Source organism: Bombus vancouverensis, unplaced genomic scaffold (assembly GCF_051014615.1).
Source record: "Bombus vancouverensis nearcticus unplaced genomic scaffold, iyBomVanc1_principal scaffold0022, whole genome shotgun sequence".
NCBI lineage: Eukaryota > Metazoa > Arthropoda > Insecta > Hymenoptera > Apidae > Bombus > Bombus vancouverensis.
The window spans coordinates 881,371-1,025,549 of NW_027468913.1; the positions used below are offsets into that span (position 1 = coordinate 881,371).

The window sequence follows — 144,179 nt, forward strand, 5'->3', positions numbered from 1 at the left end:
ATTTTGATTAACTTGTGATGATCCGAGATACAGTAAAACTTTGCATCGCTCTATTGAAAAATATTGGTGCGCTAGGAATAAATCTCGAGTAAATAATGAGTTTACTATGTTAAAGATAAAACGTGTAACAGGCATTACATGTAAGAAATACAATGCGGGCAAAATAACAGTTCACTTAACATTTCTGTTAATTTCTAAATACATAGGATTTTTCTCCAGATATTAGCGCTTTTATTGGAACAAACAAATGAAAATGAACAATTCCGTGTAACATATTTCGGAGCCATATTGATCTGATATGTCAAACATATACATTGATATTTCGAAAATTAAAAATTATTTTCTAGAGTTGACATGTTGTTTTTCTGGTAAGTAAAATTTTTTTAATGTATACTATAACTAATTTATTAAGTGTAATTACCAGTTATTTGCCCCACTTTTATAATTTCCTTTGTATATTATATACATTATAATCTAAAACGTAACGTAAAACTCGAAGCATAGGGTCTGCGTGTGGCGAGCCACGGGACAGAAACCGTTGGAATGTTTACTGTCGCGTGTCGCCACGAATATTTCTTTTAAGGAGAGCTATAGAATTACTCCATACCTTTGTTAGGCAAAGCGTTCATCCCGTGACCGCGGCTACGTTCGGCAACTGACTGTCGCCTCGAGCCCAAGCTCACTATCACCAATCTCGAACAATTACAATCGGATTGAATAACTACAATTGTTCAGTTACAGCTATAGTAGACTCTAGGTTACAATGTTGCGGGATTATCCAAAATTCCAAAGGCTCCGGTGTTCTTTCATCTCCGACATATTTATGTGACACAGGTATATTCGTGTCGATACTTGTCTATTTCTACCGAATATTAATATACATATTTATAAGTACCACGAGTATATTCTCAAATGTACATGTTTCAACTAACTATTAAAAAACTAATTATTATAATCGCGATGTGCGAGAAGACCTATCCTGAACTAATAAATAAAGATTTGAGAAAAATGTTACTACTCACGAGTTTAAAAAATATCCGCGGTCATTATGCTCGCAAAAAGTTCTACGTAATACAACCCCACGCCGATTCGCATCTTTCCATCCTATCACACGATTGAGTGACCGGAGGAACAGAAATGCATGCGACTCACCGTTAGGAGGAACAGAGGAACAGAAGCGTTACGCCATCGAACTGCCGTGCTATCCCAGCAGAACAAAACACGATGAATGACTGCTGATTATTTGGAAAGCTGGAGATAATGAAAAATGCAAGTTTATTGAATTTGTAACTTTGCTAATAATAAAGATTGAAATGCTAATAAACTTAGATAAGTACAAAAACTGAAACTCTGATATGAAAGTTTAAAATCTAGAATAATTCCTGAAATATGTTAGTTATTTGTTTTACACTTCGATATTAAGACTTTAACTAACACTCTTTTTATTTTAATAGAAGAATAACCCGAGAAGATCCTAACCTCCCAAGTTTTTAATCAAATTGTATTCCCTAATTAATAGCGTTCAAAGCAAAATATACAAAATATACAAAATATACAAAATATACAAAATATACAGAATAGACATAATTAAAGTACGATATGTAAAGATACTTACGTTCTTGGCTTCTGAGCCACTGTTAGAACATTCCCAAAGAAGACGGAAAAGTTGAAGCTGTGATATGTCTACAACAAAACATAAGATATCGTTTATATCGTTAATACATAATGTTACGTCCGGTGACTCTGTACACAAACCAGGCCCCAATCCGCGGGCAACATGACAGCCAGTTGTCTACGCATCGTTACTGCGTACCCTCAATAGTCTTCAGGACCCACCATAAATCTTGGCATTTTCATAGTTCTTTTATTTCAAGTGTTCCTTAAATTTATTGTCTACTACGGAATGATACGGGAAAGTTGGTTTTTCTCACGTTCGGTGTCTCCGGCTAGCAACTTTCTCTCCGGGGCGGTTAGAACATTTCCTTGCCCACCAACCTTTTTCTCATCCAATCAGAAGCAATGACTATTGCCCTCACTTTCCTAGTCAAAACTGTCATCTACAAATCCGATGGTCCCGTGCGCTAGACACACCCATCGCTAGCCTTCCTCCGCCATAGTGTCACGACCGGCATACTTCAAATCCGACGGACTGACGATAGAGATAGAGATAAAGATGTGGCGGCACTCGGCAACAATGTATATCGCTGAAGTGCCTAATGAACCATCAACATCCCAACGGTCCTTCCACCGAAGGTTCTAGAAGAAAGAGCACGTGGCAACGATCGCGGACGCCTAGCAAATGCATGGACGGTAGGGATGTTGAGGGATGACAAAAGAAAGTAATCGAATCCGATTGAAAGTAAAATCGTAAGAGTCAGTCTTAGAAAGTCACGCCTAGAGTTCGGAAGTAGATTGTAAAGTGTATTGATGTTAGAAAAAAAATAAAGTTTTCTTTTTTTTATTTTTTACCTCAAATTCCTTTTTTATTTTGTTATTTTACGTGACAATAGCATCGTCACCGAACTTTACTGATTTTCCATCTTTAGAACAGTCGACATCTCTTGACCGGGTTTCCACCCTTAGATCAGTCACCTACTTCACTTATCTATACGCACCAGCTCAACTATCTTCTCTACAAAATTGTTGGAATAAAGTGCGAATTGTAAACCGTTATCTCAGTGTAATACTTCATATAACCACCTCTATTGTCCTAACCGAAATAGGGAATCGATCATTTCATTTGCGAGAATCATACCACGAATGTTCGTTATTAGAACACGAAACATAGTTAACACACAACGGTCGCGTGTTATAAATATCCGAAAATATTTCCAAGAATTCAAAAGTTCACAACTAAAAGAATGCTTAAAGAATGCTAGAGAAACGCGCGCGAAGTCTTGCTTTGAAGTATTTCAGTCTATTTGCGCGCCACCTCTATGAAAAAGACACAAGTTACAAAGTTGCAATATATGACGGAAACTATAGCAAATTCACGTAATATAGAAAAATAATTTGAATTCGATATACCAATACCTAGTGTGTTACAATACCTATCGATATAGTTAAAGCCATTATTGTTAAGATTTCTATGTTTCAAACTGTCTACACGAAGCTATCGTTAAATTATCAAGGATTCTACATTATGAATTACATTGAAACAATAAAATAATTTGTTACAAGTTCGTTTGAAATAAGAGAATGATTTCATATATTTGAATGAAAAAAAGTGATTTGTTTAATCGTATTTACTTTCATTTTAATATTCCAAATAATTACGAAACGATCTATTATGAAATATGTATCAAGTATATTTTAAAGTAGACATAAATTGTATATCAAATGTTACCCATGCTCGAATAAAAAGGCAATAGAACCGTTCATACACAGCTGTCTTAGTTAAAATAAATTAAACGTTACCAGATTTCCATGAAAATTCATCAGACTGATCGTTGATCGTCGTTGCGTCCATATATTAATATTCCTGTTACTTCTATATTATCCCTGCCATCGATCGATAACCTGCACAAAAACAAACTAGAAATGTATAAAATAATTACATGAAAATACGATCAAACGATCAATAACGATTTTATTACGAAAGCTTACGATACAAGCTACCAGTAACAGTATCATTTTGTAAATAGACGATTAAAGAGAGATACAAACAAAAAATTTCAGAAAACCACCTAATTTCATTATCTGAATGTTCGACAAATCGTTAAATAAACGTGGATTGATTAAACGATATTAATAACGAGATATAAACGATAGTAAAAAATATAGTAATGACAGTAATGAAGAAGTGACGCCGCTAATAGGTTAGAATAGGTTACAAACCTGACGCAACGTGATCCATGTTATCGATAGAAAAGAAGACGACTGAATGGACTCGTCGCACCTTAGTTTCGCTGAGCAGCTTCCAAAGTGGCGTGGTGGGAAGGATGACGGAGATACAAGCAGATACGGAAAGTCAAACGATCTACACAAAACGATCTTACACGAATCTTTCCAAATTTCAAACAAAGGATACATCGCGCAATATCTATATCTCACACAATGATTACATCCATCTTTATAAACATCGTACTGTAAGATCGAAAAATAAGGATAGAAATTTTTTTTCGCTTACTTACAATTTATTAATATTAAACTGAATATACAGATATAAATTGGACAGAGAACGATATTTATTTAACGGAACTAAATGCAATACTCGTATCTATATCAAATAACTTTACAGTTATTTGATCACTCTCGTCACAACGAATCTAACACACACACTCTCTCTCTCTACAACTCTATCAATTCTCACGACTCTACTCTTCGACGACTCGAAACCTCTAACGACTCTACTCTTCAACGACTCGAAAGCTCTAACGACTCTACTCTTCAACGACTCAATTAGCTCTGCTCTTCGCCAATACAATCCTGCCCGGTCGTGCTCGCTCTTGTTCTCGTCCTCTCACACACACACACTTTTCGGCTCACATACTTTGGCCTCTCGATTCCTTGAAATATGAAACCGTACCTCTGTTTTGACACTGCTTATCCTTTCTCGCGTCGCTGTTACTAGGCGCTCTTGGATGTAAACAAACCACGAAAGACGACGTACACGGTGCTTTCTAATTTCAACCGATCTCTAATGCAAATCTATTCTACGATATTACAGTACGATAATTCGTAGCCCCACTGGTTTGCATTCGGCATCAAAGACACATTTGTCTAACCTGGGACGAGAGAAAGAAAATGAAGCTACTGACGCTGTATGTGCCCCTAAAAGTAGGCAGAAGCCAAAGAGAAACTGCAATCAATCGGAAAATCAAATAAAAATCACGGCACGAACGAACGAGTTTGCGATCTTTCGGAAAAATCAATGGACGCGTGTTTCGGCAGAAAAAGAGAATAGAATTTTAATTTTCCTTGCAAGATGGATAAGTATCATTGTACACGATGAGCTCACAATGCTCTTAACATAGACTAATCTATCTTACGAATAATTAAGGCTAAAACGCACGCATTCCACGGTGTCTCACGGCGTATGTATTGAAATTTATCAATTAGAATAGGTACAGCATGTGGTTCCAAATAATTATACATGAACATTGAACTTATCGTCGAAGAAACGAAACCATGCGACTTACCAATGGTAGCACGCATCAATGGATGATGAAAACTGGTTGGCTTTGATCTAAATTGCACTTGCTCCCTTGATTCCATGAATACATTCTATGAATAAATTGATATAAATGAATAGAGTAATTATCATAAATTATTAGTTTAACTGTAGGTAAGGAATTAATTAGGAGAGATAAATGATTTTCGATATCTTACGATTGGTATAAAAGAAACTAGAATGCTTTTGCAAAAATATCTTAACCGCAGAGAGAATTGTTTTATCAAATGGCCGTCATTGAACGCTTGGATCGATTGATTAGGACGGAGTATTTAACGCCACCCTTCGGTGCAAACAATAACTGTATACGCCGAAGGTAAAGAATATGAACTAAACCACCGAGCTTACTCAATGAATAAACCAAACTATCGTTCATCATGCATCTAAAGTAGTAAGTAATAATAATATACATAGTATCTGATTATTAATATATACGTATTGTTATTGGCAACGAAAATGTTTAACAAAATAGCAACTTGCAAATCAAGTATGCATACATATATCTAATATTTTTATATTCCAGATTAAACAAATTATACCCTGAAGCGCAATCTTATTTCGATCTTATCTCCAATTATTCTCCGATATTAATTGGCTAATTAATACATAGAACTATATTCGCAAAAACAACACCATAATACCTGCTATTACAGTAACAAGTACAGTATCAATTAACTAGAGTAAGGGAAAAAATGAAAGAAATGGGCAGAAGAAAATATCCGTATTATTCGTTATCATAACTCGTTTGAAGCAGTCGACTAAAGTGGAAAATTGTTCGAAAATAATTTATTTGATCTTATAACTTAAAGTTAGTTTGTTTCTATGTTATTTTAAAAATAAACATAATAAAACAGTTAAAATGTTGGTTTCAAGCTCGTTCGGCTTATTGGGCTTATTAATAATAAAATAAGCAATATCGAATATTTATAACATTGTATATTTTGCCGAATATAATTAAAAAGATGTAATCTAGATAGAAAATTATTTCATCTAATAATTTGTATACTTTGGATAATTTCGATATTTTTGCATATTATATACGTTCTGTGGATCGCTTCGCTTTTAGATCTGTCGTAAGTGCAGAAGAATCTCGCGCTACAATGCCTTAAGAATTATACTATGCGAATTATATTATTGAGAAAGTAAATAGATGTTTTTAAAAATGTTATTTCCACATAGCATAGCATAGCATAGCATAGCATAGCATAGCATAGCATAGCATAGCATAGCATAGCATAGCATAGCATAGCATAGCGTAGCGTAGCGTAGCGTAGCGTAGCGTAGCGTAGCGTAGCGTAGCGTAGCGTAGCATAGCATAGCATAGCATAGCATAGTATAGTAATAGCGGTATAATTTTTAAGCAACTTTTTTAATTCAATCTATATGTAATGCTGGAAAAATGTGCAAAGCGCAGAATTCGAGGAGGATAAAAAGTTTGGCTGATATAATACGCGAGGGAGAGAGCGCGTTGCGGTGCGGCGTCGCCGCGTCGCCGCGCCGTCACGTAGGTCGGTTGGTAGGGTAGAAGGAGACAGGCGAATGTATAGAGAGAGCACGCACGTACAGGTCGCGAACAGGAAAGGAACGAAGCCACCGCGGTAAGACTGAAAGCATACGAGATAGATCTCGGTTGAGAGGGGCGGAGGGCGTCAGAGGAGGGTCACGAAAAAGAGCCAATGAGCTCGACGACGTGGCGCCAGTCGTCGAGTCGCCGTGTTAGTAAGAGTACTTGCTCTCTGATCGTGACTCGCTGCATCCTCGTTCGGAAAGGGTCGTGTCCTGACTCTGTCAGTAGGGGTTGGAGACCCGTGGCAAATTCTTCGATTTTTAATCCATCCGATACTCGATCGATTCGTCACAATTTATCGATTTCGTGCTTACCGACGCGGTAACGTCACTGCTACCGTGTGTTATCGTTTCACTCGCGTTTTCTATCCGCGCCTTTTCGTTTTTCTTTTTCCCATCGATACGATACGTAGGCTGAATCGACGACGGCCGAGATCAAGGTCGTCCGGACACGAACTCGACGACAGTGGCTATGTGCAGCTATTACGCTCGAACGAACCGTTGATCGTCGATGATCGACCGTGAGAATCATCGATAATGGAACTGTTTGGTGGCTATGTGACGGGTATGAGGCTGTAAGAAAGCCTTTCCATTGGAAGATAATGTGAGATCGATTCGTTTTAAAGTCGTTCGACGATCAAATAATGGTGACGGTGGTCGCAATGCGACGAAAAGGGCATCGTAAAATAGGTAATGAAAACGATTGCCCGAAGATCTTGGCACTTTTCGCAGTGTGAACGAAACTGCATAGAACGTTACGAAATTCGTAAACGAAAGATTTGAATTTTTGTGTATTTAACCAACGAGTATATGCCCGTTTGATACTTTGAAGATTTTTTTTACGAGAAAGGGGAGAAAAAACGAAGGGATCGACGCTTTGTTGTTGCAAGACGATCGATATTTTTGCGAATTATACGGTGTCATTTGAAATAGTTGGGAAATTAATAACGAAAAGTGAAAATTATTGATATCGATATCGTGAATATCGAAGTAATATCGTTCCTTAAAACGTTCTTTCTTCGTTCGTTCTTAAAACACGCGTACGACTCTATCGTTGATAACGATCGATAAATAAAATTAATCGAATTGAAAATGAAATTTTTTACAGTCAAGCGAACGCTCGATCGGGTTGAGGAAGTGGAAAGGCAGAAATTATATTAACCGATTCAGCATCGAATATCTTTTAGACTGTGAGAAAAAGATCTCTCTTGTCAATTATCGATAATAGAAGTACATTTTTTTTATCTCTCTTACTTTCCTACATCGAATAATCGGACGCATTTTTTTTGTGGAGGTGGAGGAGGAGGAGGAGGGCGCTTACAATCCAGGCGCGATAACCGAGCTTCAACGTGCCAAAGCTGAGTGAAAGGGAGAGAGAGAGAGAGAGAGGAAGAGAAGTCTGATTATTAAAATCAACCTATCGACTGCCGCTTCGTTCAACGTGAAAGATCTGGTTAAGCAAAAAGTGAGAGGAAAGCAAAGGCAAAGGGACTCGGTCAGTGCCGTCGGTACTCTTTTCCATTATGTAGCCACGATCTTCAAAAGGGTTAGAGACCTGCGGAACAGGGAAACTCGGTCAATGATATCGATGTCCGCGCGCGTTCGACAGCCAGCATGTTTAAAAAAGGTGGTTTATCGATGGTAATAAATCACGCAACTTGGCACCAATGCTACGAACCTCGAAGCTTTCAACGGATAACTAGCGATGGTATCAAGTTCGTTATATACTCGGAGATCTCTGTTTAAGGCTGTAGTTTAGACTGTTATCCAGATTTCTTGTTACATTTGCTACTTTTGCTACTACTTTGCTACTTTTGTTCGGAATTGTCGCATCTTTCGCCCTCGAGCGATTTTCCAGCTACGTATATACAAAATTCAGCATCTACGTATAAATCGGAATGAAATGTAAAACTCGCTAACGCTCGCTTTGTAGCGTTCGAATTCGTTTTTGGAAAATAAATTTCTCGCTGTCGTATGAAAATACATACGACTAAACGAGTAAAGATACGAAACTTTGTATATTCGAGCGCAATTAAATAGTAATAAAATAGTAAATGCTGTAATACTTAGAAGGACGTACAAATACTTTTCGTAGCCGTTGCAACAGTTGGTGGCTACAGTTACGCTGGCCAAGTATTGGAATTCGTTGTAGCTCTTAATGAGGATGAACCGAGAAATTATTATAATTATGCGAACGGAATACTGGCCGTGGTAAGGTGTTGACAGAGTAATTCCGACTCTGTTTCTGGAAATACGGATTCGAGGCGCGGGAATTCGAATCTGGTTATCGGTCGACCTTCTCTTTCTTTCTAATTAAATAATGAAATTTCGGAAACGATCCTCGAATCGGATCGATTCGACATCTCTGAACAATGTATTCGTTTATCCGTTTGCCCTCTGCTCGATATTTTGTACGCTCTTACAAAAAGTATTTACATTCTACGACATCGATACGAAGATAATATCTTGACTGGCTGATTTTAGTAAACGAGACGAAGCAAAGAAGAAACTAGAATTCAGAAATTAACAAACGTTCTTTTTCCTTTGCAAATGGTAAATCTACGATCTTCTTAGCGTAAATCGGTGGTTAAGTTGGTATTGTTCGTCGTTGAACATAGTAATCGTTTGTAACGTATCTAATACAGCGATCGATTTGAAAGAGGCAAAGAACGTAACAGAGCTACGGGGGAAGCTACGGTATCGACGTATTATCGGAAGGTTGCAGTGTGCTAAGTTTTCGCACACGACGAAAGTGTACGACGTGCTTTCTACGATTTTCTGTCGTTGCTGTGGCTTTGGTAGGAAAATGACGCTGTACACGTTAATATCTCGCGTATAATAAGACGGACGTTTTTTACCGGATCGGATTAAAGGTGAACATTTCGAGTAGAAGAAAGGTGCTGTTTCGAGCAATTACGAGATCGTGGAAACGGAAACGGAAACTGTGCATCGGTAAAGATGGCGGGAAAACTATTTAAAGGGGGAAATTTAAGAGGAAAGAGAAGAGAGAGTGGAAAGATGTTGTGCTTGGACATAAAGCTGGTGTCTCGTTTGCGAGGAGTCTCGTTGACGAGCGGCTCGTCGACGAACGTGTCGGCAGTCTCGTTGCCGGTGAGCTCGACCTCGTCGACGACCGTCGGCATAGAGAAGAAGAATTTCTCGAGCAAGCGAAGCAAAGGGGGAAGGGAGAGTTGCGCTGGAAATGGGAATTCGGTGACGGAAAGCGACGGCGACGAAGAGACGTTGCCTGCTTCTCGGACGATCCAGAGGAACAGGTCGAGATCGGTTTGCGTGCCTGCCTTGTCGTCTGCTGCTCGTTGCGCGCATCTTCACCGACGATCCAGCCATCATGCGTACGTTTCTTTAAACACGGTCTATTATCGTTGTGTCGGAAAACGGCTGAGCGATATGCGAGTTTGCGATACGATATAGCAGTTATAACGCGTGTCGTATAGTAACGCGCGCTATTTTATATATTCGATATATTGGGTTTGCCGCTACGAGGCGTTCGAAGTAACCGGTTCGATGAAAACACGCATGAAAACACGCATGAAAACACGCATGAAAACACGCATGAAAACACGCATGAAAACACGAAGAACGATTGGAAAGCGGAAAAACGCGAGGCGAAAATCTCGTTGCGGATAAATTCTCGTTGGAAACTTCCTTCGCTGCTCTGCTAACCGTTTATCATCGCTTGCGATTCTACGCATCGCTATTGCATCGAATGAGACGGCGATGCGTATCGCTCGTATCGCTATACGAGTACGAACGTAATTCGCGCTGTGTCGAAGGTCATTGCTAGAATCGAGGTATATATATACCATATCGTACGCTATGGCTAAGATCGTACACAGAGTTTAGGTCTAAAACTCCTAAAATACCCGCGAGAAGATACGAGGACAAACGGCAAAAGGCTGAAAAATTGTCCACTCCGGATACTATAGTTTATCCTTTGAATTTTCCTTACCTTTTCGGACCTAATAATTTCTCCGAGTTACCTGTTTCCATATTTTTAATCGTTTGTTCTTTTAGAGATACGCGTCAACGACGATCGTATCGACGCGTAAACGCGACAAAGTCGGACGGATACGCAAAATTGGACGGATGTATTGGATAGAGCAGTGTTTATGGGCTGGTTGTAGTTTGCTACTGGTTCGACGATCGTCAACCGATCGCGGTTATACGCTTTGGTAATCGATGAACCTTGCTATAGAGATTCACTCGCCACTCTGAATTCGACTAGAAACAAGAGCAACGACACTATTAGAGAAACTATTATTCGATGGTTCGGATATCGTGGAAAGTTTTAACGAGCACCGGCAAATCGTTCAGCAGAATTATTTGGATAACTCGGGTGAAAAATAATTGCGACCGAGTGTCTGCCGTAAAGAAAGAATTTCATCGGGAAACGTGTGGTTCGTTTCTTAGGGGCCTCGTTAACCCAGATCTTTTGCTGGGAAAGAAGCAATAAACACGGGCAGGAAGCTGGGCAAAAGAGACCGCGACCGTTTCTTCGTTTCGTCGTGGCCGCGTAGAACGTTAAACGCGTATTGTAATATCGTAGAATAGCTTTGATTGGAGATCGGCTGAAATTAGAAAACACCGTGTACGTCGTCTTTCGTGGTTTGTTTACATCCAAGAGCGCCTAGTAACAGCGACACGAGAAAGGATAAGCAGCGTCAAAACAGTGGTACGGTTTCATATTTCAAGGAGTGGCAATCGAGAGGCCAGAGTATGTGAGCCGAAAAGTGTGTATGTGTGTGAGAGGACGAGAGCAAGAGCGAGCACGACCGGGCAGGAGTGTATTGGCGAAGATCAGAGCTAATTGAGTCGTCGAAGAGTAGAGTCGTTAGAGGTTTCGAGTCGTCGAAGAGTAGAGTCGTGAGAATTGATAGAGTTGTTAGAGAGAGAGAGTGTGTGTGTTAGATTCGTTGTGACGAGAGTGATCAAATAACTGTAAAGTTATTTGATATAGATACGAGTATTGCATTTAGTTTCCGTTAAATAAATATCGTTCTCTGTCCAATTTATATTTGTATATTCAATTTAATATTAATAAATTGTAAGTAATCGGAAAAAAAATTTTCTATTCTTATTTTTCGATATTACAGTATGATATTTTCAGATGCAGCACGGATGCCATTTCGAGGCGGGGTGTCCTCTCCAGGCGATATTACGGCAGCGTGGAAATGGTGAGTTTGGAAAGCAGCGCGGTGGTCATTTGTATGGAGAGTGGGCGATTGAAAATCGACTTGATATAGATGTGCGCGCCGAGAGAATTTGGCAGTAACGCGTAATACGCGAGACATGGTACGCGAGACTATTTTTAAAATAGTTTTTCGTGCACGCGTTCCGAAAGGAAGAAAGGCGCGCGCAACGATAGCGCCGAGAAAGGGGACGGTCTATCTGTTTCTCGTCTCCTTTTCCTTTTTCCGTGTGTCGTCGGAGGAGATTCGCACGGTCTCGCTAACCTTAGTCTCTCGATATGGTGCGTTTCAGCTGCCACAAATGGAGCAAGACGGGTCCGACAATGGAAGAAGATTTCGAGTGGAGAACGGTGATTCGCCGGGCGAGAAAGAAGAAGTAAGAGATCGGTAATTATACGAATCCGTTTGCTTTTTAACTGGTTCTCTCAACTTGATAAAATTCCTTCTTCTTTGTTACGGCGGCATGTTAGTTTCAACGACGTACAAAATACTCGTTAACGCGTTGGAAATATTCGAAGAACGAGCAAACTCGTAAATATCCAGAAACCGGATATGCCATATTGAAACCGGATATTGTTTAATTTTCATTTTTTATCGAGAAGCGAGTACCATCCATCCATCCGCGTACCATGGACGACTGATCGTCGTGGTGCTTTTCAACGAACCATATATAAGTTATCGTTAACGAATTGAGATAAGATCGGTGGGAGTACCGGCTTCGCAGATAATTCGATAAAACGATGCTGGAATGCGTTTACTTTGATTATTCGTGGACGATGCGCGACAAAGGTATTCGTCGCTGTAACTGACTATGTAAATGGTTTCTAAAAGGCACTTGTTTATTAGCGATCCTAATTCGTTCGATGTAATGCGATGTAATTCTGTACAGTTAGATAATTAATTAGTAAGGTAGAAATTAGGCATGAAACACGCGATATTCCTGCTTTCCGCTTTCCACTTGCGCCGCTTCTTTCCCCTCGTTTAACAGAAAATTTGATTACGTCCGTGGCGAAACTGATTTTGCACGTGTGCAGATGTTCGGATCACCGAGTACGCCGATATTGGAAAATCCAGAGTACCAAACGCGCTGGTACTTCAAATACTTTCTCGGAAAACATGAGTAAAGAACATGCTGTTATGTTATACGAGTCTTTTAGAGTATCAGTGTACGTATATTCGATATACATGTACAGGATAAGAGGAACGACGGATGAACAATATCCTATTCAAGCGTTTTTCAAGCAATATCCTATTCTTTTATTTTGGATTTAGCTCGATCCGTTCTCGTCCGACAGTCTTTTACGTTTATTATCGTAAAAAATTCGTTATCCGTATAATTTCTTACTTTACTTACTTACTTACTTACTTATACGTATATCGAAAATATTTGTCACTCGATGAAAAATTGGTTTACAGTGCATCAAAATTACGTTGCCGCGGACCAAGAAAGGAATCCCTTGTTTCTATCGGTGGTGACGAGCGAAGTCAGCGATCAAAGCGTGCCGCATTACAGAGTTATTTTATGGAGAAAAACTGTGAGTATCCGCCTGTACCTCTACGTACCTCTACGACAACTACTGCAACTTGTCAGATACTTTTCTATTCGAAATGAACGATGATTTGATCGAAACTAATGAAAAAATAAAACGTAAACGTAAATATCGGCGATAAGACGATAAAAGTAAATTATAGAAAATAAGAAAGACTAAATTTACCGCGGAGCTGACCGTTTCCAACATCGTACTTTGACGAACCATATGTTTTTCGTGTACCGGGTTTCGCGTACAGCTGATCGCGTTTCGTCGTTTTAAAGATTATTCGATGGACGAGTAACGAACGAATCGCGGAATAAATTGACGATCCCTTTGTGCAATTATCTTGGACAGAAATCGAAAGCGATAAAAAGTTAGGCGTCGGTACGCTTGCTACGAATGAATTTCTAAAAGCAGATTTCTACGTGAAAAATGCCAACGCACTTGCACGCTATACCCATGTATAGTTATATATAGAAGAAGTATCGGCACATAGCCTTATCTCGCAACGAAGGATACCGTTATCTACTTATCGCGTTCTCCGCGTTTCATTTTCATAGAACGAAACGCACGAAAGTCTACCGCTAAATGCTAGAGAATCGAACGTTCTTGCGAATCTCTCGAGAATCGATTGATTAGTAGGTGAACGGTAGAACGAACCGTTTTATTACTAAACAGTGTCGATACTGTGACTTTTTATAGCCACACTTTTTCTTCGGATGTTATTACGTATTAAAAGACACTATGTAAGAGAAAGGCGAGGCAAAAAAAAGTTTACAGCGATCGATGAATGAAAGAGTAACGAATTTAGGGCGCACAGAAGATATCGCTGCCATACTCTGCGAACAAAACGATGACGATCAGGCAGATCTTGAGGTACGGACTTGCTTACTGCTCGTTGATTGCTAATTTTCTTCGGTTAAATTAAAATTAAGTCAAGTTGAAGTAACTAATTGGTAAAATTTCAGCAATTTCTTTGGTCTTGAGAAACTCGATAAGGCTCCGCGCGAGGTTTTCAAAAGGTAAGTGGCCAATCCTGCGATTAACTTAATAAGAAACAGCTTTTCCGTCTTTATTTCTACAAGTGTGTGTGTGTGTGGGAAAACGGCAGAAACCGTACGAAATTGCGAGAAACTGTAGGAAATCGTAAGAAGGAGACGGTGGAGTTGAACTTTTGGAAATTTTTGCATCGCAGGATCTGCTGTTGCTGGAAGAGCAAGAGGGTTCCGTCAACTTCAAGTTTGGCGTGATATACGCGAAGAAAGGGCAAACGACCGACGACGAAATGCTATCCAACGGTAAGCGGAGGAAAAGTTTCGATTGAAATTTAACCAAGACGAATCGACCAACCCTTGAAACTTGGACGACTATGCGGAAGAACGGCGGTCGCTTTCGCTTAAAGCGTACGTTCCACCTATTACGACCGTTTTAACCGTTTCGATCGTTTCAAGCATTTTAACCGTCGTACGAAAAAGTAGCTTCTCGCGAGTCTATAGCACTGTTACGCGAGCAATTTTTCACCGCCTTGTATCCGTTTCATAGCGAGTTTCAAGTTTTAGAAAAATACGATTCCAACGTTGATTCGTAATTCGTCTCGATACGCGATCTGTTCGCTCGGTTTACAGAGAAGGGTAGTCCAGATTTTGACAAGTTCCTGGAAATTGTGGGCGAGAGGATAGAACTGAAGAATTGGGACAAGTATCGAGATGGTTTAGACGTAAAAGGTACCGTTCTTATTTCCGTTTCTATGTAGTTAGTAGGTGGTAGCTATGGTTTGAAAATATGGTCGACGGTAAGGTAAACGCTAGTTTTTCATGTTCGTTTGTCGTCGTTGTTATTTTTTCTTCGTGTTGTATTTTTTTCGAGTTTCTTCTTCAAAGTGCGAACTCTCTCTGAACGTTTGCAGGCGACATGACTCGCAACGAGAGTTATTATACGGTGTACGCGGGACACGAAGTGATGTACCATGTGAGTACGATCAACCCAAACTGCATCAAAAGTCAATTTACCCGTAAGTTGATACGCCATTTATCTACATTTTTTCGATCTAGGCTGAGTTTCTAATATCATTTTTAATCGATCGGTAAGATAAGGAGGAAAGAACAAAGTAAGATAAAAATATAAATACGTCTATCCGTGTAGGCAAGAGCTGCGATCTTTTCGGATATAACCGATATAACCGCGATATAACCGAATCGTGTGGAGAAATGTTTCGAACGAGAGCGAAACGATTGGTTTCGAGGTCGAGGGAGACGTTAGTCGACGTAATTGTCATTTTGACGAGCTAATGCCCGGTCGCAGCTCCTAAGAATCCCGTAATATAACGACGGTTACATAACGATATACCGTAGACGATACCATTTTTACTGTAAATAACCTGACCCACCGACCGGCCGGCTGCAAAGCCGCAGACCTGTTTGTCGGTTCTGCTACAACGGGCGATGCGCGGCGCAAATTTTCAGCTGGTGGTCGACGAGTTCGCACCTTTGCGAACAATGTGTTCGGCCCATTCTCGCAAATACACGCCACTTTTGCGGAGAAAACTCTTTCTTCCAACGTCTTCTTTCACCATCTTCTTGTATATTTTCCTAAGGATAAACAAGATCGTTAATTCGACGTTCACGCGATACATTTACAAATACAGACGTGTTTGCCGTGGTATCGGCCGAAGAAAACGGCAAAGGATGGTGCGTGGCCATTTACTGCGACGAAAACGTTCCTCTGTTTGGCCCGAGCCTTCCATGCCCGCCTGTGTTCGAGGACCCGTACACCCTGCGAGAATTTCTTCTCGTCAAGTTAATAAACGGCGAGAAAGCCACGTTCAACACGCCAACGTTCGCTCAAAAAAGGGAAAGGACCCTGGACGCTCTTCTTCGGGATATGTATCAAGAACACTCGCAGGAGAGCAAGAGCAACGTAAGTCTAATCGATCAATCATATTTATATGCATTTCCTCTCGCTTTTAGATCCTTCTTTGATAAAGTTGCTCTTACTTCCGACAGTATTATCGGCACCTGTGTACTCGTTGTTATCCAGTATCGAACATCTCTGTATTTATACGTGCTTGCGGTATTATTCGTTGTTATTAATAAAACACGGTTTTGCTGTTATTTGTTCGAGTAATGCGTTTCGATTCGTTCGTTATCGCATCTATAATATTCTTCGTGTTGAAAATTCGTCAGACGACTTGTAGCTAGAAAGCCAAATTAGGGAAATCCGAATTAGAAGGCATGTAAGAAATACTAGAATACTTTGGATAAAATGCTGAAAGATTCGGTCAAGCTGCCTTTAATTAGTACGCTGTTTGTAATTGCAATCGCGAGTATTTATCAGGAGTATTTATCGCGAATTCGTTCGTCTACGCGGATAAAACTACTCGAAATACAATATTTACACAAGCTTCGACGCGTTTTCTTGTACGTAGGCGTTATTCGACCAAAGCTATCGCACGATAACGAGTACGTAAAAGATGATACAACGTGAATTCTGGCTTCAAGCGTCTCTTTTAATAGCGCGTTGCCGTTTTTTGCGTTGCGACATTTCGTCGACGACGTCTCGAACAACGCGCTATCGGAGAACGCGATCGGAGCACGGACAAGCGATAAAATGATCGTGAAAACGGTAAATTGCCACTTTTCTCCGCCTTTGCACGAATTTCCGAACCGCCCGCGTCGCCTGGCGAGCAACGAAAACTGTACTAGCTGTATGTATTAACTGTTGGCGGCACACTCTCCCCGTAGAAAGGAAAATCGATGAAATTTTCGCAGAGTATGTTAAACCGACGAGCATTGTCGGATGTCGTGGAGGCTCCAGGTCGACGTCGCGAGGAGACCCGTGCCGTGGAGATGGTGCGCGTCGGACAGGCCCTGAAACTCGAAGCGATCGTCAGAGGTTTGGCGCCAACTTCCTTGGCCACTGCTGGTCCTTTGAAGCCTAGACCGTGGGAGCCGAGGTGTATCTATCCGGATTTCCCGCACGAAGTCGTATGCGGCGACGTTTGGCTGGATAACAAGCTGATCTTGGCTACCGAGAATGGAACTTTTCTGATCGAAGGTGAATCGAGCATTATCAAAACCTTATTTTACCATTACAGGGAATATTTTCGAAAATACGTCTTCTCTTACAAATTGTGCGAAACTGTACAATCAGAAAATTGATTTATTTATTAAGCGAAAACCTCGTTAGCATAAAGGAAGAAAGGAAAGAAAGAAAGAAGATGACGCGTGTATGAAATAACAATATGAAATATATGAAATAATAAAATATATAAAAGGAGAGCACGCTTTCCTTCGTCGAGGACAGAGAAAACCGATGCTCTCTCTCTCTCTCTCTGTTCCTAACTACGAAATTACAAAACGCAAGAACCTTCCAATGCATTTTCTGTTTCAGACAGTTTATCGCACAGACTGATCTTCGACGAGTCCGTGCAAATTAAACAGCTAGACGTGGTCGAGCAACACGGAATATTGTTGTTTCGAGCCGGTGATAAAGGCAAAGATAGCAACGTGTACGTTTTTCGTCTAAGAGAATTCGAGAATAGCACGACGAGTAGGTCTGCCGAAATTGCAAACGATCGTGAAGACGATCAAGAGTGCGAAGACAATGGCGACGAGGACGATGCGGACGACGACGGCGACGAAAGCGAAGAAAACGATTGCGACAATTTCACGCGAGCCACTACAAAATTTAAGCCCTTGATTCGTCGTACTCGTGTTCGTGTTCGTCCCTTGGCTGTTAGAGGACGAGCGCATATAAAGGAAAGAAGACTACCTAGAACTCGGGGCTGCCATTTATACACCGTTACTATGCCTGGTGGCTCTCATTTGCGCATGGTATGTACCGAACAAGAGAAAAGGAAAAAGGAGAGAGAAAAAGAATAGACGACAGTGGCTTTTCAAATTTTTCCCAAGAATTGAAATTGTCGAGTGGAGAGAGTTGATCGTTTCGTACGAGCAACTTTTATATACATTTTTCCTCTTATTTCGATTTATCGTTTTAACCGAACGTACGCAGTACGTAGCGCGTATGTTTATAAAATAGACTGTATTTGGACAATCGACTCGAGACGACGAAAAACGTTGCTGTCAAGGAAAGGTCAGTGGCGGCTTAATTTTTCGAGTTGTTGACAATTTACGTAATTTCTCGAGTAAAAACCGCTGTACAGATGTAACTCGCGTGGATCGGCTGACGCAAAGCAATCGTGTTTGTAACGTGTAAACAGACGCGAAAAACGATCGTTGCTTCGCGTTGCTGAAATATTTAAAGAAATTATTTTCGAATTAGCGCTTATACTTGGAATCGATTCTTCTTATGTAATTTTGCTTATTTAAGCTTTGTTTGCACATGGAAGCTACATCCGCTACACTGCTGCGTATATTTATATCCGATAAATATATCCGATATATATTGATTAAAAGCTCGATAATTTACGATCTTGCTGTCGAAGCTTTGGCTGTTCGTATAAAGATGAGTTTTTCTTTGTTTTTTAACGTAATACGCGTATTGGGATCGCAAACGCTTGAAAATCGCTTGGAACACGATTCGAAGCTGAAAATATCTGGATCGTATGGCGAGTAGTAAGTCGCGAAAGTTTAAATGTGTTTCGTAGGCGAGTGTTTTCCATTGCTTTTGTCGAAACAGCGTATCATCGGACTCGGAATTGTCGTAAAAATACTAAAAGATTCCAGACTCCGATCGAATTCGAATCGTCTGCCAATTTATCTGATATATATATATATATATGTCGGAGATGAAATGAAAACCGGAGCCTTCCCTATGCAATTTTGAGGAAGCCTTTTAATGCTTTAGCCCAGATCTTATCATAACTGTAATTAAGTAATTGTCATCTGTAATTGTTTGACATTTGTGAAAAGCGAAAGTGGGTTCGAGGTGACAACTGGTCGCTGAACGTAGCCACGGTCACGGGATAAACGTTTTGCCTGACGAAGGTGTGGATCGGTTGTATTGTTCTCCCTAGAAATCACATAGAATTGTACTTTAGAGATGTCGATATAATGGGACACACGTTGTATGAGGAATCAATCTCCAGACAGAAACTGCCTAGCAACGGCGTTTGGATCTTTCTCGATGTTTCCAAGGAGTATATAACAAACTTCTGACAGATATTGCCTAGCAACAACGATTGGAACCTTCTCGATGTTTCCAGCGAGAATATAACAAACAAATGCAGTCGGATTACGAAAAAGATTTGAATCAGAGAGGCATTCGTGTGATCGCCTTGGAAAGTGATACATCGAGTAATTTTTCCGAGTGATTCGGCAAACGTATTTTTTTTGTGTCATAAAATTGTTTAAAGTTTTCCCGTTGACCGTGGATTCGTTTGAACCCCGGATCATTGTTTATAGCGTAAATTAAATTCAATATTTGTAAATTTATCAATCGTTAATTTTCATTATTCGTTAAATTAGTAAATCGTAAGATATATTATTCGTTTCTTTTATTGTTCGATAAAACTTATTATTCTTTAATCTAATTAATAATTTAATTTATCATTTGTTAATCAATCATATCATTTATAAAAATTCATTATTCATAATATTTGTAAAACCTTGTTTATTCGTGTAAATATATTCTCTGTTTTGTAAAACAATGGCTAATTCAAACGAAGAATCGTTACGCGCCTTAAATCCTAATGTTAACCCGACATATATATATATATTCTATCAGGATTCCAAGATTTTCGGATCGCGTCGCTAAACATAGTATAGTATAGTATAGGTGCGTGTACGATGTATCAATGGCGATGGCATCGAGACCCTAGAATCTACCGGACCGAGTAAAAAGCAAATTTATCTAATCTTCCATTTGTCTAATAATTACTTGAACTACTCGTACGATAGTTATGTATATTTTTGTTAGTAGTAGTTTTGTTCGAGTAAATTATAAATATAGGAATTATAAATATAGGAAATATAGGAATAAATATAGGACGATAATAGAGAAATTCAGATTACCTTGGTAATTCGGATATCGTTTTTTATTTTATTTAGTGCGTAGCGGTCGGCCGACGTTTGATAGTTTTCCAATGGAAACATAGCGCCGCGTGGACCGCATGGTGTTCCGCTACGGACACAGACACCGTGGAAGGATTTTTGCATTTGAAGGAGTTGAACGCCAGCGAATCGGACGCTTTGCTGCGGTGTCCGACATCATTTTGAATTGATCTCAGCTTCTGGAAGCACGAGAATTCTTCACATCGAGGGAACACCGAAACCACACGTGGTGGCTGCTTTGGATCTCTGCGAAGACGAAGAACCCGAATTGTTACTCTGCTACAACAGTACGTATTTATATATGTATATAGTATAGAGGTTGGAGCAAACGCACCGCTATACGCTAAACCGATCGTAAAGTAAAGTAAAAAACGTAAAGGTTCTTTGGCCTGTTGTACTTACTGTAGTATACTCGACGAAAGAGCGACGTAATACGAAAGTACAGTTGAAAATTGTAAACAGCCGAATAAAGGTGAAAAATGTAAATTTAAAGGTAGACAAAATTTAAAGATAGAAGGTCGTCGTTCGATTTCAACGATACGTCGTGCCTACGTATATCGATCTAGCTAAAAGTCGAATAAGAAGCGAAATGGGAAACCGAAGAATTTAATAAATATAATAAACGGTAGAATTATGGTTAAACGGAGGAAGAATTGGTGGCAGCGATGCAACAACGACGTGGTCGATCGATACTCGCTTACCTGCCTTTCTTACCGCAGATACGTGTCACTTTCAAAAACTCTTAGAAGAGAATACCGTAGCAACGGAATTCGATTTCAACTGGAATTCCGTTCCTGCGGCAATAGGTAACGTATCTTTGCATCTTTACGTTTCGTCGTTCTTTATTTTTCGATAATCCTTCGTGTCCCGATACAAACTTTCAGCCTGTGCCTTTCCCTACGTGATCGCCTTTACCAACGACACCATGGAGATACGATTGATAATCAATGGAAATTTGGTGCACACGATCGCCATGCCAAACCTGAATCTAATCACTTCGAAGCAAGACATCTTCTTCGCCACAACGGCTCCGGAATTTCTGCCTGGAAAATGCGAAAGAATTCGCCTGGACTCGAAACCCATGGACAAGGAAGAACCGGTTTCCAGTCCGCCTCCTTTCCCCCAATCTTCTACGTCTCGATCCAATCAGCAAAGTACGTGTCCGTCTTCTCCAAACCGATCGTCATTTTCTACTTATTCTACTTATTCTACATTTATCCTAATAGGATAATTTATTTTATTTATTTATTTATTTATTTATTTATTTATCTATTTATTTATTTAGAACGATATGTATACGGTATATATATATATAAAATACGCTTGCAGCGATAAACACGTTTACGCGCCAACACTGTGCCATTGCAATGCCAACAACTTGCTAAATCGAAAAGTCTAGAAAACCATGACGTACTATATCTGGCGTTATAGTATAGTATAGTAGCTAACGTTGATACGAGTAGGAAATCGATATAATCGAGAATAATTATCTTTTGCTTTCCATAGACAGTCAGGGCGACTGGAAGCCGATAAGAATCTACCAAATACCGTTGCAAACGTTATCGAGAAGTAGCTTGTCAACGTGCTCGCAACGATACTGTGCCAGCCCTGCCGAGCCAGAAATCATCTCGGCGCCGCCGACCAGCGACAAGAGTTTCCTCAGCGTTGAGCCTCACAGAGCGTTGAGCAGATCGTGTAGCAGCAGTCCAACGCCATCGCCGACCAACGTGCTTCCGCCTCGACTCAGAAAATAGGCTGGATCGCTAGCGATCGCTAGCGACACTCGCTCCTTATTAAGTTAATCCCGTAACCTTTTCCATATCTAACCGATGAAAAATGCGCCATTTTCTTTTTAACGCGTTTCTTAATCGTTTCTTAGCTGTATAACGATAGATGTTTTTCCAATACTCTACGTCTTACGTTCTTGCTGCGTTTAGTAACTTACGTTTAAGTTACGATAAAGCGTAAAACGCAAGATAGGAAAAGCACGTGTCTTCGTAAATACGAAAATGTGATTTCTATTAGTACAAAAAGTTACATGGTTGATCGAGCGTGCCTGCTATTTATTAATAACGTCGTTGGTAATAATGGTCGTTGATTGGTTGCGAGTGCATGAGCGCCGACGGGTGAAACAAAATTTCCTTTAAACTCGAGCTTCGCGCACAACGTATAAACGACCTTCCTTTCGACAGATCGCAACTGCGATCACCTGAAGCTCGTGCCTCGATCCAATTGTAAAAGCGACGACGGATCGTGCACGATTCGGTGCGTTTCATCTGTAGCTAGAATTTACTGCCGTTGCAAAGAGCAATCGAGATAAAATACACGTACGCGCGCCGTTTCTTTCTCTTCTTTTACAATTAGACCGTTTAATTAACAGTTTTACAATTTTTATGCGAACCTGACTTTGTCCGCGTTAGCGTTTATTCGAACGTTGATCGAACCCAGATCAAATTTATGTTTCTATCGCGTTGGAAAAATGTTAGAGAAAGAGTTGGAAAAGTATCGGACGGCGGATATTTATGCATTTGTGAGAGATTTAGAATCGCGGAGATACGCAGCATGGGTAGGAGTGAGCGACAGGCAGAAATATTACAAATGCCAAAAGTAAATGCAAGTTAGAACGTGCCATCTTTGTTTTTCCTCGTTTCGCCTAAAATATCTAGTCGTATATATTATAATTATAGACGTATATACAGTATAATTTCCAAACAGTCTATACGATATGATTGCGACGTATCTTGAGAAATGAAAAAATGCCGGATAGCTTGTTTCGATCAAGGAGAGAGCGATACGACGCTTGTTGTAATTTAGCCACGTTCCTACAAAATTCACGCTTCGCGAGATACGTACAAGCACACACAAGCGTCCATCGATTCGATTCAACGTACGGAGAACGAAACGTACGTAAGTGTAGGAATTACTCTACAAACTGGTTTCTATATCATAAACGTAAACAACGAAAAAATATGTTTTTTAAATAAATCTATACGAACGTATTTGTTTTAACGACGTAGTATCCGAGGAAATAATTACACAGAGTGTCCCGTTTCAAGTTTCGCAGACTATAGCTATATTTGTCGTTATTCGTCAAACTATAGAAGCACAAAGCTTATCGGCTGTTTCAGTTTCTACGAAATTACGTCTACGACGCGATTTCGTTCGCTGCTCGTGAAAGAAGCGTTGATCTTGATAAGTTCTTGTCGCAAATACGAAAAATCACTCTATGCCTATATAATAATAATAATAATACTAATAATAATAACAATAACAATAGCAATGATAATAATAGGTAGAAGAATGTTTAGTACGAGACAAGGCACCGGATAAAAAGATGCCCCGATAGTACTAGCACGATGGTAATAAATAATAAATAATAACTAATAAATAATAAATAAAAGTAGAAACTGAAAAGAGAATGATACGAAATTTTACGTATAGTTGGATCTGATCGTAAAAAGTACGTGTAAAGGACTCGTGTAAATCGGTATATATGATAAATAGTACGTACAGTGTATTTTGACGGGTATTATATCTCGTAACATACAACAAGTTTGATTATTCTGTTAATGTTAGAACGTTAAAGCGTTATCTTAACGACAAAGTCGAAGAGTCTGCATAAATATCCGCAGTCCACGTGTTACTTTTATTCCTTTCTCGTCTTATTCGTATTTACTCGGCTTTAAATTTCGATCAAGGGTTATTTAAAAGCTGAACTCTTTACGGAGAACTGGAAAAATCAAAATGATATACGCGATCTAATTTAGCCGCTTTACGAGAATTATTTTACCGACTTATTAACTCGAGCGAACGAACGATAAAGAGCAAAGGATTCTCGTCGCTTTCAAAGGTTTTCCAAGGTCTACGCGCGAGTTGTACCAAGTTTTACGATTACTTTTACGCAATTCGTAGATAACTTATACGTCGATGGTCTCGTTCGATGGTTGTCGTGACGAATTACCTCTGCCGATAATTACAACAGGTACGATAGGAGCCACGGTTAATACGTAAAAGGATAATTAAAGAAAATGTACGCCGTTAAATCGCCTAGCGATTTCTATATGTATGTATTTACCGCAAATAAAAGGAAGATGATAACCTATTAAACGTTCATATTTAAACAGGAATTTGCTAATTATGCGATCCGATCGAACAACTTTTCTTCTGTAAGTAATTTTTCATTCTTAAAGTATATGTATATTTGTCGTACAGTCGACCGACTGTCGAATCGAAGATGGACTCGTCGAATTATTATTATTGCAAACCGTATTGCCGACTGCATATTTATCTGGTTCAGCCTACGCTATGTTTATTTATTTATACGATATTAAAAATGATTATCGCGTTGATAAGTTTAAGATTAAGCTAGGTTGGCCTATGTGCGTCAAATGTACATAATCTGTCGTAACATAAAAATGTATTCGATGAATTTGATCCAAGCTTTTTACTACTTTACTCATATTTCTCTGTCGCTAACGTAATACGTCAGAGTCAGAGGAGGACAAAGTAAGGCCGAGCCCTTATAATCGTAGTATTATATGTACACGTACATTGTATCGTGTTTAACGCGTTTTAACACAGTTAAAATTCATTTCCTCGGAGACGTATCTTAACATCCTCTCTTTTTTTTTATGACACTCTTCTTTTTCATCCTTGTGACGTAATTGGATTTGATTATAGAGCAATTTTAATGTTTTAATGTTTAATCTTTTAATGTTTCGAATGTTTTCAAATGTAATATTCCAATATAGATATAGATATATACACGCACAATTGGTACATTAACAGTGTTTGGTTACGCATCGCACCGATCCGTGGAAAGGACCTGGTTTTATTATTATTGCCGCGTTACAAGTGGTACTCGTATTGCTGAGCGCGATGCCGGGCGCATCGTAAAACTGCTACAGACCTCGAGGAATCTTTCTCGGACCGTACTCCAGCGGAGGGAGTTTCTTCGACGGCGAGGACAGTCTTCGTCTACCCTCGTTAACGGACGATCATCGCTCGGAAGCAGTTGATCGTTGCTATCAAACACGCGTTCTAGCCACGGAAAGCTGTCTGTAATCATCTTATCGTATACGCCTATTTTCTACCTTTCGTCTACAGCGCTTCTAAACTTGCTAACTGGACGCCTGTTTCTGACAGTGTGCGCGGAATCTTGTCGCAACGGAAAACGTCCTTTTGCTCCAGTCTGTCTCGTATCGACCACCGACCACCGACCACCGACCACCGACCAGCTGACGCCGATACATCACAACGCATATTGAAAATTTATTCAAATCCACGCACTCGCGTATTTCATCGTCCATCTCCGCTTAAAAAATGTACAGGTGAATTTTTTTACATTTGCTCAGACGATTAACTCCTTCAAAAAACTATATTACATTGTATTCTGTATCGTTAGTTTTTTTTCATATACGTATAAATAATCTTCTTCGCGAAAACCACTGAAAATAATCTGAAAATGTTATTCTCACGAAACTTTTCTCTTAGTAAATTCGTCGATGAATTTGTCGAATCTTTCCGTTCTCTCCGATCTCAATGTATTTTTTTCATATGCTGTAAAACTCGACATTTTTCTATTACAATCAATTTTCTGTTTTCTATTGTGTCTATTACGATCAGTTGAATATTCGCATGTAAGAAAATGTTCTCTTCGATAATTTTATTTTTTCGATTTAGCACCAGTTTCTTCTCGATTCTCGTATTTTTATAAAATGATTTCTAATCGTCAATTTCACCGATTGCACAACGATTGTTTACATAAACAAAACCAACAAAATTGTACATATACGAAAAGATACGTAGTTCAAGGTAAATGTTGAACTTTCATCTATACATATTTTATAAAGAATTGCTGAAAGTCTGAAAAATCCGCTCTCGTAAATCTATAAAATTTCAAATACTCTTCAAATACTTTCGCAACCCTGCCTAGATTAATTTATTTCCTTTTTCTCTTTCCTAATATTTATACACCTTTCGTGCTTCGGTTATAATCGCTTAAAGGAAAACGATCGGTTCGATATGATCGTGACGAGTGGAAAGGGCTGGCTCACGTTTCCTGAAACGCGTTTAAACGGGTTCAAATCAAACGCATTCCGCGACTTTTTTGCCACACCGCACCGTCGAGAATTATAGATGCCAATCGCTGTCAAGCGGAGCTAAAGGAAAATGCTTTGGCGACCCCGGTCAGTCTCGAGCGTTGAACTATGATCATTTACGTTTACCTGACTTATATGCCACTATCAGCCGAGTCTTATAATAATAATTGTCCGCGTTCTTTCCTCTAATTTATCTGACATTAACGTACAAAGAATAAATTCCCGTCTTATTTTCCAGATTCGTGACGACATTCAACGGGTTTTCGGAAGATAGACGAAAAGAATTTTAACAAAAACCATTAATTATAATAGCGATTGCACAATTTCACAGAAGAAATATTAGTTTCCCTATTGATCTATCGATACACTTTAATTTAACGAACTTTCATGTCAAACATTAGATTCGATTTAATCGTTCAAGTCGAACCGTAATTAATAACACTAAATATAATCCAGCTAATGGTTTATTCGCGCCAGTAGCAAAACAATCATTTTCTCTAATTAAAACACCTTGTTTCTCTACAAAATCCCATACAATCATTTCTGTACAATTTATTTAATATTGCGCCGCAATCTACTTGTCGAATGGAATCTAATTCATTTCAATTGTTATGAAATTTTTTTATTACTTTCTATACTTCGAGCTTGTCAAGTTTTACTGATTTACTTTAAATTAATAACTAGCGATATTACTAACAATTTAATTAAATTAATAACGCTAGAATCATTTTTTTGCAATCGGTAAAATAAGTTTTCCCCGACACTTGATTAACGCCGAATTCAATATCGTAATCGAACTCTAATATAATACTGTAATATCAGCGAAATTCGTTTTAACCTCGTTGTTCACTATTCACAGACTATTATATATTTTTTCATATTTTCTAATTATTTCCTATATCTCTATACCAAATAATAATGAGCGAAGAACAAGTACATTAAATTAACGAAATATTTCATAAATGCTAATTGACGTAATGAAATATACGTAATAAAACAATACGATATAACATATATACAATAATAATAATAATAATAATAATAATACTAATAATAACAACAACAGCAACAACAACAATAATGATAATAATAGTAGTAGTAATAATGATAATAATAATAATAATGGACGAATAAGTAAAATAAAATGTTCGAATCTCGTAACTAAAATACCTATAAAAAACATTGTGCACAAAATAAAATCGATCGATTTCGTTGATCAATCAGTCTGTGAATAAAATTTTAATTAATTGTAAAAAATCATGAAATACAACGGTAATTACTAGACTGCGGATTTTCATGAGTTTATAGAAAGTTTGAGAGTGCAGGATTTGAGAAGATAAAATACAAATAATATAAAAAAATATGTAAAACGTGCAGGGTGCGGTGCTTTCTACGATACTTGGTAGGCACAAAACAATTTTCTATCGAGGTTCTACCTTTTTTAACTATGTTCTCAAAAATGATAGACTGCATACTTAGTTGATTGCAAATCTACACTTATACCTTCCATATTCTTGCAAAGATCGACTTGTGTTTCTCTAACTTGTTCTATTCCACTAAAATCACAGGATAAACGATAACAAACCGGGTACACGTAATACTCTATTAGAAAATAAACGATGCATTATGACGAACCATGTGTTCGATCTACTAGCGAGATTTCGGTTAGATCAAGTTGCGCGTCCGCCATATTGAAATCCTGCTTCCGTGTAACGTTTCGGTTGTTTTGCACGTTCCTCGATTAAAATTACCCCAAAAATCGACTCTAAAGATTATCTCGCTATAACCTATCTAATAAATAATACGACTGTTTAGTAAGATATTCGGAGAGGTAAAATAAAAGGTATCGATTTACCAGTTATAATTAAATAGGTTATTCGTCGTATAAATCTGTACTAACATTGATAATCTAAAACGTTTTACAATCATTCTTTAAGTTGCTTCGATTATCGATGGATCAAAGTATTCTAAAAAAAGAACATCCTAAATAAGATAAGGTTTTCTTAACATTTATATAATTAATCTGTAATTTTTCCTTCGTTACTTAACAATTAAATTCTATTATAGCAATAGAAGTTAAGTTCAAGCGTTTAACATGTTTCTCCAACTAGTCTTTACGATTGTACCACTGATTATAATAAAAAAAGTTACGTTTAAACATATTTATGCTCAATGATTATTACGAGCTGTTACGTTTTATCTTATACCTTATCAGTCCACTTTAACGAACGTACCTGTAGATACACTCGATGAAACGCCGAATGGAGCAATTTCTGAAATTTCTTTTCTTTGGTGTCCATTTCTCGAGTATCGTTTCAAATCAATTTCGTGTAGAATCGCTCGCTATATGCATTATGTACATTGATACACACGTCCATCTGGTGGCAATGCACTGTACTACCGGCTGCTGGCTCGGAGCACCAGCGTAGAAAGAGAAAAAGAGAGAAAGAGAGACACAGGTACGAGACGAGCTTGTGGTGCGAGGTAGCCACCAGTCAACAGCGGAGACGGAGACGGAGAGTCCGAGGTAGCCCGTGACTGTAGCTGCCCGTGGCTCGTTGTAACGTGACGCGAAGGTGTGCCAAGCTCTTTCGCTTGCCTGTTACTTCGTCCGAAGACGCCCGATCGTACGTCTACCATAGTGTCGCGTATCGAAAGTGTCGGTAGTAGTGTTGTGATCTATTGGCCTGTCTGTCCTCGTGTGCTAGCCGAAAAAACTATACCAGCCGAGCCGTACATCATCGCGGAAAACTGTCAAGAGTGTTGTGTGATCTCAGACGCTGGCTTCAAACGCGAACGCTTACGGGCAATCTTCATCGCGATCGTAGGGTTGCACGAAACATAAGGTAAGTGTAGGATACGCGGAAGTGTATCGGAAGTGAAGGTAAAGTCGAAAATTACTTCGGTCGGTTACTCGAACGTTGCGCGTACAGAGATTATGTTTCCCGATGACCCCTCGACTCCCGCCTCCTTCTCCTCGTTATCCCCTTTCCCTTCGTCGGTCTCTTCTTCTCTCCTCTTTTACTCTACCCTTCTTCCACGTCTCGCCCTTCATTTCGCATTTCGCCTTATTTTTTCCCTGACAAACGTGTTCTTTCGCTTTAAGGGCATCACCGCAATTTTGGTAGGACGATATCCTAGCGACGCAGTGAATTTCGATCGCAGATCGATCGATTACCGATTTCGCGCATTCTCTCTCTCTCTCTTTCTCTCTCCCTATCTATCTATCTATCTATCTATCTATCTATCTATCTATCTATCTATCTATCTATCTATCTATCTCATCCATCCATCCATCCATCCATCATCTATCTATGTATCTACCTACCTATCTATCTGTCTGCCTATCTCTAACTATCTATCTCTCTCCGTCTCTCCCTTTTGTCTCTTCACGTCCTTTTCCTCTTTCTCTTTCTCGACCGCGAATGCACTCGCGAATGCACTCGACACGCACGTTCTCACACACCGACGTGTTCCGTTTCTTTCCTGCGAGACTGTGTCGTAGCCTTTCTCGTGGTAACGAGTTTCGTAACTTCCCTCGATACAAAAGTCACGAACTATCAGCTGTCAGCCTCCGTGTTTGTACCACCTGTCCTAGAGTCGATTATCCGCCTCTCCTTCCCTTTTATACTTTATACATCACAATTCTATCCCTTTTTACTCCGCTCTGTATATTAATCCATGGGACGGAATTGTTGACACAAAATTTTCATGATTCCGCGACTTTCGTCCGCGACAGAAGAACGAGAACGTGATATAGCCGCGTGTCTACGAACGGGGCGAAGTAATCGGAGCAGCAAGAGAGGCTAACCGAGTTGAACAGTCATGATATTTCGGCGCGCAGGCTTTCTGGCATGACGGCGTGACCGGTCTTGAGCCCCTCTGCGCTCCCCTCTTGCACTCTGCACCTCTATCCCCACCTCCCCGGGGTAATACACGATGCACAGTGCGGATCAGTGCTCCTTAACGCGAGATTCTTGTGGCTGAAGGTTTTCTTCTATCGCGCGCGCGCGCGCACGCTGACTTCTTTCTCTCGCAATGCGCTGTATATGGACGTTTCGTGTTCTAAGTGAATCCGTCAAGCCAAGAAGACGAGTTATCGAGCTCCAGTTCGACCTCTAACTCGTCTACGAAACCACTATGTTGACTCGTCGACGCTCGACACCTTTATGTGTTTAAAGATCGACATGGAAATTGGAATTCACCATCTCATGATGCAATTTGGTGACTTCTGTATGTGAAACGGAGCTATCGAATTCCAGCCCATGCTTGTCTACGCATCCACTTTGTTATTATGTCGTTATAGATGTTTAACGTCTTTATGCGTTTAAACAACTACAGAAAAATTCGAATTTCGAACGTTGGAAAAATTCGAACGTTGGAGATTCTAGTATGTGGAAAGAAGGATCGTCGTGGAATAAGTAACGAATAAAAATGTGCAGAGATCATTTAATTGAAATCATTTTCATTTAAATTTTTGGTTGTAGTAATGCAGAGAAAAAAAGTAAATATTGTTTTAATATAGGGGGAAAGTATTTGTAGAGTGCTAGCAATATTTTTAGTAGTTTTAGTTTTATCTATTTGTGGAACGCTTTTATTAGTACTAGTATGTCGTGTTTCGTTTTTCTTTTAATAAGGATATCACTTTTCACGTGTATGAAATCTTATGTGAGTCGGTTTAATCGCTCCGCGTGAGGTGATAAATGCATTCTCATCGAAATGTTATCCTAACGTTATCAAATCGAAGGTCGAACGCGAAATCTAGCGCGTAGTCAAGTTATCTTCGATCAAGGAACTTGAAACGAAAGTCTGACATTCTATGATCGTATTGGATTTTAATTAATGTTCGCTAATGGAATTTCTGTATTTATTACCAAATCGTATTTTGATATACCAGAATTATGAAAACTATATAGAACGATGCAAGAATTACACTGTTATGTAGACTAAAAATTATGTAAGAATAATTAGCTGTCCTGTTTAGGTTATACGATTCTTTCATCTCAATATCGATCTTTTTTACTTTCCTCCGACCTAAACTATAGTACTTCTCATTCCCCCCTTTCACGATGAAGTTTTTATAATGGGAAGTTACTCGAATTAATAAAACACTCCATTTACAAGAATTATTTCGAAAATGTAAACTATCGTTGAATCGAATCGATTTAATATATAGTGTATAGCGTACAATAATCTTGTTATGCCAGAGTTTATAGTTTCTTGCTAGTTCATATATATATATTTATTTATTTATTTGAGTTCGTGACAAGAGAGTATAGGCAATTAGAGGGATCAGTAATAGCATATATAGATATTTAGTATAGGAGAGATAAAGAACAAAGGAGTAAAAATAGGGCTGTAGACTGATGAAGAAATTGGAAAAGAAGAAGAAGGACAGTGCGAAGATAAAGTGCGTAGCTAATTAACTAGGTAAATTAGATAAAAAGGTAAAGATTTGTGCAATAAATAATAGATAGACGTATACACATAATGGTTAGTAGTTGGATAACGTTCGAATACGTTAGATTGAATAGACAATAGCAAAATAATAAAATAGCAAAATAGCAAAATAGCAAAATAAATGTAATAGCAAGATAAGGGTAAAATAAGGTTGTGCATTAAGATAAGCAGTAAAGAAAATAATTAGAAAACGAGTTCATCTTACGACATATGGTGTACAATCAAAGTTATACAACTTTCTCAAACAATTTAATAATGCTTTCTGTTCTACAAAATGTATGTTACTAATAATTCTTTACTGAAATTGTATCGTATCGCATCGCATCGTATCGCATCGCATCGCATCGTATCGTATCGTATCGTATCGTATCGTATCGTATCGTATTGTATAGTATTTCCTTATTACATCGAGGCTTGCGCATATTACAATCAATCATTTTTGAGTATGTACACGAGCACGCTGGATGTATTTTGTTTCTGCTTTAATTTATTCCTTGAAGCTAAATCAATCTTCGTATAATAAATTAAGAAGAATTCGTACAGTAAATTCATTCTTCTTATATTCTTTATCGAAATAATGAACTAAATTGAGAAAGACAAAGGAAAACGGTTGAGAGAATAGGGAGAAGAAGTAGAAGAACACGAGAAAATCACTGACTCGAGGCTGGCTGTTACAGAAAAAAGGAAACGGGATCGAATGAATGGGGCGTTAGCCTATAGCGGTATACGTGAGAATAGCGAACACAATCAGTAATGACGTTATTGATACAAATTTTAGCACCGACATACTTTCTTCTATATCTATCATGTCGCTTGTCATTTTTCAAAAATAATACAAGGTCGTTAACCTGAGTAAAGCATTGCGAAGATTTCAATTAGATGTCGCCGTTTGTTAAAAAGTTATTGTCACATTGAAAAGTTTATATTACAATTATTTGATATTTCGATACAGTAGGATCAATATACATATATACATATATACATTGATTATTATAATTGAATATAATAATATTATACTTTATCATATATATGATAACAGTGATGCAAATCGAATTTTAAGTTAATCAAGAATCAGCTTGTATTTCAATGTAAATAATGTGCGAAAAATGATGTACTTTCGTTTAAACATTTTTTAAATAATAAGTTTTTAACGAACGGCGACACTCGAACAAAAGCTTTGTAACACTGCTCGGGTTGATGACCTTGACGACATGTCAAAGAATCATGGACATGTTTTGCGAACATTTACCAATAATAATGATAAAAATTCGCTGCATTTATTTATATATCTATTATATATTTATATCTACCTAAGGTAGATAATTGCTTTACTAAGATTACAGGAATTACGGTTGTTTACGTACTACTGCCCATTTCGGAATTAGCCACGTTCGAGCATAGAATCATTGACAAATTTTCAAAGCCGATTTTCTCGAGAACGAAGCGTCACATAAGAAAACTTGTATTCTATATGTCCTTCTTATTTCTGCATAAAGAATCGCCTCGTGTTATTATCAATTATTATTAATCACGTTATTCGGCCGAATCCTCTGTCGTATATACATATATGTATGTATTTACATGTGACATGTGAAAATAAGAAAAATGTTAAAAATTTAAAATAAGAAAAATAAATTAGTCGTGGAATTTGTAACATGTGAATAAATGTCTAGCGAAATGAACTAGTAAATTGAAAGCAATCGTATTAATCGTATCGTTTGCATTTTCAATTGTTCAGATTAAATGTAAAATCATATAGGAAATCCAATAATAACGTCTATAAGTTGTCAAATGTTGCTCATCCACGATGTTTCACGCTGCGTATCTGAAATTTCATGGAAACGCGTATTGCTATCAGACATTCCGATTTTGCAATCGCCTCTTCCAAAGCCTGCAAATCACTTTCGAGGTCATCTCGCGGATTTGCAATGAACGAACGGTACGTATTTCCTAACCTAGAAAAATATTCTGTAAACACTCGGTCGATTAAAATTTCTTCCTTCGAAACTTCAAATTCTGGATACTAGATAGATGGGAAAAAAATAAAAATGTAATGGCAACTATTACGCGATACATGCGATAGAGATAGCCTAGCCTCGTTGTATGTATCTCGTGTTAACGTAACCTTTAAGCACCGACTTGAGAATATGGCAATGCAAGATAAAAGTAGAGTTACCGTTGGAAACATTACGAAAGTCATTTTCATTAAGAAGTTTCATACGATTCTTGTATCTATCTCTATATCTTAAAGTTTTAAGGTAACGAGTAGTTTCTCCGTTAATAGAATAGAAAATACAAGATACAGGTAAAATCTATCGACAGTGGCGGCGACGGGTCTGTCCACGACAGTGGCGGCGACGGGTCTGTCCACGACAGTGGTAATCGCAACTCGAGATTGCGCAAGTTCCTTCTCGATCTTATCACGACCGCAAACTATATACTGTACATGTGTATACATTACACGTGCAATACGTATACGAATACGCGTACGCATACACGGACTGTCATGACTATATGTACAAATACATATGATCTACATACGTATGCGCGTATGTATGCACGTACAAGTAAACGAACGAACTAAGTAAATGTTATAAAGACTATGTTAAAGAGAAATTGGCATTAACAGAGAATGTTTTTTAAAATTATAACGTAACGTAGGATTGGATAAAATTTGGTAGGTATTTTCGGCGAGTATCAAAAAGGAGTGAGCAAACATTTTGTTATAAAGAGATTAAATGTTAAAATGTAAAATTAAATGTTGAAATAATTATTAAGTGGTAAATGAATGGAATTTCGAAGAAAAATTAAATTGTCAAATATTTATTTTAGATTAAGTCAATGTTTATAAGCCATCTTGTACAATTAAGGTTATTAAGAATATGTTAAACTTTTAAAACAACTCGACTCTTATTGTGATACACAGCTTATCCATTATACATTCTAAACGCACCTATCAACGCACATTTAAATACAACTAATTCGTAAATAATGATTTCTGATATAACTTGTTTGGTTTTAAAAAGCAATAGAAATACAAAGAAAAATAAGAAACAAAGACATCTATATTCGTATTATCCAAATATAAAGAGTCAATATATTGAAATTATTATGGAAAAGTTGATATCTTTTGTTTGGCTGAAAAATAGTTGTTGACAATACCGATATTACATATTATCTAGTCTCTGCGCATGCATGCATACGTTTTAAAGTTAATTATTTGAATAATTTCCTTCTAGTTGGAAATCTAGTTGGAAGAAAAATTTGCAAATGCCGTTACCGTTTGGTCAACGTAATAAAACGTAATAAAACGTAATAAAAATGATTAAAGTTCGTTATTATAATATCGAAATGTACAGGTTGTTTTGCAAAATTTTCTTATTAAAACTGAATATTATTTACATATAGAATATATACATACTATATAATATCGAAACGAATATTTCTTAATTAATCTTGGTCCTGTTTGTTTAAACGGTATTCGATATTTTTGTGAAAACGACGTAATTCCAGATACAGCTAACTTGAACGATGAGAAAGCGTGAAATACTTTAGATTCAAATATATAGCACAGCTGATATTTCAGAGTATTTGTCTTTGTTTATTTTGCGATTTTATCAGAGGTAGAAGGAGTATTGAGGTAGAAGGAGACATCCAAATATATGTTTGCCCCGACGCACACAGGGATATGAAAACGGTAACGCGATATGACAATGTCGATATAGAATGCAGTTTATGCAGTGGGAATAGGTATGCGCGCATACGTGCAATGTGCGCATTACGAAGACAAATCCGTGTCGCGCGAATGGCTTTCGTCGGGTATACGTAGTCGCACACGACACGTACATGAAAAGAGAAAAAGAGAAAAATAGAGATAGGGAGAAGGAGCGTGTACTGGAAACTCCCTGGATCCTTGAGACGTGGATAGGCCTAGTGAGACTTATGAATATTGATGAACCTTTCCCGACGTACTTACTGGCCCGACCGCACCTCGATCATTTGTTGCTACTCGACGGCAATCTTCCTCTTTTCTTCCTCCTATTTGTTTTCACAAAGTAAGTTCTTCGAGCATGCCGCGTACTTATTGCTAGCTACACTTATTCCTCCGCTCATCTACTTTCTTATCCAATCGACTTACGACGATTGTAAACGTACCGCCCCGTGTATTATAAATATTGCCAACAGAGAAGCGTTAAATACGAACGTGCTTCGGTTGCACACGATGATCGTTAATACGAATCCCTTTTAAATCTGTTTGTTTCCCATTGCCAATTTGCTATTAGCATTTAAATGTTTTTGGTGAAAATAAATTAGCCTGAATGATTTTTTAAATTAATCAACCTAACCCCAAGGGGTTCTGGAGGACAATTCTTCGATCTCATCTATATGACGATGAACGATGCGTTTGGAAATATGCAGGATAATAAATCTGTATTTTTGATTCAGCAGATACGCGACTGTAAATGCAATTAGGCGGTGATGTGGACAAGTCGAGGGGAAAGTAACGCAGAAACGCAACATTCCTTTACGTTCCAGTAGAAACGTAAGATACGCGACGTTATAATTAGTTTTTATTTATTTTGGGGTTAGGTTGACAGGACTTGACAGGATTGGACAGGATTTGACAGCATTTGACAGCATTTGACAGCATTTGACAACATTTGACAGGATTTGCCAACATTTGACAGCATTTGACAACATTTGACAACATTTGACAGCATTTGACATCATTTCACAGCATTTGACAGCATTTGACAGCATTTGACAACATTTGACAGGATTTGCCAACATTTGACAACATTTGACAACATTTGACAGGATTTGCCAACATTTGACAGCATTTGACAACATTTGACAGCATTTAACAGCATTTGACAGCATTTGACAGCATTTGACAGCATTGGACAACATTTGACAGGATTTGCCAACATTTGACAGGATTTGCCAACATTTGACAGGATTTGCCAGCATTTGACAACATTTGACAACATTTGACAACATTTGACAGGATTTGCCAACATTTGACAGCATTTGACAACATTTGACAGCATTTGACAGCATTTGACAGCATTTGACAGCATTTGACAGCATTTTACAGCATCTGACTGCATTTGACAGCATTTGACAGCATTTGACAGCATTTGACAGCATTTGACAGCATTTGACAGCACCTGACAGTATTTGACAGCATTTGACAGGATTTTACAGGACGCGTGATATAACCTGGAAAAGAAAATTGCGAATCGAAATATTATGATTTACATTTACTTATTTCTATATGAAATAACTTTTTTGTCCAGTTGTAACTCGCGTCTTGCCACACCCTATATATATTTTATATATACATCGGATTTTCCTTTTAAATAAATCATACAACAATAGGGTAGAGGCTGCGAATGTTACGCTATCTGTATATAATGGGAATCATGGGAAGGCGATCTAACTAAGCTATTAGGCGCCGCTACCGATCGTTTTCTATCGGCATCGGCGGTGTGAATTTTGCCGAAGCGCGAAACCAATTGGACGCGATCTCGTTGAGCCAGGCGAAAACAAAATGCGGTACTGTACTTACACGAGACGACGGTAGCTGGCTATTGCAGCCGATGCCAAAGCGAACCGGTTTCCCGATGCTGCTGAAAAATGCTTCTCGACCGGCTATAATAATTTTAATTGACACTCAGACCAGACCGCTGAGTATCCTCGATCGGCATGCATGTACATATAACCTCGTATAGTGTCGTATCCAGCAAATGAAAAATGGGCATTGTTCGTATTTTTATGTAATCTTGGTCGTCTTATCTAGAACGTTTTTATGTTTTTCCACCGCTTTCGATCGCTCGCCGATCAACTGTCGTAGAATATATCGTAATACAAGATCGATCGCGAAAGCAACGTATTTGAAATTCACGTTGATTATAATTTTTCTTAAAATGATCTTTAGCTGTGAAAGATAAATCCTATCGAATATGTTACATTTTGGCTCGATCGCGGATAACAGTTTTATCTTTAGCGCTGTACAACGCCGATAATATATTAATTATAAAAATCTTGATTGTAGCAAGTATTTTGAAATTTGTTTGGTATTTCGATTTCGATTTCGATTTCGATTAATCGTCGTCCGTAAGTAAAAGGAGAAATCGGAGAATGCTGAGAATGGGTAAAATAAGAGAAAAGAGGAAAAAGAAGAAACGAGAAAACGAGAAAACGAGAAAACGAGAAAAAGGTATATGCGATTAAGGTTAGAAGGCGCGTTCATAAGCGCGCAGCCATGGAAAATATTCCTGTGAAGTTGTTACGTAGGAACGTATGCGCGTTCAACGAGATATTAAGCGTGTACGTATGTATATGCAGTTAGGCCTACTCGAGCTGACTGGCCCGGGTGAAAGGAAAACCCGCGCCTACCTTGCAAGTGAAGCACAGAGAGGGGGCAGAGAGATTCCACGTCGAATCTAGTACTTTTTGTACTTACGTGGAACGCGATTGCAAGGAAAGCTTCTATGAAATACCTTAGTATGCTCATTGTGTAACGTACAGTCTTTGTAAACGTGCAATTATCGCACGTTATCGTTCGGTAGAAGCAGCAAGACAATCGATCGTATGAAATTTTTCGACTCGCTCGCATGTTTCTCCTTGCTCGCAGCTTTAGCGTGTACTTTCTAAGTTGAGTAAAAGTGTTTCTTCTATCGTATTTAATTCTTCTATCGTATTCATTATTAAATAATTCGATTGTTAAAACGTCTGCTATAATTTTAAATATAAATGTTAGTTTCTCACTAAACTATCGACTCAAATATCGACTAGGCTATAAATTTATAAAATGTTGTTTCCTAGCAACCGAGTCTAGCGATTCTCTCGTAGTAAGTCTCTCGGTAACTTTACCATACAATCTGATAAAGTAACTTTAATTTAGATACGCCGATATTTTGTTATTTTGACGTAACAGAAAAATACGTAGGTGAATTAGAAAAAGGATTACATAGGATTACAAAGGATTGCATTGTGCGATACCGTTTGTACCGACATTTGCTTAAAGAAGCGTACGTTTCGAATACGTCAATTCTTTTTACTTTGACATGGCAGAAAAAAATATGTGAAAAAAGTTATATGCGTTCTGTGTACGTAATTTTTGTATTAATTTTTTTATTCATTTTTGTATTCATTTTTGTTCACGGGACGAACGCATTCGTTCGTTTTATATAAATTTGAGTTTGACAGTTTGTCTGATTTATGCACTTCGTAACTCGTTGCGCACGTATATCCTTCTTTGATGTCCGTTTAGAGAGGGAGATATTACGTCGCCGATACGCATTTCCGCGAAACATGGCGTTTTTTTTGGTAATTAAAATTTGTCTCTTGGACCCAACCAATTAATCCGATAGTTTTTAACGATTATAAGAGAATCAATGTTAATAATAAGTTGCATTTGTTGCAAATGTTAATAATAAGTAACGTAGCATTTACGAAAGAAGACGCGTTTCAGTCGCTCGAACGTAAATTAACTTTTGTTCGCGCCAGCGTCGATTAAGAGAAGAGGTACGGGAGGAGGTTGTAACCCTTCTTTCTTTACCTTTTGTTTAAATTTACCCTTTAAAAAGATACATTTGAGGGAAAACTAAACTAAACATTTTTGTTTATATTTCAAAGACCATTTAAAGAATGTTTCTACGAAGGAGGCCTGCGGAAGCTTTAGTCCGACACTGTCTTTGCGTCATTCTGTATGTTATGAAAATCATTCTGCAGCGTAACGTTAAAACGACGCGAAACGTTAACGATAATCTCTAACGAAAAGTCTGGACGTGGAACGAACGGTGGATGTGCTCAACGATAACGTCTTACTTGGCCCGCGTATTATCAGCATTGACAAGACTAATGTAATAGGAAAACAAACGTGGCTCGTCGTACTTGCTTCTTTCATGGTCATTCTGAATCTTAATCGGGGCCTACGGTATATACATATGTACGACCCGCTCGAAATAGAGCCGGCGTCGTGTACTCTTAAGGTCATCGATCCCTCTTCCGCGTCACCTGCCATCCTCGTATCTTTTATCTAGGCATGAACCTAACATCGATCGATAAGCAAATCGAAAATACCGTAATTATGCGATTTCCTAACTTTTCCCAATTTCCACTTTTTATATTTTCAAATTCGATTTTATGGCGAACGAAGCGTTGTATGAAAAGAAATTCTCTTTTGTATTATCGATTTATTCCCTTTTATTATCGTTTCTATTCGTTCATCGCGAATCATACAGACCCTTGTCGATCGTGCGACATACGATTACATAATCGTGCCGATTAGGGGCAAAATTTTGTTTGCCCTGTAATCGAAAATCGATTCTCGGATATAAAAACACCGATGAATTTTTCAAATTAGCGACAGAAAGTATAGCCAGAAGCTTACTTTTTTTCCAAAGCTTTATTCTATTACCAAATGGACAAGTGAATCGGCAGAGTTCGAGAAACTAACGTACTTTTTAATACACGTTTATAATTCGCATAAAGAGAACGGAGTAGGTACCTGTGGAATACTGATAATCGATACACTCGATCGATAACGAATCTTTGTATATTTACAACCGTAGATGAAATATGAACGTCGTAATTACGCTATAGGACGATTCAGCAACGTTATTCGTTCCACTTGAACGTATTAAAGTTACTTTTTTTTACTAAAGCTTTTACTATCGTTTACTTACTATCGTCCAGTTATAAATAACGTTAAATTCAAAATTCAAGGATTTTATGGTATATCGAAGTATATAGTTATATATAAAAATAATAATAACAAGTATACAAAAATAATTTTATTTCCTTTTGTTAATTATCATATAGGAAAATTTGCATCGTTTGTATGTCTATACACTGTACACTGTACACTGTACACATAAAATACATGTACATATACGGATGGTTTTTGAAGAATGCGTAACTATACGAAACATTTTTCAAGGATCATTTTTCCAGTAGAATGGTAAATTGTGCGATACTGTGCAACGTAACGATAACTTGTATCAAGGATTTATAAATAATTGCGTACGGAAAATCAATCTGCAAGTGAAATAGTAGTACTGTTAATAATATTATACCGCTTTTACCGTATAAAATATTCGATTAGAACGAGGCGGCTGGCTAAGGACGCGATCATGCCGCTCTCTGAGCGGCGGACGCTGAGCGGCGAACGCTAAGCGGCAAAATTGGCATGTGAAACGGTGGCGTTGACTGTATCGTCGCTCCTTCTGCTGCTTACCGTTTACCTCTCTGTATGATCACGGTGTTGGCGGTTCTGCAGTTGGCATCTTTTTCCGCCAAACGTTCGTAAGGCCGAATTTTCATAACCGTCCATTTCCGTGAACAGCGATCCTCGTTTACGGCTTTAGCGACCCAAAATACCCCCGAAAAGACACATCCGAATGAAAAATTGTCCATTCCGTGAGAGAATAATAATTCTTCGTCGCCAAATTAAAACATGTACGCAGATAATCGGACTAAGGTAAAAAAACGACGTGTTTTAACCACTTGACTAATTAACTGCCATTCTTATATCTTGATATATATATATCGATATTTACGAATCGAAACTATACGATATCCGATACCATATCGATAATATGCGTAATACGTATGATATATCTGATAAAATATATACCCGTTCTCGTTGGTTCGTTGCGTTTTATTATACAAAGTCTTCGCTATATTCTTCTATATCGCTATATTCGCTTCGCTAATAAAAGAAAAATTTATATTAGAAGAAAAATATATGAACATTGTATGTAGAGTGTTGGGACAAAGAACAAGTTTCGAAGTCTGCGGATAGAAGCGAAACGGAGAACTTGGAAAATAGGCTGGAAAATAGAGAGAGAGAGAGAGAGAGAGAGAGAGAGAGAGAGAGAGTGACAGGAACGAGAACGTTTTCTCAAGTTCTCGATAAAGGTAAAACGTTATGAGACTGCGTTCGTCCAAATATACGAAAAAAAGTGCAATCCTGGTGCATCGTGGTGGATGGCGTGGTTAAAGTAGGGAGAAAAGACCTTGAGTCGCGTCACGTGACCACGAAGCTGCATGGGAGTTGGGTAGGGCGGTTGCAGAGGGCCTTGACCTTACCGTCGGCGTCGCAGCCATAGTTGTAACTACCATCGTCGTGGCCTTTGCGAACATCCGAGAAGAGGCCGATATAGCCGCGTGACGCTTCATTTTCCTACGGTTTAATTCTTCCCGTTCTCCCGCTCGTTGGTTACACCAAAATTTCCACTCTTCCACGATATCCTACCGACTAGTAGTTACCGCTGTACGAAGCAATGTCGTCCGTTCGTCGAACAGATGTTTTTAAAAACTTTACGAGTCACAAGTTAGTAGTATGAAAAATATATACAAGATCGTATACTTGAGATTTCAAGTGTATAATCTAACTTTACGTAACGTAACGTAACGTAACGAAAATAGAATTAAATTTTATGCGAACAAAATTATGTATAAAATTGGTAATTTATATAGAAATAAAATGAAATTTTCCCCCGAGTCGCATAGCTTTATGCGAAATTCAACGCGCGAGCGAAAATTTATTAATTAATTAATAAAAAGCATAGAAAATTAGCTAGAAAATTAGCTAGAAAATTAAATAGAAAAATAGTCGGTCGTAGTATGTTTTACAATGTTTCTTGTCGCTTTCTCGCTTTCTCGCTTCATTTAGCGAATAGTTCTTACGGTATATGATGCATATTACGTTACGAAGGAAAGAAAAGACTTGTATCATGAGTATTTCTGGAATATGTTCAAGGACTGAACGGTAATTGCAAAAGAAATAAGGTAATACGAAATTTATCGGTAATATGAAATTTAGCATATACGCGTAGTTAGGAAAGTTATTTTCTTTTTATCGTACGATTCGGTCCGTCCTATCCGCCACAGTCCGAAAACTATATTTTCTGAAACTGTATTTAAAGATAATATCTTCCGTAGAAAATGACAAAACCGAAACAATGTTTTTTTCTCCTTTCGTATCTGATTAATAAATAATCTCGTATAAAGATATATTATACGTTTTTGTGTGTGTGTGTGCGTGTGTGTGTTTGAACGATATCGCAAATTTCTTCGCATCTTGGATAAATATTTGGTCACTGTGATTTACAATACTCGATTTACAAAGTAACCATGGTAGTTTTTAGTAGGTATTAAGATTAAGCGATTTGGAACGAATTAACGACGAATTGGAGGTAACGTTTAAGCGATAGCGTTTTTCACGAGAAATCAGCGTATTATAAATTTGCGTCTGTTGAAAGACGTAGCAACGTGTTGCCTGGACATACGTAATTAACGGTATTGACGCATCCAGAGTATCACGCGCATCCACGTTCTGTAACGGACAAAGAACGGAATTTCGTATAATAATTTTTGTTTTCCCTTGCTCGGTGCATTATATCGTGTTGCATGATCGCCGAGTTACAAACAAAAGATACGAGTACGAAGCGCGTTTATGTTTCCGCGCGAAGGTCGATCGATGGTTCTGCGGGACCGGAAGTGAACGGGATGAATAATGTACGCGCTCACAAACTCTAAGTCGGACTCTTTGTTAATAAAACGCCTAATATTCACTGGCCGTAAGGCGTTACTCTTTTCGTCGATGAGATCGCAAGAAAGAATGAGTTTCCGTCCCGATGATGCCACAGAGGAAAACCATAATGGGGTGTGTCTAAGGACATGAGGATTCGTCGAGGATAACCTTCGTTTATCAAGTAAGGGAAATTGGCGTTGCTGATAATTGGTCAATCTCCATATCGGTGGTTAGAAAAAAATGCTAGCCGCTCTCGAAGGAAAGTTGCTAGTGGGAGACGCCGCTCGTTGAAAAATATGTCTCCCCTATCTTCCCGTAGTTGGGACAAAGACTGTTTGTCTGTTTGAAGGACTTTAGTTAACTATACCTTAAGATTTATAACGGGCCCTCGAGCTAGCCGAACATGTACTGCGGAGACGCATCGACATCTGGCAATCATCTTACTCGAAGAATAGGGTCTGCGTGTGACGAGCCACGGGACAGAAACCGTTGGAATGTTTACCGTCGCGTGTCGCCACGAATATTTCTTTTAAGGAGAGCTATAGAATTACTCCATACCTTTGTTAGGCAAAGCGTTCATCCCGTGACCGCGGCTACGTTCGGCAACTGACTGTCGCCTCGAGCCCAAGCTCACTATCACCAATCTCGAACAATTACAATCGGATTGAATAACTACAATTGTTCAGTTACAGCTATAGTAGACTCTAGGTTACAATGTTGCGGGATTATCCAAAATTCCAAAGGCTCCGGTGTTCTTTCATCTCCGACATATTTATGTGACACAGGTATATTCGTGTCGATACTTGTCTATTTCTACCGAATATTAATATACATATTTATAAGTACCACGAGTATATTCTCAAATGTACATGTTTCAACTAACTATTAAAAAACTAATTATTATAATCGCGATGTGCGAGAAGACCTATCCTGAACTAATAAATAAAGATTTGAGAAAAATGTTACTACTCACGAGTTTAAAAAATATCCGCGGTCATTATGCTCGCAAAAAGTTCTACGTAATACAACCCCACGCCGATTCGCATCTTTCCATCCTATCACACGATTGAGTGACCGGAGGAACAGAAATGCATGCGACTCACCGTTAGGAGGAACAGAGGAACAGAAGCGTTACGCCATCGAACTGCCGTGCTATCCCAGCAGAACAAAACACGATGAATGACTGCTGATTATTTGGAAAGCTGGAGATAATGAAAAATGCAAGTTTATTGAATTTGTAACTTTGCTAATAATAAAGATTGAAATGCTAATAAACTTCGATAGGTACAAAAACTGAAACTCTGATATGAAAGTTTAAAATCTAGAATAATTTCTGAAATATGTTAGTTATTTGTTTTACACTTCGATATTAAGGCTTTAACTAACACTATTTTTATTTTAATAGAAGAATAACCCGAGAAGATCCTAACCTCCCAAGTTTTTAATCAAATTGTATTCCTTAATTAATAGCGTTCAAAGCAAAATATACAAAGTATACAAAATATACAAAATATACAAAATATACAAAATACACAAAATATACAAAATATACAGAATAGACATAATTAAAGTACGATATGTAAAGATACTTACGTTCTTGGCTTCTGAGCCACTGTTAGAACATTCCCAAAGAAGACGGAAAAGTTGAAGCTGTGATATGTCTACAACAAAACATAAGATATCGTTTATATCGTTAATACATAATGTTACGTCCGGTGACTCTGTACACAAACCAGGCCCCAATCCGCGGGCAACATGACAGCCAGTTGTCTACGCATCGTTACTGCGTACCCTCAATAGTCTTCAGGACCCACCATAAATCTTGGCATTTTCATAGTTCTTTTATTTCAAGTGTTCCTTAAATTTATTGTCTACTACGGAATGATACGGGAAAGTTGGTTTTTCTCACGTTCGGTGTCTCCGGCTAGCAACTTTCTCTCCGGGGCGGTTAGAACATTTCCTTGCCCACCAACCTTTTTCTCATCCAATCAGAAGCAATGACTATTGCCCTCACTTTCCTAGTCAAAACTGTCATCTACAAATCCGATGGTCCCGTGCGCTAGACACACCCATCGCTAGCCTTCCTCCGCCATAGTGTCACGACCGGCATACTTCAAATCCGACGGACTGACGATAGAGATAGAGATAAAGATGTGGCGGCACTCGGCAACAATGTATATCGCTGAAGTGCCTAATGAACCATCAACATCCCAACGGTCCTTCCACCGAAGGTTCTAGAAGAAAGAGCACGTGGCAACGATCGCGGACGCCTAGCAAATGCATGGACGGTAGGGATGTTGAGGGATGACAAAAGAAAGTAATCGAATCCGATTGAAAGTAAAATCGTAAGAGTCAGTCTTAGAAAGTCACGCCTAGAGTTCGGAAGTAGATTGTAAAGTGTATTGATGTTAGAAAAAAAATAAAGTTTTCTTTTTTTTATTTTTTACCTCAAATTCCTTTTTTATTTTGTTATTTTACGTGACAATAGCATCGTCACCGAACTTTACTGATTTTCCATCTTTAGAACAGTCGACATCTCTTGACCGGGTTTCCACCCTTAGATCAGTCACCTACTTCACTTATCTATACGCACCAGCTCAACTATCTTCTCTACAAAATTGTTGGAATAAAGTGCGAATTGTAAACCGTTATCTCAGTGTAATACTTCATATAACCACCTCTATTGTCCTAACCGAAATAGGGAATCGATCATTTCATTTGCGAGAATCATACCACGAATGTTCGTTATTGGAACACGAAACATAGTTAACACACAACGGTCGCGTGTTATAAATATCCGAAAATATTTCCAAGAATTCAAAAGTTCACAACTAAAAGAATGCTTAAAGAATGCTAGAGAAACGCGCGCGAAGTCTTGCTTTGAAGTATTTCAGTCTATTTGCGCGCCACCTCTATGAAAAAGACACAAGTTACAAAGTTGCAATATATGACGGAAACTATAGCAAATTCACGTAATATAGAAAAATAATTTGAATTCGATATACCAATACCTAGTGTGTTACAATACCTATCGATATAGTTAAAGCTATTATTGTTAAGATTTCTATGTTTCAAACTGTCTACACGAAGCTATCGTTAAATTATCAAGGATTCTACATTATGAATTACATTGAAACAATAAAATAATTTGTTACAAGTTCGTTTGAAATAAGAGAATGATTTCATATATTTGAATGAAAAAAAGTGATTTGTTTAATCGTATTTACTTTCATTTTAATATTCCAAATAATTACGAAACGATCTATTATGAAATATGTATCAAGTATATTTTAAAGTAGACATAAATTGTATATCAAATGTTACCCATGCTCGAATAAAAAGGCAATAGAACCGTTCATACACAGCTGTCTTAGTTAAAATAAATTAAACGTTACCAGATTTCCATGAAAATTCATCAGACTGATCGTTGATCGTCGTTGCGTCCATATATTAATATTCCTGTTACTTCTATATTATCCCTGCCATCGATCGATAACCTGCACAAAAACAAACTAGAAATGTATAAAATAATTACATGAAAATACGATCAAACGATCAATAACGATTTTATTACGAAAGCTTACGATACAAGCTACCAGTAACAGTATCATTTTGTAAATAGACGATTAAAGAGAGATACAAACAAAAAATTTCAGAAAACCACCTAATTTCATTATCTGAATGTTCGACAAATCGTTAAATAAACGTGGATTGATTAAACGATATTAATAACGAGATATAAACGATAGTAAAAAATATAGTAATGACAGTAATGAAGAAGTGACGCCGCTAATAGGTTAGAATAGGTTACAAACCTGACGCAACGTGATCCATGTTATCGATAGAAAAGAAGACGACTGAATGGACTCGTCGCACCTTAGTTTCGCTGAGCAGCTTCCAAAGTGGCGTGGTGGGAAGGATGACGGAGATACAAGCAGATACGGAAAGTCAAACGATCTACACAAAACGATCTTACACGAATCTTTCCAAATTTCAAACAAAGGATACATCGCGCAATATCTATATCTCACACAATGATTACATCGATCTTTATAAACATCGTACGATAATTCGTAGCCCCACTGGTTTGCATTCGGCATCAAAGACACATTTGTCTAACCTGGGACGAGAGAAAGAAAATGAAGCTACTGACGCTGTATGTGCCCCTAAAAGTAGGCAGAAGCCAAAGAGAATCTGCAATCAATCGGAAAATCAAATAAAAATCACGGCACGAACGAACGAGTTTGCGATCTTTCGGAAAAATCAATGGACGCGTGTTTCGGCAGAAAAAGAGAATAGAATTTTAATTTTCCTTGCAAGATGGATAAGTATCATTGTACACGATGAGCTCACAATGCTCTTAACATAGACTAATCTATCTTACGAATAATTAAGGCTAAAACGCACGCATTCCACGGTGTCTCACGGCGTATGTATTGAAATTTATCAATTAGAATAGGTACAGCATGTGGTTCCAAATAATTATACATGAACATTGAACTTATCGTCGAAGAAACGAAACCATGCGACTTACCAATGGTAGCACGCATCAATGGATGATGAAAACTGGTTGGCTTTGATCTAAATTGCACTTGCTCCCTTGATTCCATGAATACATTCTATGAATAAATTGATATAAATGAATAGAGTAATTATCATAAATTATTAGTTTAACTGTAGGTAAGGAATTAATTAGGAGAGATAAATGATTTTCGATATCTTACGATTGGTATAAAAGAAACTAGAATGCTTTTGCAAAAATATCTTAACCGCAGAGAGAATTGTTTTATCAAATGGCCGTCATTGAACGCTTGGATCGATTGATTAGGACGGAGTATTTAACGCCACCCTTCGGTGCAAACAATAACTGTGTACGCCGAAGGTAAAGAATAATGAACTAAACCACCGAGCTTACTCAATGAATAAACCAAACTATCGTTCATCATTCATCTAAAGTAGTAAGTAATAATAATATACATAGTATCTGATTATTAATATATACGTATTGTTATTGGCAACGAAAATGTTTAAAAAAATAGCAACTTGCAAATCAAGTATGCATACATATATCTAATATTTTTATATTCCAGATTAAACAAATTATACCCTGAAGCGCAATCTTATTTCGATCTTATCTCCAATTATTCTCCGATATTAATTGGCTAATTAATACATAGAACTATATTCGCAAAAACAACACCATAATACCTGCTATTGCAGTAACAAGTACAGTATCAATTAACTAGAGTAAGGGAAAAAATGAAAGAAATAGGCAGAAGAAAATATCCGTATTATTCGTTATCATAAGTCGTTTGAAGCAGTCGACTAAAGTGGAAAATTGTTCGAAAATAATTTATTTGATCTTATAACTTAAAGTTAGTTTGTTTCTATGTTATATTAAAAATAAACATAATAAAACAGTTAAAATGTTGGTTTCAAGCTCGTTCGGCTTATTGGGCTTATTAATAATAAAATAAGCAATATCGAATATTTATAACATTGTATATTTTGCCGAATATAATTAAAAAGATGTAATCTAGATAGAAAATTATTTCATCTAATAATTTGTATACTTTGGATAATTTCGATATTTTTGCATATTATATAAGTTCTATGGATCGCTTCGCTTTTAGATCTGTCGTAAGTGCAGAAGAATCTCGCGCTACAATGCCTTAAGAATTATACTATGCGAATTATATTATTGACAAAGTAAATAGATGTTTTTAAAAATGTTATTTCCACATAGCGTAGCATAGCATAGCATAGCATAGCATAGCATAGCATAGCGTAGCGTAGCATAGCGTAGCATAGCGTAGCATAGCATAGCATAGCATAGCATAGCATAGCATAGCATAGCATAGCATAGTATAGTAATAGCGGTATAATTTTTAAGCAACTTTTTTAATTCAATCTATATGTAATGCTGGAAAAATGTGCAAAGCGCAGAATTCGAGGAGGATAAAAAGTTTGGCCGATATAAAACGCGAGGGAGAGAGCGCGTTGCGGTGCGGCGTCGCCGCGTCGCCGCGCCGTCACGTAGGTCGGTTGGTAGGGTAGAAGGAGACAGGCGTATGCATAGAGAGAGCACGCACGTACAGGTCGCGAACAGAAAAGGAACGAAGCCACCGCGGTAAGACAGAAAGCGTACGAGATAGATCTCTTTGGAGAGGGGCGGAGGGCGTCAGAGGAGGGTCGCGAAAGAGAGCCAATGAGCTCGACGACGTGGCGCCAGTCGTCGAGTCGCCGTGTTAGTAAGAGTACTTGCTCTCTGATCGTGACTCGCTGCATCCTCGTTCGGAAAGGGTCGTGTCCTGACTCTGTCAGTAGGGGTTGGAGACCCGTGACAAATTCTTCGATTTTTCATCCATCCGATACTCGATCGATTCGTCACAATTTATCGATTTCGTGCTTACCGACGCGGTAACGTCACTGCTACCGTGTGTTATCGTTTCACTCGCGTTTTCTATCCGCGCCTTTTCGTTTTTCTTTTTCCCATCGATACGATACGTAGGCTGAATCGACGACGGCCGAGATCAAGGTCGTCCGGACACGAACTCGACGACAGTGGCTATGTGCAGCTATTACGCTCGAACGAACCGTTGATCGTCGATGATCGACCGTGAGAATCATCGATAATGAAACTGTTTGGTGGCTATGTGACGGGTATGAGGCTGTAAGAAAGCCTTTCCATTGGAAGATAATGTGAGATCGATTCGTTTTAGAGTCGTTCGACGATCAAATAATGGTGACGGTGGTCGCAATGGGACGAAAAGGGCATCGTAAAATAGGTATTGAAAACGATTGCCCGAAGATCTTGGCACTTTTCGCAGTGTGAACGAAACTGCATAGAACGTTACGAAATTCGTAAACGAAAGATTTGAATTTTTGTGTATTTAACCAACGAGTATATGCCCGTTTGATACTTTGAAGATTTTTTTTACGAGAAAGGGGAGAAAAAACGAAGGGATCGACGCTTTGTTGTTGCAAGACGATCGATATTTTTGCGAATTATACGGTGTCATTTGAAATAGTTGGGAAATTAATAACGAAAAGTGAAAATTATTGATATCGATATCGTGAATACCGAAGTAATATCGTTCCTTAAAACGTTCTTTCTTCGTTCGTTCTTAAAACACGCGCACGTCTCTATCGTCGATAACGATCGATAAATAAAATTAATCGAATTGAAAATGAAATTTTTTACAGTCAAGCGAACGCTCGATCCCGCGTTGAGAAAAATCGTAGGGTTGAAGAAGTGGAAAGGCAGAAATTATATTAACCGATTCAGCATCGAATATCTTTTAGACTGTGAGAAAAAGATCTCTCTTGTCAATTATCGATAATAGAAGTACATTTTTTTTTATCTCTCTTACTTTCCTACATCGAATAATCGGACGCATTTTTTTTGTGGAGGAGGAGGAGGAGGAGGAGGGCGCTTACAATCCAGGCGCGATAACCGAGCTTCAACGTGCCAAAGCTGAGTGAAAGGGAGAGAGAGAGAGAGAGAGGAAGTGAAGTCTGATTATTAAAATCAACCTATCGACTGCCGCTTCGTTCAACGTGAAAGATCTGGTTAAGCAAAAAGTGAGAGGAGAGCAAAGGCAAAGGGACTCGGTCAGTGTCGTCGGTACTCTTTTCCATTATGTAGCCACGATCTTCAAAAGGGTTAGAGACCTGCGGAACAGGGAAACTCGGTCAATGATATCGATGTCCGCGCGCGTCCGGCAGCCAGCATGTTTAAAAAAGGTGGTTTGTCGATGGTAATAAATCACGCAACTTGGCACCAATGCTACGAACCTCGAAGCTTTCAACGGATAACTAGCGATGGTATCAAGTTCGTTATATACTCGGAGATCTCTGTTTAAGGCTGTAGTTTAGACTGTTATCCAGATTTCTTGTTACATTTGCTACTTTTGCTACTACTTTGCTACTTTTGTTCGGAATTGTCGCATCTTTCGCCCTCGAGCGATTTTCTAGCTACGTATATACAAAATTCAGCATCTACGTATAAATCGGAATGAAATGTAAAACTCGCTAACGCTCGCTTTGTAGCGTTCGAATTCGTTTTTGGAAAATAAATTTCTCGCTGTCGTATGAAAATACATACGACTAAACGAGTAAAGATACGAAACTTTGTATATTCGAGCGCAATTAAATAGTAATAAAATAGTAAATGCTGTAATACTTAGAAGGGCGTACAAATACTTTTCGTAGCCGTTGCAACAGTTGGTGGCTACAGTTACGCTGGCCAAGTATTGGAATTCGTTGTAGCTCTTAATGAGGATGAACCGAGAAATTATTATAATTATGCGAACGGAATACTGGCCGTGGTAAGGTGTTGACAGTGTAATTCCGACTCTGTTTCTGGAAATACGGATTCGAGGCGAGGGAATTCGAATCTGGTTATCGATCGACCTTCTCTTTCTTTCTAATTAAATAATGAAATTTCGGAAACGATCCTCGAATCGGATCGATTCGACATCTCTGAACAATGTATTCGTTTATCCGTTTGCCCTCTGCTCGATATTTTGTACGCTCTTACAAAAAGTATTTACATTCTACGACATCGATACGAAGATAATATCTTGACTGGCTGATTTTAGTAAACGAGACGAAGCAAAGAAGAAACTAGAATTCAGAAATTAACAAACGTTCTTTTTCCTTTGCAAATGGTAAATCTACGATCTTCTTAGCGTAAATCGGTGGTTAAGTTGGTATTGTTCGTCGTTGAACATAGTAATCGTTTGTAACGTATCTAATACAGCGATCGATTTGAAAGAGGCAAAGAACGTAACAGAGCTACGGGGGAAGCTACGGTATCGACGTATTATCGGAAGGTTGCAGTGTGCAAAGTTTTCGCACACGACGAAAGTGTACGACGTGCTTTCTACGATTTTCTGTCGTTGCTGTGGCTTTGGTAGGAAAATGACGCTGTACACGTTAATATCTCGCGTATAATAAGACGGACGTTTTTTACCGGATCGGATTAAAGGTGAACATTTCGAGTAGAAGAAAAGTGCTGTTTCGAGCAATTACGAGATCGTGGAAACGGAAACGGAAACTGTGCATCGGTAAAGATGGCGGGAAAACTATTTAAAGGGGGAAATTAAAGAGGAAAGAGAAGAGAGAGTGGAAAGATGTTGTGCTTGGACATAAAGCTGGTGTCTCGTTTGCGAGGAGTCTCGTTGACGAGCGGCTCGTCGACGAACGTGTCGGCAGTCTCGTTGTCGGTGAGCTCGACCTCGTCGACGACCGTCGGCATAGAGAAGAAGAATTTCTCGAGCAAGCGAAGCAAAGGGGGAAGGGAGAGTTGCGCTGGAAATGGGAATTCGGTGACGGAAAGCGACAGCGACGAAGAGACGTTGCCTGCTTCTCGGACGATCCAGAGGAACAGGTCGAGATCGGTTTGCGTGCCTACCTTGTCGTCTGCTGCTCGTTGCGCGCATCTTCACCGACGATCCAGCCATCATGCGTACGTTTCTTTAAACATGGTCTATTATCGTTGTGTCGGAAAACGGCTGAGCGATATGCGAGTTTGCGATACGATATAGCAGTTATAACGCGTGTCGTATAGTAACGCGCGCTATTTTATATATTCGATATATTGGCTCCGCTCTTGGCCACTTCCTCGCATGTTTTGTTTGTATTTGTTTTAGGGTGTAAACCTCTGATTACTGCTTTGTAGCTTTTGTCAGATTTGGGTTGGTAAGTATGATACCCAGCGTTTCTTTCCTTTAGCGCTTTTGTCACTTTCCTATAGGTTTCTGGGGTATTAGTTTGTACTTTTACTTGATCCAGTTTGATCTGTTTAATGGTGTAGTTTTCTTTTCCTGCCGTGCTGTTTAGCAGGTCAATGAGGGGGTCTATTATTTTAGCGTCTATGTAGATTGGTGGTGGCTTGGGGGTGTGTTCTTGGTTTTTCTGTAGGGCCTGTGTCCATTTCTTCTGTCAGCGAGCTGAAGGAGTTTTGTGTAGGAATTTATTGTAGCCATTGTTGTTTTTCTGTTTCTGTAGTCCTCCTATCGTTTGTGTTTGTATTTTTTTTTTTTTTTGCTGGGAGTTACAGTCTTCCAGCTTTCGTTATGTTGTGGTAGATCCTTGTTGATGTTGTTCTTTTCGTCGTCTTTTTGTATTATTTCCATCTCTATTTCGTTTGTATTTGAGCAGTTCTGTACTTAACTTGTTGGTTTATTTGGGCTCTGTTGGTCTACTGCCCTGTTTATAGCGTATGTTTCTCCTTTGTTTAGTATTCTTATTGTTGGCATCTTTTGGGTGTTTTCCATCATCGATTGGTTCGGTCCCTTTTCTTTCACTCTTGTCGCGCTTACGGAGGCACTAGTTTTTACGTCTGCATAACTCGACTGCTCGGGCAGAACTGATAGCAATTGAACTGACTGACTTTCCGCTCTCATGCAATTACGGAGGAAAGCTCGGTGTGGGTGTGGTTTTTTGAACGGAGAGACCGGATTCGTTGCTCACACTTTTCGTTAGTAAGGTGAGGGCGACGATCTGCGATGTCCATTGGTTCTAGTCAATGTTAATGAGAGATAAGAGGGAAAGGAACCCCCCTACCAATGTTGCTAGTTGGTGACATTGTTTAAGCGAAAACCCGGATTTTCTGTCAGGCGAATAACCGCATTTTTTGTTAGGTCACTACCCGCTTTCTCCGTAATTTTTAAGAGCACATAATAAACCCAAGAACTTTTCTAAATACCAGCCATAAACTGAACAACTTCTAGAATTTGAAAATCCTCCAGGACAAACAGATTAACTGAAAAACATGTGTTGAAACAATGAAGTTAGAAGTTAAAGGATTGTGGTGGGTCCTTAGATTTATTGAGGGCCTGAATGACGGTACGTGGACCGTTGGCTGTTCAGCAGCGAGGGATGGAGTGCAGATGTTTTACGCGACATAACACCAGGTATTGATAATACTATCGACCGTATGCGATCAATATTCAAGAATTTAAGTACAATATTGACGAAAATTTATATATGTCGGAGATGAAAGAACACCGGAGCCTTTGGAATTTTGGATAATCCCGCAACATTGTAACCTAGAGTCTACTATAGCTGTAACTGAACAATTGTAGTTATTCAATCCGATTGTAATTGTTCGAGATTGGTGATAGTGAGCTTGGGCTCGAGGCGACAGTCAGTTGCCGAACGTAGCCGCGGTCACGGGATGAACGCTTTGCCTAACAAAGGTATGGAGTAATTCTATAGCTCTCCTTAAAAGAAATATTCGTGGCGACACGCGACGGTAAACATTCCAACGGTTTCTGTCCCGTGGCTCGTCACACGCAGACCCTATTCTTCGAGTAAGATGATTGCCAGATGTCGATGCGTCTCCGCAGTACATGTTCGGCTAGCTCGAGGGCCCGTTATAAATCTTAAGGTATAGTTAACTAAAGTCCTTCAAACAGACAAACAGTCTTTGTCCCAACTACGGGAAGATAGGGGAGACATATTTTTCAACGAGCGGCGTCTCCCACTAGCAACTTTCCTTCGAGAGCGGCTAGCATTTTTTTCTAACCACCGATATGGAGATTGACCAATTATCAGCAACGCCAATTTCCCTTACTTGATAAACGAAGGTTATCCTCGACGAATCCTCATGTCCTTAGACACACCCCATTATGGTTTTCCTCTGTGGCATCATCGGGACGGAAACTCATTCTTTCTTGCGATCTCATCGACGAAAAGAGTAACGCCTTACGGCCAGTGAATATTAGGCGTTTTATTAACAAAGAGTCCGACTTAGAGTTTGTGAGCGCGTACATTATTCATCCCGTTCACTTCCGGTCCCGCAGAACCATCGATCGACCTTCGCGCGGAAACATAAACGCGCTTCGTACTCGTATCTTTTGTTTGTAACTCGGCGATCATGCAACACGATATAATGCACCGAGCAAGGGAAAACAAAAATTATTATACGAAATTCCGTTCTTTGTCCGTTACAGAACGTGGATGCGCGTGATACTCTGGATGCGTCAATACCGTTAATTACGTATGTCCAGGCAACACGTTGCTACGTCTTTCAACAGATGCAAATTTATAATACGCTGATTTCTCGTGAAAAACGCTATCGCTTAAACGTTACCTCCAATTCGTCGTTAATTCGTTCCAAATCGCTTAATCTTAATACCTACTAAAAACTACCATGGTTACTTTGTAAATCGAGTATTGTAAATCACAGTGACCAAATATTTATCCAAGATGCGAAGAAATTTGCGATATCGTTCAAACACACACACGCACACACACACACAAAAACGTATAATATATCTTTATACGAGATTATTTATTAATCAGATACGAAAGGAGAAAAAAACATTGTTTCGGTTTTGTCATTTTCTACGGAAGATATTATCTTTAAATACAGTTTCAGAAAATATAGTTTTCGGACTGTGGCGGATAGGACGGACCGAATCGTACGATAAAAAGAAAATAACTTTCCTAACTACGCGTATATGCTAAATTTCATATTACCGATAAATTTCGTATTACCTTATTTCTTTTGCAATTACCGTTCAGTCCTTGAACATATTCCAGAAATACTCATGATACAAGTCTTTTCTTTCCTTCGTAACGTAATATGCATCATATACCGTAAGAACTATTCGCTAAATGAAGCGAGAAAGCGAGAAAGCGACAAGAAACATTGTAAAACATACTACGACCGACTATTTTTCTATTTAATTTTCTAGCTAATTTTCTAGCTAATTTTCTATGCTTTTTATTAATTAATTAATAAATTTTCGCTCGCGCGTTGAATTTCGCATAAAGCTATGCGACTCGGGGGAAAATTTCATTTTATTTCTATATAAATTACCAATTTTATACATAATTTTGTTCGCATAAAATTTAATTCTATTTTCGTTACGTTACGTTACGTTACGTAAAGTTAGATTATACACTTGAAATCTCAAGTATACGATCTTGTATATATTTTTCATACTACTAACTTGTGACTCGTAAAGTTTTTAAAAACATCTGTTCGACGAACGGACGACATTGCTTCGTACAGCGGTAACTACTAGTCGGTAGGATATCGTGGAAGAGTGGAAATTTTGGTGTAACCAACGAGCGGGAGAACGGGAAGAATTAAACCGTAGGAAAATGAAGCGTCACGCGGCTATATCGGCCTCTTCTCGGATGTTCGCAAAGGCCACGACGATGGTAGTTACAACTATGGCTGCGACGCCGACGGTAAGGTCAAGGCCCTCTGCAACCGCCCTACCCAACTCCCATGCAGCTTCGTGGTCACGTGACGCGACTCAAGGTCTTTTCTCCCTACTTTAACCACGCCATCCACCACGATGCACCAGGATTGCACTTTTTTTCGTATATTTGGACGAACGCAGTCTCATAACGTTTTACCTTTATCGAGAACTTGAGAAAACGTTCTCGTTCCTGTCACTCTCTCTCTCTCTCTCTCTCTCTCTCTCTCTCTCTCTCTATTTTCCAGCCTATTTTCCAAGTTCTCCGTTTCGCTTCTATCCGCAGACTTCGAAACTTGTTCTTTGTCCCAACACTCTACATACAATGTTCATATATTTTTCTTCTAATATAAATTTTTCTTTTATTAGCGAAGCGAATATAGCGATATAGAAGAATATAGCGAAGACTTTGTATAATAAAACGCAACGAACCAACGAGAACGGGTATATATTTTATCAGATATATCATACGTATTACGCATATTATCGATATGGTATCGGATATCGTATAGTTTCGATTCGTAAATATCGATATATATATATCAAGATATAAGAATGGCAGTTAATTAGTCAAGTGGTTAAAACACGTCGTTTTTTTACCTTAGTCCGATTATCTGCGTACATGTTTTAATTTGGCGACGAAGAATTATTATTCTCTCACGGAATGGACAATTTTTCATTCGGATGTGTCTTTTCGGGGGTATTTTGGGTCGCTAAAGCCGTAAACGAGGATCGCTGTTCACGGAAATGGACGGTTATGAAAATTCGGCCTTACGAACGTTTGGCGGAAAAAGATGCCAACTGCAGAACCGCCAACACCGTGATCATACAGAGAGGTAAACGGTAAGCAGCAGAAGGAGCGACGATACAGTCAACGCCACCGTTTCACATGCCAATTTTGCCGCTTAGCGTTCGCCGCTCAGCGTCCGCCGCTCAGAGAGCGGCATGATCGCGTCCTTAGCCAGCCGCCTCGTTCTAATCGAATATTTTATACGGTAAAAGCGGTATAATATTATTAACAGTACTACTATTTCACTTGCAGATTGATTTTCCGTACGCAATTATTTATAAATCCTTGATACAAGTTATCGTTACGTTGCACAGTATCGCACAATTTACCATTCTACTGGAAAAATGATCCTTGAAAAATGTTTCGTATAGTTACGCATTCTTCAAAAACCATCCGTATATGTACATGTATTTTATGTGTACAGTGTACAGTGTACAGTGTATAGACATACAAACGATGCAAATTTTCCTATATGATAATTAACAAAAGGAAATAAAATTATTTTTGTATACTTGTTATTATTATTTTTATATATAACTATATACTTCGATATACCATAAAATCCTTGAATTTTGAATTTAACGTTATTTATAACTGGACGATAGTAAGTAAACGATAGTAAAAGCTTTAGTAAAAAAAAGTAACTTTAATACGTTCAAGTGGAACGAATAACGTTGCTGAATCGTCCTATAGCGTAATTACGACGTTCATATTTCATCTACGGTTGTAAATATACAAAGATTCGTTATCGATCGAGTGTATCGATTATCAGTATTCCACAGGTACCTACTCCGTTCTCTTTATGCGAATTATAAACGTGTATTAAAAAGTACGTTAGTTTCTCGAACTCTGCCGATTCACTTGTCCATTTGGTAATAGAATAAAGCTTTGGAAAAAAAGTAAGCTTCTGGCTATACTTTCTGTCGCTAATTTGAAAAATTCATCGGTGTTTTTATATCCGAGAATCGATTTTCGATTACAGGGCAAACAAAATTTTGCCCCTAATCGGCACGATTATGTAATCGTATGTCGCACGATCGACAAGGGTCTGTATGATTCGCGATGAACGAATAGAAACGATAATAAAAGGGAATAAATCGATAATACAAAAGAGAATTTCTTTTCATACAACGCTTCGTTCGCCATAAAATCGAATTTGAAAATATAAAAAGTGGAAATTGGGAAAAGTTAGGAAATCGCATAATTACGGTATTTTCGATTTGCTTATCGATCGATGTTAGGTTCATGCCTAGATAAAAGATACGAGGATGGCAGGTGACGCGGAAGAGGGATCGATGACCTTAAGAGTACACGACGCCGGCTCTATTTCGAGCGGGTCGTACATATGTATATACCGTAGGCCCCGATTAAGATTCAGAATGACCATGAAAGAAGCAAGTACGACGAGCCACGTTTGTTTTCCTATTACATTAGTCTTGTCAATGCTGATAATACGCGGGCCAAGTAAGACGTTATCGTTGAGCACATCCACCGTTCGTTCCACGTCCAGACTTTTCGTTAGAGATTATCGTTAACGTTTCGCGTCGTTTTAACGTTACGCTGCAGAATGATTTTCATAACTTACAGAATGACGCAAAGACAGTGTCGGACTAAAGCTTCCGCAGGCCTCCTTCGTAGAAACATTCTTTAAATGGTCTTTGAAATATAAACAAAAATGTTTAGTTTAGTTTTCCCTCAAATGTATCTTTTTAAAGGGTAAATTTAAAAAAAAGGTAAAGAAAAAAGGGTTACAACCTCCTCCCGTACCTCTTCTCTTAATCGACGCTGGCGCGAACAAAAGTTAATTTACGTTCGAGCGACTGAAACGCGTCTTCTTTCGTAAATGCTACGTTACTTATTATTAACATTTGCAACAAATGCAACTTATTATTAACATTGATTCTCTTATAATCGTTAAAAACTATCGGATTAATTGGTTGGGTCCAAGAGACAAATTTTAATTACCAAAAAAAACGCCATGTTTCGCGGAAATGCGTATCGGCGACGTAATATCTCCCTCTCTAAACGGACATCAAAGAAGGATATACGTGCGCAACGAGTTACGAAGTGCATAAATCAGACAAACTGTCAAACTCAAATTTATATAAAACGAACGAATGCGTTCGTCCCGTGAACAAAAATGAATACAAAAATGAATAAAAAAATTAATACAAAAATTACGTACACAGAACGCATATAACTTTTTTCACATATTTTTTTCTGCCATGTCAAAGTAAAAAGAATTGACGTATTCGAAACGTACGCTTCTTTAAGCAAATGTCGGTACAAACGGTATCGCACAATGCAATCCTTTGTAATCCTATGTAATCCTTTTTCTAATTCACCTACGTATTTTTCTGTTACGTCAAAATAACAAAATATCGGCGTATCTAAATTAAAGTTACTTTATCAGATTGTATGGTAAAGTTACCGAGAGACTTACTACGAGAGAATCGCTAGACTCGGTTGCTAGGAAACAACATTTTATAAATTTATAGCCTAGTCGATATTTGAGTCGATAGTTTAGTGAGAAACTAACATTTATATTTAAAATTATAGCAGACGTTTTAACAATCGAATTATTTAATAATGAATACGATAGAAGAATTAAATACGATAGAAGAAACACTTTTACTCAACTTAGAAAGTACACGCTAAAGCTGCGAGCAAGGAGAAACATGCGAGCGAGTCGAAAAATTTCATACGATCGATTGTCTTGCTGCTTCTACCGAACGATAACGTGCGATAATTGCACGTTTACAAAGACTGTACGTTACACAATGAGCATACTAAGGTATTTCATAGAAGCTTTCCTTGCAATCGCGTTCCACGTAAGTACAAAAAGTACTAGATTCGACGTGGAATCTCTCTGCCCCCTCTCTGTGCTTCACTTGCAAGGTAGGCGCGGGTTTTCCTTTCACCCGGGCCAGTCAGCTCGAGTAGGCCTAACTGCATATACATACGTACACGCTTAATATCTCGTTGAACGCGCATACGTTCCTACGTAACAACTTCACAGGAATATTTTCCATGGCTGCGCGCTTATGAACGCGCCTTCTAACCTTAATCGCATATACCTTTTTCTCGTTTTCTCGTTTTCTCGTTTTCTCGTTTCTTCTTTTTCCTCTTTTCTCTTATTTTACCCATTCTCAGCATTCTCCGATTTCTCCTTTTACTTACGGACGACGATTAATCGAAATCGAAATCGAAATCGAAATACCAAACAAATTTCAAAATACTTGCTACAATCAAGATTTTTATAATTAATATATTATCGGCGTTGTACAGCGCTAAAGATAAAACTGTTATCCGCGATCGAGCCAAAATGTAACATATTCGATAGGATTTATCTTTCACAGCTAAAGATCATTTTAAGAAAAATTATAATCAACGTGAATTTCAAATACGTTGCTTTCGCGATCGATCTTGTATTACGATATATTCTACGATAGTTGATCGGCGAGCGATCGAAAGCGGTGGAAAAACATAAAAACGTTCTAGATAAGACGACCAAGATTACATAAAAATACGAACAATGCCCATTTTTCATTTGCTGGATACGACACTATACGAGGTTATATGTACATGCATGCCGATCGAGGATACTCAGCGGTCTGGTCTGAGTGTCAATTAAAATTATTATAGCCGGTCGAGAAGCATTTTTCAGCAGCATCGGGAAACCGGTTCGCTTTGGCATCGGCTGCAATAGCCAGCTACCGTCGTCTCGTGTAAGTACAGTACCGCATTTTGTTTTCGCCTGGCTCAACGAGATCGCGTCCAATTGGTTTCGCGCTTCGGCAAAATTCACACCGCCGATGCCGATAGAAAACGATCGGTAGCGGCGCCTAATAGCTTAGTTAGATCGCCTTCCCATGATTCCCATTATATACAGATAGCGTAACATTCGCAGCCTCTACCCTATTGTTGTATGATTTATTTAAAAGGAAAATCCGATGTATATATAAAATATATATAGGGTGTGGCAAGACGCGAGTTACAACTGGACAAAAAAGTTATTTCATATAGAAATAAGTAAATGTAAATCATAATATTTCGATTCGCAATTTTCTTTTCCAGGTTATATCACGCGTCCTGTAAAATCCTGTCAAATGCTGTCAAATACTGTCAGGTGCTGTCAAATGCTGTCAAATGCTGTCAAATGCTGTCAAATGCAGTCAGATGCTGTAAAATGCTGTCAAATGCTGTCAAATGCTGTCAAATGCTGTCAAATGCTGTCAAATGTTGTCAAATGCTGTCAAATGTTGGCAAATCCTGTCAAATGTTGTCAAATGTTGTCAAATGTTGTCAAATGCTGGCAAATCCTGTCAAATGTTGGCAAATCCTGTCAAATGTTGGCAAATCCTGTCAAATGTTGTCAAATGCTGTCAAATGCTGTCAAATGCTGTCAAATGCTGTTAAATGCTGTCAAATGTTGTCAAATGCTGTCAAATGTTGGCAAATCCTGTCAAATGTTGTCAAATGTTGTCAAATGTTGGCAAATCCTGTCAAATGTTGTCAAATGCTGTCAAATGCTGTCAAATGCTGTGAAATGATGTCAAATGCTGTCAAATGTTGTCAAATGTTGTCAAATGCTGTCAAATGTTGGCAAATCCTGTCAAATGTTGTCAAATGCTGTCAAATGCTGTCAAATGCTGTCAAATCCTGTCCAATCCTGTCAAGTCCTGTCAACCTAACCCCAAAATAAATAAAAACTAATTATAACGTCGCGTATCTTACGTTTCTACTGGAACGTAAAGGAATGTTGCGTTTCTGCGTTACTTTCCCCTCGACTTGTCCACATCACCGCCTAATTGCATTTACAGTCGCGTATCTGCTGAATCAAAAATACAGATTTATTATCCTGCATATTTCCAAACGCATCGTTCATCGTCATATAGATGAGATCGAAGAATTGTCCTCCAGAACCCCTTGGGGTTAGGTTGATTAATTTAAAAAATCATTCAGGCTAATTTATTTTCACCAAAAACATTTAAATGCTAATAGCAAATTGGCAATGGGAAACAAACAGATTTAAAAGGGATTCGTATTAACGATCATCGTGTGCAACCGAAGCACGTTCGTATTTAACGCTTCTCTGTTGGCAATATTTATAATACACGGGGCGGTACGTTTACAATCGTCGTAAGTCGATTGGATAAGAAAGTAGATGAGCGGAGGAATAAGTGTAGCTAGCAATAAGTACGCGGCATGCTCGAAGAACTTACTTTGTGAAAACAAATAGGAGGAAGAAAAGAGGAAGATTGCCGTCGAGTAGCAACAAATGATCGAGGTGCGGTCGGGCCAGTAAGTACGTCGGGAAAGGTTCATCAATATTCATAAGTCTCACTAGGCCTATCCACGTCTCAAGGATCCAGGGAGTTTCCAGTACACGCTCCTTCTCCCTATCTCTATTTTTCTCTTTTTCTCTTTTCATGTACGTGTCGTGTGCGACTACGTATACCCGACGAAAGCCATTCGCGCGACACGGATTTGTCTTCGTAATGCGCACATTGCACGTATGCGCGCATACCTATTCCCACTGCATAAACTGCATTCTATATCGACATTGTCATATCGCGTTACCGTTTTCATATCCCTGTGTGCGTCGGGGCAAACATATATTTGGATGTCTCCTTCTACCTCAATACTCCTTCTACCTCTGATAAAATCGCAAAATAAACAAAGACAAATACTCTGAAATATCAGCTGTGCTATATATTTGAATCTAAAGTATTTCACGCTTTCTCATCGTTCAAGTTAGCTGTATCTGGAATTACGTCGTTTTCACAAAAATATCGAATACCGTTTAAACAAACAGGACCAAGATTAATTAAGAAATATTCGTTTCGATATTATATAGTATGTATATATTCTATATGTAAATAATATTCAGTTTTAATAAGAAAATTTTGCAAAACAACCTGTACATTTCGATATTATAATAACGAACTTTAATCATTTTTATTACGTTTTATTACGTTTTATTACGTTGACCAAACGGTAACGGCATTTGCAAATTTTTCTTCCAACTAGATTTCCAACTAGAAGGAAATTATTCAAATAATTAACTTTAAAACGTATGCATGCATGCGCAGAGACTAGATAATATGTAATATCGGTATTGTCAACAACTATTTTTCAGCCAAACAAAAGATATCAACTTTTCCATAATAATTTCAATATATTGACTCTTTATATTTGGATAATACGAATATAGATGTCTTTGTTTCTTATTTTTCTTTGTATTTCTATTGCTTTTTAAAACCAAACAAGTTATATCAGAAATCATTATTTACGAATTAGTTGTATTTAAATGTGCGTTGATAGGTGCGTTTAGAATGTATAATGGATAAGCTGTGTATCACAATAAGAGTCGAGTTGTTTTAAAAGTTTAACATATTCTTAATAACCTTAATTGTACAAGATGGCTTATAAACATTGACTTAATCTAAAATAAATATTTGACAATTTAATTTTTCTTCGAAATTCCATTCATTTACCACTTAATAATTATTTCAACATTTAATTTTACATTTTAACATTTAATCTCTTTATAACAAAATGTTTGCTCACTCCTTTTTGATACTCGCCGAAAATACCTACCAAATTTTATCCAATCCTACGTTACGTTATAATTTTAAAAAACATTCTCTGTTAATGCCAATTTCTCTTTAACATAGTCTTTATAACATTTACTTAGTTCGTTCGTTTACTTGTACGTGCATACATACGCGCATACGTATGTAGATCATATGTATTTGTACATATAGTCATGACAGTCCGTGTATGCGTACGCGTATTCGTATACGTATTGCACGTGTAATGTATACACATGTACAGTATATAGTTTGCGGTCGCGATAAGATCGAGAAGGAACTTGCGCAATCTCGAGTTGCGATTACCACTGTCGTGGACAGACCCGTCGCCGCCACTGTCGATAGATTTTACCTGTATCTTGTATTTTCTATTCTATTAACGGAGAAACTACTCGTTACCTTAAAACTTTAAGATATAGAGATAGATACAAGAATCGTATGAAACTTCTTAATGAAAATGACTTTCGTAATGTTTCCAACGGTAACTCTACTTTTATCTTGCATTGCCATATTCTCAAGTCGGTGCTTAAAGGTTACGTTAACACGAGATACATACAACGAGGCTAGGCTATCTCTATCGCATGTATCGCGTAATAGTTGCCATTACATTTTTATTTTTTTCCCATCTATCTAGTATCCAGAATTTGAAGTTTCGAAGGAAGAAATTTTAATCGACCGAGTGTTTACAGAATATTTTTCTAGGTTAGGAAATACGTACCGTTCGTTCATTGCAAATCCGCGAGATGACCTCGAAAGTGATTTGCAGGCTTTGGAAGAGGCGATTGCAAAATCGGAATGTCTGATAGCAATACGCGTTTCCATGAAATTTCAGATACGCAGCGTGAAACATCGTGGATGAGCAACATTTGACAACTTATAGACGTTATTATTGGATTTCCTATATGATTTTACATTTAATCTGAACAATTGAAAATGCAAACGATACGATTAATACGATTGCTTTCAATTTACTAGTTCATTTCGCTAGACATTTATTCACATGTTACAAATTCCACGACTAATTTATTTTTCTTATTTTAAATTTTTAACATTTTTCTTATTTTCACATGTCACATGTAAATACATACATATATGTATATACGACAGAGGATTCGGCCGAATAACGTGATTAATAATAATTGATAATAACACGAGGCGATTCTTTATGCAGAAATAAGAAGGACATATAGAATACAAGTTTTCTTATGTGACGCTTCGTTCTCGAGAAAATCGGCTTTGAAAATTTGTCAATGATTCTATGCTCGAACGTGGCTAATTCCGAAATGGGCAGTAGTACGTAAACAACCGTAATTCCTGTAATCTTAGTAAAGCAATTATCTACCTTAGGTAGATATAAATATATAATAGATATATAAATAAATGCAGCGAATTTTTATCATTATTATTGGTAAATGTTCGCAAAACATGTCCATGATTCTTTGACATGTCGTCAAGGTCATCAACCCGAGCAGTGTTACAAAGCTTTTGTTCGAGTGTCGCCGTTCGTTAAAAACTTATTATTTAAAAAATGTTTAAACGAAAGTACATCATTTTTCGCACATTATTTACATTGAAATACAAGCTGATTCTTGATTAACTTAAAATTCGATTTGCATCACTGTTATCATATATATGATAAAGTATAATATTATTATATTCAATTATAATAATCAATGTATATATGTATATATGTATATTGATCCTACTGTATCGAAATATCAAATAATTGTAATATAAACTTTTCAATGTGACAATAACTTTTTAACAAACGGCGACATCTAATTGAAATCTTCGCAATGCTTTACTCAGGTTAACGACCTTGTATTATTTTTGAAAAATGACAAGCGACATGATAGATATAGAAGAAAGTATGTCGGTGCTAAAATTTGTATCAATAACGTCATTACTGATTGTGTTCGCTATTCTCACGTATACTGCTATAGGCTAACGCCCCATTCATTCGATCCCGTTTCCTTTTTTCTGTAACAGCCAGCCTCGAGTCAGTGATTTTCTCGTGTTCTTCTACTTCTTCTCCCTATTCTCTCAACCGTTTTCCTTTGTCTTTCTCAATTTAGTTCATTATTTCGATAAAGAATATAAGAAGAATGAATTTACTGTACGAATTCTTCTTAATTTATTATACGAAGATTGATTTAGCTTCAAGGAATAAATTAAAGCAGAAACAAAATACATCCAGCGTGCTCGTGTACATACTCAAAAATGATTGATTGTAATATGCGCAAGCCTCGATGTAATAAGGAAATACTATACAATACGATACGATACGATACGATACGATACGATACGATACGATACGATACGATACGATACGATGCGATGCGATGCGATACGATGCGATGCGATACGATACAATTTCAGTAAAGAATTATTAGTAACATACATTTTGTAGAACAGAAAGCATTATTAAATTGTTTGAGAAAGTTGTATAACTTTGATTGTACACCATATGTCGTAAGATGAACTCGTTTTCTAATTATTTTCTTTACTGCTTATCTTAATGCACAACCTTATTTTACCCTTATCTTGCTATTACATTTATTTTGCTATTTTGCTATTTTGCTATTTTATTATTTTGCTATTGTCTATTCAATCTAACGTATTCGAACGTTATCCAACTACTAACCATTATGTGTATACGTCTATCTATTATTTATTGCACAAATCTTTACCTTTTTATCTAATTTACCTAGTTAATTAGCTACGCACTTTATCTTCGCACTGTCCTTCTTCTTCTTTTCCAATTTCTTCATCAGTCTACAGCCCTATTTTTACTCCTTTGTTCTTTATCTCTCCTATACTAAATATCTATATATGCTATTACTGATCCCTCTAATTGCCTATACTCTCTTGTCACGAACTCAAATAAATAAATAAATATATATATATGAACTAGCAAGAAACTATAAACTCTGGCATAACAAGATTATTGTACGCTATACACTATATATTAAATCGATTCGATTCAACGATAGTTTACATTTTCGAAATAATTCTTGTAAATGGAGTGTTTTATTAATTCGAGTAACTTCCCATTATAAAAACTTCATCGTGAAAGGGGGGAATGAGAAGTACTATAGTTTAGGTCGGAGGAAAGTAAAAAAGATCGATATTGAGATGAAAGAATCGTATAACCTAAACAGGACAGCTAATTATTCTTACATAATTTTTAGTCTACATAACAGTGTAATTCTTGCATCGTTCTATATAGTTTTCATAATTCTGGTATATCAAAATACGATTTGGTAATAAATACAGAAATTCCATTAGCGAACATTAATTAAAATCCAATACGATCATAGAATGTCAGACTTTCGTTTCAAGTTCCTTGATCGAAGATAACTTGACTACGCGCTAGATTTCGCGTTCGACCTTCGATTTGATAACGTTAGGATAACATTTCGATGAGAATGCATTTATCACCTCACGCGGAGCGATTAAACCGACTCACATAAGATTTCATACACGTGAAAAGTGATATCCTTATTAAAAGAAAAACGAAACACGACATACTAGTACTAATAAAAGCGTTCCACAAATAGATAAAACTAAAACTACTAAAAATATTGCTAGCACTCTACAAATACTTTCCCCCTATATTAAAACAATATTTACTTTTTTTCTCTGCATTACTACAACCAAAAATTTAAATGAAAATGATTTCAATTAAATGATCTCTGCACATTTTTATTCGTTACTTATTCCACGACGATCCTTCTTTCCACATACTAGAATCTCCAACGTTCGAATTTTTCCAACGTTCGAAATTCGAATTTTTCTGTAGTTGTTTAAACGCATAAAGACGTTAAACATCTATAACGACATAATAACAAAGTGGATGCGTAGACAAGCATGGGCTGGAATTCGATAGCTCCGTTTCACATACAGAAGTCACCAAATTGCATCATGAGATGGTGAATTCCAATTTCCATGTCGATCTTTAAACACATAAAGGTGTCGAGCGTCGACGAGTCAACATAGTGGTTTCGTAGACGAGTTAGAGGTCGAACTGGAGCTCGATAACTCGTCTTCTTGGCTTGACGGATTCACTTAGAACACGAAACGTCCATATACAGCGCATTGCGAGAGAAAGAAGTCAGCGTGCGCGCGCGCGCGCGATAGAAGAAAACCTTCAGCCACAAGAATCTCGCGTTAAGGAGCACTGATCCGCACTGTGCATCGTGTATTACCCCGGGGAGGTGGGGATAGAGGTGCAGAGTGCAAGAGGGGAGCGCAGAGGGGCTCAAGACCGGTCACGCCGTCATGCCAGAAAGCCTGCGCGCCGAAATATCATGACTGTTCAACTCGGTTAGCCTCTCTTGCTGCTCCGATTACTTCGCCCCGTTCGTAGACACGCGGCTATATCACGTTCTCGTTCTTCTGTCGCGGACGAAAGTCGCGGAATCATGAAAATTTTGTGTCAACAATTCCGTCCCATGGATTAATATACAGAGCGGAGTAAAAAGGGATAGAATTGTGATGTATAAAGTATAAAAGGGAAGGAGAGGCGGATAATCGACTCTAGGACAGGTGGTACAAACACGGAGGCTGACAGCTGATAGTTCGTGACTTTTGTATCGAGGGAAGTTACGAAACTCGTTACCACGAGAAAGGCTACGACACAGTCTCGCAGGAAAGAAACGGAACACGTCGGTGTGTGAGAACGTGCGTGTCGAGTGCATTCGCGAGTGCATTCGCGGTCGAGAAAGAGAAAGAGGAAAAGGACGTGAAGAGACAAAAGGGAGAGACGGAGAGAGATAGATAGTTAGAGATAGGCAGACAGATAGATAGGTAGGTAGATACATAGATAGATAGATGGATGGATGGATGGATGGATAGATAGATAGATAGATAGATAGATAGATAGATAGATAGATAGATAGATAGATAGATAGATAGATAGATAGATAGGGAGAGAGAAAGAGAGAGAGAGAGAATGCGCGAAATCGGTAATCGATCGATCTGCGATCGAAATTCACTGCGTCGCTAGGATATCGTCCTACCAAAATTGCGGTGATGCCCTTAAAGCGAAAGAACACGTTTGTCAGGGAAAAAATAAGGCGAAATGCGAAATGAAGGGCGAGACGTGGAAGAAGGGTAGAGTAAAAGAGGAGAGAAGAAGAGACCGACGAAGGGAAAGGGGATAACGAGGAGAAGGAGGCGGGAGTCGAGGGGTCATCGGGAAACATAATCTCTGTACGCGCAACGTTCGAGTAACCGACCGAAGTAATTTTCGACTTTACCTTCACTTCCGATACACTTCCGCGTATCCTACACTTACCTTATGTTTCGTGCAACCCTACGATCGCGATGAAGATTGCCCGTAAGCGTTCGCGTTTGAAGCCAGCGTCTGAGATCACACAACACTCTTGACAGTTTTCCGCGATGATGTACGGCTCGGCTGGTATAGTTTTTTCGGCTAGCACACGAGGACAGACAGGCCAATAGATCACAACACTACTACCGACACTTTCGATACGCGACACTATGGTAGACGTACGATCGGGCGTCTTCGGACGAAGTAACAGGCAAGCGAAAGAGCTTGGCACACCTTCGCGTCACGTTACAACGAGCCACGGGCAGCTACAGTCACGGGCTACCTCGGACTCTCCGTCTCCGTCTCCGCTGTTGACTGGTGGCTACCTCGCACCACAAGCTCGTCTCGTACCTGTGTCTCTCTTTCTCTCTTTTTCTCTTTCTACGCTGGTGCTCCGAGCCAGCAGCCGGTAGTACAGTGCATTGCCACCAGATGGACGTGTGTATCAATGTACATAATGCATATAGCGAGCGATTCTACACGAAATTGATTTGAAACGATACTCGAGAAATGGACACCAAAGAAAAGAAATTTCAGAAATTGCTCCATTCGGCGTTTCATCGAGTGTATCTACAGGTACGTTCGTTAAAGTGGACTGATAAGGTATAAGATAAAACGTAACAGCTCGTAATAATCATTGAGCATAAATATGTTTAAACGTAACTTTTTTTATTATAATCAGTGGTACAATCGTAAAGACTAGTTGGAGAAACATGTTAAACGCTTGAACTTAACTTCTATTGCTATAATAGAATTTAATTGTTAAGTAACGAAGGAAAAATTACAGATTAATTATATAAATGTTAAGAAAACCTTATCTTATTTAGGATGTTCTTTTTTTAGAATACTTTGATCCATCGATAATCGAAGCAACTTAAAGAATGATTGTAAAACGTTTTAGATTATCAATGTTAGTACAGATTTATACGACGAATAACCTATTTAATTATAACTGGTAAATCGATACCTTTTATTTTACCTCTCCGAATATCTTACTAAACAGTCGTATTATTTATTAGATAGGTTATAGCGAGATAATCTTTAGAGTCGATTTTTGGGGTAATTTTAATCGAGGAACGTGCAAAACAACCGAAACGTTACACGGAAGCAGGATTTCAATATGGCGGACGCGCAACTTGATCTAACCGAAATCTCGCTAGTAGATCGAACACATGGTTCGTCATAATGCATCGTTTATTTTCTAATAGAGTATTACGTGTACCCGGTTTGTTATCGTTTATCCTGTGATTTTAGTGGAATAGAACAAGTTAGAGAAACACAAGTCGATCTTTGCAAGAATATGGAAGGTATAAGTGTAGATTTGCAATCAACTAAGTATGCAGTCTATCATTTTTGAGAACATAGTTAAAAAAGGTAGAACCTCGATAGAAAATTGTTTTGTGCCTACCAAGTATCGTAGAAAGCACCGCACCCTGCACGTTTTACATATTTTTTTATATTATTTGTATTTTATCTTCTCAAATCCTGCACTCTCAAACTTTCTATAAACTCATGAAAATCCGCAGTCTAGTAATTACTGTTGTATTTCATGATTTTTTACAATTAATTAAAATTTTATTCACAGACTGATTGATCAACGAAATCGATCGATTTTATTTTGTGCACAATGTTTTTCATAGGTATTTTAGTTACGAGATTCGAACATTTTATTTTACTTATTCGTCCATTATTATTATTATTATCATTATTACTACTACTATTATTATCATTATTGTTGTTGTTGCTGTTGTTGTTATTATTAGTATTATTATTATTATTATTATTATTGTATATATGTTATATCGTATTGTTTTATTACGTATATTTCATTACGTCAATTAGCATTTATGAAATATTTCGTTAATTTAATGTACTTGTTCTTCGCTCATTATTATTTGGTATAGAGATATAGGAAATAATTAGAAAATATGAAAAAATATATAATAGTCTGTGAATAGTGAACAACGAGGTTAAAACGAATTTCGCTGATATTACAGTATTATATTAGAGTTCGATTACGATATTGAATTCGGCGTTAATCAAGTGTCGGGGAAAACTTATTTTACCGATTGCAAAAAAATGATTCTAGCGTTATTAATTTAATTAAATTGTTAGTAATATCGCTAGTTATTAATTTAAAGTAAATCAGTAAAACTTGACAAGCTCGAAGTATAGAAAGTAATAAAAAAATTTCATAACAATTGAAATGAATTAGATTCCATTCGACAAGTAGATTGCGGCGCAATATTAAATAAATTGTACAGAAATGATTGTATGGGATTTTGTAGAGAAACAAGGTGTTTTAATTAGAGAAAATGATTGTTTTGCTACTGGCGCGAATAAACCATTAGCTGGATTATATTTAGTGTTATTAATTACGGTTCGACTTGAACGATTAAATCGAATCTAATGTTTGACATGAAAGTTCGTTAAATTAAAGTGTATCGATAGATCAATAGGGAAACTAATATTTCTTCTGTGAAATTGTGCAATCGCTATTATAATTAATGGTTTTTGTTAAAATTCTTTTCGTCTATCTTCCGAAAACCCGTTGAATGTCGTCACGAATCTGGAAAATAAGACGGGAATTTATTCTTTGTACGTTAATGTCAGATAAATTAGAGGAAAGAACGCGGACAATTATTATTATAAGACTCGGCTGATAGTGGCATATAAGTCAGGTAAACGTAAATGATCATAGTTCAACGCTCGAGACTGACCGGGGTCGCCAAAGCATTTTCCTTTAGCTCCGCTTGACAGCGATTGGCATCTATAATTCTCGACGGTGCGGTGTGGCAAAAAAGTCGCGGAATGCGTTTGATTTGAACCCGTTTAAACGCGTTTCAGGAAACGTGAGCCAGCCCTTTCCACTCGTCACGATCATATCGAACCGATCGTTTTCCTTTAAGCGATTATAACCGAAGCACGAAAGGTGTATAAATATTAGGAAAGAGAAAAAGGAAATAAATTAATCTAGGCAGGGTTGCGAAAGTATTTGAAGAGTATTTGAAATTTTATAGATTTACGAGAGCGGATTTTTCAGACTTTCAGCAATTCTTTATAAAATATGTATAGATGAAAGTTCAACATTTACCTTGAACTACGTATCTTTTCGTATATGTACAATTTTGTTGGTTTTGTTTATGTAAACAATCGTTGTGCAATCGGTGAAATTGACGATTAGAAATCATTTTATAAAAATACGAGAATCGAGAAGAAACTGGTGCTAAATCGAAAAAATAAAATTATCGAAGAGAACATTTTCTTACATGCGAATATTCAACTGATCGTAATAGACACAATAGAAAACAGAAAATTGATTGTAATAGAAAAATGTCGAGTTTTACAGCATATGAAAAAAATACATTGAGATCGGAGAGAACGGAAAGATTCGACAAATTCATCGACGAATTTACTAAGAGAAAAGTTTCGTGAGAATAACATTTTCAGATTATTTTCAGTGGTTTTCGCGAAGAAGATTATTTATACGTATATGGAAAAAAACTAACGATACAGAATACAATGTAATATAGTTTTTTGAAGGAGTTAATCGTCTGAGCAAATGTAAAAAAATTCACCTGTACATTTTTTAAGCGGAGATGGACGATGAAATACGCGAGTGCGTGGATTTGAATAAATTTTCAATATGCGTTGTGATGTATCGGCGTCAGCTGGTCGGTGGTCGGTGGTCGGTGGTCGATACGAGACAGACTGGAGCAAAAGGACGTTTTCCGTTGCGACAAGATTCCGCGCACACTGTCAGAAACAGGCGTCCAGTTAGCAAGTTTAGAAGCGCTGTAGACGAAAGGTAGAAAATAGGCGTATACGATAAGATGATTACAGACAGCTTTCCGTGGCTAGAACGCGTGTTTGATAGCAACGATCAACTGCTTCCGAGCGATGATCGTCCGTTAACGAGGGTAGACGAAGGCTGTCCTCGCCGTCGAAGAAACTCCCTCCGCTGGAGTACGGTCCGAGAAAGATTCCTCGAGGCCTGTAGCAGTTTTACGATGCGCCCGGCATCGCGCTCAGCAATACGAGTACCACTTGTAACGCGGCAATAATAATAAAACCAGGTCCTTTCCACGGATCGGTGCGATGCGTAACCAAACACTGTTAATGTACCAATTGTGCGTGTATATATCTATATCTATATTGGAATATTACATTTGAAAACATTCGAAACATTAAAAGATTAAACATTAAAACATTAAAATTGCTCTATAATCAAATCCAATTACGTCACAAGGATGAAAAAGAAGAGTGTCATAAAAAAAAAAAAGAGAGGATGTTAAGATACGTCTCCGAGGAAATGAATTTTAACTGTGTTAAAACGCGTTAAACACGATACAATGTACGTGTACATATAATACTACGATTATAAGGGCTCGGCCTTACTTCGTCCTCCTCTGACTCTGACGTATTACGTTAGCGACAGAGAAATATGAGTAAAGTAGTAAAAAGCTTGGATCAAATTCATCGAATACATTTTTATGTTACGACAGATTATGTACATTTGACGCACATAGGCCAACCTAGCTTAATCTTAAACTTATCAACGCGATAATCATTTTTAATATCGTATAAATAAATAAACATAGCGTAGGCTGAACCAGATAAATATGCAGTCGGCAATACGGTTTGCAATAATAATAATTCGACGAGTCCATCTTCGATTCGACAGTCGGTCGACTGTACGACAAATATACATATACCGTCCGAATGAAAAATTACTTACAGAAGAAAAGTTGTTCGATCGGATCGCATAATTAGCAAATTCCTGTTTAAATATGAACGTTTAATAGGTTATCATCTTCCTTTTATTTGCGGTAAATACATACATATAGAAATCGCTAGGCGATTTAACGGCGTACATTTTCTTTAATTATCCTTTTACGTATTAACCGTGGCTCCTATCGTACCTGTTGTAATTATCGGCAGAGGTAATTCGTCACGACAACCATCGAACGAGACCATCGACGTATAAGTTATCTACGAATTGCGTAAAAGTAATCGTAAAACTTGGTACAACTCGCGCGTAGACCTTGGAAAACCTTTGAAAGCGACGAGAATCCTTTGCTCTTTATCGTTCGTTCGCTCGAGTTGATAAGTCGGTAAAATAATTCTCGTAAAGCGGCTAAATTAGATCGCGTATATCATTTTGATTTTTCCAGTTCTCCGTAAAGAGTTCAGCTTTTAAATAACCCTTGATCGAAATTTAAAGCCGAGTAAATACGAATAAGACGAGAAAGGAATAAAAGTAACACGTGGACTGCGGATATTTATGCAGACTCTTCGACTTTGTCGTTAAGATAACGCTTTAACGTTCTAACATTAACAGAATAATCAAACTTGTTGTATGTTACGGGATATAATACCCGTCAAAATACACTGTACGTACTATTTATCATATATACCGATTTACACGAGTCCTTTACACGTACTTTTTACGATCAGATCCAACTATACGTAAAATTTCGTATCATTCTCTTTTCAGTTTCTACTTTTATTTATTATTTATTAGTTATTATTTATTATTTATTACCATCGTGCTAGTACTATCGGGGCATCTTTTTATCCGGTGCCTTGTCTCGTACTAAACATTCTTCTACCTATTATTATCATTGCTATTGTTATTGTTATTATTATTAGTATTATTATTATTATTATATAGGCATAGAGTGATTTTTCGTATTTGCGACAAGAACTTATCAAGATCAACGCTTCTTTCACGAGCAGCGAACGAAATCGCGTCGTAGACGTAATTTCGTAGAAACTGAAACAGCCGATAAGCTTTGTGCTTCTATAGTTTGACGAATAACGACAAATATAGCTATAGTCTGCGAAACTTGAAACGGGACACTCTGTGTAATTATTTCCTCGGATACTACGTCGTTAAAACAAATACGTTCGTATAGATTTATTTAAAAAACATATTTTTTCGTTGTTTACGTTTATGATATAGAAACCAGTTTGTAGAGTAATTCCTACACTTACGTACGTTTCGTTCTCCGTACGTTGAATCGAATCGATGGACGCTTGTGTGTGCTTGTACGTATCTCGCGAAGCGTGAATTTTGTAGGAACGTGGCTAAATTACAACAAGCGTCGTATCGCTCTCTCCTTGATCGAAACAAGCTATCCGGCATTTTTTCATTTCTCAAGATACGTCGCAATCATATCGTATAGACTGTTTGGAAATTATACTGTATATACGTCTATAATTATAATATATACGACTAGATATTTTAGGCGAAACGAGGAAAAACAAAGATGGCACGTTCTAACTTGCATTTACTTTTGGCATTTGTAATATTTCTGCCTGTCGCTCACTCCTACCCATGCTGCGTATCTCCGCGATTCTAAATCTCTCACAAATGCATAAATATCCGCCGTCCGATACTTTTCCAACTCTTTCTCTAACATTTTTCCAACGCGATAGAAACATAAATTTGATCTGGGTTCGATCAACGTTCGAATAAACGCTAACGCGGACAAAGTCAGGTTCGCATAAAAATTGTAAAACTGTTAATTAAACGGTCTAATTGTAAAAGAAGAGAAAGAAACGGCGCGCGTACGTGTATTTTATCTCGATTGCTCTTTGCAACGGCAGTAAATTCTAGCTACAGATGAAACGCACCGAATCGTGCACGATCCGTCGTCGCTTTTACAATTGGATCGAGGCACGAGCTTCAGGTGATCGCAGTTGCGATCTGTCGGAAGGAAGGTCGTTTATACGTTGTGCGCGAAGCTCGAGTTTAAAGGAAATTTCGTTTCACCCGTCGGCGCTCATGCACTCGCAACCAATCAACGACCATTATTACCAACGACGTTATTAATAAATAGCAGGCACGCTCGATCAACCATGTAACTTTTTGTACTAATAGAAATCACATTTTCGTATTTACGAAGACACGTGCTTTTCCTATCTTGCGTTTTACGCTTTATCGTAACTTAAACGTAAGTTACTAAACGCAGCAAGAACGTAAGACGTAGAGTATTGGAAAAACATCTATCGTTATACAGCTAAGAAACGATTAAGAAACGCGTTAAAAAGAAAATGGCGCATTTTTCATCGGTTAGATATGGAAAAGGTTACGGGATTAACTTAATAAGGAGCGAGTGTCGCTAGCGATCGCTAGCGATCCAGCCTATTTTCTGAGTCGAGGCGGAAGCACGTTGGTCGGCGATGGCGTTGGACTGCTGCTACACGATCTGCTCAACGCTCTGTGAGGCTCAACGCTGAGGAAACTCTTGTCGCTGGTCGGCGGCGCCGAGATGATTTCTGGCTCGGCAGGGCTGGCACAGCGTCGTTGCGAGCACGTTGACAAGCTACTTCTCGATAACGTTTGCAACGGTATTTGGTAGATTCTTATCGGCTTCCAGTCGCCCTGACTGTCTATGGAAAGCAAAAGATAATTATTCTCGATTATATCGATTTCCTACTCGTATCAACGTTAGCTACTATACTATACTATAACGCCAGATATAGTACGTCATGGTTTTCTAGACTTTTCGATTTAGCAAGTTGTTGGCATTGCAATGGCACAGTGTTGGCGCGTAAACGTGTTTATCGCTGCAAGCGTATTTTATATATATATATACCGTATACATATCGTTCTAAATAAATAAATAGATAAATAAATAAATAAATAAATAAAATAAATTATCCTATTAGGATAAATGTAGAATAAGTAGAATAAGTAGAAAATGACGATCGGTTTGGAGAAGACGGACACGTACTTTGCTGATTGGATCGAGACGTAGAAGATTGGGGGAAAGGAGGCGGACTGGAAACCGGTTCTTCCTTGTCCATGGGTTTCGAGTCCAGGCGAATTCTTTCGCATTTTCCAGGCAGAAATTCCGGAGCCGTTGTGGCGAAGAAGATGTCTTGCTTCGAAGTGATTAGATTCAGGTTTGGCATGGCGATCGTGTGCACCAAATTTCCATTGATTATCAATCGTATCTCCATGGTGTCGTTGGTAAAGGCGATCACGTAGGGAAAGGCACAGGCTGAAAGTTTGTATCGGGACACGAAGGATTATCGAAAAATAAAGAACGACGAAACGTAAAGATGCAAAGATACGTTACCTATTGCCGCAGGAACGGAATTCCAGTTGAAATCGAATTCCGTTGCTACGGTATTCTCTTCTAAGAGTTTTTGAAAGTGACACGTATCTGCGGTAAGAAAGGCAGGTAAGCGAGTATCGATCGACCACGTCGTTGTTGCATCGCTGCCACCAATTCTTCCTCCGTTTAACCATAATTCTACCGTTTATTATATTTATTAAATTCTTCGGTTTCCCATTTCGCTTCTTATTCGACTTTTAGCTAGATCGATATACGTAGGCACGACGTATCGTTGAAATCGAACGACGACCTTCTATCTTTAAATTTTGTCTACCTTTAAATTTACATTTTTCACCTTTATTCGGCTGTTTACAATTTTCAACTGTACTTTCGTATTACGTCGCTCTTTCGTCCAGTATACTACAGTAAGTACAACAGGCCAAAGAACCTTTACGTTTTTTACTTTACTTTACGACTTTGATACGTTCGATCGGTTTAACGTATAGCGGTGCGTTTGCTCCAACCTCTATACTATATACATATATAAATACGTACTGTTGTAGCAGAGTAACAATTCGGGTTCTTCGTCTTCGCAGAGATCCAAAGCAGCCACCACGTGTGGTTTCGGTGTTCCCTCGATGTGAAGAATTCTCGTGCTTCCAGAAGCTGAGATCAATTCAAAATGATGTCGGACACCGCAGCAAAGCGTCCATTCGTTGTTCGAATCTGTATTTTCTACTATCGTTACCAACGTCGGAGATTCGCTGGCGTTCAACTCCTTCAAATGCAAAAATCCTTCCACGGTGTCTGTGTCCGTAGCGGAACACCATGCGGTCCACGCGGCGCTATGTTTCCATTGGAAAACTATCAAACGTCGGCCGACCGCTACGCACTAAATAAAATAAAAAACGATATCCGAATTACCAAGGTAATCTGAATTTCTCTATTATCGTCCTATATTTATTCCTATATTTCCTATATTTATAATTCCTATATTTATAATTTACTCGAACAAAACTACTACTAACAAAAATATACATAACTATCGTACGAGTAGTTCAAGTAATTATTAGACAAATGGAAGATTAGATAAATTTGCTTTTTACTCGGTCCGGTAGATTCTAGGGTCTCGATGCCATCGCCATTGATACATCGTACACGCACCTATACTATACTATACTATGTTTAGCGACGCGATCCGAAAATCTTGGAATCCTGATAGAATATATATATATATGTCGGGTTAACATTAGGATTTAAGGCGCGTAACGATTCTTCGTTTGAATTAGCCATTGTTTTACAAAACAGAGAATATATTTACACGAATAAACAAGGTTTTACAAATATTATGAATAATGAATTTTTATAAATGATATGATTGATTAACAAATGATAAATTAAATTATTAATTAGATTAAAGAATAATAAGTTTTATCGAACAATAAAAGAAACGAATAATATATCTTACGATTTACTAATTTAACGAATAATGAAAATTAACGATTGATAAATTTACAAATATTGAATTTAATTTACGCTATAAACAATGATCCGGGGTTCAAACGAATCCACGGTCAACGGGAAAACTTTAAACAATTTTATGACACAAAAAAAATACGTTTGCCGAATCACTCGGAAAAATTACTCGATGTATCACTTTCCAAGGCGATCACACGAATGCCTCTCTGATTCAAATCTTTTTCGTAATCCGACTGCATTTGTTTGTTATATTCTCGCTGGAAACATCGAGAAGGTTCCAATCGTTGTTGCTAGGCAATATCTGTCAGAAGTTTGTTATATACTCCTTGGAAACATCGAGAAAGATCCAAACGCCGTTGCTAGGCAGTTTCTGTCTGGAGATTGATTCCTCATACAACGTGTGTCCCATTATATCGACATCTCTAAAGTACAATTCTATGTGATTTCTAGGGAGAACAATACAACCGATCCACACCTTCGTCAGGCAAAACGTTTATCCCGTGACCGTGGCTACGTTCAGCGACCAGTTGTCACCTCGAACCCACTTTCGCTTTTCACAAATGTCAAACAATTACAGATGACAATTACTTAATTACAGTTATGATAAGATCTGGGCTAAAGCATTAAAAGGCTTCCTCAAAATTGCATAGGGAAGGCTCCGGTTTTCATTTCATCTCCGACATATATATATATATATATATATATCAGATAAATTGGCAGACGATTCGAATTCGATCGGAGTCTGGAATCTTTTAGTATTTTTACGACAATTCCGAGTCCGATGATACGCTGTTTCGACAAAAGCAATGGAAAACACTCGCCTACGAAACACATTTAAACTTTCGCGACTTACTACTCGCCATACGATCCAGATATTTTCAGCTTCGAATCGTGTTCCAAGCGATTTTCAAGCGTTTGCGATCCCAATACGCGTATTACGTTAAAAAACAAAGAAAAACTCATCTTTATACGAACAGCCAAAGCTTCGACAGCAAGATCGTAAATTATCGAGCTTTTAATCAATATATATCGGATATATTTATCGGATATAAATATACGCAGCAGTGTAGCGGATGTAGCTTCCATGTGCAAACAAAGCTTAAATAAGCAAAATTACATAAGAAGAATCGATTCAAGTATAAGCGCTAATTCGAAAATAATTTCTTTAAATATTTCAGCAACGCGAAGCAACGATCGTTTTTCGCGTCTGTTTACACGTTACAAACACGATTGCTTTGCGTCAGCCGATCCACGCGAGTTACATCTGTACAGCGGTTTTTACTCGAGAAATTACGTAAATTGTCAACAACTCGAAAAATTAAGCCGCCACTGACCTTTCCTTGACAGCAACGTTTTTCGTCGTCTCGAGTCGATTGTCCAAATACAGTCTATTTTATAAACATACGCGCTACGTACTGCGTACGTTCGGTTAAAACGATAAATCGAAATAAGAGGAAAAATGTATATAAAAGTTGCTCGTACGAAACGATCAACTCTCTCCACTCGACAATTTCAATTCTTGGGAAAAATTGGAAAAGCCACTGTCGTCTATTCTTTTTCTCTCTCCTTTTTCCTTTTCTCTTGTTCGGTACATACCATGCGCAAATGAGAGCCACCAGGCATAGTAACGGTGTATAAATGGCAGCCCCGAGTTCTAGGTAGTCTTCTTTCCTTTATATACGCTCGTCCTCTAACAGCCAAGGGACGAACACGAACACGAGTACGACGAATCAAGGGCTTAAATTTTGTAGTGGCTCGCGTGAAATTGTCGCAATCGTTTTCTTCGCTTTCGTCGCCGTCGTCGTCCGCATCGTCCTCGTCGCCATTGTCTTCGCACTCTTGATCGTCTTCACGATCGTTTGCAATTTCGGCAGACCTACTCGTCGTGCTATTCTCGAATTCTCTTAGACGAAAAACGTACACGTTGCTATCTTTGCCTTTATCACCGGCTCGAAACAACAATATTCCGTGTTGCTCGACCACGTCTAGCTGTTTAATTTGCACGGACTCGTCGAAGATCAGTCTGTGCGATAAACTGTCTGAAACAGAAAATGCATTGGAAGGTTCTTGCGTTTTGTAATTTCGTAGTTAGGAACAGAGAGAGAGAGAGAGAGAGAGCATCGGTTTTCTCTGTCCTCGACGAAGGAAAGCGTGCTCTCCTTTTATATATTTTATTATTTCATATATTTCATATTGTTATTTCATACACGCGTCATCTTCTTTCTTTCTTTCCTTTCTTCCTTTATGCTAACGAGGTTTTCGCTTAATAAATAAATCAATTTTCTGATTGTACAGTTTCGCACAATTTGTAAGAGAAGACGTATTTTCGAAAATATTCCCTGTAATGGTAAAATAAGGTTTTGATAATGCTCGATTCACCTTCGATCAGAAAAGTTCCATTCTCGGTAGCCAAGATCAGCTTGTTATCCAGCCAAACGTCGCCGCATACGACTTCGTGCGGGAAATCCGGATAGATACACCTCGGCTCCCACGGTCTAGGCTTCAAAGGACCAGCAGTGGCCAAGGAAGTTGGCGCCAAACCTCTGACGATCGCTTCGAGTTTCAGGGCCTGTCCGACGCGCACCATCTCCACGGCACGGGTCTCCTCGCGACGTCGACCTGGAGCCTCCACGACATCCGACAATGCTCGTCGGTTTAACATACTCTGCGAAAATTTCATCGATTTTCCTTTCTACGGGGAGAGTGTGCCGCCAACAGTTAATACATACAGCTAGTACAGTTTTCGTTGCTCGCCAGGCGACGCGGGCGGTTCGGAAATTCGTGCAAAGGCGGAGAAAAGTGGCAATTTACCGTTTTCACGATCATTTTATCGCTTGTCCGTGCTCCGATCGCGTTCTCCGATAGCGCGTTGTTCGAGACGTCGTCGACGAAATGTCGCAACGCAAAAAACGGCAACGCGCTATTAAAAGAGACGCTTGAAGCCAGAATTCACGTTGTATCATCTTTTACGTACTCGTTATCGTGCGATAGCTTTGGTCGAATAACGCCTACGTACAAGAAAACGCGTCGAAGCTTGTGTAAATATTGTATTTCGAGTAGTTTTATCCGCGTAGACGAACGAATTCGCGATAAATACTCCTGATAAATACTCGCGATTGCAATTACAAACAGCGTACTAATTAAAGGCAGCTGGACCGAATCTTTCAGCATTTTATCCAAAGTATTCTAGTATTTCTTACATGCCTTCTAATTCGGATTTCCCTAATTTGGCTTTCTAGCTACAAGTCGTCTGACGAATTTTCAACACGAAGAATATTATAGATGCGATAACGAACGAATCGAAACGCATTACTCGAACAAATAACAGCAAAACCGTGTTTTATTAATAACAACGAATAATACCGCAAGCACGTATAAATACAGAGATGTTCGATACTGGATAACAACGAGTACACAGGTGCCGATAATACTGTCGGAAGTAAGAGCAACTTTATCAAAGAAGGATCTAAAAGCGAGAGGAAATGCATATAAATATGATTGATCGATTAGACTTACGTTGCTCTTGCTCTCCTGCGAGTGTTCTTGATACATATCCCGAAGAAGAGCGTCCAGGGTCCTTTCCCTTTTTTGAGCGAACGTTGGCGTGTTGAACGTGGCTTTCTCGCCGTTTATTAACTTGACGAGAAGAAATTCTCGCAGGGTGTACGGGTCCTCGAACACAGGCGGGCATGGAAGGCTCGGGCCAAACAGAGGAACGTTTTCGTCGCAGTAAATGGCCACGCGCCATCCTTTGCCGTTTTCTTCGGCCGATACCACGGCAAACACGTCTGTATTTGTAAATGTATCGCGTGAACGTCGAATTAACGATCTTGTTTATCCTTAGGAAAATATACAAGAAGATGGTGAAAGAAGACGTTGGAAGAAAGAGTTTTCTCCGCAAAAGTGGCGTGTATTTGCGAGAATGGGCCGACACATTGTTCGCAAAGGTGCGAACTCGTCGACCACCAGCTGCAAATTTGCGCCGCGCATCGCCCGTTGTAGCAGAACCGACAAACAGGTCTGCGACTTTGCAGCCGGCCGGTCGGTGGGTCAGGTTATTTACGGTAAAAATGGTATCGTCTACGGTATATCGTTATGTAACCGTCGTTATATTACGGGATTCTTAGGAGCTGCGACCAGGCATTAGCTCGTCAAAATGACAATTACGTCGACTAACGTCTCCCTCGACCTCGAAACCAATCGTTTCGCTCTCGTTCGAAACATTTCTCCACACGATTCGGTTATATCGCGGTTATATCGGTTATATCCGAAAAGATCGCAGCTCTTGCCTACACGGATAGACGTATTTATATTTTTATCTTACTTTGTTCTTTCCTCCTTATCTTACCGATCGATTAAAAATGATATTAGAAACTCAGCCTAGATCGAAAAAATGTAGATAAATGGCGTATCGACTTACGGGTAAATTGACTTTTGATGCAGTTTGGGTTGAAAGTGTCTATGGCGTTCGAGTCATCCGTGTAAATGATGTTAATGATATCGTTACCGATGTGTCGCTTTCTCTCCAATTGTTGCGGGTTGTCCTTCGAATAGGGAAGCATCGTACTCACATGGTACATCACTTCGTGTCCCGCGTACACCGTATAATAACTCTCGTTGCGAGTCATGTCGCCTGCAAACGTTCAGAGAGAGTTCGCACTTTGAAGAAGAAACTCGAAAAAATACAACACGAAGAAAAAATAACAACGACGACAAACGAACATGAAAAACTAGCGTTTACCTTACCGTCGACCATATGTTCAAACCATAGCTACCACCTACTAACTACATAGAAACGGAAATAAGAACGGTACCTTTTACGTCTAAACCATCTCGATACTTGTCCCAATTCTTCAGTTCTATCCTCTCGCCCACAATTTCCAGGAACTTGTCAAAATCTGGACTACCCTTCTCTGTAAACCGAGCGAACAGATCGCGTATCGAGACGAATTACGAATCAACGTTGGAATTGTATTTTTCTAAAACTTGAAACTCGCTATGAAACGGATACAAGGCGGTGAAAAATTGCTCGCGTAACAGTGCTATAGACTCGCGAGAAGCTACTTTTTCGTACGACGGTTAAAATGCTTAAAACGATCGAAACGGTTAAAACGGTCGTAATAGGTGGAACGTACGCTTTAAGCGAAAGCGACCGCCGTTCTTCCGCATAGTCGTCCAAGTTTCAAGGGTTGGTCGATTCGTCTTGGTTAAATTTCAATCGAAACTTTTCCTCCGCTTACCGTTGGATAGCATTTCGTCGTCGGTCGTTTGCCCTTTCTTCGCGTATATCACGCCAAACTTGAAGTTGACGGAACCCTCTTGCTCTTCCAGCAACAGCAGATCCTGCGATGCAAAAATTTCCAAAAGTTCAACTCCACCGTCTCCTTCTTACGATTTCCTACAGTTTCTCGCAATTTCGTACGGTTTCTGCCGTTTTCCCACACACACACACACTTGTAGAAATAAAGACGGAAAAGCTGTTTCTTATTAAGTTAATCGCAGGATTGGCCACTTACCTTCTGAAAACCTCGCGCGGAGCCTTATCGAGTTTCTCAAGACCAAAGAAATTGCTGAAATTTTACCAATTAGTTACTTCAACTTGACTTAATTTTAATTTAACCGAAGAAAATTAGCAATCAACGAGCAGTAAGCAAGTCCGTACCTCAAGATCTGCCTGATCGTCATCGTTTTGTTCGCAGAGTATGGCAGCGATATCTTCTGTGCGCCCTAAATTCGTTACTCTTTCATTCATCGATCGCTGTAAACTTTTTTTTGCCTCGCCTTTCTCTTACATAGTGTCTTTTAATACGTAATAACATCCGAAGAAAAAGTGTGGCTATAAAAAGTCACAGTATCGACACTGTTTAGTAATAAAACGGTTCGTTCTACCGTTCACCTACTAATCAATCGATTCTCGAGAGATTCGCAAGAACGTTCGATTCTCTAGCATTTAGCGGTAGACTTTCGTGCGTTTCGTTCTATGAAAATGAAACGCGGAGAACGCGATAAGTAGATAACGGTATCCTTCGTTGCGAGATAAGGCTATGTGCCGATACTTCTTCTATATATAACTATACATGGGTATAGCGTGCAAGTGCGTTGGCATTTTTCACGTAGAAATCTGCTTTTAGAAATTCATTCGTAGCAAGCGTACCGACGCCTAACTTTTTATCGCTTTCGATTTCTGTCCAAGATAATTGCACAACGGGATCGTCAATTTATTCCGCGATTCGTTCGTTACTCGTCCATCGAATAATCTTTAAAACGACGAAACGCGATCAGCTGTACGCGAAACCCGGTACACGAAAAACATATGGTTCGTCAAAGTACGATGTTGGAAACGGTCAGCTCCGCGGTAAATTTAGTCTTTCTTATTTTCTATAATTTACTTTTATCGTCTTATCGCCGATATTTACGTTTACGTTTTATTTTTTCATTAGTTTCGATCAAATCATCGTTCATTTCGAATAGAAAAGTATCTGACAAGTTGCAGTAGTTGTCGTAGAGGTACGTAGAGGTACAGGCGGATACTCACAGTTTTTCTCCATAAAATAACTCTGTAATGCGGCACGCTTTGATCGCTGACTTCGCTCGTCACCACCGATAGAAACAAGGGATTCCTTTCTTGGTCCGCGGCAACGTAATTTTGATGCACTGTAAACCAATTTTTCATCGAGTGACAAATATTTTCGATATACGTATAAGTAAGTAAGTAAGTAAGTAAAGTAAGAAATTATACGGATAACGAATTTTTTACGATAATAAACGTAAAAGACTGTCGGACGAGAACGGATCGAGCTAAATCCAAAATAAAAGAATAGGATATTGCTTGAAAAACGCTTGAATAGGATATTGTTCATCCGTCGTTCCTCTTATCCTGTACATGTATATCGAATATACGTACACTGATACTCTAAAAGACTCGTATAACATAACAGCATGTTCTTTACTCATGTTTTCCGAGAAAGTATTTGAAGTACCAGCGCGTTTGGTACTCTGGATTTTCCAATATCGGCGTATTCGGTGATCCGAACATCTGCACACGTGCAAAATCAGTTTCGCCACGGACGTAATCAAATTTTCTGTTAAACGAGGGGAAAGAAGCGGCGCAAGTGGAAAGCGGAAAGCAGGAATATCGCGTGTTTCATGCCTAATTTCTACCTTACTAATTAATTATCTAACTGTACAGAATTACATCGCATTACATCGAACGAATTAGGATCGCTAATAAACAAGTGCCTTTTAGAAACCATTTACATAGTCAGTTACAGCGACGAATACCTTTGTCGCGCATCGTCCACGAATAATCAAAGTAAACGCATTCCAGCATCGTTTTATCGAATTATCTGCGAAGCCGGTACTCCCACCGATCTTATCTCAATTCGTTAACGATAACTTATATATGGTTCGTTGAAAAGCACCACGACGATCAGTCGTCCATGGTACGCGGATGGATGGATGGTACTCGCTTCTCGATAAAAAATGAAAATTAAACAATATCCGGTTTCAATATGGCATATCCGGTTTCTGGATATTTACGAGTTTGCTCGTTCTTCGAATATTTCCAACGCGTTAACGAGTATTTTGTACGTCGTTGAAACTAACATGCCGCCGTAACAAAGAAGAAGGAATTTTATCAAGTTGAGAGAACCAGTTAAAAAGCAAACGGATTCGTATAATTACCGATCTCTTACTTCTTCTTTCTCGCCCGGCGAATCACCGTTCTCCACTCGAAATCTTCTTCCATTGTCGGACCCGTCTTGCTCCATTTGTGGCAGCTGAAACGCACCATATCGAGAGACTAAGGTTAGCGAGACCGTGCGAATCTCCTCCGACGACACACGGAAAAAGGAAAAGGAGACGAGAAACAGATAGACCGTCCCCTTTCTCGGCGCTATCGTTGCGCGCGCCTTTCTTCCTTTCGGAACGCGTGCACGAAAAACTATTTTAAAAATAGTCTCGCGTACCATGTCTCGCGTATTACGCGTTACTGCCAAATTCTCTCGGCGCGCACATCTATATCAAGTCGATTTTCAATCGCCCACTCTCCATACAAATGACCACCGCGCTGCTTTCCAAACTCACCATTTCCACGCTGCCGTAATATCGCCTGGAGAGGACACCCCGCCTCGAAATGGCATCCGTGCTGCATCTGAAAATATCATACTGTAATATCGAAAAATAAGGATAGAAAATTTTTTTTCCGATTACTTACAATTTATTAATATTAAATTGAATATACAAATATAAATTGGACAGAGAACGATATTTATTTAACGGAAACTAAATGCAATACTCGTATCTATATCAAATAACTTTACAGTTATTTGATCACTCTCGTCACAACGAATCTAACACACACACTCTCTCTCTCTAACAACTCTATCAATTCTCACGACTCTACTCTTCGACGACTCGAAACCTCTAACGACTCTACTCTTCGACGACTCAATTAGCTCTGATCTTCGCCAATACACTCCTGCCCGGTCGTGCTCGCTCTTGCTCTCGTCCTCTCACACACATACACACTTTTCGGCTCACATACTCTGGCCTCTCGATTGCCACTCCTTGAAATATGAAACCGTACCACTGTTTTGACGCTGCTTATCCTTTCTCGTGTCGCTGTTACTAGGCGCTCTTGGATGTAAACAAACCACGAAAGACGACGTACACGGTGTTTTCTAATTTCAGCCGATCTCCAATCAAAGCTATTCTACGATATTACAATACGCGTTTAACGTTCTACGCGGCCACGACGAAACGAAGAAACGGTCGCGGTCTCTTTTGCCCAGCTTCCTGCCCGTGTTTATTGCTTCTTTCCCAGCAAAAAATCTGGGTTAACGAGGCCCCTAAGAAACGAACCACACGTTTCCCGATGAAATTCTTTCTTTACGGCAGACACTCGGTCGCAATTATTTTTCACCCGAGTTATCCAAATAATTCTGCTGTACGATTTGCCGGTGCTCGTTAAAACTTTCCACGATATCCGAACCATCGAATAATAGTTTCTCTAATAGTGTCGTTGCTCTTGTTTCTAGTCGAATTCAGAGTGGCGAGTGAATCTCTATAGCAAGGTTCATCGATTACCAAAGCGTATAACCGCGATCGGTTGACGATCGTCGAACCAGTAGCAAACTACAACCAGCCCCTAAACACTGCTCTATCCAATACATCCGTCCAATTTTGCGTATCCGTCCGACTTTGTCGCGTTTACGCGTCGATACGATCGTCGTTGACGCGTATCTCTAAAAGAACAAACGATTAAAAATATGGAAACAGGTAACTCGGAGAAATTATTAGGTCCGAAAAGGTAAGGAAAATTCAAAGGATAAACTATAGTATCCGGAGTGGACAATTTTTCAGCCTTTTGCCGTTTGTCCTCGTATCTTCTCGCGGGTATTTTAGGAGTTTTAGACCTAAACTCTGTGTACGATCTTAGCCATAGCGTACGATATGGTATATATATACCTCGATTCTAGCAATGACCTTCGACACAGCGCGAATTACGTTCGTACTCGTATAGCGATACGAGCGATACGCGTCGCCGTCTCATTCGATGCAATAGCGATGCGTAGAATCGCAAGCGATGATAAACGGTTAGCAGAGCAGCGAAGGAAGTTTCCAACGAGAATTTATCCGCAACGAGATTTTCGCCTCGCGTTTTTCCGCTTTCCAATCGTTCTTCGTGTTTTCATGCGTGTTTTCATGCGTGTTTTCATGCGTGTTTTCATGCGTGTTTTCATCGAACCGGTTACTTCGAACGCCTCGTAGCGGCAAACCCAATATATCGAATATATAAAATAGCGCGCGTTACTATACGACACGCGTTATAACTGCTATATCGTATCGCAAACTCGCATATCGCTCAGCCGTTTTCCGACACAACGATAATAGACCATGTTTAAAGAAACGTACGCATGATGGCTGGATCGTCGGTGAAGATGCGCGCAACGAGCAGCAGACGACAAGGCAGGCACGCAAACCGATCTCGACCTGTTCCTCTGGATCGTCCGAGAAGCAGGCAACGTCTCTTCGTCGCCGTCGCTTTCCGTCACCGAATTCCCATTTCCAGCGCAACTCTCCCTTCCCCCTTTGCTTCGCTTGCTCGAGAAATTCTCCTTCTCTATGCCGACGGTCGTCGACGAGGTCGAGCTCACCGGCAACGAGACTGCCGACACGTTCGTCGACGAGCCGCTCGTCAACGAGACTCCTCGCAAACGAGACACCAGCTTTATGTCCAAGCACAACATCTTTCCACTCTCTCTTCTCTTTCCTCTTTAATTTCCCCCTTTAAATAGTTTTCCCGCCATCTTTACCGATGCACAGTTTCCGTTTCCGTTTCCACGATCTCGTAATTGCTCGAAACAGCACCTTTCTTCTACTCGAAATGTTCACCTTTAATCCGATCCGGTAAAAAACGTCCGTCTTATTATACGCGAGATATTAACGTGTACAGCGTCATTTTCCTACCAAAGCCACAGTAACGACAGAAAATCGTAGAAAGCACGTCGTACACTTTCGTCGTGTGCGAAAACTTTGCACACTGCAACCTTCCGATAATACGTCGATACCGTAGCTTCCCCCGTAGCTCTGTTACGTTCTTTGCCTCTTTCAAATCGATCGCTGTATTAGATACGTTACAAACGATTACTATGTTCAACGACGAACAATACCAACTTAACCACCGATTTACGCTAAGAAGATCGTAGATTTACCATTTGCAAAGGAAAAAGAACGTTTGTTAATTTCTGAATTCTAGTTTCTTCTTTGCTTCGTCTCGTTTACTAAAATCAGCCAGTCAAGATATTATCTTCGTATCGATGTCGTAGAATGTAAATACTTTTTGTAAGAGCGTACAAAATACCGAGCAGAGGGCAAACGGATAAACGAATACATTGTTCAGAGATGTCGAATCGATCCGATTCGAGGATCGTTTCCGAAATTTCATTATTTAATTAGAAAGAAAGAGAAGGTCGACCGATAACCAGATTCGAATTCCCGCGCCTCGAATCCGTATTTCCAGAAACAGAGTCGGAATTACTCTGTCAACACCTTACCACGGCCAGTATTCCGTTCGCATAATTATAATAATTTCTCGGTTCATCCTCATTAAGAGCTACAACGAATTCCAATACTTGGCCAGCGTAACTGTAGCCACCAACTGTTGCAACGGCTACGAAAAGTATTTGTACGTCCTTCTAAGTATTACAGCATTTACTATTTTATTACTATTTAATTGCGCTCGAATATACAAAGTTTCGTATCTTTACTCGTTTAGTCGTATGTATTTTCATACGACAGCGAGAAATTTATTTTCCAAAAACGAATTCGAACGCTACAAAGCGAGCGTTAGCGAGTTTTACATTTCATTCCGATTTATACGTAGATGCTGAATTTTGTATATACGTAGCTCGAAAATCGCTCGAGGGCGAAAGATGCGACAATTCCGAACAAAAGTAGCAAAGTAGTAGCAAAAGTAGCAAATGTAACAAGAAATCTGGATAACAGTCTAAACTACAGCCTTAAACAGAGATCTCCGAGTATATAACGAACTTGATACCATCGCTAGTTATCCGTTGAAAGCTTCGAGGTTCGTAGCATTGGTGCCAAGTTGCGTGATTTATTACCATCGATAAACCACCTTTTTTAAACATGCTGGCTGTCGGACGCGCGCGGACATCGATATCATTGACCGAGTTTCCCTGTTCCGCAGGTCTCTAACCCTTTTGAAGATCGTGGCTACATAATGGAAAAGAGTACCGACGACACTGACCGAGTCCCTTTGCCTTTGCTTTCCTCTCACTTTTTGCTTAACCAGATCTTTCACGTTGAACGAAGCGGCAGTCGATAGGTTGATTTTAATAATCAGACTTCTCTTCCTCTCTCTCTCTCTCTCCCTTTCACTCAGCTTTGGCACGTTGAAGCTCGGTTATCGCGCCTGGATTGTAAGCGCCCTCCTCCTCCTCCTCCACCTCCACAAAAAAAATGCGTCCGATTATTCGATGTAGGAAAGTAAGAGAGATAAAAAAAATGTACTTCTATTATCGATAATTGACAAGAGAGATCTTCTTCTCACAGTCTAAAAGATATTCGATGCTGAATCGGTTAATATAATTTCTGCCTTTCCACTTCCTCAACCCGATCGAGCGTTCGCTTGACTGTAAAAAATTTCATTTTCAATTCGATTAATTTTATTTATCGATCGTTATCAACGATAGAGTCGTACGCGTGTTTTAAGAACGAACGAAGAAAGAACGTTTTAAGGAACGATATTACTTCGATATTCACGATATCGATATCAATAATTTTCACTTTTCGTTATTAATTTCCCAACTATTTCAAATGACACCGTATAATTCGCAAAAATATCGATCGTCTTGCAACAACAAAGCGTCGATCCCTTCGTTTTTTCTCCCCTTTCTCGTAAAAAAAATCTTCAAAGTATCAAACGGGCATATACTCGTTGGTTAAATACACAAAAATTCAAATCTTTCGTTTACGAATTTCGTAACGTTCTATGCAGTTTCGTTCACACTGCGAAGAGTGCCAAGATCTTCGGGCAATCGTTTTCATTACCTATTTTACGATGCCCTTTTCGTCGCATTGCGACCACCGTCACCATTATTTGATCGTCGAACGACTCTAAAACGAATCGATCTCACATTATCTTCCAATGGAAAGGCTTTCTTACAGCCTCATACCCGTCACATAGCCACCAAACAGTTTCTTTATCGATGATTCTCACGGTCGATCATCGACGATCAACGGTTCGTTCGAGCGTAATAGCTGCACATAGCCACTGTCGTCGAGTTCGTGTCCGGACGACCTTGATCTCGGCCGTCGTCGATTCAGCCTACGTATCGTATCGATGGGAAAAAGAAAAACGAAAAGGCGCGGATAGAAAACGCGAGTGAAACGATAACACACGGTAGCAGTGACGTTACCGCGTCGGTAAGCACGAAATCGATAAATTGTGACGAATCGATCGAGTATCGGATGGATGAAAAATCGAAGAATTTGCCACGGGTCTCCAACCCCTATTGACAGAGTCAGGACACGACCCTTTCCGAACGAGGATGCAGCGAGTCACGATCAGAGAGCAAGTACTCTTACTAACACGGCGACTCGACGACTGGCGCCACGTCGTCGAGCTCATTGGCTCTCTTTCGTGACCCTCCTCTGACGCCCTCCGCCCCTCTCAACCGAGATCTATCTCGTATGCTTTCAGTCTTATCGCGGTGGCTTCGTTCCTTTCCTGTTCGCGACCTGTACGTGCGTGCTCTCTCTATACATTCGCCTGTCTCCTTCTACCCTACCAACCGACCTACGTGACGCCGCACCGCAACGCGCTCTCTCCCTCGCGTATTATATCAGCCAAACTTTTTATCCTCCTCGAATTCTGCGCTTTGCACATTTTTCCAGCATTACATATAGATTGAATTAAAAAAGTTGCTTAAAAATTATACCGCTACTACTATACAATACTATACTATACTATACTATACTATACTATACTATACTATGCTATGCTATGCTATGCTATGCTATGCTATGCTACGCTACGCTACGCTACGCTACGCTACGCTACGCTATGCTATGCTATGCTATGCTATGCTATGCTATGCTATGCTATGCTATGCTATGCTATGCTATGCTATGCTATGCTATGCTATGCTATGCTATGCTATGCTATGTGGAAATAACATTTTTAAAAACATCTATTTACTTTGTCAATAATATAATTCGCATAGTATAATTCTTAAGGCATTGTAGCGCGAGATTCTTCTGCACTTACGACAGATCTAAAAGCGAAGCGATCCATAGAACGTATATAATATGCAAAAATATCGAAATTATCCAAAGTATACAAATTATTAGATGAAATAATTTTCTATCTAGATTACATCTTTTTAATTATATTCGGCAAAATATACAATGTTATAAATATTCGATATTGCTTATTTTATTATTAATAAGCCCAATAAGCCGAACGAGCTTGAAACCAACATTTTAACTGTTTTATTATGTTTATTTTTAAAATAACATAGAAACAAACTAACTTTAAGTTATAAGATCAAATAAATTATTTTCGAACAATTTTCCACTTTAGTCGACTGCTTCAAACGAGTTATGATAACGAATAATACGGATATTTTCTTCTGCCCATTTCTTTCATTTTTTCCCTTACTCTAGTTAATTGATACTGTACTTGTTACTGTAATAGCAGGTATTATGGTGTTGTTTTTGCGAATATAGTTCTATGTATTAATTAGCCAATTAATATCGGAGAATAATTGGAGATAACATCGAAATAAGATTGCGCTTCAGGGTATAATTTGTTTAATCTGGAATATAAAAATGTTAGATATATGTATGCATACTTGATTTGCAAGTTGCTATTTTGTTAAACATTTTCGTTGCCAATAACAATACGTATATATTAATAATCAGATACTATGTATATTATTATTACTTACTACTTTAGATGCATGATGAACGATAGTTTGGTTTATTCATTGAGTAAGCTCGGTGGTTTAGTTCATATTCTTTACCTTCGGCGTACACAGTTATTGTTTGCACCGAAGGGTGGCGTTAAATACTCCGTCCTAATCAATCGATCCAAGCGTTCAATGACGGCCATTTGATAAAACAATTCTCTCTGCGGTTAAGATATTTTTGCAAAAGCATTCTAGTTTCTTTTATACCAATCGTAAGATATCGAAAATCATTTATCTCTCCTAATTAATTCCTTACCTACAGTTAAACTAATAATTTATGATAATTACTCTATTCATTTATATCAATTTATTCATAGAATGTATTCATGGAATCAAGGGAGCAAGTGCAATTTAGATCAAAGCCAACCAGTTTTCATCATCCATTGATGCATGCTACCATTGGTAAGTCGCATGGTTTCGTTTCTTCGACGATAAGTTCAATGTTCATGTATAATTATTTGGAACCACATGCTGTACCTATTCTAATTGATAAATTTCAATACATACGCCGTGAGACACCGTGGAATGCGTGCGTTTTAGCCTTAATTATTCGTAAGATAGGTTAGTCTATGTTAAGAGCATTGTGAGCTCATCGTGTACAATGATACTTATCCACCTTGCAAGGAAAATTAAAATTCTATTCTCTTTTTCTGCCGAAACACGCGTCCATTGATTCTTCCGAAAGATCGCAAACTCGTTCGTTCGTGCCGTGATTTTTATTTGATTTTCCGATTGATTGCAGTTTCTCTTTGGCTTCTGCCTACTTTTAGGGGCACATACAGCGTCAGTAGCTTCATTTTCTTTCTCTCGTCCCAGGTTAGACAAATGTGTCTTTGATGCCGAATGCAAACCAGTGGGGCTACGAATTATCGTACTGTAATATCGTAGAATAGATTTGAATTAGAGATCGGTTGAAATTAGAAAGCACCGTGTACGTCGTCTTTCGTGGTTTGTTTACATCCAAGAGCGCCTAGTAACAGCGACGCGAGAAAGGATAAGCAGTGTCAAAACAGAGGTACGGTTTCATATTTCAAGGAATCGAGAGGCCAAAGTATGTGAGCCGAAAAGTGTGTGTGTGTGAGAGGACGAGAACAAGAGCGAGCACGACCGGGCAGGATTGTATTGGCGAAGAGCAGAGCTAATTGAGTCGTTGAAGAGTAGAGTCGTTAGAGCTTTCGAGTCGTTGAAGAGTAGAGTCGTTAGAGGTTTCGAGTCGTCGAAGAGTAGAGTCGTGAGAATTGATAGAGTTGTAGAGAGAGAGAGTGTGTGTGTTAGATTCGTTGTGACGAGAGTGATCAAATAACTGTAAAGTTATTTGATATAGATACGAGTATTGCATTTAGTTCCGTTAAATAAATATCGTTCTCTGTCCAATTTATATCTGTATATTCAGTTTAATATTAATAAATTGTAAGTAAGCGAAAAAAAATTTCTATCCTTATTTTTCGATCTTACAGTACGATGTTTATAAAGATGGATGTAATCATTGTGTGAGATATAGATATTGCGCGATGTATCCTTTGTTTGAAATTTGGAAAGATTCGTGTAAGATCGTTTTGTGTAGATCGTTTGACTTTCCGTATCTGCTTGTATCTCCGTCATCCTTCCCACTACGCCACTTTGGAAGCTGCTCAGCGAAACTAAGGTGCGACGAGTCCATTCAGTCGTCTTCTTTTCTATCGATAACATGGATCACGTTGCGTCAGGTTTGTAACCTATTCTAACCTATTAGCGGCGTCACTTCTTCATTACTGTCATTACTATATTTTTTACTATCGTTTATATCTCGTTATTAATATCGTTTAATCAATCCACGTTTATTTAACGATTTGTCGAACATTCAGATAATGAAATTAGGTGGTTTTCTGAAATTTTTTGTTTGTATCTCTCTTTAATCGTCTAGTTACAAAATGATACTGTTACCGGTAGCTTGTATCGTAAGCTTTCGTAATAAAATCGTTATTGATCGTTTGATCGTATTTTCATGTAATTATTTTATACATTTCTAGTTTGTTTTTGTGCAGGTTATCGATCGATGGCGGGGATAATATAGAAGTAACAGGAATATTAATATATGGACGCAACGACGATCAACGATCAGTCTGATGAATTTTCATGGAAATCTGGTAACGTTTAATTTATTTTAACTAAGACAGCTGTGTATGAACGGTTCTATTGCCTTTTTATTCGAGCATGGGTAACATTTGATATACAATTTATGTCTACTTTAAAATATACTTGATACATATTTCATAATAGATCGTTTCGTAATTATTTGGAATATTAAAATGAAAGTAAATACGATTAAACAAATCACTTTTTTTCATTCAAATATATGAAATCATTCTCTTATTTCAAACGAACTTGTAACAAATTATTTTATTGTTTCAATGTAATTCATAATGTAGAATCCTTGATAATTTAACGATAGCTTCGTGTAGACAGTTTGAAACATAGAAATCTTAACAATAATAGCTTTAACTATATCGATAGGTATTGTAACACACTAGGTATTGGTATATCGAATTCAAATTATTTTTCTATATTACGTGAATTTGCTATAGTTTCCGTCATATATTGCAACTTTGTAACTTGTGTCTTTTTCATAGAGGTGGCGCGCAAATAGACTGAAATACTTCAAAGCAAGACTTCGCGCGCGTTTCTCTAGCATTCTTTAAGCATTCTTTTAGTTGTGAACTTTTGAATTCTTGGAAATATTTTCGGATATTTATAACACGCGACCGTTGTGTGTTAACTATGTTTCGTGTTCTAATAACGAACATTCGTGGTATGATTCTCGCAAATGAAATGATCGATTCCCTATTTCGGTTAGGACAATAGAGGTGGTTATATGAAGTATTACACTGAGATAACGGTTTACAATTCGCACTTTATTCCAACAATTTTGTAGAGAAGATAGTTGAGCTGGTGCGTATAGATAAGTGAAGTAGGTGACTGATCTAAGGGTGGAAACCCGGTCAAGAGATGTCGACTGTTCTAAAGATGGAAAATCAGTAAAGTTCGGTGACGATGCTATTGTCACGTAAAATAACAAAATAAAAAAGGAATTTGAGGTAAAAAAATAAAAAAAGAAAACTTTATTTTTTTTCTAACATCAATACACTTTACAATCTACTTCCGAACTCTAGACGTGACTTTCTAAGACTGACTCTTACGATTTTACTTTCAATCGGATTCGATTACTTTCTTTTGTCATCCCTCAACATCCCTACCGTCCATGCATTTGCTAGGCGTCCGCGATCGTTGCCACGTGCTCTTTCTTCTAGAACCTTCGGTGGAAGGACCGTTGGGATGTTGATGGTTCATTAGGCACTTCAGCGATATACATTGTCGCCGAGTGCCGCCACATCTTTATCTCTATCTCTATCGTCAGTCCGTCGGATTTGAAGTATGCCGGTCGTGACACTATGGCGGAGGAAGGCTAGCGATGGGTGTGTCTAGCGCACGGGACCATCGGATTTGTAGATGACAGTTTTGACTAGGAAAGTGAGGGCAATAGTCATTGCTTCTGATTGGATGAGAAAAAGGTTGGTGGGCAAGGAAATGTTCCAACCGCCCCGGAGAGAAAGTTGCTAGCCGGAGACACCGAACGTGAGAAAAACCAACTTTCCCGTATCATTCCGTAGTAGACAATAAATTTAAGGAACACTTGAAATAAAAGAACTATGAAAATGCCAAGATTTATGGTGGGTCCTGAAGACTATTGAGGGTACGCAGTAACGATGCGTAGACAACTGGCTGTCATGTTGCCCGCGGATTGGGGCCTGGTTTGTGTACAGAGTCACCGGACGTAACATTATGTATTAACGATATAAACGATATCTTATGTTTTGTTGTAGACATATCACAGCTTCAACTTTTCCGTCTTCTTTGGGAATGTTCTAACAGTGGCTCAGAAGCCAAGAACGTAAGTATCTTTACATATCGTACTTTAATTATGTCTATTCTGTATATTTTGTATATTTTGTATATTTTGTATATTTTGTATATTTTGTATATTTTGTATATTTTGTATATTTTGCTTTGAACGCTATTAATTAGGGAATACAATTTGATTAAAAACTTGGGAGGTTAGGATCTTCTCGGGTTATTCTTCTATTAAAATAAAAAGAGTGTTAGTTAAAGTCTTAATATCGAAGTGTAAAACAAATAACTAACATATTTCAGGAATTATTCTAGATTTTAAACTTTCATATCAGAGTTTCAGTTTTTGTACTTATCTAAGTTTATTAGCATTTCAATCTTTATTATTAGCAAAGTTACAAATTCAATAAACTTGCATTTTTCATTATCTCCAGCTTTCCAAATAATCAGCAGTCATTCATCGTGTTTTGTTCTGCTGGGATAGCACGGCAGTTCGATGGCATAACGCTTCTGTTCCTCTGTTCCTCCTAACGGTGAGTCGCATGCATTTCTGTTCCTCCGGTCACTCAATCGTGTGATAGGATGGAAAGATGCGAATCGGCGTGGGGTTGTATTACGTAGAACTTTTTGCGAGCATAATGACCGCGGATATTTTTTAAACTCGTGAGTAGTAACATTTTTCTCAAATCTTTATTTATTAGTTCAGGATAGGTCTTCTCGCACATCGCGATTATAATAATTAGTTTTTTAATAGTTAGTTGAAACATGTACATTTGAGAATATACTCGTGGTACTTATAAATATGTATATTAATATTCGGTAGAAATAGACAAGTATCGACACGAATATACCTGTGTCACATAAATATGTCGGAGATGAAAGAACACCGGAGCCTTTGGAATTTTGGATAATCCCGCAACATTGTAACCTAGAGTCTACTATAGCTGTAACTGAACAATTGTAGTTATTCAATCCGATTGTAATTGTTCGAGATTGGTGATAGTGAGCTTGGGCTCGAGGCGACAGTCAGTTGCCGAACGTAGCCGCGGTCACGGGATGAACGCTTTGCCTAACAAAGGTATGGAGTAATTCTATAGCTCTCCTTAAAAGAAATATTCGTGGCGACACGCGACAGTAAACATTCCAACGGTTTCTGTCCCGTGGCTCGCCACACGCAGACCCTATGCTTCGAGTTTTACGTTACGTTTTAGATTATAATGTATATAATATACAAAGGAAATTATAAAAGTGGGGCAAATAACTGGTAATTACACTTAATAAATTAGTTATAGTATACATTAAAAAAATTTTACTTACCAGAAAAACAACATGTCAACTCTAGAAAATAATTTTTAATTTTCGAAATATCAATGTATATGTTTGACATATCAGATCAATATGGCTCCGAAATATGTTACACGGAATTGTTCATTTTCATTTGTTTGTTCCAATAAAAGCGCTAATATCTGGAGAAAAATCCTATGTATTTAGAAATTAACAGAAATGTTAAGTGAACTGTTATTTTGCCCGCATTGTATTTCTTACATGTAATGCCTGTTACACGTTTTATCTTTAACATAGTAAACTCATTATTTACTCGAGATTTATTCCTAGCGCACCAATATTTTTCAATAGAGCGATGCAAAGTTTTACTGTATCTCGGATCATCACAAGTTAATCGAAATCTTGAGGATTCGATTTCACCGGCTCAAAGTGACTTTTGCAGGCAAAAGAAATTGTTCCTCGGATACTTTAATATTTTTTACTAAATTTCATCAAAAATAGAGTTTTATTTGCTAATAGAAGATAACTATGTTTTGGTACTCCTACAGAACAGTATCACAACATTCGCTAAAATTACAAATATTGTACAGTATATTCACTACAAGGCTAATTAAAATAGCTTGTAATCCAACATATAAGAATGCTACTTGCAAAGTATCTTTGCTAGTAACAGTTTAAAGTAGAGAGATATTCCTAAAAAATCATATATTTTATACATATATGTACGTAGTATATACAGTGGATATAACTATCTTTCTGAATTTATAAAATAACAGTATATAATAATAAATAATAATAATAATATAATATAATAATAATAAAAAAATAATATAATAATAAATAAAAATAACATAATAATAATAAATTTATAGAATAACAATATTCCAATATTTATATTTTTCCTTGTTGCAATTTTGTAAACCGTCAAAGCGTTTACAACAGAAATTCCCAGAAGGAATTGAATGCCAAGTTTTCTGTACCATTTGATTCCTTTTCTAATTGTGGTGGCATAAGAAACCATTTGATCGGAATAATCTATACCACACTTTCCTTCGTTATATTCGACAACAGCTAGCGGTTTTAATGTAGCGAACAAGCGAAACGAAAGATCATTCTTGAGACCACCACTTGAGCGATTCGCATTACTAAAATATCGATAGGAGCACCTAGCAGAGAACGCTTGGTACTGCTGTACGCGTGGCCTGACGCAGATTTTTTTGAAAACACGCGTGGCAGTCAATGTGTTAATAAACTATTAAACTACATGTCGTGAAGAAGTATCCCCTTTATGAACATTTATTAATAGCTCTAGAGTTGATAATATTAGCTTGAGGAAGTTCTGTATGTACGTGTAATTGATAGTACTCGCGTACACCTGTGCGTGTAAAACGTTTCAAGTTAATAAAGAGAACATGATACACGTGGAATAGGTATGAATAAAAATTACAAGAAGCCGGAGAATATTCTAAAACATATGCCATGATAAAATATAAATTGTAAAGAGTTATAGATCATGTTATTATATATTAAAATTATGCTTAACAAGCAGATATTAGCGTAAATATGACGCTGCGTTAATTAAATCCAACAATATTGAGAAAAGAACAAATTGAACAATACGTAGAAATAATTTAGAAAAACACTGTTAGATCAATTTCAAATTGGGTTTTCTTTACTCGATGTCAAACTTAACTCTTATTCGTCTTTTGCATAAACTCTTTTCGTGATATGAAACTTTAGAGTTGACATGCTGCTGGTATTAATTGCACACGCAGAATAAGATTTTCCAAATTGAACCGAAACGATTTAGACAGAAAAATGTAATACTTTCAATACTCATAACAATTATTTATGCATTCCGCATATAAACCTACCGAATATTTATTACTTACTTTTAGCTCAAAAATATTTGATATACTACTACCAAGCAAATATTAGATTGAAGAGGAAATCATACATGAAAGATGTCACTTTTTTTAATAAAAAGTTCGTTCTCATCAAAGTTTCTGGCAATTTATTACATACCTGTATACAAAGTGGATTACTTTGTAACACAACTGGAAAGTAACTTTCTTTAGTAATGATTTGCGTAATAAATTACGCAAAAAGTAAAAAGAAGATTATATTTTAAATCATATTCTAAGAATAACTGTATTTTAAACGTGATTTCAAAAGAATTTTGAATTTAAAAATTCGTCAAAAGTACATACGTACTTACTACTTCGACACGATCTAGGCTAATTATGTGTTCTAATGTTTATACATCTTGATAGTAGCTGTATTCAAAGAGCGCGTCGAATCTTTTTATAGTATTTGCCTTTTGATGTATTAAAAGTATCATTAGAGATACTTTATCTTCTTATTATCGCAAATATGTATAGTTCTGCTCATTGCATCGACAAGTGAACGGATTTTAAGCTTCCTATTCTTTTACATTTTCAATATTTCCAGAGTTATTTGTTTTCAGAATAAAAAAATATTAATTCCTGCCACTTTTGAGAGAAATTGTTTAGAAGTGTATCCTGTTTATCTCGAATCGCTCAAATATATCGGGGAAAAAATGAATGATACAAAAATCGAATGACATCGAAAGGGATATACTATTATATTCGTGTGTATTTACTTTGCGTGTATTGTCTTAACATGAAATCTCTTGCGTGTTAAAATATTTCAGTGGATATCTCCATTTTTTGTTACATAATCACGCAGCTGACGTTCAGACATCTCTAAAATACTAGAAACTTGCGTCTTTCGCACCATCCGCTATCGTAATAGAAACTTTCAAATTCGACAGAGCAATACAAAGCACGCGAAAAGTGACTGACCAAAAAAGAACTGAATGTTTTGACGACATTACGAAACTGCAGCCTTGTATTTCAGCAATATCATACCAGCAATAACAAATTTTGAGAAATATCTTTATGTTCTATTCCTGTGGCGTACTTTGGATAACGCTAATCCCGGCGACACACTAAATTTTGAAATCCATACGACTGATTCTACAGAAGCGGGGATTCTACAGCAGCGATTTCGCTTGCACAGTTGTTCATTTAATTTATGAATTGTAAGAAACCTCAAGTATGTCAGAGGACATAGTGATATTGCTACAAAAGCGACTAGACAAATAGAGAGCTACATGTGATTTTATCGTATTTTTTTAACCCTTTCGCTTCGGCAATCCAGTCCGCCGAAGTACTGTCACTGAACGGAAACGCGCGCCAGAAATACGCACAGTGTGCGTGGCTACTGTATATACGTTTTCCTAAGTCTTAAATAATAATAATTCTTGTAAGAACCGTATACGAAATATCGTTTCACTGTCAATGGATTTAGTAGATTTTTTAGCACGAAACAATATACGATTTTGATGTTGTTTCAAGAACGAGTAACTTAAAGAAGTGATTAATCCAGTATGTCAATAAAATCAAGGGAAAATGTTCTGTCGATAACGAAAAAATATATTAATGACCACAGATAGCATTTGTATATGCATCATTTTTGTCAAATTTTGTCTTCCAAACACAACTTTTTAATATTCCTATTTTATCTACTTTTGCTAAAATACATTAAACACATTTCAATACTAAACTAAAGATCTTTAAACTTAAAAATGACTTTTGCTTATTCCCATGTCACAAACAATTGGCTTTAATAATTATCGATCAATACTCTCTTATTCGTAAGCACATCAGCATATTCGATCCATGCAAATTCACGTAAAATGTTACTACTTCCTGCCTTTCGTTACATGTATCTTAATAAATTGTATCTTATTAAATCTTAATAAATATGAGTCTTAATAAAAAGAAGTTACTTTTTACGTAGACCAAACCTAGTTCTATTATTAAGCGCGTAAGCAGATAAGATGAAGATCAAATAGAGGCAAAGCTAAAAAATAACGACTATATATTTTCATGTTTCAGCGTTGAAAACTTATGTGGGTGAAACGCTAGAATTGACTGGAGTTCTTCGACAAGAAATGGGCACTTGTCTTTGCATAGACAGCAACAATGTGCCTCCGACAGTCAGCAAACGTTACTCTCTACAAGTTCACTGTATGTATTATTAAGCGCTTATCATAGAGTTATTATACAAATATATTTGCAATTATCATTCTTATATATTATACAAGGTGAATCAGAACACGTGGAAAATATGGCAGAGGTTGATTCTGAATACTGAAATAAGAAGAAAATTTTATATAACATAATATGCCTAATATGACCATACGTTCCGCTTATAGCTTATTTTGCGATGCTAAACATTACACAGATGAACGATTTCTTGGAAAATAGATAAATCGTGCTGGCCTTATTTCCGGACCAATACGCTCTTCGGATCCGAATCCGTTCGATTATTAAATACGGGGGCGTTTAAAATCTCTTACTTATAAAACGTTAGTTGACGTGACGATCAAAATTTTCGACAAATTCGTGTAAGCTGTTCGAACAAGATGGACGATCTATGACGCGACGCATTCGCGTTTCCGTAGAAACTGGAACTGATCGATTCGAGTAATTTCTCTAAAGATAGGTAAGAAAGTACTGTGACACAAAGCAAGCGTCTACTCGAAAACGTTTATACGAAATTTTCTTCTTATTTTAATGCGCTGAATCAGCCCCTGCTTGCCTGGAAGCCGTACTTTCCACATGTCTCGAACTCTATCATACCGATCCACTAGGTAAACAAAATAAAAGCCTGCCAAGCACTGTGGCGGCACGGGCCACGGAACTTTTCAACGGCTCCGGATGCAAAGCGCGACGCCGCCAAAGCGCAACACCGACGTGCCCAATGTACCATCGATATCTTCACACTCTTTCCGCCGAATTCTCGGAAGAGCATACAGCTCGGAAGAGCTACGATATCGATGGGCTACGAAGGGAAGAATCTGCGCGATCCGAAACAAAAGCACAGGCAGTCTGTCTTACGCCATTAAATGCGTAACTCCTCGGTATTATTTGCATAGCAACGCGTCGAATGATCTCTCGGTGTCTATCGTTATTTGTTAGTTGTTACCAATTGTCTGTTAAGTGTAATTGTTAATTGTTAATTGTTAACTCTGATTGTTGATTAGTTCTAAATAAGCTATTGTTCGTTAAAAACACCAAGAGTAGTTCCTTACGCACCTATCACCATACCACCTCAGCACGAACGCCGTATAGATTGTTTTCACCTGTTCGATTCGTGCTAGATTTGACTAAAATACTCATGCGAAGTTATTGAACATATAAAATCCGAATTAACATCCAGTTTTCAACAACCTGTCTAAAGATACCGCTCACAAACAAGCTATCATTTCTTGAAACAAATATATAAGATTTATTTACGTTATCAATTTTGTCGTGTGTCGAAATACAGCCCACTCAAAACATTCTATGGACCAAACGAAAAAATTGTTGACATTGATTGTCAACAAGTCCTACAAACTAGGATCTTTCATATTTCTTTCGCTTTTGATAATTAGACACAACCTCCCGCTAGCCGATGAGTCATTCTGCTATATTTGGCTTATCCTTTGTTATTATACAAATTACTGCCATTGTTCACGGCTGATCTACTAATTCGTTTGGTGACTAGACACTACGTTAGATATTTTAATCAAATAAACTCATAATTGTATCGATAAAATACTTCCTATCAGTACAATATATGATCCAAAATTTAAACATCCTGCTTCAGGGCGACATATCCAGTGAATTAACGGCGCCTGAACAATCCCTTAAAACGGGTAAATCTATAACTTTATTATCTAATTTCAACCTAATATCCACAAACTGATCAACATAATTTCACTATGCCCAAAAAGAATCGCCTTGCAAATGATATCGATATTTACGACATTTCTTTGCTATATTAATATAGTATTATTTGTTATAGATCCAGACCACCGACCTCGACCAGGGCTATCAAAATTCGCCTTCGTCATGGCCAATAACCAATATAATATTAACTACGATGGAAACTGTCATTGTTAATTTAACACTAGCTATCGCTGCTATAATACGAATAGCCTGTATACATATTAAATAAACTGTAATAAATAACTTATTATTTTTAAATACACCCTGTCTTATTTATCTACACCTTCCTTTGTCTTACGTCCACCCTGACCTACGCATTGTCACGTAAAATTCGTGATAAAAAAGGATTTTTGCAATCCACTAGCGATAAAAAGTTCGCGTACAAGGTAAATAGCGGGCAAAAGAACGGTATAAAGCATAGAGTGTAGAGTATAGTAGCATTGCAGAAAAAGAAAAATCAACAGCTTGCTCGGTCATTGCGCAGCAACAGATCGAGCAACGATACAAATGATCATGGAAGTGCGTTTCTGCTTCCCGGTCTGTTCGAACTATGACGATTTGTCTTTCTGATTTTTCCGACTCGACCGTTGCACCGTTCACTCGACCATCGACCATAAATTGTTTCGAATTTTCTAGAGAACGGACACTTGAAACTACGTGCTTGCGGTACATTCGATAGCCAGAACAGAGGGATCCTTCGTGAGCCTGTTTTCGTCCTGCGAGACGAGCAAATTATTAGAAATTTCCTGATGCAATTGTACGCGGTTTTATGCAACTTTGATTATACACGTGAACGATATTTGGCACAGAGGAGTAACATTTTCGGGGTAACATTTGCGCACTAATAGGTTCCCACGTAGCTAAAATAAAGCAAAAGTTGAGCGAAATTAACGGATGACAATTGAGAAATTTCTTGGGTGATCTACGTTTATTACGAAATGGTTGGATGCGAGAATCGATATCTGGTAGCATCTAAGTTGTCCGAGAGAGTTTCACGATAAAGGAACAGATCTCTGCCGATACTCTCTATCCGACTATCGTAGCAGATTTGCGTACTTTTGCAAGGTTCTCCAAATTAATACAAATTTCTAACTACCGTAACATCGAGATATTATACATCGTAAGGCAAAGTTAAGGAGAGTGGCGATGACCTCGGAAACGCGAAAAATATCTCAGAAGATAGAATTTTGGTGGCGCGAAGGACAAATGTTCGTGATGGTTTTTGCCAATAGCGATTCTGATTCTCCCTTGACGTGTCTGCTCGGCGCCACTTCCGGCATCGTGACAACCACCGTAAGCCCTAGGACACCCTTACAGCCTCCTTTACATCGCATATGCCCTTCTCGCTGTTGATGAAAATCCAATTTGTGAAATTAGACGTTTGCTCGCTTTGAGACAAAGTAAACCGCGTTTCTCACAGGTGTTCGGCAGATGGCGATGATGAGATATATAGTGCAACAAAGTGAAATTTTACGCGCGTAAATCTAACAGGATTATAATGTAACAGAAGCACAACAAAGAGGAAACTTGTGATGAAAAAGGAAGAATATATTACCAAGGAAACTCTTTTGCTCCATTTTCTTTCGTAGAATTATATTTCACTTGCGAGTATTATAGCAGGTCTGCCTTTGATACAAAAATCATAAAAGGTTTACGTATCTGCACGTATATTTACGCTGTATGAACGACACTCGAGTATTACACGCATGCATTATCGACAAATAGATCCACGTTCGAGATAAGAGTTCCTCTTTGATACTTTCTTATGGTATAAATAACGAGAAATTATCAGGAAGTATGTTACAGTGAAACTGCTCGTACTTCGTTACTTTTACTCGCATGTATGACACCTACAACGATATTCTTTGTTGAATCAATAAATAAAAGCGCTCCCCAGCGTACATACAAGACTAGATCTTGAAATATAAGAATCGACGTAACAATAAGACTAAAAAAGTTCGAAATGAAAGTAATTATGTATATTCGATATATCTTTGGTAATCATTTCTTTAATCTCCTTCTTTGATCCAGTATCCATATTTAAAATCTACGAATAAATGATATATATTTAATATATACATTAAACTATACTTTTTAATAATACATACCATAATTTAATATTATGGTTGAAATTATGACGTATATAGCAATTAATACATACACATGTGTTTAGTTCTATTAACTTAGAAGCACATGTAAATTAAAAAAAATATATATATATATGAAACAATAATAAAATAATGAAGTAACATTGAGAATAGAATCTAGTTTAATTACACATATATACCCTTTTAATAATTCCGTTCTTATAAATTTTATTAAATTTACAGTGAAGCTTACAATTACACTAATGCCAATGAATATTAACGTATGCGTTTATTATTACACTAAATAAAAATGAAAGTAATGCAATGAAAAATACAATATACCTTAATGGAAATAAAATAAGTAAATAGCGAAGTATTTATTAATATTATTATACAGCATTATATTATATTATTATAATATTTATTAATATTTACTTACCTTTTACGTTTGCACAAAAACTATAAAATTTTAAATATAAAGAGAGATTTATAACAGAGATAAAGCAAGTCACAGAAATTAGTGTCTTTCAATGGCAAAAATGCGTTAAAGGAAGTGAAACGATAATCTCCGTCTCGCGTCACAAGCGGAACTGTGTCAGTTTTGCTCCTTGAAAGTACACGTAGCGGTACATGAGCTAGAGAACATTTCAAATCATGTTGTTGTTTTTTTGCTTCGGAGTATCAAGATCGTGAGGACATACATAATATATTAATAAATAAACTCCGGGCAAAACAATGTCGCCGTTACGTTACCGTCGAACCGTCGAACAAAGACGAATTTGAATTCTCCGACTCTCCCCCGATCTGTTCATACTATACCAGTTTAAACGGACGCAATCGTAAGGAGTTCACGAGAGTTATGGATCAGTATCTACGAGTATCTACCGTCTTTGCGAACATTATCTATAATTATTTATTTAATCATTTGAAAATATACTTGAAGGTTTCAACAACGAGCAATCTTGTCTAATAAATCTCACGATCAACCATCCTCTACACACAAGTCCTCTGAAAACATAACGACTTTTCAGTTCAATTTGAATCGTTGCGTTCAACGCCATCAGGGTGTCCTGCATAACGCGGGCATCCGACTAGGTGCTGATACCACATACAAGAACAAATCGAATATGTGAAATAAAGCTTTTTAGCTTAAGGTCCCGTTTTGAAAAAAATACAGTTTGAACGTGTTCGGTTGGCAATTGGCTTAATACACGCGTATGATAAATAATAAGATTTATTACATGATTTTACAAAATTTGTTAAAATTGATTAAGAAGTTACTTTCAAGAAGTAATATTTACATAATTGTAAATTGAACCCTATGTTTAACAAAATTAGGCATTCTTAAGTATTTGTTATTGTAAATTACTATTATGCTTCGCCAAGTGTGATTGGCTATTTCTGGAACACAGCGTCCATCGATGTCTTCAATGAAAGAACATAAGTTTAATAACCTAACTTATCGACGAAATAAATCCCTGGCCCCCGGGTACCGTGTTAGGAAGCTTCCGTGGTAATTCTTTTAAAAGCAATTAACGAGTGATCTGTTCGCGAATTATTGTATTGTATTATATATTATGTGGCATCATGATATCATAAGAAATACAAGTCACTATGATTTCTTCGTACTATTTCACAGATGGAGTGTGCAAATTTGACTTTACAATGAACAAAGTCAAACGTGACAATGACAAAATTGTATGTGGCAAAACTGGATACCTCAATGTTATACAGTGTGTCAAGAAAGTGTTTGTTGTCATCTTATGTCTTTGGGAGGTAATTCTACACCTTCGGATTTGCGAAGATCTGTTGAAAAAGAGGATCACAAAATTGACCTCGAGCATTCTATTGCACGTATTGCGTGTTTGTGCGCGTATTTATCCATCGATGTATTGCAAAGAACAGTTTGTCCAATAGGGGTTTCACACGCAGCAGTGGGAAAAATAATACTCTCACCCTGAGAGAATTGACCGGCGAGGGCGCGGCAGAGGCCATGGAAGCGCTTCGGTGAGGTGCGCTAGGTCCGTCGCAAATCTGCCCGGCAGGGGAACCGGATTGTCTGGCACGGCGGCTCCGGCGACGAGGCGCGGTGTAACGTGGCCGCATATCGCTCCATTAGGGGGTGTATTGAGCGCGGAGGGGGTGTATCCCTCACACCAGTTCCCGGGCTCCTCTAGATCGCTGCCGGGACGGTCATCGTGGAGGTTTTAGTCCGTTGGCGTCTGCCACTACCACGCCGCTTTTTCCCAGAAGCGACCTGGTGTCCGTGCGGATTTCCTCCACGTTAATAAAAAAAAAAAAGTGGGAAAAATAATACGCCAAAAAGGTGTACGTTATAAGGTTCGCCGTGTGCGAAATTATGTCGTTTGACGAATATTCGATGGTTAGCCGCTAAGAAAATTATAACGCAATCCTTGGAAATATCTTGTTTACGGATGAGAGCGATTCTTCCGATAGCAATATTCTCGATCGTCAGACTGCCAGGATTTAGGCTTGTGAAAGTTCTCACATTATGATACAATGATACAGAGATTCAAGCAGGCTCGAGCAAGTTTGATTTATTATTATATTATTTATATATATATATATATATATAAATAATATATATATATATATATAATAATATATATATATATAAATAATATAATATATATTATATATATATATATATAATATATATGTCGGGTTAACATTAGAATTTAAGGCGTGTAACGATTCTTCGTTTGAATTAGCTATCGTTTTATGAAACAGAGATTATATTTATGCGAATATACAAGATTTTACAAAATATTATGAGTATTGAGTTTAATGAATGATAAGATTAACAAATGATAAGATTAACAAATGATAAGTTTAACTAATGATTCCAAACGAATCCACGGTCAACGGGATAACTCTTTATTATGCGGAGAATAATTTTAAACACAAAATACAATTGCTGAGACACTCGGTAAATTGCTCGATGTATCACTTTCCAAGGCGATCACACGAATGAATATCTGATGAAAATCTTTTTCGCTATACGACTGCATTTGTTTGTTATATGCTCGCTGGAGACATCGAGAAGGTTCCAATCGTTGTTGCTAGGCAATTTCTGTCAAAAGTTTGTTGTATACTCTTTGGAAACATCGAGAAAGATCCAAACGCCGATACTAGGCAGTTTCTGTCTGGAGATTGATTCCTAATACAACGTGTGTCCCATTATATCAGCATCTCCAAAGTACAATTCTATGTGATTTCTAGGGAGAACAATACAACCGATCCACACCTTCGTCAGGCAAAACGTTTATCCCGTGACCGTGGCTACGTTCGGCGACCAGTTGTCACCTCGAACCCACTTTCGCTTTCACAAATGTCAAACAATTACAAATGACAATTGCTTAATTACAGTTATGATAAAATCTAGGCTAAAGCATTAGAAGGCTTCCTCAAAATTGCAAAGGGAAGGCTCCGGTTTTCCTTTCATCTCCGACATATATAATAATCTGTTAATAGCAGCGTTCTCTTCATGTTAACTACCCTCATTATCCCAAAAGAAATAAGGGATTGAACGATTCGTGGCGTCGATTAGTCAATCGTAACGGGAATTTACGATTCCCGTTGGCGCACTTCCTCGAGATCGCGTCTCCCCACGAACGTGCGAATTTACATATTTAACAATATATATATGGCGGGTTAATGTTGAAATTTTGGGTGTTTGGGCGTTAATTTTAGTTTCTTTACATTTTTTTCCTTTAGGAATACCTGCACTTTATCATTTATGGAAGTTTTGTTAACAGAAACGAAAAATTTAGAAAAGATATGTATAATCAAGGAACCTCAGGATAGCACACTTAGACTGCAGATTTTTCTGTATGCAAAAGTAAGTCAAAGGAAGAGGATGAAGTTTTCTTGTATAAGGCTTTGTTTCTGCTTGAGCTAGCTTACAATCAAATACATTCAGTGTGACAGAGTATCGACAACTATTTCAAACTTTAGCTTTAAATACAAAAAGTTTACGCGCAAAAATAAGCTGAAGAAAAGAAAAATGTTTTTTTTCTTGTTTGACGTCTTATCCTGTCTGGCGGTATGGAATTATTCTGGAAAAGCCTGTATATGTACAGAGTATATAAAAAATACACTTATTTGACCGGACCATCCTAATTCTACAACTCTGGATGATACAGTTTTACAAACGTCTACTCATCGCGAGGACCAACTTGCCAACTTTTCAAAATAAGCTATGAGTCGCAATTGAACCGTTTTCTGGAGAAATGACGTTGAAATTTCATTGGGTCTTACATCGAGATTATTCGCAACAAGTTTATATTTCGCAGTCAGGTAGAAAGTAAGCAATGTGACATCAACGAGAAAACAACAAGTTTTCGTTAGCAGGTGGGATAGCCCGTGATAAACAGAATGGAGCAATCAGCGTGATTTCACATTATTACAGAATTATCTACTGCGTGAAAAAAGACTTTCAAACAAAGATTCTGATTTTATTAGCTTTCTTTTAGAATAAATAGAAACTAAAATTTGTAAATAACAATTAATCTCATTATTTTAAATAATATATCTAAACTTGTTGAAATTGCAAATAATTTATTTCTGTCTTTTAACATTTAAACAATTATTTAAATGAAAATTTATTTAATAGTGCCCAGTATTGCGCGCAACACATTTTTGGAACAACGAACAATTCGATAGTCGGTAATAGAGATAGATGGCAAAATAATTGGATTTATTGATAAAATGAGGATTAAATTGATTAAAAAAAGTAAATTGATTAAAATGTATAGAAATCCTACATATACAAGAATAATATCTTGCACGTCATGGTATCCAAATATACTTTCCCAGTAAAGTTCCATTTGATCCTCGTGCTAAGTAGCATACGGTGCCAGCAAACGTCAATTTTTACAAAATTTTGCATGAATCAATCGATCCAGAGGCTCCGATCCTCCGAAATCACGCTAGTGGACACTTATACGCCCTGACACTTTTTATACATGCTGTACATAAAAATATATGTATCGAAACTGTTGTTATTTCTATACTCAGAGGTAAGATCAGAGTAGTTATTATTTTATTGAATGGATAAATCTATTACACCGTTCTGAGCCAAAAAAAGCCTTTATTGCACACGCTTACAAAAACTAGGGATAAAAACAAAAAAGCATCTTAAGCCTATCGATTAAATCTATCGATTGTAACTAGCATCGTCCTCTAGTTACTATTTCTTATCACTAACGCATCTGCATATGGATGGCGAGCACGAACTCACGTTGTCATTTTCAACAGAAACTTTGATACAAAGTACGCAGATTTGTGTATAAATACATTACGGTTGAAAAATTGTTGAATATTTACTACTGTATCTGTTATACTTGATCGTTAACACCTATTTTTTTCGCCTGCCTAACTTACTATCCTCAAAACGTTATCAGATTATACATTTTGTTCGGCTGATAAAATGGAATTTCTTGGAATTTAGAGCTCCCTTTACATTCACTTGTTATTGTACGAGTATTTTGCTCGTTCACCAGCCGTTCACTCATTTTATTTCGCAATCGTGACAATTTGATGCTGCTTCTCCACTCTGTATAACGTGTTACCTACAAACACCGATATGTATATAATCTGATGCATTAATTACTATACGATACACCATGAGAACGTTAATACACGCAAAACGAAATAGATAAACAGTATCTGCTAAAATTATAGCTATAATATATAATATAATATATAATATAATATAATATAATATAATATATTTTTGTTACAGTCGACTTCTCCAAAAGTCAAAAGCTTGTCTTGTTATTGGCACGTACCGTAAACACTCGACTAATTGCGTATTTCTTAAAGCTATATTTCTCCTCTTTACAACTTTTTTACGAGATTAGTTTGAAATCAGCCCAATTGATAAACCATTTCAATTTTCAATCTCCTATATTCAAAATTTATTATAATCAATTCTATTTTAGTTTTTGCTATCAAAGGAACATAAATTGGAAGTTGAAACAAAAAACATGGGTTCTAATTAAATATTACTATCTGCTTCTATTCTTAATCGTTACGAATTATTTATACATTATTACCAATTATCAGTTGTTTATTATACATTGCTCGTTGCATTCACCCTATTACCCCTACACTTCCGTATCATCAACCATATTGCTATCTTCGAATAATTTTCCTCAAACGCAAAATCTCCCACGTACCTAACCTTTTAATTTCAAAGCTAATTAATTCACGGACATCTTCGATCTTTAACAAGCGTGTATCCTACCAATGATTAGCAGTTACTCTTCATTAATTCATTAATTCATTGATTCAATCTGTAACGTTTCGAGTATGTACATCGCATGTCGTATCATTGTATCGGTATTGTATCTGTTGATTCGAAAGATAGCTGGTTACTCAGGTGGCTAAATTGATCTCGCCATAGACGAAACTTATTTGTGTATCCATCTATGTATATATAAAAGATATACACAAGCAAACAGATAAGGCAATCGAGAATCAATGGATTCAATAGCCGGTAAATATTTACAAAAAAAGGAGATACCGCCGATTTTGACATTTTTTAAATATTTTGTTAATGTTATCAGTTTGAGTAAGATTTTATTCGAGGATTGCCGTTCATTAAAAAGTTAATATCAAAAAAGTTCAATGAGTCATTTGCATTTAAGAGAGTGTACTTAGTCAGATTCTTAGTAAACACTTATCCAACAGCCGATCGTTTAGTAATTTTCGATTCGATTATTCGTGTTCGTTTTTTCGTGTTCGATAACGTTTTGCAGAAGAAGATTCGATTCAATGTTTGTAATATGTCGTGTATACAATTTTAATAATTACATTCGATAATTGCACAAAAATCGGGACTGAAACGTTACAATTATGGAGACGTAGGAACGACTCTATTCCTCAAAATTGACAACGCGAATGAAAGAGAAAGAGAGCCTCGTTAAAGACTGGCGATAAGTTGAAAGATTCTTATTTGCGATTTTTGATCAATGAAATTTTTGCTAATATGTTTCTCGCGTTTTACTGGTTAAAATGACACCAAACACGATAAAATTTGGAACATATTTGCTTACTTAATAATTGATAATTAAATATTATTCATATTATATCATGTTTGATCTTATTTTAGTCGGGGAAATCCTACAAATGCGTTAGTGGAAATTTAATTTTAAAAAGCCTAAAATAAGGCAATTTTCAGTTTTGAATGATTACTCGGATACATTGTCTCAACGATAACTGATAATATTGGATCATGTTACACTGCTCGATCGCAATGGACCGCCAAATTTCCGCGATACCTCAGGGAAATCTGTCCTTCTCAAAGTGGACACGACGGCTGTGTAACTACGTAGAGGACTTTTTCGTGCAATTATCGAATGTTTGTACTAACCGTTTAATTTTTTGTTCCAAAATTCTTATTCTTTATATTAGATGAATAATTCAAATATCTCACTGTGAAGTACCTGTGTTATTATTGATTGGTGTTTTATAATTATATTAAACAACGAATACTGAATAACGAAGTATTTTTCGGTTAAGGATTTCTTTCGTTATTCATAATTAATAATTATTATACATAGCAATTTCGACAAAGTAACGAAGATGTAGAGTCGAATTCGAGTACGATAAGTAGTCACAGAAAATTTATCTTTTCTCCAATTGATTGCGTCTCCTAGTTTAATGGTGTTTTATAAACGGGCCGCTTATCTTGAAAATGGTAAATCCATTTTCCTTTGTTTCGGAATATTGAAACATTACGTTCGATTGGACTATTTTACTACGTTTTATGACCTTGAGTGACCTTAAATGACCGCGATATTTAAATCCGTCTTCAAAAGAGCAACAATGGGACAAATAGGTATTCAAAACTACACGGCTACACTTAAAAGAAAAAACGAAGCCTATTAAAGTGTTCTTTAAAACTCGTAAACGCGTCCATCTGAGAAAAACTTTTTCCATCGCGTAATAGCCTCCTCGAAACCAAACAACTTTTGTTTCAAACATTTCCCTGCGTCTCAAAAAATTGAAAGAATTATTCAGGTGGTTTGCTGTTGAAGACTCAGCCTGTATATCCCCAAAATTCCATGTAGTTCTGATTGTTAGGCAAACTGATATTGTAATCTAACACGAGTCAACCTCATCAAGGGGCGAGAGGGAGGGGGTGTCAATAGACTAAACACAGAAGTATTCGCCTCTATATGTACCTCTATTCGCTATTTTGAACATGAACAGAAAGATAACAGTACGGAGTGGGTGAGAAAAGCATTAAGAATTTTGATCCAGCATTTTTTAATCTCTTTATTGTGACATGAAAACTACGGAAAAAGTAATTTAAAAAAGCGACCAGATATCAATGACCTACGAAAAAGATAAAATTCATCCGGACAGAAAGAAGGAAGAAAACTATTTAACGTTTCATCAGAGAAAAAGAATCGAGGAAAAGGCTTGGTTATTGATCTTGTGAGACAGGAACGTCATAAATGCTAGTATAGGTAATCTTGCAGAAGTTGTTAAGAATCTTTATCGTAGTTTGGTATGAAAAATATCGAATAATTTGGATTTCGAATCACATACAAATTAAGATGCAGGGGAGAGTCGCACGGTACCTTGTGCTAGAGTTGATAAAAGTGAGAATTTACAAAGTGACTTTATAGCACAAATGGAACTTGATAAAAGTAGGAAAATTAATTTTATGAAATTCAATAATACGAATTGACGAATTAACAATGTGCAAGAATAGTAATGTCGGAATTTGTAGGAAACGAAAAATTGTCGTCCAGTACCGATCAATTATTTAATTATTTGATCTTTTGCTCTAAATGGTTAATAATGTTTTAAAAAGTCCTCTAGATGTCAGTATACATATTCTTATTCAAATTTGATTATTATGTATATCGTATGGAAAATACTTAATATTTTCTTGATCTGCGCATTCGACGTGTGCCCAGACTTCACATTCGTCGTTTTTGAAACATTGAAAGCTTCAGTGACCTGTCTTTGGGCCATTTTATTTTTGAAGAGTAGCTTCGAAGCCCCATTCATGTTCTCCTCTGACCATTTCTCTCTTTTCTGTTTTGGACTTTCAAACATTTTTCTATGGGAAAAGGTAGAAGAAAAATTAAACGGACACCTTCTAATTTAGTCTCAGTTGCCAAAATATTGAACTTACAGGTAAAAGAAATTCGGTCTATGACTAAATCATCGGTATTGGACGACAAATACGTTGAACAAATACGTTTTAGATTATAATGTATATAATATACAAAGGAAATTATAAAAGTGGGGCAAATAACTAGTAATTACACTTAATAAATTAGATATAGTATACATTAAAAAACATTTTACTTACCTGAAAAACAACATGTCAACTCTAGAAAATAATTTTTAATTTTCGAAATATCAATGTATATGTTTGACATATCAGATCAATATGGCTCCGAAATATGTTACACGGAATTGTTCATTTTCATTTGTTTGTTCCAATAAAAGCGCTAATATCTGGTGAAAAATCCTATGTATTTAGAAATTAACAGAAGTGTTAAGTGAGCTGTTATTTTGCCCGCATTGTATTTCTTACATGTAATGCCTGTTACACGTTTTATCTTTAAAATAGCAAACTCATTATTTACTCGAGATTTATTCCTAGCGCACGAATATTTTTCAATAGAGCGATGCAAAGTTTTACTGTATCTCGGATCATCACAAGTTAATCAAAATCTTGAGGATTCGATTTCACCTGCTCAAAGTGACTTTTGCAGGCAAAAGAAATTGTTCCTCGGATACTTTAATATTTTTTACTAAATTTCATCAAAAATAGAATTTTATTTGCTAATAGAAGATAACTATGTTTTGGTACTCCTACAGAACAATATCACGACATTCGCTAAAATTACAAATATTGTACAGTATATTCACTACAAGGCTAATTGAAATAGCTTGTAATCCAACATATAAGAATGCTACTTGCAAAGTATTTTTGCTAGTAACAGTTTAAAGTAGAGAGATATTCCTAAAAAATCATATATTTTATACATATATGTACGTAGTATATACAGTGGATATAACTATGTTTCTGAATTTATAAAATAACAATTGTCTTGTAATACGTAAAAATCTCGAGAAGATTTAAATAAAAATTTTGATTATTTGTTTGAAAATAATTTATTATTTGCACTGAAATGTTACATCTCGAATGCACTGTACTTTGTTACGCGATTCGTTCCTGCACAATTTTTTCAGCAAGCTATCTACATAAACAATACATGATAAAAACAAAATTAGGTATATTAGTTCCACCAGTATTTTAATTCAAATTAATAATTTACTGAAGAACATTTATTAACACGTTGACTACCACGACACCCGCATTCGGGTGTCAGCAAAGTTTCTGGTCAGGCCGCGTAACCCATATTCGGGTGTCGCTTATTTGACTACTTGCTAAGGATCGTCGTAGGTATTTGAAAAGATATTTCATAATAATAAAACTGTTGAATTGTTATAAAATAAAAATACGTTGTAATACGTTGTAAATAAAAATTGTTATAAAATAAAAAATATAAAATAAAAATAAAATAAAGAAAAACATTCTATACATAGCTGAGGTTGGTCGGGACAATTTGGACAAGAAGTTGTTGTTTTCTTCAAATTCTTTTGTGCCTTTGTTCGGTCCATTCGACGTCTTTTACTTGCATAACATAGTTTGCACGCGCGTCTAATGCTTCTTCCGGAATCATTTTTCCGAACGGCGATATTGTGCTGACTCTGTCGAAGACAAGGATTCTTCGTATTTTTAGACAACCCTAATAATTTTGCAACTAGTAATTGTCTAAATATTCCAATATTTATATTTTTCCTTGTTGCAATTTTGTGAACCGTCAAAGCGTTTACAACAGAAATTCCCAGAAGGAATTGAATGCCACGTTTTCTGTACCATTTGATTCCTTTTCTAATTGTGGTGGCATAAGAAACCATTTGATCGGAATAATCTATACCACACTTTCCTTCGTTATATTCGACAACAGCTAGCGGTTTTAATGTAGCGAACAAGCGAAACGAAAGATCATTCTTGAGACCACCACTTGAGCGATTCGCATTACTAAAATATCGATAGGAGCACCTAGCAGAGAACGCTTGGTACTGCTGTACGCGTGGCCTGACGCAGATTTTTTTGAAAACACGCGTGGCAGTCAATGTGTTAATAAACTATTAAACTACATGTCGTGAAGAAGTATCCCCTTTATGAACATTTATTAATAGCTCTAGAGTTGATAATATTAGCTTGAGGAAGTTCTGTATGTACGTGTAATTGATAGTACTCGCGTACACCTGTGCGTGTAAAACGTTTCAAGTTAATAAAGAGAACATGATACACGTGGAATAGGTATGAATAAAAATTACAAGAAGCCGGAGAATATTCTAAAACATATGCCATGATAAAATATAAATTGTAAAGAGTTATAGATCATGTTATTATATATTAAAATTATGCTTAACAAGCAGATATTAGCGTAAATATGACGCTGCGTTAATTAAATCCAACAATATTGAGAAAAGAACAAATTGAACAATACGTAGAAATAATTTAGAAAAACACTGTTAGATCAATTTCAAATTGGGTTTTCTTTACTCGATGTCAAACTTAACTCTTATTCGTCTTTTGCATAAACTCTTTTCGTGATATGAAACTTTAGAGTTGACATGCTGCTGGTATTAATTGCACACGCAGAATAAGATTTTCCAAATTGAACCGAAACGATTTAGACAGAAAAATGTAATACTTTCAATACTCATAACAATTATTTATGCATTCCGCATATAAACCTACCGAATATTTATTACTTACTTTTAGCTCAAAAATATTTGATATACTACTACCAAGCAAATATTAGATTGAAGAGGAAATCATACATGAAAGATGTCACTTTTTTTAATAAAAAGTTCGTTCTCATCAAAGTTTCTGGCAATTTATTACATACCTGTATACAAAGTGGATTACTTTGTAACACAACTGGAAAGTAACTTTCTTTAGTAATGATTTGCGTAATAAATTACGCAAAAAGTAAAAAGAAGATTATATTTTAAATCATATTCTAAGAATAACTGTATTTTAAACGTGATTTCAAAAGAATTTTGAATTTAAAAATTCGTCAAAAGTACATACGTACTTACTACTTCGACACGATCTAGGCTAATTATGTGTTCTAATGTTTATACATCTTGATAGTAGCTGTATTCAAAGAGCGCGTCGAATCTTTTTATAGTATTTGCCTTTTGATGTATTAAAAGTATCATTAGAGATACTTTATCTTCTTATTATCGCAAATATGTATAGTTCTGCTCATTGCATCGACAAGTGAACGGATTTTAAGCTTCCTATTCTTTTACATTTTCAATATTTCCAGAGTTATTTGTTTTCAGAATAAAAAAATATTAATTCCTGCCACTTTTGAGAGAAATTGTTTAGAAGTGTATCCTGTTTATCTCGAATCGCTCAAATATATCGGGGAAAAAATGAATGATACAAAAATCGAATGACATCGAAAGGGATATACTATTATATTCGTGTGTATTTACTTTGCGTGTATTGTCTTAACATGAAATCTCTTGCGTGTTAAAATATTTCAGTGGATATCTCCATTTTTTGTTACATAATCACGCAGCTGACGTTCAGACATCTCTAAAATACTAGAAACTTGCGTCTTTCGCACCATCCGCTATCGTAATAGAAACTTTCAAATTCGACAGAGCAATACAAAGCACGCGAAAAGTGACTGACCAAAAAAGAACTGAATGTTTTGACGACATTACGAAACTGCAGCCTTGTATTTCAGCAATATCATACCAGCAATAACAAATTTTGAGAAATATCTTTATGTTCTATTCCTGTGGCGTACTTTGGATAACGCTAATCCCGGCGACACACTAAATTTTGAAATCCATACGACTGATTCTACAGAAGCGGGGATTCTACAGCAGCGATTTCGCTTGCACAGTTGTTCATTTAATTTATGAATTGTAAGAAACCTCAAGTATGTCAGAGGACATAGTGATATTGCTACAAAAGCGACTAGACAAATAGAGAGCTACATGTGATTTTATCGTATTTTTTTAACCCTTTCGCTTCGGCAATCCAGTCCGCCGAAGTACTGTCACTGAACGGAAACGCGCGCCAGAAATACGCACAGTGTGCGTGGCTACTGTATATACGTTTTCCTAAGTCTTAAATAATAATAATTCTTGTAAGAACCGTATACGAAATATCGTTTCACTGTCAATGGATTTAGTAGATTTTTTAGCACGAAACAATATACGATTTTGATGTTGTTTCAAGAACGAGTAACTTAAAGAAGTGATTAATCCAGTATGTCAATAAAATCAAGGGAAAATGTTCTGTCGATAACGAAAAAATATATTAATGACCACAGATAGCATTTGTATATGCATCATTTTTGTCAAATTTTGTCTTCCAAACACAACTTTTTAATATTCCTATTTTATCTACTTTTGCTAAAATACATTAAACACATTTCAATACTAAACTAAAGATCTTTAAACTTAAAAATGACTTTTGCTTATTCCCATGTCACAAACAATTGGCTTTAATAATTATCGATCAATACTCTCTTATTCGTAAGCACATCAGCATATTCGATCCATGCAAATTCACGTAAAATGTTACTACTTCCTGCCTTTCGTTACATGTATCTTAATAAATTGTATCTTATTAAATCTTAATAAATATGAGTCTTAATAAAAAGAAGTTACTTTTTACGTAGACCAAACCTAGTTCTATTATTAAGCGCGTAAGCAGATAAGATGAAGATCAAATAGAGGCAAAGCTAAAAAATAACGACTATATATTTTCATGTTTCAGCGTTGAAAACTTATGTGGGTGAAACGCTAGAATTGACTGGAGTTCTTCGACAAGAAATGGGCACTTGTCTTTGCATAGACAGCAACAATGTGCCTCCGACAGTCAGCAAACGTTACTCTCTACAAGTTCACTGTATGTATTATTAAGCGCTTATCATAGAGTTATTATACAAATATATTTGCAATTATCATTCTTATATATTATACAAGGTGAATCAGAACACGTGGAAAATATGGCAGAGGTTGATTCTGAATACTGAAATAAGAAGAAAATTTTATATAACATAATATGCCTAATATGACCATACGTTCCGCTTATAGCTTATTTTGCGATGCTAAACATTACACAGATGAACGATTTCTTGGAAAATAGATAAATCGTGCTGGCCTTATTTCCGGACCAATACGCTCTTCGGATCCGAATCCGTTCGATTATTAAATACGGGGGCGTTTAAAATCTCTTACTTATAAAACGTTAGTTGACGTGACGATCAAAATTTTCGACAAATTCGTGTAAGCTGTTCGAACAAGATGGACGATCTATGACGCGACGCATTCGCGTTTCCGTAGAAACTGGAACTGATCGATTCGAGTAATTTCTCTAAAGATAGGTAAGAAAGTACTGTGACACAAAGCAAGCGTCTACTCGAAAACGTTTATACGAAATTTTCTTCTTATTTTAATGCGCTGAATCAGCCCCTGCTTGCCTGGAAGCCGTACTTTCCACATGTCTCGAACTCTATCATACCGATCCACTAGGTAAACAAAATAAAAGCCTGCCAAGCACTGTGGCGGCACGGGCCACGGAACTTTTCAACGGCTCCGGATGCAAAGCGCGACGCCGCCAAAGCGCAACACCGACGTGCCCAATGTACCATCGATATCTTCACACTCTTTCCGCCGAATTCTCGGAAGAGCATACAGCTCGGAAGAGCTACGATATCGATGGGCTACGAAGGGAAGAATCTGCGCGATCCGAAACAAAAGCACAGGCAGTCTGTCTTACGCCATTAAATGCGTAACTCCTCGGTATTATTTGCATAGCAACGCGTCGAATGATCTCTCGGTGTCTATCGTTATTTGTTAGTTGTTACCAATTGTCTGTTAAGTGTAATTGTTAATTGTTAATTGTTAACTCTGATTGTTGATTAGTTCTAAATAAGCTATTGTTCGTTAAAAACACCAAGAGTAGTTCCTTACGCACCTATCACCATACCACCTCAGCACGAACGCCGTATAGATTGTTTTCACCTGTTCGATTCGTGCTAGATTTGACTAAAATACTCATGCGAAGTTATTGAACATATAAAATCCGAATTAACATCCAGTTTTCAACAACCTGTCTAAAGATACCGCTCACAAACAAGCTATCATTTCTTGAAACAAATATATAAGATTTATTTACGTTATCAATTTTGTCGTGTGTCGAAATACAGCCCACTCAAAACATTCTATGGACCAAACGAAAAAATTGTTGACATTGATTGTCAACAAGTCCTACAAACTAGGATCTTTCATATTTCTTTCGCTTTTGATAATTAGACACAACCTCCCGCTAGCCGATGAGTCATTCTGCTATATTTGGCTTATCCTTTGTTATTATACAAATTACTGCCATTGTTCACGGCTGATCTACTAATTCGTTTGGTGACTAGACACTACGTTAGATATTTTAATCAAATAAACTCATAATTGTATCGATAAAATACTTCCTATCAGTACAATATATGATCCAAAATTTAAACATCCTGCTTCAGGGCGACATATCCAGTGAATTAACGGCGCCTGAACAATCCCTTAAAACGGGTAAATCTATAACTTTATTATCTAATTTCAACCTAATATCCACAAACTGATCAACATAATTTCACTATGCCCAAAAAGAATCGCCTTGCAAATGATATCGATATTTACGACATTTCTTTGCTATATTAATATAGTATTATTTGTTATAGATCCAGACCACCGACCTCGACCAGGGCTATCAAAATTCGCCTTCGTCATGGCCAATAACCAATATAATATTAACTACGATGGAAACTGTCATTGTTAATTTAACACTAGCTATCGCTGCTATAATACGAATAGCCTGTATACATATTAAATAAACTGTAATAAATAACTTATTATTTTTAAATACACCCTGTCTTATTTATCTACACCTTCCTTTGTCTTACGTCCACCCTGACCTACGCATTGTCACGTAAAATTCGTGATAAAAAAGGATTTTTGCAATCCACTAGCGATAAAAAGTTCGCGTACAAGGTAAATAGCGGGCAAAAGAACGGTATAAAGCATAGAGTGTAGAGTATAGTAGCATTGCAGAAAAAGAAAAATCAACAGCTTGCTCGGTCATTGCGCAGCAACAGATCGAGCAACGATACAAATGATCATGGAAGTGCGTTTCTGCTTCCCGGTCTGTTCGAACTATGACGATTTGTCTTTCTGATTTTTCCGACTCGACCGTTGCACCGTTCACTCGACCATCGACCATAAATTGTTTCGAATTTTCTAGAGAACGGACACTTGAAACTACGTGCTTGCGGTACATTCGATAGCCAGAACAGAGGGATCCTTCGTGAGCCTGTTTTCGTCCTGCGAGACGAGCAAATTATTAGAAATTTCCTGATGCAATTGTACGCGGTTTTATGCAACTTTGATTATACACGTGAACGATATTTGGCACAGAGGAGTAACATTTTCGGGGTAACATTTGCGCACTAATAGGTTCCCACGTAGCTAAAATAAAGCAAAAGTTGAGCGAAATTAACGGATGACAATTGAGAAATTTCTTGGGTGATCTACGTTTATTACGAAATGGTTGGATGCGAGAATCGATATCTGGTAGCATCTAAGTTGTCCGAGAGAGTTTCACGATAAAGGAACAGATCTCTGCCGATACTCTCTATCCGACTATCGTAGCAGATTTGCGTACTTTTGCAAGGTTCTCCAAATTAATACAAATTTCTAACTACCGTAACATCGAGATATTATACATCGTAAGGCAAAGTTAAGGAGAGTGGCGATGACCTCGGAAACGCGAAAAATATCTCAGAAGATAGAATTTTGGTGGCGCGAAGGACAAATGTTCGTGATGGTTTTTGCCAATAGCGATTCTGATTCTCCCTTGACGTGTCTGCTCGGCGCCACTTCCGGCATCGTGACAACCACCGTAAGCCCTAGGACACCCTTACAGCCTCCTTTACATCGCATATGCCCTTCTCGCTGTTGATGAAAATCCAATTTGTGAAATTAGACGTTTGCTCGCTTTGAGACAAAGTAAACCGCGTTTCTCACAGGTGTTCGGCAGATGGCGATGATGAGATATATAGTGCAACAAAGTGAAATTTTACGCGCGTAAATCTAACAGGATTATAATGTAACAGAAGCACAACAAAGAGGAAACTTGTGATGAAAAAGGAAGAATATATTACCAAGGAAACTCTTTTGCTCCATTTTCTTTCGTAGAATTATATTTCACTTGCGAGTATTATAGCAGGTCTGCCTTTGATACAAAAATCATAAAAGGTTTACGTATCTGCACGTATATTTACGCTGTATGAACGACACTCGAGTATTACACGCATGCATTATCGACAAATAGATCCACGTTCGAGATAAGAGTTCCTCTTTGATACTTTCTTATGGTATAAATAACGAGAAATTATCAGGAAGTATGTTACAGTGAAACTGCTCGTACTTCGTTACTTTTACTCGCATGTATGACACCTACAACGATATTCTTTGTTGAATCAATAAATAAAAGCGCTCCCCAGCGTACATACAAGACTAGATCTTGAAATATAAGAATCGACGTAACAATAAGACTAAAAAAGTTCGAAATGAAAGTAATTATGTATATTCGATATATCTTTGGTAATCATTTCTTTAATCTCCTTCTTTGATCCAGTATCCATATTTAAAATCTACGAATAAATGATATATATTTAATATATACATTAAACTATACTTTTTAATAATACATACCATAATTTAATATTATGGTTGAAATTATGACGTATATAGCAATTAATACATACACATGTGTTTAGTTCTATTAACTTAGAAGCACATGTAAATTAAAAAAAATATATATATATATGAAACAATAATAAAATAATGAAGTAACATTGAGAATAGAATCTAGTTTAATTACACATATATAATAATAATTCCGTTTTAATAATTCCGTTCTTATAAATTTTATTAAATTTACAGTGAAGCTTACAATTACACTAATGCCAATGAATATTAACGTATGCGTTTATTATTACACTAAATAAAAATGAAAGTAATGCAATGAAAAATACAATATACCTTAATGGAAATAAAATAAGTAAATAGCGAAGTATTTATTAATATTATTATACAGCATTATATTATATTATTATAATATTTATTAATATTTACTTACCTTTTACGTTTGCACAAAAACTATAAAATTTTAAATATAAAGAGAGATTTATAACAGAGATAAAGCAAGTCACAGAAATTAGTGTCTTTCAATGGCAAAAATGCGTTAAAGGAAGTGAAACGATAATCTCCGTCTCGCGTCACAAGCGGAACTGTGTCAGTTTTGCTCCTTGAAAGTACACGTAGCGGTACATGAGCTAGAGAACATTTCAAATCATGTTGTTGTTTTTTTGCTTCGGAGTATCAAGATCGTGAGGACATACATAATATATTAATAAATAAACTCCGGGCAAAACAATGTCGCCGTTACGTTACCGTCGAACCGTCGAACAAAGACGAATTTGAATTCTCCGACTCTCCCCCGATCTGTTTATACTATACCAGTTTAAACGGACGCAATCGTAAGGAGTTCACGAGAGTTATGGATCAGTATCTACGAGTATCTACCGTCTTTGCGAACATTATCTATAATTATTTATTTAATCATTTGAAAATATACTTGAAGGTTTCAACAACGAGCAATCTTGTCTAATAAATCTCACGATCAACCATCCTCTACACACAAGTCCTCTGAAAACATAACGACTTTTCAGTTCAATTTGAATCGTTGCGTTCAACGCCATCAGGGTGTCCTGCATAACGCGGGCATCCGACTAGGTGCTGATACCACATACAAGAACAAATCGAATATGTGAAATAAAGCTTTTTAGCTTAAGGTCCCGTTTTGAAAAAAATACAGTTTGAACGTGTTCGGTTGGCAATTGGCTTAATACACGCGTATGATAAATAATAAGATTTATTACATGATTTTACAAAATTTGTTAAAATTGATTAAGAAGTTACTTTCAAGAAGTAATATTTACATAATTGTAAATTGAACCCTATGTTTAACAAAATTAGGCATTCTTAAGTATTTGTTATTGTAAATTACTATTATGCTTCGCCAAGTGTGATTGGCTATTTCTGGAACACAGCGTCCATCGATGTCTTCAATGAAAGAACATAAGTTTAATAACCTAACTTATCGACGAAATAAATCCCTGGCCCCCGGGTACCGTGTTAGGAAGCTTCCGTGGTAATTCTTTTAAAAGCAATTAACGAGTGATCTGTTCGCGAATTATTGTATTGTATTATATATTATGTGGCATCATGATATCATAAGAAATACAAGTCACTATGATTTCTTCGTACTATTTCACAGATGGAGTGTGCAAATTTGACTTTACAATGAACAAAGTCAAACGTGACAATGACAAAATTGTATGTGGCAAAACTGGATACCTCAATGTTATACAGTGTGTCAAGAAAGTGTTTGTTGTCATCTTATGTCTTTGGGAGGTAATTCTACACCTTCGGATTTGCGAAGATCTGTTGAAAAAGAGGATCACAAAATTGACCTCGAGCATTCTATTGCACGTATTGCGTGTTTGTGCGCGTATTTATCCATCGATGTATTGCAAAGAACAGTTTGTCCAATAGGGGTTTCACACGCAGCAGTGGGAAAAATAATACTCTCACCCTGAGAGAATTGACCGGCGAGGGCGCGGCAGAGGCCATGGAAGCGCTTCGGTGAGGTGCGCTAGGTCCGTCGCAAATCTGCCCGGCAGGGGAACCGGATTGTCTGGCACGGCGGCTCCGGCGACGAGGCGCGGTGTAACGTGGCCGCATATCGCTCCATTAGGGGGTGTATTGAGCGCGGAGGGGGTGTATCCCTCACACCAGTTCCCGGGCTCCTCTAGATCGCTGCCGGGACGGTCATCGTGGAGGTTTTAGTCCGTTGGCGTCTGCCACTACCACGCCGCTTTTTCCCAGAAGCGACCTGGTGTCCGTGCGGATTTCCTCCACGTTAATAAAAAAAAAAAAGTGGGAAAAATAATACGCCAAAAAGGTGTACGTTATAAGGTTCGCCGTGTGCGAAATTATGTCGTTTGACGAATATTCGATGGTTAGCCGCTAAGAAAATTATAACGCAATCCTTGGAAATATCTTGTTTACGGATGAGAGCGATTCTTCCGATAGCAATATTCTCGATCGTCAGACTGCCAGGATTTAGGCTTGTGAAAGTTCTCACATTATGATACAATGATACAGAGATTCAAGCAGGCTCGAGCAAGTTTGATTTATTATTATATTATTTATATATATATATATATATATAAATAATATAATATATATTATATATATATATATATAATATATATGTCGGGTTAACATTAGAATTTAAGGCGTGTAACGATTCTTCGTTTGAATTAGCTATCGTTTTATGAAACAGAGATTATATTTATGCGAATATACAAGATTTTACAAAATATTATGAGTATTGAGTTTAATGAATGATAAGATTAACAAATGATAAGATTAACAAATGATAAGTTTAACTAATGATTCCAAACGAATCCACGGTCAACGGGATAACTCTTTATTATGCGGAGAATAATTTTAAACACAAAATACAATTGCTGAGACACTCGGTAAATTGCTCGATGTATCACTTTCCAAGGCGATCACACGAATGAATATCTGATGAAAATCTTTTTCGCTATACGACTGCATTTGTTTGTTATATGCTCGCTGGAGACATCGAGAAGGTTCCAATCGTTGTTGCTAGGCAATTTCTGTCAAAAGTTTGTTGTATACTCTTTGGAAACATCGAGAAAGATCCAAACGCCGATACTAGGCAGTTTCTGTCTGGAGATTGATTCCTAATACAACGTGTGTCCCATTATATCAGCATCTCCAAAGTACAATTCTATGTGATTTCTAGGGAGAACAATACAACCGATCCACACCTTCGTCAGGCAAAACGTTTATCCCGTGACCGTGGCTACGTTCGGCGACCAGTTGTCACCTCGAACCCACTTTCGCTTTCACAAATGTCAAACAATTACAAATGACAATTGCTTAATTACAGTTATGATAAAATCTAGGCTAAAGCATTAGAAGGCTTCCTCAAAATTGCAAAGGGAAGGCTCCGGTTTTCCTTTCATCTCCGACATATATAATAATCTGTTAATAGCAGCGTTCTCTTCATGTTAACTACCCTCATTATCCCAAAAGAAATAAGGGATTGAACGATTCGTGGCGTCGATTAGTCAATCGTAACGGGAATTTACGATTCCCGTTGGCGCACTTCCTCGAGATCGCGTCTCCCCACGAACGTGCGAATTTACATATTTAACAATATATATATGGCGGGTTAATGTTGAAATTTTGGGTGTTTGGGCGTTAATTTTAGTTTCTTTACATTTTTTTCCTTTAGGAATACCTGCACTTTATCATTTATGGAAGTTTTGTTAACAGAAACGAAAAATTTAGAAAAGATATGTATAATCAAGGAACCTCAGGATAGCACACTTAGACTGCAGATTTTTCTGTATGCAAAAGTAAGTCAAAGGAAGAGGATGAAGTTTTCTTGTATAAGGCTTTGTTTCTGCTTGAGCTAGCTTACAATCAAATACATTCAGTGTGACAGAGTATCGACAACTATTTCAAACTTTAGCTTTAAATACAAAAAGTTTACGCGCAAAAATAAGCTGAAGAAAAGAAAAATGTTTTTTTTCTTGTTTGACGTCTTATCCTGTCTGGCGGTATGGAATTATTCTGGAAAAGCCTGTATATGTACAGAGTATATAAAAAATACACTTATTTGACCGGACCATCCTAATTCTACAACTCTGGATGATACAGTTTTACAAACGTCTACTCATCGCGAGGACCAACTTGCCAACTTTTCAAAATAAGCTATGAGTCGCAATTGAACCGTTTTCTGGAGAAATGACGTTGAAATTTCATTGGGTCTTACATCGAGATTATTCGCAACAAGTTTATATTTCGCAGTCAGGTAGAAAGTAAGCAATGTGACATCAACGAGAAAACAACAAGTTTTCGTTAGCAGGTGGGATAGCCCGTGATAAACAGAATGGAGCAATCAGCGTGATTTCACATTATTACAGAATTATCTACTGCGTGAAAAAAGACTTTCAAACAAAGATTCTGATTTTATTAGCTTTCTTTTAGAATAAATAGAAACTAAAATTTGTAAATAACAATTAATCTCATTATTTTAAATAATATATCTAAACTTGTTGAAATTGCAAATAATTTATTTCTGTCTTTTAACATTTAAACAATTATTTAAATGAAAATTTATTTAATAGTGCCCAGTATTGCGCGCAACACATTTTTGGAACAACGAACAATTCGATAGTCGGTAATAGAGATAGATGGCAAAATAATTGGATTTATTGATAAAATGAGGATTAAATTGATTAAAAAAAGTAAATTGATTAAAATGTATAGAAATCCTACATATACAAGAATAATATCTTGCACGTCATGGTATCCAAATATACTTTCCCAGTAAAGTTCCATTTGATCCTCGTGCTAAGTAGCATACGGTGCCAGCAAACGTCAATTTTTACAAAATTTTGCATGAATCAATCGATCCAGAGGCTCCGATCCTCCGAAATCACGCTAGTGGACACTTATACGCCCTGACACTTTTTATACATGCTGTACATAAAAATATATGTATCGAAACTGTTGTTATTTCTATACTCAGAGGTAAGATCAGAGTAGTTATTATTTTATTGAATGGATAAATCTATTACACCGTTCTGAGCCAAAAAAAGCCTTTATTGCACACGCTTACAAAAACTAGGGATAAAAACAAAAAAGCATCTTAAGCCTATCGATTAAATCTATCGATTGTAACTAGCATCGTCCTCTAGTTACTATTTCTTATCACTAACGCATCTGCATATGGATGGCGAGCACGAACTCACGTTGTCATTTTCAACAGAAACTTTGATACAAAGTACGCAGATTTGTGTATAAATACATTACGGTTGAAAAATTGTTGAATATTTACTACTGTATCTGTTATACTTGATCGTTAACACCTATTTTTTTCGCCTGCCTAACTTACTATCCTCAAAACGTTATCAGATTATACATTTTGTTCGGCTGATAAAATGGAATTTCTTGGAATTTAGAGCTCCCTTTACATTCACTTGTTATTGTACGAGTATTTTGCTCGTTCACCAGCCGTTCACTCATTTTATTTCGCAATCGTGACAATTTGATGCTGCTTCTCCACTCTGTATAACGTGTTACCTACAAACACCGATATGTATATAATCTGATGCATTAATTACTATACGATACACCATGAGAACGTTAATACACGCAAAACGAAATAGATAAACAGTATCTGCTAAAATTATAGCTATAATATATAATATAATATATAATATAATATAATATAATATAATATATTTTTGTTACAGTCGACTTCTCCAAAAGTCAAAAGCTTGTCTTGTTATTGGCACGTACCGTAAACACTCGACTAATTGCGTATTTCTTAAAGCTATATTTCTCCTCTTTACAACTTTTTTACGAGATTAGTTTGAAATCAGCCCAATTGATAAACCATTTCAATTTTCAATCTCCTATATTCAAAATTTATTATAATCAATTCTATTTTAGTTTTTGCTATCAAAGGAACATAAATTGGAAGTTGAAACAAAAAACATGGGTTCTAATTAAATATTACTATCTGCTTCTATTCTTAATCGTTACGAATTATTTATACATTATTACCAATTATCAGTTGTTTATTATACATTGCTCGTTGCATTCACCCTATTACCCCTACACTTCCGTATCATCAACCATATTGCTATCTTCGAATAATTTTCCTCAAACGCAAAATCTCCCACGTACCTAACCTTTTAATTTCAAAGCTAATTAATTCACGGACATCTTCGATCTTTAACAAGCGTGTATCCTACCAATGATTAGCAGTTACTCTTCATTAATTCATTAATTCATTGATTCAATCTGTAACGTTTCGAGTATGTACATCGCATGTCGTATCATTGTATCGGTATTGTATCTGTTGATTCGAAAGATAGCTGGTTACTCAGGTGGCTAAATTGATCTCGCCATAGACGAAACTTATTTGTGTATCCATCTATGTATATATAAAAGATATACACAAGCAAACAGATAAGGCAATCGAGAATCAATGGATTCAATAGCCGGTAAATATTTACAAAAAAAGGAGATACCGCCGATTTTGACATTTTTTAAATATTTTGTTAATGTTATCAGTTTGAGTAAGATTTTATTCGAGGATTGCCGTTCATTAAAAAGTTAATATCAAAAAAGTTCAATGAGTCATTTGCATTTAAGAGAGTGTACTTAGTCAGATTCTTAGTAAACACTTATCCAACAGCCGATCGTTTAGTAATTTTCGATTCGATTATTCGTGTTCGTTTTTTCGTGTTCGATAACGTTTTGCAGAAGAAGATTCGATTCAATGTTTGTAATATGTCGTGTATACAATTTTAATAATTACATTCGATAATTGCACAAAAATCGGGACTGAAACGTTACAATTATGGAGACGTAGGAACGACTCTATTCCTCAAAATTGACAACGCGAATGAAAGAGAAAGAGAGCCTCGTTAAAGACTGGCGATAAGTTGAAAGATTCTTATTTGCGATTTTTGATCAATGAAATTTTTGCTAATATGTTTCTCGCGTTTTACTGGTTAAAATGACACCAAACACGATAAAATTTGGAACATATTTGCTTACTTAATAATTGATAATTAAATATTATTCATATTATATCATGTTTGATCTTATTTTAGTCGGGGAAATCCTACAAATGCGTTAGTGGAAATTTAATTTTAAAAAGCCTAAAATAAGGCAATTTTCAGTTTTGAATGATTACTCGGATACATTGTCTCAACGATAACTGATAATATTGGATCATGTTACACTGCTCGATCGCAATGGACCGCCAAATTTCCGCGATACCTCAGGGAAATCTGTCCTTCTCAAAGTGGACACGACGGCTGTGTAACTACGTAGAGGACTTTTTCGTGCAATTATCGAATGTTTGTACTAACCGTTTAATTTTTTGTTCCAAAATTCTTATTCTTTATATTAGATGAATAATTCAAATATCTCACTGTGAAGTACCTGTGTTATTATTGATTGGTGTTTTATAATTATATTAAACAACGAATACTGAATAACGAAGTATTTTTCGGTTAAGGATTTCTTTCGTTATTCATAATTAATAATTATTATACATAGCAATTTCGACAAAGTAACGAAGATGTAGAGTCGAATTCGAGTACGATAAGTAGTCACAGAAAATTTATCTTTTCTCCAATTGATTGCGTCTCCTAGTTTAATGGTGTTTTATAAACGGGCCGCTTATCTTGAAAATGGTAAATCCATTTTCCTTTGTTTCGGAATATTGAAACATTACGTTCGATTGGACTATTTTACTACGTTTTATGACCTTGAGTGACCTTAAATGACCGCGATATTTAAATCCGTCTTCAAAAGAGCAACAATGGGACAAATAGGTATTCAAAACTACACGGCTACACTTAAAAGAAAAAACGAAGCCTATTAAAGTGTTCTTTAAAACTCGTAAACGCGTCCATCTGAGAAAAACTTTTTCCATCGCGTAATAGCCTCCTCGAAACCAAACAACTTTTGTTTCAAACATTTCCCTGCGTCTCAAAAAATTGAAAGAATTATTCAGGTGGTTTGCTGTTGAAGACTCAGCCTGTATATCCCCAAAATTCCATGTAGTTCTGATTGTTAGGCAAACTGATATTGTAATCTAACACGAGTCAACCTCATCAAGGGGCGAGAGGGAGGGGGTGTCAATAGACTAAACACAGAAGTATTCGCCTCTATATGTACCTCTATTCGCTATTTTGAACATGAACAGAAAGATAACAGTACGGAGTGGGTGAGAAAAGCATTAAGAATTTTGATCCAGCATTTTTTAATCTCTTTATTGTGACATGAAAACTACGGAAAAAGTAATTTAAAAAAGCGACCAGATATCAATGACCTACGAAAAAGATAAAATTCATCCGGACAGAAAGAAGGAAGAAAACTATTTAACGTTTCATCAGAGAAAAAGAATCGAGGAAAAGGCTTGGTTATTGATCTTGTGAGACAGGAACGTCATAAATGCTAGTATAGGTAATCTTGCAGAAGTTGTTAAGAATCTTTATCGTAGTTTGGTATGAAAAATATCGAATAATTTGGATTTCGAATCACATACAAATTAAGATGCAGGGGAGAGTCGCACGGTACCTTGTGCTAGAGTTGATAAAAGTGAGAATTTACAAAGTGACTTTATAGCACAAATGGAACTTGATAAAAGTAGGAAAATTAATTTTATGAAATTCAATAATACGAATTGACGAATTAACAATGTGCAAGAATAGTAATGTCGGAATTTGTAGGAAACGAAAAATTGTCGTCCAGTACCGATCAATTATTTAATTATTTGATCTTTTGCTCTAAATGGTTAATAATGTTTTAAAAAGTCCTCTAGATGTCAGTATACATATTCTTATTCAAATTTGATTATTATGTATATCGTATGGAAAATACTTAATATTTTCTTGATCTGCGCATTCGACGTGTGCCCAGACTTCACATTCGTCGTTTTTGAAACATTGAAAGCTTCAGTGACCTGTCTTTGGGCCATTTTATTTTTGAAGAGTAGCTTCGAAGCCCCATTCATGTTCTCCTCTGACCATTTCTCTCTTTTCTGTTTTGGACTTTCAAACATTTTTCTATGGGAAAAGGTAGAAGAAAAATTAAACGGACACCTTCTAATTTAGTCTCAGTTGCCAAAATATTGAACTTACAGGTAAAAGAAATTCGGTCTATGACTAAATCATCGGTATTGGACGACAAATACGTTGAACAAATACGTTTTAGATTATAATGTATATAATATACAAAGGAAATTATAAAAGTGGGGCAAATAACTAGTAATTACACTTAATAAATTAGATATAGTATACATTAAAAAACATTTTACTTACCTGAAAAACAACATGTCAACTCTAGAAAATAATTTTTAATTTTCGAAATATCAATGTATATGTTTGACATATCAGATCAATATGGCTCCGAAATATGTTACACGGAATTGTTCATTTTCATTTGTTTGTTCCAATAAAAGCGCTAATATCTGGTGAAAAATCCTATGTATTTAGAAATTAACAGAAGTGTTAAGTGAGCTGTTATTTTGCCCGCATTGTATTTCTTACATGTAATGCCTGTTACACGTTTTATCTTTAAAATAGCAAACTCATTATTTACTCGAGATTTATTCCTAGCGCACGAATATTTTTCAATAGAGCGATGCAAAGTTTTACTGTATCTCGGATCATCACAAGTTAATCAAAATCTTGAGGATTCGATTTCACCTGCTCAAAGTGACTTTTGCAGGCAAAAGAAATTGTTCCTCGGATACTTTAATATTTTTTACTAAATTTCATCAAAAATAGAATTTTATTTGCTAATAGAAGATAACTATGTTTTGGTACTCCTACAGAACAATATCACGACATTCGCTAAAATTACAAATATTGTACAGTATATTCACTACAAGGCTAATTGAAATAGCTTGTAATCCAACATATAAGAATGCTACTTGCAAAGTATTTTTGCTAGTAACAGTTTAAAGTAGAGAGATATTCCTAAAAAATCATATATTTTATACATATATGTACGTAGTATATACAGTGGATATAACTATGTTTCTGAATTTATAAAATAACAATTGTCTTGTAATACGTAAAAATCTCGAGAAGATTTAAATAAAAATTTTGATTATTTGTTTGAAAATAATTTATTATTTGCACTGAAATGTTACATCTCGAATGCACTGTACTTTGTTACGCGATTCGTTCCTGCACAATTTTTTCAGCAAGCTATCTACATAAACAATACATGATAAAAACAAAATTAGGTATATTAGTTCCACCAGTATTTTAATTCAAATTAATAATTTACTGAAGAACATTTATTAACACGTTGACTACCACGACACCCGCATTCGGGTGTCAGCAAAGTTTCTGGTCAGGCCGCGTAACCCATATTCGGGTGTCGCTTATTTGACTACTTGCTAAGGATCGTCGTAGGTATTTGAAAAGATATTTCATAATAATAAAACTGTTGAATTGTTATAAAATAAAAATACGTTGTAATACGTTGTAAATAAAAATTGTTATAAAATAAAAAATATAAAATAAAAATAAAATAAAGAAAAACATTCTATACATAGCTGAGGTTGGTCGGGACAATTTGGACAAGAAGTTGTTGTTTTCTTCAAATTCTTTTGTGCCTTTGTTCGGTCCATTCGACGTCTTTTACTTGCATAACATAGTTTGCACGCGCGTCTAATGCTTCTTCCGGAATCATTTTTCCGAACGGCGATATTGTGCTGACTCTGTCGAAGACAAGGATTCTTCGTATTTTTAGACAACCCTAATAATTTTGCAACTAGTAATTGTCTAAATATTCCAATATTTATATTTTTCCTTGTTGCAATTTTGTGAACCGTCAAAGCGTTTACAACAGAAATTCCCAGAAGGAATTGAATGCCACGTTTTCTGTACCATTTGATTCCTTTTCTAATTGTGGTGGCATAAGAAACCATTTGATCGGAATAATCTATACCACACTTTCCTTCGTTATATTCGACAACAGCTAGCGGTTTTAATGTAGCGAACAAGCGAAACGAAAGATCATTCTTGAGACCACCACTTGAGCGATTCGCATTACTAAAATATCGATAGGAGCACCTAGCAGAGAACGCTTGGTACTGCTGTACGCGTGGCCTGACGCAGATTTTTTTGAAAACACGCGTGGCAGTCAATGTGTTAATAAACTATTAAACTACATGTCGTGAAGAAGTATCCCCTTTATGAACATTTATTAATAGCTCTAGAGTTGATAATATTAGCTTGAGGAAGTTCTGTATGTACGTGTAATTGATAGTACTCGCGTACACCTGTGCGTGTAAAACGTTTCAAGTTAATAAAGAGAACATGATACACGTGGAATAGGTATGAATAAAAATTACAAGAAGCCGGAGAATATTCTAAAACATATGCCATGATAAAATATAAATTGTAAAGAGTTATAGATCATGTTATTATATATTAAAATTATGCTTAACAAGCAGATATTAGCGTAAATATGACGCTGCGTTAATTAAATCCAACAATATTGAGAAAAGAACAAATTGAACAATACGTAGAAATAATTTAGAAAAACACTGTTAGATCAATTTCAAATTGGGTTTTCTTTACTCGATGTCAAACTTAACTCTTATTCGTCTTTTGCATAAACTCTTTTCGTGATATGAAACTTTAGAGTTGACATGCTGCTGGTATTAATTGCACACGCAGAATAAGATTTTCCAAATTGAACCGAAACGATTTAGACAGAAAAATGTAATACTTTCAATACTCATAACAATTATTTATGCATTCCGCATATAAACCTACCGAATATTTATTACTTACTTTTAGCTCAAAAATATTTGATATACTACTACCAAGCAAATATTAGATTGAAGAGGAAATCATACATGAAAGATGTCACTTTTTTTAATAAAAAGTTCGTTCTCATCAAAGTTTCTGGCAATTTATTACATACCTGTATACAAAGTGGATTACTTTGTAACACAACTGGAAAGTAACTTTCTTTAGTAATGATTTGCGTAATAAATTACGCAAAAAGTAAAAAGAAGATTATATTTTAAATCATATTCTAAGAATAACTGTATTTTAAACGTGATTTCAAAAGAATTTTGAATTTAAAAATTCGTCAAAAGTACATACGTACTTACTACTTCGACACGATCTAGGCTAATTATGTGTTCTAATGTTTATACATCTTGATAGTAGCTGTATTCAAAGAGCGCGTCGAATCTTTTTATAGTATTTGCCTTTTGATGTATTAAAAGTATCATTAGAGATATTCTTCTTATTATCGCAAGTATGTATAGTTCTGCTCATTGCATCGACAAGTGAACGGATTTTAAGCTTCCTATTCTTTTACATTTTTAATATTTCCAGAGTTATTTGTTTTCAGAATAAAAAAATATTAATTCCTGCCACTTTTGAGAGAAATTGTTTAGAAGTGTATCCTGTTTATCTCGAATCGCTCAAATATATCGGGGAAAAAATGAATGATACAAAAATCGAATGACATCGAAAGGGATATACTATTATATTCGTGTGTATTTACTTTGCGTGTATTGTCTTAACATGAAATCTCTTGCGTGTTAAAATATTTCAGTGGATATCTCCATTTTTTGTTACATAATCACGCAGCTGACGTTCAGACATCTCTAAAATACTAGAAACTTGCGTCTTTCGCACCATCCGCTATCGTAATAGAAACTTTCAAATTCGACAGAGCAATACAAAGCACGCGAAAAGTGACTGACCAAAAAAGAACTGAATGTTTTGACGACATTACGAAACTGCAGCCTTGTATTTCAGCAATATCATACCAGCAATAACAAATTTTGAGAAATATCTTTATGTTCTATTCCTGTGGCGTACTTTGGATAACGCTAATCCCGGCGACACACTAAATTTTGAAATCCATACGACTGATTCTACAGAAGCGGGGATTCTACAGCAGCGATTTCGCTTGCACAGTTGTTCATTTAATTTATGAATTGTAAGAAACCTCAAGTATGTCAGAGGACATAGTGATATTGCTACAAAAGCGACTAGACAAATAGAGAGCTACATGTGATTTTATCGTATTTTTTTAACCCTTTCGCTTCGGCAATCCAGTCCGCCGAAGTACTGTCACTGAACGGAAACGCGCGCCAGAAATACGCACAGTGTGCGTGGCTACTGTATATACGTTTTCCTAAGTCTTAAATAATAATAATTCTTGTAAGAACCGTATACGAAATATCGTTTCACTGTCAATGGATTTAGTAGATTTTTTAGCACGAAACAATATACGATTTTGATGTTGTTTCAAGAACGAGTAACTTAAAGAAGTGATTAATCCAGTATGTCAATAAAATCAAGGGAAAATGTTCTGTCGATAACGAAAAAATATATTAATGACCACAGATAGCATTTGTATATGCATCATTTTTGTCAAATTTTGTCTTCCAAACACAACTTTTTAATATTCCTATTTTATCTACTTTTGCTAAAATACATTAAACACATTTCAATACTAAACTAAAGATCTTTAAACTTAAAAATGACTTTTGCTTATTCCCATGTCACAAACAATTGGCTTTAATAATTATCGATCAATACTCTCTTATTCGTAAGCACATCAGCATATTCGATCCATGCAAATTCACGTAAAATGTTACTACTTCCTGCCTTTCGTTACATGTATCTTAATAAATTGTATCTTATTAAATCTTAATAAATATGAGTCTTAATAAAAAGAAGTTACTTTTTACGTAGACCAAACCTAGTTCTATTATTAAGCGCGTAAGCAGATAAGATGAAGATCAAATAGAGGCAAAGCTAAAAAATAACGACTATATATTTTCATGTTTCAGCGTTGAAAACTTATGTGGGTGAAACGCTAGAATTGACTGGAGTTCTTCGACAAGAAATGGGCACTTGTCTTTGCATAGACAGCAACAATGTGCCTCCGACAGTCAGCAAACGTTACTCTCTACAAGTTCACTGTATGTATTATTAAGCGCTTGTCATAGAGTTATTATACAAATATATTTGCAATTATCATTCTTATATATTATACAAGGTGAATCAGAACACGTGGAAAATATGGCAGAGGTTGATTCTGAATACTGAAATAAGAAGAAAATTTTATATAACATAATATGCCTAATATGCCCATACGTTCCGCTTATAGCTTATTTTGCGATGCTAAACATTACACAAATGAACGATTTCTTGGAAAATAGATAAATCGTGCTGGCCTTATTTCCGGACCAATACGCTCTTCGGATCCGAATCCGTTCGATTATTAAATACGGGGGCGTTTAAAATCTCTTACTTATAAAACGTTAGTTGACGTGACGATCAAAATTTTCGACAAATTCGTGTAAGCTGTTCGAACAAGATGGACGATCTATGACGCGACGCATTCGCGTTTCCGTAGAAACTGGAACTGGTCGATTCGAGTAATTTCTCTAAAGATAGGTAAGAAAGTACTGTGACACAAAGCAAGCGTCTACTCGAAAACGTTTATACGAAATTTTCTTCTTATTTTAATGCGCTGAATCAGCCCCTGCTTGCCTGGAAGCCGTACTTTCCACATGTCTCGAACTCTATCATACCGATCCACTAGGTAAACAAAATAAAAGCCTGCCAAGCACTGTGGCGGCACGGGCCACGGAACTTTTCAACGGCTCCGGATGCAAAGCGCGACGCCGCCAAAGCGCAACACCGACGTGCCCAATGTACCATCGATATCTTCACACTCTTTCCGCCGAATTCTCGGAAGAGCATACAGCTCGGAAGAGCTACGATATCGATGGGCTACGAAGGGAAGAATCTGCGCGATCCGAAACAAAAGCACAGGCAGTCTGTCTTACGCCATTAAATGCGTAACTCCTCGGTATTATTTGCATAGCAACGCGTCGAATGATCTCTCGGTGTCTATCGTTATTTGTTAGTTGTTACCAATTGTCTGTTAAGTGTAATTGTTAATTGTTAATTGTTAACTCTGATTGTTGATTAGTTCTAAATAAGCTATTGTTCGTTAAAAACACCAAGAGTAGTTCCTTACGCACCTATCACCATACCACCTCAGCACGAACGCCGTATAGATTGTTTTCACCTGTTCGATTCGTGCTAGATTTGACTAAAATACTCATGCGAAGTTATTGAAAATATAAAATCCGAATTAACATCCAGTTTTCAACAACCTGTCTAAAGATACCGCTCACAAACAAGCTATCATTTCTTGAAACAAATATATAAGATTTATTTACGTTATCAATTTTGTCGTGTGTCGAAATACAGCCCACTCAAAACATTCTATGGACCAAACGAAAAAATTGTTGACATTGATTGTCAACAAGTCCTACAAACTAGGATCTTTCATATTTCTTTCGCTTTTGATAATTAGGCACAACCTCCCGCTAGCCGATGAGTCATTCTGCTATATTTGGCTTATTCTTTGTTATTATACAAATTACTGCCATTGTTCACGGCTGATCTACTAATTCGTTTGGTGACTAGACACTACGTTAGATATTTTAATCAAATAAACTCATAATTGTATCGATAAAATACTTCCTATCAGTACAATATATGATCCAAAATTTAAACATCCTGCTTCAGGGCGACATATCCAGTGAATTAACGGCGCCTGAACAATCCCTTAAAACGGGTAAATCTATAACTTTATTATCTAATTTCAACCTAATATCCACAAACTGATCAACATAATTTCACTATGCCCAAAAAGAATCGCCTTGCAAATGATATCGATATTTACGACATTTCTTTGCTATATTAATATAGTATTATTTGTTATAGATCCAGACCACCGACCTCGACCAGGGCTATCAAAATTCGCCTTCGTCATGGCCAATAACCAATATAATATTAACTACGATAGAAACTGTCATTGTTAATTTAACACTAGCTATTGCTGCTATAATACGAATAGCCTGTATACATATTAAATAAACTGTAATAAATAACTTATTATTTTTAAATACACCCTGTCTTATTTATCTACACCTTCCTTTGTCTTACGTCCACCTTAACCTACGCATTGTCACGTAAAATTCGTGATAAAAAGGATTTTTGCAATCCACTAGCGATAAAAAGTTCGCGTACAAGGTAAATAGCGGGCAAAAGAACGGTATAAAGCATAGAGTGTAGAGTATAGTAGCATCGCAGAAAAAGAAAAATCAACAGCTTGCTCGGTCATTGCGCAGCAACAGATCGAGCAACGATACAAATGATCATGGAAGTGCGTTTTTGCTTCCCGGTCTGTTCGAACTATGACGATTTGTCTTTCTGATCTTTCCGACTCGACCGTTGCACCGTTCATTCGACCATCGACCATAAATTGTTTCGAATTTTCTAGAGAACGGACACTTGAAACTACGTGCTTTCGGTACATTCGATAGCCAGAACAGAGGGATCCTTCGTGAGCCTGTTTTCGTCCTGCGAGACGAGCAAATTATTAGAAATTTCCTGATGCAATTGTACACGGTTTTATGCAACTTTGATTATACACGTGAACGATATTTGGCACAGAGGAGTAACATTTTCGGGGTAACATTTGTGCACTAATAGGTTCCCACGTAGCTAAAATAAAACAAAAGTTGCGCGAAATTAACGGATGACAATTGAGAAATTTCTTGGGTGATCTACGTTTATTACGAAATGGTTGGATGCGAGAATCGATATCTGGTAGCATCTAAGTTGTCCGAGAGAGTTTCACGATAAAGGAACAGATCTCTGCCGATACTCTCTATCCGACTATCGTAGCAGATTTGCGTACTTTTGCAAGGTTCTCCAAATTAATACAAATTTCTAACTACCGTAACATCGAGATATTATACATCGTAAGGCAAAGTTAAGGAGAGTGGCGATGACCTCGGAAACGCGAAAAATATCTCAGAAGATAGAATTTTGGTGGTGCGAAGGACAAATGTTCGTGATGGTTTTCCCAATAGCGATTCTGATTCTCCCTTGACGTGTCTGCTCGGCGCCACTTCCGGCATCGTGACAACCACCGTAAGCCCTAGGACGCCCTTACAGCCTCCTTTACATCGCATATGCCCTTCTCGCTGTTGATGAAAATCCAATTTGTGAAATTAGACGTTTGCTCGCTTTGAGACAAAGTAAACCGCGTTTCTCACAGGTGTTCGGCAGATGGCGATGATGAGATATATAGTGCAACAAAGTGAAATTTTACGCGCGTAAATCTAACAGGATTATAATGTAACAGAAGCACAACAAAGAGGAAACTTGTGATGAAAAAGGAAGAATATATTACCAAGGAAACTCTTTTGCTCCATTTTCTTTCGTAGAATTATATTTCACTTGCGAGTATTATAGCAGGTCTGCCTTTGATACAAAAATCATAAAAGGTTTACGTATCTGCACGTATATTTACGCTGTATGAACGACACTCGAGTATTACACGCATGCATTATCGACAAATAGATCCACGTTCGAGATAAGAGTTCCTCTTTGATACTTTCTTATGGTATAAATAACGAGAAATTATCAGGAAGTATGTTACAGTGAAACTGCTCGTACTTCGTTACTTTTACTCGCATGTATGACACCTACAACGATATTCTTTGTTGAATCAATAAATAAAAGCGCTCCCCAGCGTACGTACAAGACTAGATCTTGAAATATAAGAATCGACGTAACAATAAGACTAAAAAAGTTCGAAATGAAAATAATTCGCCGAAACGGCAAAAAGAGAATACCTGACACAAAAATAACGATACGGTAAATCAGCGTCCCGTTTTAATTTTCATCGATCAGTCGTCCAGCAAGCGAGATGTGTCAAGCAGCAACGGCGACAAGGTAACAGAGACGAAATATTATCGAGTTAACGCACGCGAAGTGGTCGCAGGAATGGCTGACGGGTGCGAGAGTGTAATGCACTTACGTCACGCGAATTTCAGACGAAACAACTGGTGGTGTAACGAAAATTTAGCGTCGCAACCGAATGTGCTAAATATAAAATGGATGGCTGTTGACCGAAAGAAAAATGCTCGACGATACGATGCCGCCGTTTGTTCTCTTACAAGATTGAACGTCCACGGTCGACCCATTTACCAGACCCTCCTCGTTACACGAAGAGACGAAATCACCAGTGCTATTTAATCGTGCGAATTATATCACGCGTATCTCGCGAATTATTACACGACAGTGATAATAAGGCAAATCTAATAAAATTTACTTCTCATTAAAAAGTCGTACCAAAACAATTATTTATTAATTGGTTTATTTATTAATTCTTAAGAAGATACATATAAATAAGAAAAAATGGTAAAATTTGATTAGTATAATAAAAGTAATATATGCCTATGATCATTCTAAAATATAAAAAGTGAAATAGTCTTACGTTCATTGGTATATTTTAAGAACACATACATCTTTTAACGATAGTTGCAATGTAACATCATTTTTATATTACACGCAAGGTATGGCAAGTATTCCTGCTCTAAGGCACAATTTGAAATCAACAACATTCAGTTTAACAAATTATAACTTCTATTCGTTTTCCATCATGGAATAACGCGGTGGTGTCTTCCATATTGCACTGGACGTGCGTTGTAATCTACTCCTATCTATATTTTCAAACATTTCAGTTAAATCTGGTGTGCACATTCTTCTATCAAAGAATTTATAGACTGCTTTCTTCGGAATTTATCGTTGCATTGCAAGTTCATTTTCGCGTATGTATGCTAAAATTGATAAAAATTCGAGTACTCCATGCATTATAATGTTTATTAACTCATTAAGTAAAACAACACTTACATTGCGCCTAATGTGGAATTGTACGCCTTGGTCTGGCTTCATCGTCCGATGTGTCGTCGTCAGGTTTACTGTGCAAAACAGAAGTGGACCTTACTGTTTGGAGCTATATTTTGGATAAAATATCGAATGAATAATAGCTTGTGTTTTTATAACAGAAGAATACTTTGATACTGTTTGTAATGTTACCTGCGATGTCATCATCCGAGTCTCCTTCTTTTGTTTCGCTAATAAGATTTTTTTTGCTTTTTCGACAGATCTTCGTGCCAGTTTTTGAACAATGGCTTTTTCTGAAATTTTTTCTTTTTCAAAGGCCTCGATTCTCCTTCTTACGGGCACATTTTTCTTCATTTCATTTTGAATGTCCTGTTTCGTCATGTTTCTATTAGACATTTCCCTTTCACGGGATGGCTCATCTTCTGCGAATAATTCTTCGAACTCGGTGAGTCCAATAGCTTGATTCAGCTGCTGAACCTCCTCCTGCAGAGTTATTGGCGACCGTGATGTAAATTTAGGTTCATTATTTTTTCCTATACTACTAGCCAAGTTTTTATTAATTACTACCGTTTCGTTTGATTTTATTGGTGATAAAGGTTCTACAATTGCGGTAGCGTCCATCATCTTCTGCGTATAAGTAGAATTGATGTCCATCGTGGAATTCATAAGAGGAGTAAATTTCTCAAGTGCATCCTCGCACATTGAAGGATCTTCAATATCATTTCTTGCTGATGGAATTACTGTATCATCAATAATATTAGAATATTTACCCTTCCTGTTTTCACTCCGTGAAAAAGTTCTCTTTATATTACTATCTCTTGTCATTGAAGACTTTAATGGTTCAATCCTTTCTGGCTGTATTGCATCTTCTTTTGAAATTGTTTCGCTTAAAACATTCTTTTTTGT

The 144,179-nt window shown here is 37.2% G+C and overlaps 4 protein-coding genes, 1 long non-coding RNA gene and 2 pseudogenes across 15 annotated transcripts in view; 4 read left to right on the plus strand and 3 right to left on the minus strand.

Annotated features, from left to right (window-relative positions):
* Window positions 1-8,335: 8,335 nt before the first annotated feature.
* LOC117163009 (GTPase-activating Rap/Ran-GAP domain-like protein 3) lies at window positions 8,336-24,615 on the plus strand (annotated as a pseudogene).
* A 12,573-nt stretch (window positions 24,616-37,188) lies between these two features.
* LOC143302388 (uncharacterized) lies at window positions 37,189-69,848 on the minus strand. 7 transcript variants are annotated; one of them, XM_076626430.1, is made up of 9 exons: window positions 69,512-69,848; window positions 48,138-48,222; window positions 47,646-47,797; window positions 47,419-47,560; window positions 46,999-47,100; window positions 45,337-45,730; window positions 45,197-45,264; window positions 44,707-44,805; window positions 37,189-37,278 (listed from the first exon to the last, which is right to left on the minus strand). In XM_076626430.1, the coding sequence occupies exons 6-8, from the start codon at window positions 45,379-45,381 to the stop codon at window positions 44,709-44,711; spliced, it is 210 nt and encodes a 69-aa protein (XP_076482545.1). In that variant the 5' UTR covers window positions 45,382-45,730; window positions 46,999-47,100; window positions 47,419-47,560; window positions 47,646-47,797; window positions 48,138-48,222; window positions 69,512-69,848; the 3' UTR covers window positions 37,189-37,278; window positions 44,707-44,708. The 7 variants fall into 7 exon arrangements, 3 of the variants coding, with proteins under 3 accessions (XP_076482545.1, XP_076482546.1, XP_076482544.1); XM_076626431.1 differs by lacking the exon at window positions 45,337-45,730; XR_013060783.1 differs by lacking the exon at window positions 47,646-47,797 and having other exon boundaries at window positions 45,197-45,730.
* Window positions 51,982-62,555, plus strand: LOC143304129 (uncharacterized). Its single transcript, XM_076626493.1, has 3 exons — window positions 51,982-53,075; window positions 61,694-61,881; window positions 62,515-62,555. Exons 1-3 carry the CDS (start codon window positions 52,741-52,743, stop codon window positions 62,553-62,555), a joined length of 564 nt encoding a protein of 187 aa, XP_076482608.1. The 5' UTR covers window positions 51,982-52,740.
* LOC143304091 (uncharacterized) lies at window positions 55,667-59,757 on the plus strand. The gene is made up of 2 exons (XR_013060787.1): window positions 55,667-57,669; window positions 57,869-59,757. It is a non-coding gene; the product is annotated as an uncharacterized LOC143304091 (long non-coding RNA).
* Window positions 69,849-74,330: 4,482 nt separating the features above from the next.
* On the minus strand, window positions 74,331-91,079 carry LOC143304090 (GTPase-activating Rap/Ran-GAP domain-like protein 3; annotated as a pseudogene).
* A 3,176-nt stretch (window positions 91,080-94,255) lies between these two features.
* Window positions 94,256-102,906, plus strand: LOC143304124 (uncharacterized). 5 transcript variants are annotated; one of them, XM_076626490.1, is made up of 5 exons: window positions 94,256-95,299; window positions 95,618-97,381; window positions 97,454-97,521; window positions 97,913-98,011; window positions 102,686-102,906. In XM_076626490.1, exons 2-4 carry the CDS (start codon window positions 97,337-97,339, stop codon window positions 98,007-98,009), a joined length of 210 nt encoding a protein of 69 aa, XP_076482605.1. In that variant the 5' UTR covers window positions 94,256-95,299; window positions 95,618-97,336; the 3' UTR covers window positions 98,010-98,011; window positions 102,686-102,906. The 5 variants fall into 5 exon arrangements, 4 of the variants coding, with proteins under 4 accessions (XP_076482605.1, XP_076482604.1, XP_076482607.1 ...); XM_076626492.1 differs by having other exon boundaries at window positions 94,259-95,299; window positions 95,618-95,719; XR_013060814.1 differs by having other exon boundaries at window positions 94,265-95,299; window positions 95,618-96,667; window positions 96,881-97,521.
* A 39,820-nt stretch (window positions 102,907-142,726) lies between these two features.
* The window catches only part of LOC117164292 (uncharacterized), a 2,196-nt gene continuing 743 nt past the window's right edge, over window positions 142,727-144,179 (minus strand). The window contains exons 2-5 of the mRNA XM_076626496.1: window positions 143,841-144,179; window positions 143,466-143,756; window positions 143,280-143,382; window positions 142,727-143,206 (exon numbers count right to left, since the gene is read on the minus strand). The exon at window positions 143,841-144,179 is cut by the window's right edge and continues 90 nt beyond it. Of these exons, the coding sequence (XP_076482611.1) occupies window positions 143,287-143,382; window positions 143,466-143,756; window positions 143,841-144,179 (726 nt within the window). The 3' untranslated portion in view covers window positions 142,727-143,206; window positions 143,280-143,286. The remainder of the gene's footprint in view (window positions 143,207-143,279; window positions 143,383-143,465; window positions 143,757-143,840) is intronic.

Coding starts and splice junctions, on each gene's coding strand:
- LOC143304129 (XM_076626493.1), top strand. CDS start 52,741: ATGTTGTGCTTGGACATAAAGCTGGTGTCTCGTTTGCGAGGAGTCTCG. Junction 53,076..61,693: donor CGACGATCCAGCCATCATGC/GTACGTTTCTTT, acceptor TTTCTTTTCCAG/GTTATATCACGCGTCCTGTA. Junction 61,882..62,514: donor TCAAATGCTGTCAAATGTTG/GCAAATCCTGTC, acceptor ATCGTCATATAG/ATGAGATCGAAGAATTGTCC.
- LOC143304124 (XM_076626489.1), top strand. CDS start 95,105: ATGTATCCTTTGTTTGAAATTTGGAAAGATTCGTGTAAGATCGTTTTG. Junction 95,300..97,453: donor CATGGATCACGTTGCGTCAG/GTTTGTAACCTA, acceptor GTTTTGTTGTAG/ACATATCACAGCTTCAACTT. Junction 97,522..97,912: donor GTGGCTCAGAAGCCAAGAAC/GTAAGTATCTTT, acceptor CATTATCTCCAG/CTTTCCAAATAATCAGCAGT.
- LOC143302388 (XM_076626429.1), bottom strand. CDS start 47,703: ATGCCGAATGCAAACCAGTGGGGCTACGAATTATC. Junction 47,561..47,668: donor CAGTGGGGCTACGAATTATC/GTACGATGTTTA, acceptor CGTTTTGTGTAG/ATCGTTTGACTTTCCGTATC. Junction 44,806..45,196: donor GTGGCTCAGAAGCCAAGAAC/GTAAGTATCTTT, acceptor CATTATCTCCAG/CTTTCCAAATAATCAGCAGT.